General features: G+C 45.1%; 1 protein-coding gene across 1 annotated transcript; it reads left to right on the top strand.

Annotated features, from left to right (window-relative positions):
* The first annotated feature begins 17,630 nt into the window (after window positions 1–17,630).
* On the top strand, window positions 17,631–115,813 carry LOC146074095 (organic cation/carnitine transporter 2-like). Its single transcript, XM_083181837.1, has 10 exons — window positions 17,631–18,225; window positions 49,531–49,634; window positions 52,522–52,676; window positions 88,189–88,360; window positions 94,838–94,964; window positions 99,470–99,570; window positions 108,830–109,044; window positions 109,469–109,651; window positions 110,379–110,514; window positions 111,831–115,813. The coding sequence occupies exons 1-10, from the start codon at window positions 17,833–17,835 to the stop codon at window positions 111,907–111,909; spliced, it is 1,665 nt and encodes a 554-aa protein (XP_083037963.1). The 5' UTR covers window positions 17,631–17,832; the 3' UTR covers window positions 111,910–115,813.
* Window positions 115,814–144,179: the final 28,366 nt, after the last annotated feature.

Raw genomic sequence — 144,179 nt, forward strand, 5'->3', positions numbered from 1 at the left:
CACAAGGTTATGTTTGTGCAGGCAGCAAAACCAGACAAGACATGACATAATATTTTTATGTTAGGAGGAGCCATACAGTCTCATTATAACAAACGTTCCAGAATGAAGGTTAAGTCATTGCCTGTTTTGTTTGTACAGTTGTCTGAGATGCCAGCTTGGCTCTTATCACTGCAATGTTGTGTTTCTTCTATGTACATTCTGTGTTATTGGTGCTTTAGCTGTCTATTGGCCTGATTCAGACCTGTGCTCTAGACTGTGTAAGTTCACAGCCTAGCAAAAAAAGGTAAACGCCATCCATCGCACACCACCTCCCCGCCGAGTGAATCTCTGCTTTTGTATGTGAGCGGATGTGTAGGATTACACATCCACTGGCATGCGGCTGCACAGGCAAAAAGTCATTCATTGGTCGTTCACCATCAAATGATTTATTTTGCCCTTCACACAGCTTCTAAGTCCTGCGATCAGGTAACCGCTGCCCATTCAGAGTACAATACCACTCTGTGCAAGGCTGCAAATTGCTGTGCAAAGCTTAGAATGGCTGGCGAAAATTCCGTTGATTGGGGATTAGCAGCAAATCCATTAGCAGGCCGCTTACCATCGAATGATATTTTCCACTGTGTGCGGTCTGTGCATAACCCAGGACTTACTCTACGGGTGAGATAGAAACAGGCTGACTGGGGCCAGAGCTGATGTCACATGACTTCTCTTCAAACGCCTGGGCACACCTGCGTTTTTACTGCCACTTTCCAAAAACAACTGGTTACTACCCCTTAACGCTGGCTTCCTGTTAATCAACTTGCGCACCATCAGCGAGAAAAAAAAAAGTAGCATGATTTTATCACAGGATGGCCTCACTCATGCGACCTTACACCCTCCTGTTGGAAAAGATAGGCTTTTTTAGCACAGGCTTATGGAGACACGCAGGGGCCATGCTATGCAATAATAGGCTGCATGGATCATGTCTCCTTTATGATTCCCCTACTCAATGCAATAATGGAAGCCAGGGCAGGTTGTAGGATTTCTAGACCAGGCACCTACCTTCAAGTTTACATTATATACAAAAACACAGAGGAAAGTGGGAAAGGGAACAGGAAGGGGGGTGTTGAAAGGTACAACCTAATTGGAGAAACTAGTAAGAGGCGCTTCAATGCTGAGACTTGTAATGCCTTGCAGAAAATATAAAATACAGGTGCACACTTTAAGCACATACTACTGTTAATCAAAACAACTATAATAAACTCTACAGTTAATATAGAGCGCAGTTGATGACTTCCTGGTGAGAAACCAGGACGAATCAACTGGAAGGGGGTGGTGTGTGGGGGGTGGTTGATGTATTATAGTACAAAAAAAAGAATGGGACAGTGGACCGCCCTCTGGTGCAGCAGCCTATCTAGCCTCAACAAATGATAAGGAGACAAAAAAACAAATGGAGACACACTAGCGCTTTATAACTTGCAACGTTACTTCCCTTTTGGTCTAAAATACTCCCAATAGCTCCTCAAAGGAATAACGATGTATCCTCATATGCACGTTTTTCATGTATGTTATGTCCATGCAAAGAAAGAATACATAGAGAACATGCATACCTCCCAACTGTCACGATTTTAGAGGGACAGTCCCGATTTTCGGGTCCTGTCCCGCTGTCCCACCCGCTGCAGGCATTGTCCCGCTGCGGGGGGGTGACAGTTGGGAGACCCCCAATCTAGTAGAATAGACGCTGTGCGCATGCGCACAGCGTCTATTCTCGTATGAAAATGAGGTTGCGGCTAATTAGCATAAGCCGCGCCCTCATTTGCATACGCCCGCCCCCTTTTCGGGCGCTCACGCGGCAAGTCCCTATTTCATACGGACAGAAGTTGGGAGGTATGAACATATGGTGAAGTACATCTCAAAAAAGACTAAAGGTGCCCATACACTAGTAAGATGTATCTTCAGATCTGGCTAGTTGTAACAAACACATGGTTATGGATGTGGCAGTTTTCCAGCATTTCCAAGCAAATGGTCAACTGTCATTTGCTCTCATCCATAACCATGTTTTTGTTCCAACCAGTCAGATCTGAAGATAAATCTGCGTGTGTATGGCCACCTTTATTCTTCTTTTTTCACCCGTGTTAGAGGAAATAGTGCTTGGTTTCCCTTCCACCAGATCCACTTTAAAAGAATGTGATGCATACCAAACTCACATCAAACATGGGTGAATAAAACCTATCAAGGTATCTTTTGGTGAGATCGTACCCCAATTCTCTCATGTAGCGGTATCTTTTCATGGTCCAAAGATAAGGGATATACAATGGGCGGTATTCAATGTGAATACCGGCGAGGTGCAGCGAATCCTGTTTAGGATTCGCTGCACATTCGCCACGTTCCGGAGCCTCGCCGGCTCTGGTATTCAACAAGTCAGGGGCTCGCCGCTCCTGACCGGCGAATATGAGCTCCTGCGTGGAACGCCGCAGGGAGCCTGAGGACGGTGGCAGGCAGGGAGATGGAAGTCTCTCTGCCTGCCCCAGAGCGTATGTGCGGGGGAGGTGGGCTCCCCGGGTGCCAGGCAGCACAGGCTGCCCCTCGGCGGTGCCAGCAGGGGACCGGGTATATTCACTACACCCGATCGTGCATATGTAACGATCGGGTGCAGTGAATATATGAATATCTAATGAGCGGCTCGGCTCCGGCGCCCCCTGCTGGCTGCTGTGTAAAAAAAAAAAAATATATATATATATATATATATTTTTTAAATTAAATATATATACATGTGCTTACAGCACATGAATACAAATAGCATGCCCCTCCTCAGAATAAAATTCCTGATTTTTTTACACCAAATGTAAAAAACAAAACACTTTATTTTAAAAGTTCACATTCCACTTCACCATAAAAAGATAGCGATTGCTACTCGGTGAATCATGGTGAATCTTCAACTGTATTCGCCATCTGGTCATTGAATAGGGTGATTCACCGTTTTAGTCATAAATTCGCCAAACAGCACAAATTCGCCATAAAAACCTGGCGAATCAGGCTCATTGAATACCGCCCAATGCGTACCCCAACTCACTCAGAAATATGGATAGATGTTCTCATAAAGGTATCTTTATGGCCACACAGCGTAGGTTCAAACAACGGACTTTTAATACAATTTCTCCACATACAGGGTGACACATAGATAAAAATTAAAAACAATTGAGGATTTCGCAAGAACTTCTAGACTTCAGATAGGGCAGATGTTAAACAAAGTCTACAACCTGGTTTAACATCTGCCCTATCTGAAGTCTGGAAATTCTTGCGATATCCTCAATTGTTTTTATTTATTTTTATCTATGTGTCACATATATAAATGGTACATACAGAAGATTCAATTTTGACAGTGAAAAATATTTTCACTTCTACAACTAGTCAAAGCTTCTCCATAAATTATATTCTAAGAACAGTACCATTTAATGGACAATTTGATTTAGTATTTTATGTAGTTAAATTGCTTACATTTACTGTAGGTACCCATTGTCATATAAACAACAATGTGTTTATCATTGAGTGTCTTTTATGTGACTTTTTTCCATTAAATAGCATCTTATTTTCAAAATGGAGTGCACAACCAGCTTCTAATGATTAAAATGATATATGGCATGCTTGTATTCAGTGTGTGGCTGCAGCTGTATCTCGGATAGAGTTAAAATCCCGGCGGTCGGAATTTCGGCGGTCGAAATACCGACAAATTCTCTATGGGTGTCCACGACACCCATAAAGGGAGAATAAAATAGTGTGCCGAGCGTACGTGGCACCGGGCCCGCTGCATGGCGAGCACAGCGAACCCGCAAGGGGGTGTGATCGCCAGCCCCCCCTTGTCGTGATTTCAGTGGACGGGATTCCGGGATCGGTGTTTCGACCGCCGGTATTCCGACCGCCGGGATTTGGTAATGAATCCCTGTATCTGCATAATCAATGGAATATTACAATGTTTTCCTGGGAACATTGCGCATCATGGCTCTCGATAGAGCGGGGGAGTGCAAATAATTATAGTACATACCTACTAAACGATATCAATGAAAATATTGGTAACATTCGTCGTTATTGTTCATATTGTATACTGTATCTAAAGAAAAAATGTATTGCTGGCTGAATGATTTGCAAGACGGTTGCTGGCTGAATGATTTGCAAGACAGTTAATAAAAAATTCATAATTTTAATAACTAAACATAAAATACATTAGACATGCACATTTATATAAAAAAAATACCAAAGTGTGCACATAAATACACCACAACATATGTGACCTCAGCTTGAGTTGTATAGCTGTTAATATGTGATGGACCACAATGTTTCAACGATACTTGTTTCCTAGCACGGCGCCCAATATTTTCACCGTATGGCATCTTATGCGATCGCATCGCATGCATGCGATGCAATGGTATACAAATTTTTATTGTACAACCACCCTGATGGGTCCTTACAATGTTAAATGGCCCCCCATAGTCAATGCCACCCCCACGATCAACGACAACCCGAAGCGTGGCGATCGCAGTGGTACGCGTCCTCCGACCTTTTCATACCCTCACTATCCACGTCGGCGTGGAGTTGATTTTAGATAGTGTGGCGAGCGCAGCGAGCCACCGAGCCTGAATCGTGGCCGGGGGACACGGATTACTTTACATGTATTGCGCGTCCGCTCGCCACGCTTCGGGCTCGTATTCCACGTCCACTCGCCACACTTCAGGCTCGGTGTCTCGCTGCGCTCGCCACACTAACTAAAATCATCTCCACGCCGACGTGGATAGTGGGGGTATGAAAAGGTCGGAGGACGCGTACCGCCACGCTTCGGGTTGGCGTTGATCGTGGGGGTGGCGTTGACTATTTAACATTGTAAGGACCCATCAGGGTGGTTGTATGCCATATGATGCGATATTTTATTGTACAACATCGCATCGCATACCATCGTATACCTTAATTAGTCTTATGGTATACGATGCGATGGGCGCCGTGCTAGGAAACAAGTACCGTTTTAACTGGTTAAATAATGAAAATATTACCAATCCACAGATGGAGAGTGTGTTGCTGGAATTATTTGAATTATTAGGGGAATCCGAACAAAACCGGACATCACCAATCCGAACAAGCCTGTTCCGGAGTGTGCTGTGCTCTGCTGTCCACTGATACTGCTACCATTAATGTCCAGTCCAGTGATACTGCTGTATACGTCCAGTCCAGTGAACCTGCCTTTAAAGTCCAGTGATAGTGCTGAGTCCAGAGATACTGCTGCTGTTAATGTCCAGTCCAGTCCAGTGATCCTGCTGTATAAGTCCACTACAGAGATACTGCAACTAAAGTCCAGTGGTACTGCCGTTATTGTCCAGTGATACTGCCGTTAAAGTGCAGTGATACTGCTGTTATGGTCCAGTGGTGCTGCCTTTAAATTCCAGTGATACAGCAGTTAAAGTCCTCTCCAGTGATACTGCTGTATATAAGTCCACCACAAGAGGAAAACACTGGCCACATGCTGATTGGCTGAATCTCAACCAATCAGCATGCGGCAAGTGTTTTCAAACCCAGAAGCGCTTCCCGCGCCGCCGCATAGCGCTAGTTATTTTCTATTCACTGGGACCCCGCCGCCAGCTTTCAGACTCACTGAACTAACTTACTTATCTGCTGCAGTGCAGACGAAGACAGACTCACTCACCAGCAAAACACATGACCACAGACAACTATAAAATTTTCTCCCCCAAGTCAAAAGAGTTTCCTGCCCCCCCCCAAGCCAAGAGAGTTTCCTGCCCCCCCCCCCCAATAGCATTCTAGTGAAACAAACAAGGATGTTTCTAGACAATATGGCTCCCAGTTTTAACAGTAAAATGTGCTCCACCAACAGATATTTTAAAAATAAAGAGTGCGCACATTTCAAAAAAGTATGTGCAGCCACCCACCTCAATGCCCATTACACAATATGTGACACAATATGTGACACACCAGAGTGTGATACTACAGCATTTATCCAGTGATCCTGCTGCATAAATCCAGTCCAGTGGAACTGCCGTTAAAGTAAGGAAATTAACTCAGGAGAGGATGTGGAAACACTACAAAGTTACTTAAATAAACTGGAAATGCAGTTTAACTTTGAAAAATTTAAAGAATTTAATTATGGGAACAAAAATGAACAAGTTACTTATAGGCTAAATGGAGTTATTATAGGGAATTCTGCTGTAGAGAAACACTTGGGGGTCATCATAGATGAAAAATTGGGTAATAGTGCACACTGCTCAAGTGCAGCAGAAAAAGCAAACCGGACACTTGAATGCATTAAAAGGGGTATGGATTCAAGGGATGAAGGGGTATGGATTCAAGGGTATGGATTCAAGACTATGTGATAGTGCCTCTTTACAAGGCATTGGTGAGACCACACTTGGAATATTGTGTTCAGTTCTGGGCACCGGACCTTTAAAAGGACATAAATTAATTGGAACAGGTACAGTGAAGGGCGACTAAGCTAGTAAAAGGTCTTCACTAGAATACAAAGATAGGTTAACCAGGCTGAATATGTTTTCACTGGAGAAATAGAGGTTGAGAGGTTATATGATTAGTATGTTCAAGCACAGGATTGGGAATCATATGGCACTGGTAGATGATTTGTTCACCAACAGTCTTAGGAAAACTTAGGAAACACGGGCATGTACTGAGGCTTGATGAAAATAAATTCCGTACTGAATTAAGAGAATTTTTCACCATTAGAGCAGTACAATTCTGGCTAAGGGAATCCTATAGATATGACTTACTCAGTATTAACTTGATAGTAGTTACAAGTTAGTTAAAAGTTAGATAGTTTGAACTTGATGGACTAATGTCTTTTTTCAGCCTTAATTACTATGTTCCTATGTTACTGTCATGTCTGGGGTCTGAGTCAACGTGACGAAGGCCTCAAGCGTAGGATCGTACCGATGTACATACACAGCACCGTAGTGCACCCAGAGGAAGAAAGCAGTGGTAAAAGTACAACCAGTTTTATTATGGAAGCTGAAAACAGGTTGTTGTACTTGGCAACTGATGATGTGGTAACGTATGCAATTGGTTAGAGGCAATGGCAATAATGGAAGCAAGATGACAGTTGCAGTGCAAAACACTGATGAAGTCCATAAAGTCTATGAGCCAATAGAGTGGTAATTTGTTATGTGGAGTTGCTTGAACTGTGGAATACTTAAAATGCTGGTTATAATGTGGAATGATGGTAGAACATCGACTGGAATGCAGAACGACAGTAGAACATCGACTGGAGCTAGGCTGGAGACTGCTGAAGTGAGTAGCCCTTGCTGGACTCAGGAACACAGGATCTGGAATACCTGGAACTTGAACACACACAGCAGCAGCAAAGACACAACTGAATCACAGGAGACAATTGAAGCACTAGCAATGTGTCTTGGATATCCCAGCATACATATACTGAGAAGCCGTGATTGGCTGGGCAATTATGACAGGGAACCAGACTACACATGATTGGCCGCAGAAGATCTCACACAGAGCTAGGACTACCACAGTTGTTAATTACTAGCAAGGATAGTCTCTCTAGGAAGCATGATTGCAGTCTAATTGCAGCTGGCTGGAATATACAGAAGTGAATAGCAGAATGACAGGCTTCAGACAGGATTGTGACAGTACACCCTCCTTCAGGGTGGCCACCGGACACCTTAGGAAACTTTTTAAGAAAAGTCACAATTCTGACTCATCGTCAGAACAGGTGGACCATCCATCATTAACATAAACAGAATTCTCATTCCATCTGACATGATAGTGTGGATGACTTCCGTCCTGAAGAAAAAATTGGCTAGGTCGAAGAGGATGACTAGGAAAAGGCATAGAATCATAGTCATCGTGGCTAACCAAAGTATTTTTGACTGGAAACGGGGAAGTCTCAGAGACTGAGGAATCGGCTGGAGCCAAATGAATCTCCTGACGGATTGACGGAACTAGATTGTCACTGGAGATAATTGAACCGGCGGAGTCTTTGGACCTATGGATGGAACTGGATTGGAGCCAGAGGCAACAAAATGTTCAGATAATCCAACTAGAGGCTGGACTGTGCTGGAAGCACTTAGGGCAGCTGACAAGCAAGAGTTCATAGCTTTGTTTGTGACTGAAATTCCCACTTGGGAACTTGGTCCCGGATACTCCTTTTGGGGAACAATTGCTGGGAGTCCTTTAAGGGGTTTGCGAATCCCGTACCCCTTTTGGAGAACTATTGCTGGAGATCCTTTTAGAAGTTTGCGATACCAGTAACCCACTTGAGGTTAACAAACTGGATGGCTCTAATGCCACTTCTCGAATCTGAACACTAGATGATCTGCCAGGAGATGGCAGAACTGATGCTTGTGTAGAAGCAAAGTCAATAGATGCCCCTTTTTGGGCAATACTCTTGGAAAAAGATTTTTTTGACAACTGCTTCTTAAAGCCTTTGATGCTCTCCTTGTCCAGAAGGCGAGACATAGGAGACAAGGAATTTCTTTGCGGAGTAGTCCCACCTTTTGGGTTTGTGAATAAAACAACTTTCAATAAGATTATCTGAACCTCCGCAATAGAAACAGAGATGGTGCCTTCTGCAAAGCTCACGTTCCTTCACTGTGGAGCAACTTGGATCCAACTCCCTCATTTGGAACAGGAGATGTAGAAGGGTGGATAAACCCCTTGGCAGGGTTTCCATTGATGTGCCCAACCATGGACTGCATTTCTGGAATAGATGGTGGGTATGTACAACCTCCCGGAAGACTTTTTCAACGCAAGCTATCCATGAGACAGTCTTGTGGTCTGTGAGGAGGTAACACATCTGTATACTCACTATACTTTAGGGAATGAAAGATCTAATGCTTCCGCAGTGGCTTTGCGAGCTGGGAGTGTCTTTTTGTGACAGGTACTTGAGAAGGAAGGACCCCAGGCAGTAATATGCAAAGTCCTCCAATCAATCTGAGGATTGTGGAGGCGGATCCAGGGCAAGCCCAGAACCAGTGGATGTGGTGCTCCAGGTATCACAAGAAACGACAAAAGTTCCAGATGAAGAACCCCCACTTTAACTTGAAGAGGCAGAGTTCTGAGGATAACTGTTGCTTTAGAAATCCAACTGCCATCCACATCAGTAAGATAAACAGCATTAGGAAGAGTCTCAGTAACTAACGCCCACTGCTGGACCAATTCAGCCATTACAAAGTTCCCAGCCACTCCGGAATCTAGAAGGGCAGAGACCGTCTTGAAATCAGTGGCGGGCTGGGCCGGGGGGCAGGGTGCCACATGCCCCCCAGGCTGGTATGCATTTCAGCATTCTGGGCCTGGCCTGCTTGCATCTGATGGCCGGGAGACAGAGGATGCTAGCCGGCCGCTCAATTTGCTACCCGGCAGCTACGACTGTTCATGGTCCCCTGCGGCTGAAGGGGACCAAGAAGAGAAGAGAGTCCGGAATCCCACCTCCACAACCAGTCCAGGGCCACCAGCCGAGTAAATTTCAGCAAGGACACCGGCGGCACACAGCACAGCTGGCAGCCATGTAGCAGCACTGACGGCAGGTAGCTAATTGCCATGGATGAACCAGCAGCCAATCAGGAGCAGCCGCTGCTGATCAACTGCTCCTGATTGGCTGCCTTGCCATGAGCACAGGCGGCACTTTTCTGAAGCCGCAGCACTTTTATGGCACTGTCATCGCTGTGCCCTATGCACGTGTTGGGGAGCGAGCTGCATACCTTGACTCTGCACCACCACAGATCATCAGAGCTCTGTCCCTGATCCACCGCGCTGCAGTGCACCCACACTACTAGATGTCACAGCGTCCGCAGAGACTACGGCATTGGGAGTCTGATTCCAGGCAACATCTGACCAATTGTATTTGCAAATGCAGCCTGTGGTTTTCCCTTTTCTCCTGCACAGTGTGACACAGCCTGAGGAAAGGTAAGGCAGGCTGTGTTGAACTATGCTTGGTATCAATTAAATGTGAACTTAAGGGTCTGAATGCTAATTATATATATATTATATATATCACCCACACATATAAATGTATATATTTGTGTGTGGTGGTGGGCCACTAGCTTGTGTATAAGTTGCCAGCCAGCCCCTGCTTGAAATCCTGGCCAACTTGTAGAGACACTGGTAGAATAAGATCGGATGAAGATGAAGAGGTTTTAATCACTCCTAGCTGACCCTCTCTCTTTGATGGGTTAGGAGGTGGAGTTTTTCTTTACACTTTGGGCAGGCAGATATCATGTGGGAAGGAGCTGCACAGTAAATACATACTGTAACTGTCTTTTGCGGCAAAATTTACGCTCTTCTGGAGTCAGACGAGTGATTAACCTCCATGGGTTCTTCCGCTGTCTGAGGCACCGGAGCACGATGTGTAAGGAATGTAGAAGATGGCGTCTCAACAAGATAATTTTTACCACGCTCAACTGCCCTTTCTCGGAAACATAAGTCCACTTTTATACACATCTAATTTAGATGGTAACTCACGAGTATCAAGTTCATCTTTAAGTCAGTCAGACAGACCGTGACAGAATGCTGCATTCAAGGAGCCGTCATTCCAGGAAAGTTCAGTAGCTAGGACTTCGAACTGAACTAAATACTGTCCAATGGAACGGGATCCTTGCCGGAGGCGAAGAATTTCAGTGGATGCTCAGGTTGCACGCCCAGGCTCATCGAAGATGCAACAGAATTTTGACACAAAGTCAGGACAAGATGTCATCAGATCTCTCCCACAGCGGTAATGTCCACTCCAGGGCGGACAAAAGAGAGATAATGTATGCAACTTTTGGTCTTTCTGTAGGAAAGTTACTGGGCTGTAATTTGAAATGGATTTCACACTGATTCAGGAAACATCTGCAAGCTTTGGGAGATCCATCGAATTTTATAGGAGTTGACAGTTGAAGACGAGGAGCAAGGGGTGCAGCCGGAGGAGAATCTTCTAACAGGAAAACACGGACAGTTTCTGGGCCACTTAGAGTGGTCTGTATTTTATCGCCTAGTAGGCGCTGATGGACACACCCAGTAGGCTGTGATGGACATGCCCAGTAGGCTATGGTGGACACGCTCCTCCAATGAGGCACCTGCTAACAAAATGGACTGCGCAGGCTTATGCTGACATGTCTACTGTCACTCCATACGGTGCTGTCACCATTGAAAGAATGGTGGAGGATTACTTTGGTGACAGCATCTGAGTAGGCAGTCCGTACCTGTACTGGTAGGAAAAAGTTGCCCCCCCTCCAGTGTGTACAGATGCTTCCACAAAATGTTGAGAAGATGATGTTCATCAAAATTAATTATCAATTCTACAATGAAGACCAGCAATTGCCTCCAGAGTCTAAAGAGGGACCTGTCATTGTGGAGTCCAGCCGGGGGCAAATTGACAATCTGTGAGGATGAGGATGTACACACTGAAGGCGGTGGGGAATCGAAGGATGAGGACACCATCTTGTCTCTAGAGCCGGATTGCTGAATTGCTTCTTTTTTTGTGGGGGCCCAAACAAACTAATCATTTCAGCCACAGTCGTATGGCAGACCCTGTCGCTGAAATGATTGGTTTGTGAAAGACAGTGTGCATGTGCTATTTATACAACATAAGGGTGGGTGGGAGGGCCCAAGGACAATTCCATCTTGCACCTCTTTATTTTGGCATTATGTGCTCTTTGGGGCCTAGTTTTTTTAAAACTGCCATCCTGTCTTCTGCTGCAGTGCCACTCCTAGATGGACCACGTGTTTGTGCGGACCACTTGTGACGCTTAGCATAGTTATCCAGCTTCCTCGGTGCAACCTTTTGGCCTAAAAACAACATTTTAAGGTGTTCAGGATAGACTGGGACTGAGTGGAAATGAATACATGTTATTGAGGTTAATAATAGCGTAGGAGCAAAAAAAAAACCCTCACATTCTGTGATTTTAGCAGTTTTTATGTTTTAAAAAAAAAAATACAGATCAAAACACGAAACACTAAAACACGAAACCCGTAGGGGTGGTGTTTTGGAACAGATCCAGACCCAAAACACGGCCGGAGATACAGACCCAAAACACGAAAAAGTGGCCAATATGCTTGCTGAGCGATTATCACTCAGCGATATATCGCACAGCGAGCATATCGCCCAGTGTCCAGTTTTCATCAGCGACCAGTGATGGAGCTGCACAGACCACACCACCCACTCTGCTGTCACCCCTTCTCCTGCCCACCCCTTCTCCTGGCCACCCGCACGCCCCTTCTCCTGGCCAGCCGCCCCCTCGCCTCTTCTCCTGTGCCTGCCTGCTTCTTCTCAGGCTGCTAAGGAGAAGGTGCACGCGCCCGGAGGCACCGTGCACCTCCGAACCCACTCCACTCCCGGCTGCCTGCCTGTCAATGTAAGTAAATGTGTGACCCGCACCCGCCGGTGTGGGTATGGGTCACACGCCTGCGAACAAAGGATGCCAATCCCGGGATTGAGCATTTTTCAATTCCGGATCCCGGGATTGAAAAAATGCCCCGTGATTGGCATCCCTAGTGCAGATAGAATTAGATTTGGATGAGGTTTTTCTTCAAAGTGAGATCTACTGTATATTGCAGTGTAGAAATAAAACAGCCCGTATTTTCCCTGCACAGAAACAAAATAACTCACCCAAATCTAATTCTCTCTGCACATATTAAATCTGCCCCACCAGCAGTGCAGATGGTTTTGTCCATTTGAGAAGGAATTTACCTCTAAGAGTGAATCAGAATAAGGCCCATAGTACCAGCCAGTAACGGATGATGGTGTCTTGTAGCAAACAGCAGTGTACTGCTTGCCACTGCTGCAGTCAGCTGAGTCCCAACTGGTCCTTGTCAACCTGTTCCAGTAAAGATGCAATCGCATTTTATCTGTCAATGGGAAACAGCGACGTGGAATTAGGGGGATGCGATTTGGACAATGCAGGCATGTCCAGACTGTTTTTGGGATGGCTGTGTGACTTGATCATACACAACGGATATGAGATGAAAAATGTTGGAGCTGCATCTGACTTTGCAGCCTGCAGTGAATGACAATGCTTACACTGTCTTTCCTGCAAGGTTTTGGGGTTTTGTCTATAAACAACAGGTAAAACCCCCCTCAGCAGGATCACTCAGCACACAGTATCAGCGTTGCCCAGTGTTTATATGGCTTAAGCAGCAGATGTATGGAAGGAAGTGCTGCTGATACAAATGAATGAGATGTGTGGCATATGTGGTTATTGGCACTGCTATCAGTTAAGGTGCCCATACACATCTCGATGCGGGCGGTGCGATCTGTGCTTTGAGGTGCACGCTCCCGCGGCACCTCATCGCACAGCACATATTTTTTGTACTTGCTTTTCATCGCATCGCATTGTAAGCCAACGCATGCGATGCGTGCTATTTAAGCTCAAAACGCACGCCCGCATCAGGACGTGTATGGACACCTTAAGATGTGCCACCCAATGTATGAACTTGTCAGTGGCTCTGATTGCTTCAACCTCTGAAGTTGTCATTTCCCTATCACCACAGAAGGAATAGCACTGTCCATGGCTGCTGCAGCTTCTGGTTGAAAGCTGCATGGGATCTTTTAATGTTTGTGAGATCTCATCCATTCCTGGTGGAGCTGGCCGGAGAGATGAGATACTGTTCCTGATTCTGGTTGGCTCGCAAAGCAGCGGTAGTTCGCTGCGTTTCGAGCCATGTAACGCTGCCACCCTGGTGCGAGCGCCTCGGAGACTATGCAAGTCTATGAAGGCGCCCGCAGAGAAGACCTGCACATGAGCATTATCATATTCACTTATGCGCATATCTTTAACATCGAACTCCCCATGCAAATGCATGGGGACGTTCATTAATCAGAATCACCCCCACAGTGCATTAGCACTAGGTTGATGTGCTGTAAGCTCTGTCAGGGATCACCATCAATAGCACTTTGCCTGGGTAGCATGGCAAAGCAGGAGGTGCTATAGCAGCAGAATGGATGCTGGCCTACTGCAACAAGTGACCATATTTTCCAATAACAAGTTTGCACAAGACAATGTAGGAGCGGCTACATTTGGCACCTACTTGGACACTATACACCAGTGTTTTTCAAACTTTTTACCTTGCGGCACACTAAATAAGATTTTAAAATTGTCAAGGCACACCATGAGATCAGCACAAGGCAAAACACATTGCCCCCCACAGGAAAAAAACTATTGGCCCCCATATAAGAAACAATCACACTGTTCCCCACAAGGAACAAAAATAAAATACATTGGCCCATTACATGAAAAGAAGAGACCAGTAAATAATAGTTGAACTGGTGGTGGATGTAAACTGGTTTGGGCATCTCTAGATGCACACTTACAGCTCAAGGCTGCCACAGCACAATGGTTGAAAAACACTGCTGTACACAATGGGCAGTATTCAATGAGCATTTTGTCGATGTGCAACGAATCCTGTTTAGGATTCGCTGCACATTCGCCACTGCTCGCTGCGTTCCGGAGCTTTGCCGGCTCCAGTATTCAACCAGTCAGGGGCTCGCTGCCCCTGACTGGCGAATTTTAACTCCTGCGGCGATGCCGCAGGGAGCCCGAGGACGGCGGCAGGCAGGGAGATGGAAGTCTCCCTGCCTGCCCCAGATTGTTTGTGGGGGGGAGGTGGGCTTCCCGGGTGCCAGGCAGCACAGGCTGCCCCCCGGGGGTGCCAGCAGGGGACCGGGTATATTCACTACACCTGATCATGCATATGTAATGATCGGGTGCAGTGAATATATGAATATCTAATGAGCGGCTCGGCTCCGGCCCCCTGCTGGCTGGTCTGTGTAAAAATGTATATATATATATATATATATATATATATATATATATATATATATATATATATATATATATATATATATATATATATATATATATATATATATATATATATATATTTATTTTTTTATTAAATATATATTCATGTGCTTACAGCACATGAATAAAAATAGCATGCCCCTCCTCAGAATAAAATTCCTGATTTTTTGACACCAAATGTAAAAAACAAAACACTTTATTTTAAAAGTTCACATTCCACTTCAACATAAAAAGATAGCGTGAATCATGGCGAAAAAAACCTTGAAATGTATTCGCCATCTGGTCATTGAATAGGGTGATTCACCGTTTTAGTCAAAAATTCGCCTTACAGCACAAAATCGCCATAAAAACATGGCGAATCAGCCTCATTGAATACTTATTTTTATACCCAACAGGAGAGACATTTTATAGGTACTCAGATTCAAAATAATGTCTGGACAACTGGGAAGGCATTACGCCACTGGTGTTATAAATGTCAATGTACTATTAGTACTAACAGTACCCAGAATTTCCCTGAATTCATCTGGGGGTCGAGCTTTCAGTGCTGTGGCTCCAACTCTATGGAACTCACTTACCCGCTCAGTTGGAGAAGCTCCCACTCTGGAAACATTCAAAAATAGAATTGACATTCCTGTTCACCCAAGCATTTCACTAATGTCCCTTGTTAAGTTGTTAAGTTTGTTTTGTATTTTTTGCTGTAAAATGGCTAATGCAGGGGTGGGAAACCTGCGGCCCCCATAGCAAGTCTGAGTGGCCCACCCACCCGCCTGGCGGCTCTACCGGGAGTGAAGGACAGGGGAATTATTGCGAGATTCCTGTTAATCAAGAGCAGCTGGAGACAGGGCCGTCTTTTCGTATGGGCTTAATGGGCACTTGCCCAGGGGCCCCAGGGTATAAGGGCCTATGCTGATAGCTGAGGATCCCCTTTTTCCAGGGATACCAGAATTTTGAAAATCGGCCCTGGGGAACTGGAGATATCCAACTTCAAAGCAGCAGTCCACATCCGACCTGTTAAATGCAATTCCCAGTCATGTTTCTCAGATTCTCTCTAAAGGGCCCCCTTACACTTGTGAGATTTTGTGAGATTTGATCCAATTTGAGTCAATTTATCTGACAAGATCTGCTGTGCCATCTGACAAAATCTTATGTGCCTGATGTGTAGGACACAATCCACAATCCTGTGCCATTGGGTATAACCAAGAGATTGGAAGAGATTGAACCTCCTGCACATAAGATAAATCTCGAGTCAATCAGGTTCAATTTGTTGAGACAATAAGTTGACAAGTGTAAGGGGGCCTTTAGAGTTTTTCTGAGAGTATATTCCAAAAGCTGGGACTCTCCCCTTTGTGTCGACACTAGGGGCTTGTCTCTGTCATGCCCAGAACCAGAGATATCAGCCTTCCAGCAGCTGGTCCCTGCTCCAGCTCCAAACTTCTGGTGTGCAGTTTTATATTTTTGTTATTTTTGCTCTGGCTCTTGATCTCTGATCCCCAAGTTCCCAGCACCTCCTGAAGGTTGGGACTCTCGGTTTTTATACTATTGAAGGCTAAGAAATCTATTTCCTGATAATGGCGATATCTGCAGTCAAACACGCTGCCCTTCCACCAGAAAATAACGAATATTAAGTCCACTCCATTATCCAACCCTCCCCTGCGTATAAAACACCCCCTACCTCCCTGGAAGTCATTTACAAGGGACCCTTCATACAGCTCAGTGCCCCCTTTCACACGTTAGTGTTCTCCCTCCCGCCACCTCTGCAGTAAAGGAGTAATTAGCAGAAGTTACTGCTCCAGGTCCTACATGTTGAATGGAAGATAGAGCACCCCCTGCCACCCGTGGGACATTAAAGCTGCTGCTGATAGCACCCCCCACTCCTAGGAGGGGAGAATGGGTAAGGGCCCCAGTGCATTGCATTGCCCAGGGGCCCACACTGCTGTTAAGATGGCCCTGGCTGGAGACTGACAGTCCTATAAGCGGCAGCCGCAGGAGTGTGGGACGTCTGAGGCATGACAATTTGTAAGAGAAATTTTTACATATGTCTCCCGAACTATTTTTTCCCCCATACGAATAGCCCTTGGCACAAAAAAGTGCCCAACCCCTGGGTATGGGTGAAAACCGGACCAGGACAAAACCCCCGGACCGGACATCAAACTCTGCATTTTGTAGCTTGTAGCCTCCGGTCCGGGGGGTGTCCTGTCCGGGGGGGGGGGGGGGGGGGGGGGGGGGGGGGCTGCCTGTGACACCTGTCACCAGGTAGAGGAGGAGGGGTAGAATAAAGTCTCCCCGTATGGTCCGGGCATGTAGCAAAAACCAGACGGTCTGGACCACCCGGGGAGGCTGTAATCTCCCCTCCCCCATGTAACTGGTGATAGCTATCACAGGGACCCCCCACAAGACACCCCCGGACCGGACCCTACAAGCTCCGGACTGCAGATTTTTATGTCCTGTCCGGCGGTCCGGAGTGTAGTATTTTTACATAGTCCCCAACCCCTGGGCTAATGCAAACACTTTGAGTCCTATTGGGAGAAAAGTGCTATATAAATAACATTAACATTATTATTATCATTACATGGGAATAAGGCTTTCTCTGTGTGAAACGCTGGTTGGAATGAGAGGAGGCAGCAGGCCAGCAGCTATACAGGTGTATATGAACCAGTCTCATGTGCCTGTGCCATGCTGCCAAGTACATAGTATAACAATGTTATAATAGTGAGTGAGTGAAGGATGAGGGCTATGACGTGTAGTGTGTGTGTGTGTGAGTGTACAGGAGCAGCAGTGTACAGTATGCGAGCAGGAGGTGTGTACAGTGCATACAGCGTCACCAAGCACCGGCCGCTCTGCTGCCAATGCTCGCAGTTCCCCCGCCTCCTCCAGCCTCCCAGCGGCCACAGCGCCGGCCCATGTCACCTCTGTGGAAGCGGCGGCCGGGAGCTGCTGCCCGGTGACTGGGAGGAGACTTTCGCCGGCAACTGCGTGTCTCGTCCCCAGGCAGCACCCAGCTCCCGCCGCCGCCGGGGACCTCCCCTCCTCCGCCCGGCAGCAGCTTCCCGCAGCGCCGACCATGCGAGACTACGATGAGGCGACCTTCTTCCTGGGGGACTGGGGACCCTTTCAGTTGTCCATCTTCTTCCTGCTCAGCGCCAGCATCATCCCCAATGGCTTCACCGGCCTCTCTGCCGTCTTCCTGGCAGCCACCCCCGAGCATCGGTGCCAGGTGCCCGACAACGGCACCCTGAGCCCGGCCTGGAGGAACGTCAGCATCCCCTTGGAGGAGCGGGACGGGCGGCAGGTGCAGAGCAGGTGCTGGCGCTACAGGCTGGAGACCCTGAGGAACTACTCTGCCCTTGGGCTGCTGCCCGGGCTGGATGTCAATGTGAGCGGGATACAGAGGGAGCGCTGCCTGGATGGCTGGGAGTACAGCAGGGACATCTATCACTCCACCATTGTCACAGAGGTGAGTGGTATCACTAGGTGCTACTGTCCAAGAGCTTCCACTCTAATAAGTGCCCAAGACATCCGGTAGAGGATGGTCTGCTGCTCCTGCACTTCTCCACCCTATACTGTCCCTCATTTGCTGCACCCCTACTTTTGTGCTTAATTGGGGACTTGTGCTTCTTCAGAGAGGACTGCCACCAGAGTAGTAACACCTGATGGAGGTGGCCTCACGGTCACTGCACTACCCAAATCACTGAATGGAATTTGTTGGTATTTATGCAGAGCGTTCTTCCATAAGTACAGGTCCCATCAGCTTGTCCTGTGCATTACTACATTATTGCCCACCTTAGCTACCTACAGGTGCAGGGTGTGTACCAGTAGTGACCAGTCCCATGTTCAGGCTATTCTCCTGTATTAGTGCAAACTTTTTGGCAGGGGGGAGCAAAATTTATAGTTACGCCACTGGTTGCACCCACAGTATCTTTAAAGAGAGGTGCTGACTGTCTTTGGCAGTTGCCCATTTATCATGTAATATTTGCAGCTAATTCCCTCAAAACACCCCTTTTTGGGGCATAGCTGCAAATGTTAAGTATCCCCCGAATGTATCACGGAGTGACCGCAGCAAAAATCTGGGATCCCTCCTGCCCTGCCGCCAGCCACATCCCATATAGGTTTCTATCAAGAGTGGGGTAGGTCCAAGACAACTAAAGGAGCAATTGTATGCAACTTCTCTGAAGAAAAAAGTCGCCGCAATGTACGGGGACCTTAACTTTTATATCATAAAGTCTATCACAGACCTATGTTGTAAAGAGAGATAAGGTCGGATATGTAAGTGGGAGAGGAGTGGGTGAGAGCTTTGTGAGTGTGAGGTAGAGGCGGGTAGCCCACAGCTGAACCGGATCTCCCAAATGAGCCGACTGACCCGTGAACTGTTTGAATTGAGCGGCGGCTCCTGGAAAATTTCTTTTCCAATCACTGACTGTCAGTGGTACTTGTGTATTATCACGGCGCCCAGATTTTCTACATACGGAAGTGTAGTGAAATCGCATCGCATGTATGCCATACAATGCGATGGGATGCGATTTTATATCGCACCCTATCTTTTTAATGGTCTATACCACTAAATGACATAAAAATGCCAAATCGCATCGCATGTATGCCATACAATGCGATGGGATGCGATTTTATATCGCACCCTATCTTTTTAATGGTCTATACCACTAAATGACATAAAAATGCCATTTAGGGTGGCCCCCCACTATCCACGTCCCCCCCCACTATCCACGTAATCCCGAAGCGTGGCGAGGGGCGGCAGAACGCGTCCTCCGACTTTTTGTCCTACCCCCACTATCCACATCGGCGTGGAGTCGATTTTATATAGTGTGGCGAGCGCACCGAGCCTGAAGCATGGCGAGCGGACGCGGATTACTTCACAGGTATACCGCGTCCCCTCACGGGGCTCGCTGCCCTCGACACACTATATAAAATCAACTCCGTTACGACGTGGATAGTGGGGGGTATGAGAAGATTTGGAGGACGCGTTCCGCCGCCCCTCGCGGGCTCGTTACACTCGCCACGCTTCAGGATTACGTGGGTAGTGGGGGGACGGACGTGGATAGTGGTGTGGGAATTGGATAGTGGGGAGCCACCCTAAATGGCATTTTTATGTAATTCCGTGGTATAGAATGTGATGGGTGCTTGTACAATTTTTTTAATCTCATCGCATCGCATCCTGTATACAATGCTGTATAATGCGACACATTTTTTAATCGCGATTTCCCTACGCAGAATAGCCCTGTACGCTAATAAAGCAGTGGGCGCCGTGATAATACACAAGTACCCTGTCAGTGATTGGAAGAACCATCTTGCTCCAGGAACCTCTGTTCAGTCACACTCATGGGTCAAGGACTCCTCCCACTCATTACTCTGCTCTCCCATCTCAGCTGTTGTGGCTCATATCTCGCTGGCCGCTCAGAGCCTCACTGACTGCTCAAAGCTCTTTTTTTTTTTTTACCTTAATAATAATAATAATAATAATAATAACAGTATTAAAAAAAAAAAAAATCATTTTAGTTTTGTTACCCATGGTGCGGCCACGGCATTCAGAAGTATGTGTGTGTATATATATGTGTGTATATATATATATATATATATATATATATATATATATATATATATATATATATATATATACTTCTGAATGCCGTGGCCTCACCATGGGTAACAAAACTACTAAGTAGATTTTTGTTTAATACTGATATTATTATTATTATTATTATATTAGGGTTAATGTAAAAAAACACATAAAGAGTTCAGAGCCATTCTAAAGAACCGACTCTTTCCCGTGAGCTGGCCTGTTGGGAGCCGCTCACGGAAAAGAGTAGAGTTGCCCATCTCTATGTGAGGAGGTTGAATTGTAATATGAAGGGAAAGGGGAAGTTAGTGTAGAGCCAAAATTCACATAATGCCACATGGATTGAGCCAAAATTCACATAATGCCACATGGATTGAGCCAAAATTCACATAATGCCACATGGATTGAGCCAAAATTCACATAATGCCACACGGATTGGGAAAAAATTCACATAATGCCACATGGATTTAAGCCAAAATTCACATAATGCCACATGGATTGAGCCAAAATTCACATAATGCCACACGGATTGGGAAAAAATTCACATAATGCCACACGGATTGGGAAAAAATTCACATAATGCCACATGGATTGAGCCAAAATTCACATAATGCCACACGGATTGTGAAAAAATTCACATAATGCCACACGGATTGGGAAAAAAATTCACATAATGCCACACGGATTGAGCCAAAATTCACATAATGCCACACGGGTTGAGCCAAAATTCACATAATGCCACACGGATTGAGCCAGAATTCACATAATGCCACACAGATTAAGCCAAAATTCACATAATGCCACACGGATTGAGACAAAATTCACATAATGAAGGGGGGTGGGGCACAAAGTGTCCCGTGAGGGCGCCTGTAAATGAGTTATCTTGCTAGAGCTGCGGTTTCGTAAGTAAGGGTGTCAAACCCAAACACAATAAATGGAAAGAAAAAGGGGGTGTGAAACCGCGCTATTTACCTAATAATATGCCACAATTAAAGGTAAAGAATATACATTTATTAAAAATACACTTGTAAAAATATATAACGTTTAAAAATAGATGGTACTATTGCTGATAATATATTCAAATATAGAGCCGTGATAGTCACCCAGTTTTCTTAGAATGAGAGTCTCAGTGTCCGTTCCTATATACGCTTCCTGGTATATCCCAATATAGCAGGCTGTTTGTATTTTTTTGGAGTGATGTAGTTCTCCAGCCTAGGGAGCCCCTGTTGTTAGCGGGCTCAACCTGGTTCGAATTCTTCCAATCAAGGGAGCCCCTGTTGTTGTTGGGCTCGACCTGGTTAGTAGGAATGATGTCCTGGTTGGTTGCAACTGCTGGGATGTTAGGTGAGGAAAGCTGGTCCGGTCACTAGGAAATGGCTGAATCAGGGTGACAGTAGTGGGTGTCAGGGCTCCAATACACCTATATTTCCTAGTGACCGGACCAGCTTTCCTCACCTAACATCCCAGCAGTTGCAACCAACCAGGACATCATTCCTACTAACCAGGTCGAGCCCAACAACAACAGGGGCTCCCTTGATTGGAAGAATTCGAACCAGGTTGAGCCCGCTAACAACAGGGGCTCCCTAGGCTGGAGAACTACATCACTCCAAAAAAATACAAACAGCCTGCTATATTGGGATATACCAGGAAGCGTATATAGGAACGGACACTGAGACTCTCATTCTAAGAAAACTGGGTGACTATCACGGCTCTATATTTGAATATATTATCAGCAATAGTACCATCTATTTTTTAAACGTTATATATTTTTACAAGTGTATTTTTAATAAATGTATATTCTTTACCTTTAATTGTGGCATATTATTAGGTAAATAGCGCGGTTTCACACCCCCTTTTTCTTTCCAAAATTCACATAATGCCACATGGATTGAGCCAAAATTCACATAATGCCACACAGATTAAGCCAAAATTTACAATACACTTCATAAACAGGGACATTGTCCACCAAAGGCGTGCATTAAACATTTACACCATAATGTCCATTACACGTTAAGTTACATGCCATTATGTCCATTATGTGTTCTACCAAACACCATAATGCCTATTCAAAATTATGCTACATAAGTGCTGCTTCTCTACATGCTCATTGCCAGAGGTTCCATGCTCGTTGCCATGTGGGATTACATGCTCATTGCCAAGGGGGAATACATGCTCGTGGTAAATGGGGGACAGCCGCCAGGCAGAAGTGATAGCCACTGACAGTGGCAGAGCCTGGCTGTATTCAGAGCACTGCAGGTCCCGGCTATTTGAAATAATACCCCTTTCACACCAGAAAATGCATTCCCAGGTTGGACCCTTTTACACCAGCCTAGTCCCTGCATTTTCTGGTGTGAGGGGGAGAGAAAACCACCCCTCCCCCCTTTAACCAGTTATCTCATTTAACCGGCTATATCTTCAGAACCAACTGACCCATTTACATGAGACAAGTATTATATTGAAGAACTTTTGATCGGGCTTTGAATGATTTTGGTCCAGAGTAATCTGCCCTCAAATAACATGAACAGCTATGAAATTACATTTCAAAAATAAAAAAATCGGTTTACATGCAATATCTCTGGAACCGATTGACTGATATAGACCAGCCTGATATCTTATTAAAGGCCCAGCGATTTGGAATTGAATGAAATGAACCACAAGCTTCTGTGATGCCAGGGCGGGAACTGGCAGCCGTCGGAACCGGGTGGGGGTCGGAATTGATGGGTCCCAACGGGCTGGGCTTCTTGGAAAGCCCTGGTCCTCAGCTATAAAATAAATGACAGGGGGGGCACGTGCCTGGGTGCCCCCCCCCTGAATCCGCCACTGGCAACATCACATGTGAAGTAGAATACACAGCTTAGTACATTTCCCCCTCAGTCTTACCAATGTTGTAAAGCTTTCTACCACATTTGTAAGACATCATCAGTGGAGACTGAGTATCAGGAATGTCTGAATTTTCCTTTCCAAGAAACTTTCAATCATAAACCAAAATGCGTTTATTACTTTTACGGTTACAGATACCGGGCATGTATGGTATAAATGTGTATACAGGGTCAGTTGATAGTCAACATTTTGTTCAGTCTACAAACACTTTTATTAGGCAATCTGTGAACCTGACTTTTCCTATGTACAATGTTATTGCTAAGGCATCATAATTATAATGTTTGTAAAATGAAGTCCTTGAAACTGCAATGTAATTATTGTTTACAAGTAAACAATGTAACAAGTAAATATCACTGTTTCTGTTTCCCATTTACTGTACTTAGTACTCGGTGTCACAGTGTTGCAGCCTTCACCTAGTAACGTCCCTGAAGTGACTGTGGCGCTTATGATAAACTGCATTTTATAAGGACTAGGAACAGGTGCGTAACTAGAACTATGTTGGGCCCCATAACAAAAATTTTAAAGGGCCCCCCCCATTGTACGGGGAAACATCCCGTGACGTCAACATTAACCAGGCACTTTTCTGGGGAAGTTAATGTATGACATCTGCTGTAGTGCTTGTGTATACCAAGAAATGGCAAATGGCACTCCAGAGTCTAATGCTAGGTACACACCAGCACGATGCTGCTCGTGAAGCGGGTCGTCACAGGAAGGTACGACCCGCTCACAAGCTGACGGAGCCGCCGACCCGCACAGAAAAGGCACCTGATGTGATCGCGACCCGCACCCACTACAATGGACCTTTCTGAGAACTACCTGGTGCAGGAAGGATCTCAGAAAAGATCTAACGACCCGCGGGACCGCGCATCGGATCGGGATCGCATCAAAATGGCAGCGAAATGGCCCAAAACATGGCCAACTTACATACAATCGGTCGAGATTGTATCTAAATTGGCTCATTTTGGGCCAAATCATCCTGTTGTGTACCCCACATTAGTGTATTTTATTCACCCCAAACAATGGGTGTCTTTCCGAAACATGTTGGAATTTTGGAGTGAATAAAATCCATTTAAAGTACACTCTGGAGTGCAGTCTGCCATTTCCGTGTGTATGACATGCATACAAATACAATAAAAAGATCTGCACCGGGAATCCTAAGTTATTCTGGCAGCCAAGTACTGTTGATGCCGGACACCTGTGCCGCTGTGTGCCCGCAGCCTGAGCTTCGGCGCTGCCTCTTCTGCCACTGACAGGAGCCTGCTAATAGCATTAATAAGTGTGCCACTGGGACTGAGAAACGGGGAACGGAGGCTTTAGCCGCTTCATGTACAGATCCGGAAACTAGCAGCAGCGCCGCAGTGTGCGGCTGACAGACGCGAATTGATGTGCTTGAACAGTCCGGCAGCCGCAGCCACGCACAGCAGCTGCTGTTGTTAGTTCCGGTGTTTGCACATGAACATGAAGCGGCTTCACCTCCATCCTTTACCAAGTAAGTGACATGCCAGTCTTACAACTATAGAGGGGGATTGCCCCGGGACCCTCAAGCCACCGGGCCCCGTAGCAACTGCATCCTCTATAGTTATGCCACTGACTAGGAATGAGCAGATTCTTGATTTTGCACAGGCTGTGATTTCAGTAGTGAGATTTCTAATACCCCTTTTACACCATCGAAAAATCCGGGTCAGCGGCGGGTCAGACCCAGATCATCGGCGGTGTAAATGGGGTGTATCTGTGTCCATTTACACAGGTCCTCTACTTAGGTCAGGACCCGTGTAGAGGCCGGTGTAATGGTGTAAATGGTGCAGCACGGGTTGAGGCAGGTATTACCTGAGCGGTGGATGAGAACTTGGCTGATTTCTTGACGCACGGCCACTCTGCTGCATTGGCAGCTATGTCCCTCCAACGCCTCCTCCTCTTTTTTCCCCTTCACCAGGGCAGCAGCATAGACGAGTGTGGAGTGCGCGGTAACCGCACAGCCCGCTGGGATTTGTAGTCTCCGGATCCTATGTGCCGCTGCTATAAGACATGGAAGGCCTGGGGAGACTACAACTCCCCGCCCTCTTTCCTCCGAGTCCTCTCCCCTCCTCGGTAGAATAGCCGGGACAGACAGACAGAGAGAGAGTAAGGGTAGTCCGGGGGGTCAGCGGCTTCATGTGACCTATGCTCGCCACAGGCATAACCAAAGGGGTCACTGGCTCTGTGTGTGGTGCTGGCTGCAGAGGAAAGGGGAGGCCCCCAGGAACACCCCCCTCTCCCACAACATGACCTCCCTCCATTCTACCCAGTGCAGGCAGCTGGAAGCTCATTGTCACCTACTCTATATATGTCACACACTCTCCTGCTGGGGGGGGGCTTGGGGTATTTATACTCTGGGGGTTATACTGTACTGCCTGATGGCTTCTACCCTTAGGTTGTCCTGACCTGTCTTGGGGTATTATACTCTAGAGCAGTGGTAGCCAACCCTAGCCCTCGAGAGCTACCAACAGTTCACATTTTCCAGACAACTGAGCTGCTGCACAGCTGCACTCATTAATCACTGACACATTTTAAAAGATACACAGATGGAGCTAATTAGCTCACTTGTGATTCTGTGAGGAGACCTGCAAAACATGCACTGTTGGTAGCTCTCGAGGACTAGGGTTGGCTACCCCAGCTCTAGAGATAATACTGCCTGGGGCTTGGTTATTATACTCTGAGGGTTAAACTGTACTGTCTGGGGGTTTGAGATACTTGAAAAAGGGGTTGTAGTCACGAAAAGAGTTGTTGATGGCCATTTTTTAATGACATCTAGAAGAAATCGCACGGCTGACCCAGGTTCAGTGTAAATGGTGCAGACCCAGGTCCGACCCAGGTCGAAGTGCTGTGTAATACCCCTTTTCCACTAGCAACCTGGGTCAGACCTGGTAAATTGTACCCGGTTCGAACCCGGGTTGGACATGGGTAATACCCCTTTTACACCAAAAACCCTGGTCCGACCCTGGTCTTTGAACGCTGGAGTTTCCAGGGTCTGACCCTGCTTTATACTGCATTTACACAGCACTTCGACCTGGGTCTGCACCATTTACACTGAACCTGGGTCAGCCCTATAGATATATATATATCTATAGAGATATATATATATTATATATATATATATATATATATATATATATATGAGAGAGATAGATATAGATATATCTATATATATATATATATAGATATATATCTATATATATATATATATATATATAGATATATATCTATATAGATATATATCTATCTATATAGCTTGGAGGGGGTAGAGGGGGGGAAGCTGTCCCCGGGTGCTGTGGGGGTAGAGGGGGGAAGCTGTCCCCGGGTGCTGTGTGGGTAGAGGGGGGAAGCTGTCCCCGGGTGCTGTGAGGAGGAGGGGGGTCCCTGCGGCTGCTGAGGGGAGAGGGGGAAGCTGTCCCGGGTGCTGTGGGGGTAGAGGGGGGAAGCTGTCCCCGGGTGCTGTGGGGGTAGAGGGGGGAAGCTGTCCCCGGGTGCTGTGAGGTTAGAGGGGGGAAGCTGTCCCCGGGTGCTGTGGGGGTAGAGGGGGGAAGCTGTCCCCGGGTGCTGTGGGGGTAGAGGGGGGAAGCTGTCCCCGGGTGCTGTGGGGGTAGAGGGGGGAAGCTGTCCCCGGGTGCTGTGGGGGTAGAGGGGGGAAGCTGTCCCGGGTGCTGTGGGGGTAGAGGGGGGAAGCTGTCCCCGGGTGCTGTGGGGGTAGAGGGGGGAAGCTGTCCCCGGGTGCTGTGGGGGTAGAGGGGGGAAGCTGTCCCCGGGTGCTGTGAGTGGGGGGAAGCTGTCCCCGGGTGCTGTGGGGGTAGAGGGGGGAAGCTGTCCCCGGGTGCTGTGGGGGTAGAGGGGGAAGCTGTCTCCGGGTGCTGTGGGGGTAGAGGGGGGAAGCTGTCCCGGGTGCTGTGGAGGTAGAGGGGGGAAGCTGTCCCCGGGTGCTGTGAGGTTAGAGGGGGGAAGCTGTCCCGGGTGCTGTGGAGGTAGAGGGGGGAAGCTGTCCCCGGGTGCTGTGAGGTTAGAGGGGGGAAGCTGTCCCCGGGTGCTGTGAGGTTAGAGGGGGGAAGCTGTCCCCGGGTGCTGTGGGGGTAGAGGGGGGAAGCTGTCCCCGGGTGCTGTGGGGTAGAGGGGGGAAGCTGTCCCCGGGTGCTGTGGGGGTAGAGGGGGGAAGCTGTCTCCGGGTGCTGTGGGGGTAGAGGGGGGAAGCTGTCCCGGGTGCTGTGGGGGTAGAGGGGGGAAGCTGTCCCCGGGTGCTGTGGGGGTAGAGGGGGGAAGCTGTCCCCGGGTGCTGTGAGGTTAGAGGGGGGAAGCTGTCCCCGGGTGCTGTGGGGGTAGAGGGGGGAAGCTGTCCCCGGGTGCTGTGGGGGTAGAGGGGGGAAGCTGTCTCCGGGTGCTGTGGGGGTAGAGGGGGGAAGCTGTCCCGGGTGCTGTGGAGGTAGAGGGGGGAAGCTGTCCCCGGGTGCTGTGAGGTTAGAGGGGGGAAGCTGTCCCCGGGTGCTGTGGGGGTAGAGGGGGGAAGCTGTCCCCGGGTGCTGTGGGGGTAGAGGGGGGAAGCTGTCCCCGGGTGCTGTGGGTAGAGGGGGGAAGCTGTCCCCGGGTGCTGTGAGGGTAGAGGGGGGAAGCTGTCCCCGGGTGCTGTGGGGGTAGAGGGGGGAAGCTGTCCCCGGGTGCTGTGATGAGGAGGGGGGTCCCTGCGGCTGCTGAGGGGAGAGGGGGTACCTGTCAGCCTGACACTATGGTTGCCGGCGCTGCCGCTGCTGTATCTCCCCCTGGCGGCCGGTCCTTGCGGCGGATGGACAGTCAGTGTCGGCGGTCCCTCTGGCGCAGGGGAAATATACTATTTCCCCTGCGCCAGAGGGACCGCCGACACTGACTGTCTATCCGCCGCAAGGACCGGCCGCCGGGGGGAGATACAGCAGTGGCAGCGCCGTGTCAGGCTGGCCGCTGACAGGTACCCCATCTCCCCTCAGTAGCCGCAGGGACCCCCCTCCTCCCGCAGCACCTGGGGACAGCTTCCCCAGAGCCGCAGCGGGACCATTTACACCGCCATTTACACGGGTCCCATCCGGGTTCTACCCAGGTCAGGACCTGGATAGAGGACCCGTGTAAATGGACACGGATACCCCCCATTTACACCGCCGAGGATCCGGGTCTGACCCGCCGCTGACCCGGATTTTTCGGCGGTGTAAAAGGGGTATAAGAGACACATTTCCACTACAGTGCTACCTGGTAAATTGCCTGATCAGACCCTTTTACACTTAACCCGGGTAAGGCCTGTTGTTTCCTATAGATTACATTAAAAAAAGCCTTTTTAAAGGTCTTTATCAGGGGAGGTCACAAAATAGGGCCACCATTACACCAAAAGGGCCACCATTAAAAAGATTACCATATTAGAAGAAGAGACCACACTCCTTTCTTTTAAAATAACTTTTTTTTTTATTTTACTGCCAAAAATTAAATCTGGTGCTGGTGGCAGAGTGGAAGGTGGCTGCTGAAGCAGCCTCTTATGCAGCAGGGGAAAGTTATTAGGACAGACATGCAGAACGTGCACAGAACGCTGTCCTCCATAGTATGTGCACAGTCTGCGGAGCTCTGAGTGATGACATCACTCACCAGCACCCCAGCAGCACCAATCAGTGAAGATTTTAACATGGTCAGTCAAATAACCCGGTTAGGGAGCGTTTCCACTACCCTTGAATCCGGGTGCTACCCTGGTCATTACCTGGGTAGGATTGCCGGGGAATCCAAACCGGGTTGTTTGACAGGGAGCATTTCCACTAGCAGAAAAACCCGGGTAGAAGCGCGTCCCCGCGGAGATGTGGAAAAGGGGTGGGGTATAAAGCAGGGTCAGATCCTGGAAACTCCAGTGTTCAAAGACCAGGGTCCGTCCAGGGTTTTTGGTGTAAAAGGGGTATAATAAACACCCTTCCTGCTTGTTACACTGTGTAATCATTTGAATACCTGATAGGCCAAATATACTGGGGAAATGTTGAAAGCCTCAGGGGTAGATTTATTAAGCTCGGTGAAGTGATAGTGTCTGGTTTTTATCACCGGCCAATCAGCTGCTACCTGTCATTTTTCATACCAAGCCTGTAACTTCACAGTCACGAGCGGATTGGCCGGGGATAAAAACCAGACACTTTGTCACTTCACCAAGATTAATAAATCTGTCCCACAGTGTAGTTACACAAGATAAATAAATAATAGTATCCATAAACAAACAGAAAACTTTGTGTCGGACTGGGGCATGAAGGGCCCACCAGGGAAATGCACTCACAGGGGCCCACCAAGGGGCGTGGTCTTTTTTAAGGGGTGTGGCCACCTGACCAGAGTGGCTATACACTATGCAATTTTGGGCCAATTTCATCCGATTTCGGCACTTTGGGCCGATAATTGGGCAAAATTGGCAGGTGTGTGACATTTGATCGGTAAATCCCCCACCCTGATAATATGTCCCACAGATAATAATACAGCAAATAGCCCCCAGATATTACACCACATAGGTCATCCACACACAGATAATAGTACAGCACGTAGGTCCCCCCACATATAATACAGCACATAGGTCCTTCTACTCAAATAGTTCAGCACATAGGCCCCCCCATATAGTACATTACATAGGCCCCCATTTAGATAATAGTACAGAACATAGGCTCCCAGTATAATACATCACATAGGTCCACCCACTAAAATAATACAGCACATAGGCCCCCCATATAGTACATTACACAGGTCCCCCCACTCAGATAATAGTACAGCACATAGCGCCCCCCCCCCCCCCCCCCACCATATTAGTGTTCACTCTTGAATTTTTTTAGGGCAGGGAGGATGCTGACTACGGGGAGGGCACATTTTTCAGTCAGGGAGGCACATTTTAAAGGGCAAAATGATGCGAATATAGATAGATAGAGGGACAGTGGTCAAAGTGGAAATTTTAAAGTGGGGGTATGGAAAAGGTAAAGGCTGGGGTTATGTGCGTGCCAAAGGCACGCTCGCTCCAGAAAAAGGGGGCGTGGTCACCTAAAAGGGAGTGGTCACCTAAAATCGGACGTGTCCTTGAGTGTTGTGTAAGTGCCACGCCATATACCTCTTATGTACATTTTGCATTTTGAACTAGATCACATCGCATCTAGTTAAAAATGTATGAAATGTGCTAAAGCAGCATGCATTTTGAACTAAATACAATCGTGCAGCACATACTTTTTGTGCTTTGCGATGTGCGATGCGAGGAACTGCCCATCACCTCGCAAAAAAGAATTGCTCTGTGTATGGGCACCTTTATACCAAAATTAAAGTGCCAAAATTCACGTCATGCCACCTGGATTGAGTCAAAATTCGCATCCTGGTACCCAAACTGAGCCAAAAATCCCCTTCTTGGTACACGGACTGAGCCAAAATTCACATCCTGGTACCCCGACTGAGCCAGAATTCACATCATGCCACACTGAAAGAGCTAAAATTCGCATTATGCAACATATATTGAGTCAAAATTCACATCATGCCACCCGGATTGAACCAAGATTCATGTCAAGCCAGCAGGATTGATCGAAAATTCATGTCATTCCACCCAGATTAAGAAATAAATTCACGTTTTGCCTCATGGTTGAGCCAAATTTTACATACTCATACAGATTGAGCCAAAATTCGGGTACACAGGTAGAGAGGAATGCATGGGCACAGATGGGCAGGGAGAGAGGCACACATGTGCAGGGGCACACACGGCAGGGACAGAGGCACACATGGATTTGGGCTCAGATGGGCAGGGACAGAGGAAATTATGGGCAGGGACAGAGGAACACAGGCTGGGACAGAGAATGGAAAGGAAGAGAGGTTGGCACAAAAGAAAAAAGTAGAAGGCTGGCACAGTGGCACAGTGGAGAAAAGTGCAGAGAAACAACGTGGATAGAAACGGGCAGTAACAAAGACAATTATTTAAATACAAAAGTACAGGAAGAAGCTTGTTAGTGGAAACAGGTACAGGCAGCAAACTGTGATATCATGGCATGGCATAGCACTGTACCTGAGTCAGCAGTATAGTCCAACTTCTTACAAAGGTCACAGAAGCAGCCACCCGGCCACTTTCACTGCACTAGCAGACACACCAGCAGGGCAGCTTCTTCATCTTGCACCTTTTCTGAGAAAAGAATGGGAATGGTGCACCCAACCTAGTGCTTCCCTTGTGAGGACATCACAGTGTTATAGATAAACAAAAAACAATAATACTTCCTTCTAAAACAATCTGGTGTAGTTTTCCCTTTCCTCAATTGATCCCTGCTGGCAATCTCAGTGGGTTGATTTCCGGCGTATATATGTGAAACAAAGGAATAAAAACACAATTTGTATGTCTGCTGATGCCTTTCCTTTCTATATTATGCTCTGAGGCAAATGGATGTGTACCTCACTCACATATATTCTAGTGTAGTCATACACATAAAGGTATCTTTCTTAAGAATGGGTAGCATACCTGTACTCACGGTGTGATGATGGGTTCTACTCGCATCAGGGTATCTTTTCCAGTCTCGTGTCCCTAAAACGTATTTATTGATATAAAAAGCATACAGTGTAAAAACTAGTGCAGGAGCAGGGTTCTGAGGTAGCTGACAACACAGCCAGCAAAAATTGATCAGGACAAGGCAATACCGCTAATATGTCAGATACTCTGCGGTCCTTACCGCTGGACCTCACTTACATAAGAATTAAAAATTGGTATCAAGCTCCTAGACCGACATGTTTCGGGACATTATGTTTCTTTTTCAAGGTGGGAGCTTGTACCAAACATTATCTCCTTAAATACCCTTTCCCTGTGGGACTTCCGGTTTCCGGAACTCACATTTTCGGTAATCTACGTGGCTCCACATAAATAAAAACATCTAGTTCAGTCCCAAATGCATCCTGATGGTCTCAGCTCATTGCCGGTTTCTGGCAATGTGCCGCACTTTATCTGTTTAAGTTGTTCAGTACGCGCGGTGTTCATACATGACCGCGACTGGAGTCGAACTTCCGGTCGTGTACTAACACCGCGCGTACTGTAAAAGTTTTGCTGGCTCTGTTGTCAGCTACCTCGGAACCCTGCTCCTGCACTAGTTTTTACACTGTATGCTTTTTATATCCATAAATATGTTTTTGGGACACGAGACTGGAAAAGATACCTTGATGCGAGTAGAACCCATCATCACACAGTGAGTACAGGTACGCTACCCATTCTTAAGAAAGATACCTTTATGTGTATGACTACGCTAGAATTTATGTGAGGTACTCATCCATTTGCCTCACAGCATAATATAGAAAGGAAAGGCATCAGCAGACATGCAAATTGTGTTTTTATTCCTTTGTTTCACATATAAGCCGGAAATCAAGCCACTGAGATTGCCAGCAGGGATCAATTGAGTAAAGGAAAAACTACACCAGATTGTTTTAGAAGGAAGTATTCTTGTTTTTTCTACCGTCCAATGGGATACTGGGTTATACTATGGGGATAGAGATCCTCAGCAGGAGAGACAGGCACATTAAAGCTTTCAGTGTGGGTGCACTGGCTCCTCCACTCTATCTCCCTCCACTAGTCAGTTTAGAAAAATGTGCCTCAGGAGAGGCAGTGCTTTCTGGATGCTCCAGACTTTTTTCTTCAAATTTTATTTAGTTTATTATTTTGGGGCGCTGCTTTGACCAGGCAGCTATCCTACTTCGAGGGTGTCAGGGGTAGGGTCAGTCCCCAACCTCTTAAGGTGCAGAGCTGACCCTGCTGCAGGATAACCTGTCCTGAGTGGGGCCTGTCACTGCACAGCATTGCGCTGTAGCGAGCAGGCCCCCCAGCTGCCGCACACCCCCTGACTGGTCCGAAGACGTCTGTGGTGAGTACAGTTTGGGGGTCCCACAAGGGGACACCCCAAACCGTTCTGTGCGGCAATATGGCGGTGGCAGTAGCGGCGGCCCTCTCGCAGGAACCACGCGACCCCACCTCATCACACTGGCATAGGGTGATGCCGCTGGACCACCAGGAATGCCCAGGGCGTTTTTTTAAGCATTTTATGTGAAAAGCGCTTCTTATGCCAGTTTAAATATACTGGAAGCGCCAGCTCCATGTAAAGGGAGTGGGGCTTCGCTCAGAGCGGGACCAGGCTCTGCTGGGCGCGCCCTGTCTCTGCTTCCTGCTTCTTCACGCATCCAGAGGTCGCCATTACAGCTCCTCAGCGGCGTGGTGGATTTGATCCTTTGCAGCAGCGGCAGAGACAGCAAGTTATAACAGCGCAGCAGCGTTGCTTAGCTGTGTTATTTACACTGTGTATGACATATCACTGTGTGTTTTGTGCGTTACCAGCTCACTCAAATCCGTGAGTTAAGGTTTAGGGTGTACTGGTCTCCTCATATTGCTCTGAGTCTACCCCACTGGCTAGTTAACCACTTGTACACACACCATAGTCTCTAATACAGAGGTGTATTACACTTATACTGTTTAGAGTTACAGTACATCAAGTGTGGGTGCTGTGTGTGCGTGTGTGCGCTGCTGGGGGTGTCCTGTTGCTTCATCATGGTGAAAAAGTTAACATGCATGGTGTGCAGCACAAAGTTTATTCCAGCTGGATTCAGTACTGAATCCCGGCGTTCAGAATCCCGACGCCGGAATCCCGACAGCCGAAATGCCGACAAGGGGGGGACATGGATCGCCCCCCCTTGCGGGCTCGCTGCGCTCGCCACGCAGCGGGCCCGGTGCCTCGCTGCGCTCGGCACACTAATTTATTCTCCCTCCAGGGGTGTTGTGGACACCCACGGAGGGAGAATATGTCGGTATTTCGGCGGTCGGGATTCCGGCGTCGGGATTCTGAACGCCGGGATCCCGACCGCCGGAATATTAACTGCATCCCTTCCAGCTTCACATTCACAGGTTACATGTGAGCCGTGTATGCTGCCACAGCCCAGTGGTGTAACCACTCAGGTCAGTGGGGTGCCCCCACAACTTGTGGATGGGTCACAGGCTGATAGTCAAGAGCCTGCCTGGGCCAGCAGCATAAAAACGCTGATGGACTCTGTTGCTTCCCAGCTCTCTGCAAATACGCAGCAGACGCAGAGGGTGCAAAGGGAATTAGCCATGTTGTCTGCCAGGGTTGATATTCTCACCCCTCCCCCTGCTCAGCCCCCAAAGCGGCCTGCTACTGTAATGGCCCCTGACTCTGATGATGATGATGATGACATCCTTGAAGTGGGAGATGGGGCAAATGAACAGGATACTGTTCAGGAGCAGTCCTTAGTTCATGGTTCTGAGGCTTTAATTAAGGCCATTAGGGAAGTGTTAGAGCTTCCTATGGAGGAACCCTCTGAGGGAGATTCCTTTTTCATGACCCAGAGAAAACAGCCGGTGTATTTCCCAGAACAGGCTGAATTAGAAAGTGCTTTTAAAGGTGCTTGGCAGAACCCTGAAAAGTTGTTCCAGCTTTCAAAGAGGTTCACAAATGCGTATCCCTTTGATCCTGTTGGTAGGAAGAAGTGGGAGGAACCGCCAGCGGTGGATTCCTCTGTTTCCCACCTTTCAAAGAAGGTGCTGTTACCAGTTCCTGGGGTGTATACACTCAAGGATAGTGCAGATAGGCGACTTGAAGCAACACTTAAGTCTATGTTCACGGCCAGTGGGGCTTCACAACGCCCGGTATTGGCCAGTTGCTGGATGGCTAAGGCCATTTATACTTGGTCCACGCAGATCCAAGAGGGTTTGTTGGGGGACATGTCCGTGGCTCAGATAGGTGAAAACCTGCGTCACATTCAGGACACGACACGGGTGCTTTGTGAGGCACAAAAGGAACTGGGCGCTATAAACGCGCGGAATTCTGCAATGGCCGTGTCGGCTAGGCGGGCTCTGTGGCTGCGCCAGTGGGTGGCTGATGTGGATTCCAAGAAGAGTGTGGAAAGCATACCTTTCACAGGGGAGAGGCTCTTTGGTAGTGAGCTGGACGACTGGATTTCTAAGACTACTGCAGGGAAATCCACATTCCTCCCATCAGCACCCACTCCGGCAAAACGCCCTTTCACTGGTCCCTCCCAGCAGTCCTTTCATGGGTCCAAGTTCCGCCCTAAGGCCAGAGGCGCCTCTAATGCTAGCAGAGGCACTAGAGGGAAATTCAGGAAGCCAAACCCCTCAGGTCATCAGGACCGTTCCACCGCCCCTGCCACTTCCAAGCCGGCAGCATGACGGGGTGCACCCACCACGAGACTGTCTCGAGTTGGGGGCCCGGCTGTTACACTTCAGCAAGGTGTGGGACGCCTCGTGCCTAGATTCCTGGGCCAGGAGTCTTATTTCGCTAGGTTACAGGCTGGAGTTTGCCAGGCTCCCTCCTCGACGCTACTTCAAGTCGGCCCTCCCAGCCTCAGTGGAGGATCAGTTGCTCCTTCAGGGAGCAATTCACAAGCTCCTCCTGTCCAAAGTAATCCTACCTATACCAATACAGGAACAAGGCCAGGGTTACTATTCAAACCTGTTCCTTGTCCCCAAACCGGACGGTTCAGTTAGGCCCATTTTGAACCTGAAGTCGCTGAACCCCTTTCTGCAGGTGTTCAAATTCAAAATGGAGTCGCTCAGGTCGGTGATTGCCTCCCTGGAAAAAGGGGAGTTTCTGGCCTCTGTAGACGTCAAGGACGCCTATTTGCACGTCCCAATTTGGCCTCCCCATCAAGTCTTTCTAAGATTTGCGGTGGGAAACAGCCGTTACCAGTTTCAGGCGCTACCCTTCGGGCTGTCAACTGCCCCGCGCGTCTTTACCAAGCTCATGGCAGAAATGATGGTCCTTCTCAGGCTCCAGCGGGTGAATGTCATACCCTACCTGGACGATCTGCTGATCAAGGCAGGATCGGAGGAGGCCCTGAGAAGTGTGTTAATTCTGACTATGCAGGTGCTGAGAGACCACGGGTGGATTTTAAATATACCAAAATCCTCGTTGCTCCTGAGCCGGAGAATGGTGTTCCTTGGTATGACTCTGGACACGATGGAGCAGAAGGTGTTCCTGCTGGCCGAAAAGTCTTCAGCTTTACAGGAATTGGTAAGAGAGGTCCTATCAAATCCTTGGGTCTCTGTGCACCTCTGCCTGAGGCTCTTGGGCAAGATGGTTGCTTCATTCGAAGCCATCCAGTATGCCAGGTTCCACTCCAGGACTTTTCAGCTGGATATCCTCACGAAATGGTCAGGATCCCCCCGGCAAATGCACAGGAGGATTTGCCTGTCTGCGCAGACCAAACTCTCCCTGCAGTGGTGGCTAGATTCGCCAAATCTATTGGCGGGTCACTGCTTCCAGATACAGGACTGGCTTCTGATTACCACGGATGCCAGTCTCAGAGGCTGCGGAGCCGTGATACAGGGAGTCCGCCTGGTCTCCGATGGAATCCATGCTGCATATAAGCAACCTCAAACTGAGCGCTGTTCACTATGCCCTATTACAGGCGGAGCCTATGCTGCAGGGCAGGGCGGTACAAGTCCAGTCGGACAATACAACTAAGGTTGCCTACATCAACCTCCAAGGAGGGACAAGGAGCATGCCCTGTATGAGGGAAACCACCAGGATATTCTCCTGGGCGGAACGCCATGTAAAAGCCCTGTCGGCCATCTTTATACCAGGAGTCGACAACTGGGAAGCGGATTTCCTCAGTCGTCACGATCTCCACCCCGGGGAGTGGGGACTTCACCCTCAGGTGTTCCAGGACCTGGTAGATCTTTGGGGGCTCCCTCAGATTGACCTTATGGCCTCACGGTTGAACCACAAGCTGGACAGGTACTGTGCCCGGACCAGGGATCCAGGGGGACAGCAGTAGATGCCCTGACTTGGACGTGGGATTTTCAGCTGGTGTGCCTGTTCCCACCGCTCCCGTTGCTGGCACGGGTGCTAAAGAGGATTCGACACCAGAGAGTAGAAGCCATTCTAGTGGCTCCAGACTGACCTCAAAGGGCCTGGTACGGGGACATTCAGGCCATGCAGGTAGAAGACCCGTGGCATCTTCCTCTAAGAAAAGATCTTCTCCTCCAGGGACTGTTTGTCTTTCAGGACTTACCGCGGCTGCGTTTAACGGCCTGGAGGTTGAGCGGCAGATATTAGGCCTCAAGGGACTACATCTCTCTGTAATTACAACCATGACGCGTGCCAGGAAGCCGGTTTGGACTTGGGCCTCCAGTTGGGGTCCTTGAAGGTACAGATCTCGGCTCTGTCAGTATTTTTTCAGAAGAAACTGGCGCTGTTGCCGGAGGTCCACACCTTCCTGCAAGGGGTGCTGAGGATTCAGCCTCCCTTTGTACCACCCACCGCGCCTTGGGACTTGGATGTGGTCCTCACCTTCCTCAAGTCCTCTTGGTTCGTTCCTTTGGAACAATCAGAGTTAAAACATCTTACTTGGAAGACTGTTGTCCTGCTGGCCTTAGCCTCAGCCAGGCGGGTGTCTGAGCTTGGGGCATTGTCTTGTAAAAGCCCTTACCTGGTATTCCACGAGGATAGGGCAGAGCTCAGGACCAGGCCGCAGTTTCTGCCAAAGGTTGTGTCCGCATTCCACCTGAACCAACCTATTGTGGTTCCTTCCAGCACGGTACATCCTAACATACCGCTCTCTTTGGATGTCGTACATATCCTCAAGGCGTATGTTAAACGTACGGCTAGAATCCGGAAGTCGGATAGTTTGTTTGTATTGTATGATGCGCAAAAGAAGGGCTCTCCTGCATCTACAAGGACCATAGCCCGGTGGATTCGATGCACGATACAACAGGGCCGCAACTTGGTCAGGGAGTAACACGTTTGTCAAGTTTTACAGATTTGACACTCTGGCCAGGGAGGATTCCCAGTTCGGACAAGCGGTTCTACAGCAGACTCCGCACGTTCCCCGCCCGTTCTGGTAGCTTTGGGACCTCCCCATAGTATAACCCAGTATCCCATTGGACGGTAGAGAAAATAGGATTTTGGGTACCTACTGGTAAATCCTTTTCTCATAGTCCATATGGGATACTGGGAGCCCGCCTCTGTGCGGCTTTCTGCTGTAACGACATGGTTACTAACACGGTTAGGGCTTGTTGCCTTGTCATATATTGACCGTCTTCAATGATTATTGGTGAACTCAAAAGTTGTTATGATTCACCTCTTTTGTTATTTTATGTTTATTATTTTGGTTTGGGTGTGCTGTGAGAATCTCACCACGTTATTGTTTACATACCTCCTCACATAGCTCTCCTTCGGCACAGTTTTTCATTAACTGACTAGTGGAGGGAGATAGAGGGGAGGAGCCAGTGCACCCACACTGAAAGCTTTAATGTGCCTGTCTCTCCTGCGGAGGATCTCTATCCCCATAGTATAACCCAGTATCCCATATGGACTACGAGAAAAGGATTTACCAGTTGGTACACAAATCCTATTTTTTTTATATCTATAACACTGTGTTGTCCTCACAAGGAAGCGCTAGGTTGGGTGCACCATTCCCATTCTTTTCTCATTTAGATTTGTAAGTCTAATACCCCTTTTACACCAGAGGTTGGACCTGGGATATTGCCTCTCCAGTCCGGGGCGGGGCGGGGCGTGGTGTAAATGGGCTGAAAAAAAATAACACGGGTACTGTTCCCTGGGAATCTGACCCGGCAAATGTTCAGGGACGGACATGGGGCTTATCCGGGGCTCAGGGTGGTGTAAATGGTCATTATCCGGGTTATTTGGCAGGGAGAAGGCAGCAAAGAACTGATTGGTGCTTCTACAGCTCTGGCAGATAATGTCATTTACCGAAGACCCGCACATGGAGCAGCGCAGCACCAGCAGAAGCTGCGTTACCATGCTGTTTGCAGCCTGTACCCTACACTACAGCAACAGTCTGTGCTGGAGGCACTCTCCCCAGTGAGTTAACAGCCTCATCTGCAGGAACACACGCTGGCTGTCACACAAAGTGTGTCCCAGTGCGTTACACGTTTGTATTCATACGCACATCTATAAAGATTCCAATGTATGATGATTTTATGCATATTTTCAGCTTAATAAAGCTAAAAAACTTGAGTGTCATGTTCCATTTGTTGTGACCTCATCATCAATAGGCCAAAAATCCATTTTTTAATGACAGCAGCAAGGAAAGGCAGGGCTGATCCGTTCTCAGTGTAAAAGGGCATTACCGGGGAATAACCTGGATTGAAGTGCAGTGTAAATGGGGTCTGAGGCAGGGCATGTCCTGGTAATTACCCGGGTTCAATTTCCCGGGTCCTACCCGGCATTCTGGTGTAAAAGTGGTATTAAAGGTTAGACTTTATTGGTACACCCCAAGCTGCTACCCTAAGAGCGCCTGAGATAAACCCAACCTTTGAATCATATTGCACCTTTGCTGCCCGCACAGAGGCGCTGGGCACTTTGCTAGATCAACCTGTACCCAGCTGCCTGCTTCAGAGTAAAGCTCAGAACTTGGGCCAGAGGAGGGGGGAAGCGGGCCCGCTGCACTGAGAGCGCTGCTTGTGCAGCCTGTGACTGTACCCAGCTGCCCGCAGCAGGAGAGGAGGAAGACGGGACTGCGGTACTGGGCACTTTACTTGTTCAGCAGCCCGGTACCCAGCTGCCTGTGCACAGTTCAGATGCCACGGCAGAGGAGGGGGTGGCGGCACCGCAGTGCTGGGTACACTGCTTGTGCAGCCTGCCCACAGCAAGAGAGGAGGGGGGACGGGACTGCGACGCCGTGCTGGGCAGCTGGGTACAGGGCATCTGCCCTGTACCCAGCTGCTTGTGCAGCTCAGATGCCGGGGCAGAGGAGGGGGGTGGCGGGACTGCAGCGCTGGGTACATTGCTTGTGCAGCCTGTGACGAACACAGCTGCTGGCAGCAGTGCACAGCTCAGATTCAGGCAGCAATGAATAGATGCAAGGGGGGTTTGGGAAGGGTCCCCTGACAAATTAAGGTTTGTGGGTCCCTGGGAGGCAGATGTTAACCTGGGCAGCGGGGTCCAGAAAGCGCTGGCGGGCTTGAGGTCCCTGCGGTGTATGGACAATCAGCGGTGGCGTCCCTGCGGTGGATGGGAACTGAACTAGTTCCCATACACCACAGGGATCCCGCTGAGATTGTCTATATGCCGCAGGTATCACCTGCCTCCCAGGGCAGCAAAAGCCAGGCAGGGTGGAATTCGACGGCTTTCAAAGGGGCAGGGCGCAGCACCCTGTGAAAGAAGCCTAGCGGGAACACTACATATGATACATTACATAGCCCCCCCCCCACTCATAATACCGCACATATGTACCCCCAAATATAATACTTTACATAGGTCCTCCACACACAGGTAATAGTACAGCACGTATTTCCCCCCACATATAATACAGCACATAGGTGCTCCCACTCAAATAGTATAGCACATAGGCCCCCCATTTAGTACATTACATAGGTCTCCCCACTCAAATAGTACAGCATATAGCCCCCCCCCCACATAGTACATTACATAGGTTCCCCCCACTCAGATAATAGTACCCCCAATCATAATACCGCACAGATGTACCCCCACATAGAATACATCACATAGGTCCCCCCTACCCAGATAATATGGCACATAAGTCCCCCCCACACACACACACACAATACAGCACATACCCCTAAAAAAAAAAAGAATATAAAAAAGTTAATGCAGCACATGGTTAGTTACCTGCCAGTTTGCAGAGGGGGTCCAAAAGCAGCTCCCTCTCCACCAGACCTCCCTCCTGGGACATACCCCCGCAGCCCCAGAGTGTCATCCTGCAGCTGGTGACCGTGCGGCGGGTTTTCCATTTCAGTTGTCTACCCAGCCGGTGGCTCCTCTGTCAGCTGCCTGTGTGCTGAGGCCGGACCGGAATCCCGCCTCCTTCCCTGCAGCCTGCGTGCTCAGCCTCAGCCAATCCCTGAGCCGCAGGCCTGGCAGGCTGCATCTTCTAAAACCACTGGACAGCTGAGCCGTCTGTCCTGTACTTGTACTAGGGGACCCCGGCAGCTGTCAAGCCTTCCTGGGCAACTGCACTGCAGCAGCACTGAGCCACGAGCGCAGTAGATCGGAGAACTACCGATCTGATCTGTGGCCCTGGCCCTGCGGGAGATTGCGGAGGAAGATGGAGCAGCGGGGGGAGGGGAAGCTGCCAGGCGGAGGGGGATGTAGGGGCCGGGCGGAGGGGACGGGGCTCCCACTGCCGGGGGGAGGGGGGCCAGATGCTGCTGCCAGACGGAGGGGGGATGGAGAATAGAGGTGCCGGGCAGAGGAGGAGCTCATGGTCATGCTGCTAGGTAGCCGCAGAGGGACAAATTCTGGGCAGCATCCGTCCAGCCCCCCGTGTGCACACCTATGAAAGGCCCTGTCCCCCTAAACAAGTGGGCGGGGTCAGAATTCACCGGGGGGTTCCCCGCTAGGCCAGTCTGAGCCGGAGTGAACTATTAGCAATAAGGATGTTCATTAACATTTTCTTCCTACTGATAAATAAATGTACAGGTTGAGTATCCCTTATCTAGAATACTTGGGACCAGAGGCATTTTGAATAATGGAATATTCTGTTTTTCAGAATATTTTTTTACATTTGATGAGGTATTTTGAGTATGTGACCCATGTGTGAACACAAAATGCATTTATGTTGTATAAACACATGAAATACACATAAGTATATTTTATTTTTGCATTAAATAAGGTTACAAAACATGAAATCAAGTTGAGTACTAACCCATGCACTGAATTTGAATGCTAAGCAATAATTTTCTTGCACATATTTAATGCCAGTCACAGATCATGTCCCCAGTAGTGCCAGTCACAGATCATGTCCCCAGTAGTGCCAGTCACAGATCATGTCCCCAGTAATGCCAGTAATATATCATGTCCCCAGTAATAGATCATGTCCCCAGTAGTGCCAGTCACAGATCATGTCCCCAGTAGTGCCAGTCACAGATCATGTCTCCAGTAGTGCCAGTCACAGATCATGTCTCCAGTAGTGACAGTCACAGATCATGTCCCCAGTAATGCCAGTAATATATCATGTCCCCAGTAATGCCAGTAATATATCATGTCCCCAGTAGTGCCAGTCACAGATCATGTCCCCAGTAATGCCAGTAATATATCATGTCCCCAGTAGTGCCAGTCACAGATCATGTCCCCAGTAGTGCCAGTCACAGATCATGTCCTCAGTAATGCCAGTAATATATCATGTCCTCAGTAATGCCAGTAATATATCATGTCCCCAGTAATGCCAGTAATATATCATGTCCCCAGTAGTGCCAGTCACAGATCATGTCCTCAGTAGTGCCAGTCACAGATCATGTCCTCAGTAGTGCCAGTAATATATCATGTCCCCAGTAATGCCAGTCACAGATCATGTCCCCAGTAGTGCCAGTCACATGTCACGTCCCCAGTAATGCTTTTAGCAGAAAAAAAGTTGAAATTATGGTTTTCAGAATAATTTGGATAGTCAGATATCCGGATAAGGGATACTCAACCTGTATTGGATTTTAGAATAGAGTTGGGAACTTACAGCTGTGTCATTTATCCACTCTGAAGCAGAAATTCTTGTTTAGTGGCATAGATCAGATTTATTGTTAAAGGGGAAAGCGATCTTCAATAAAATGTTTAAATAATAGCAACAAAGTTTGAACTGGCAAAATAGTTATGTCATTTTTGTTGTGGAACCGCAATGAGAAAAAAAAGACTTTGTATAATTAGCATTGAATAACGATTGCCGGCATACCATTCAGTCTCCATATACATGGGTGGTAACATATAGGAGATTATAATGACGTTGATGTTATTTCCTATATTCAAAACCTCTAGTAGACATTGGGCATTCACTGTGGTAGCTATGGGACAGACAGAACAACAGGTCTAACTGTAATGGCTTCTAATCAATGGATAGACAGTGTCTATGTAGACAGTCAATAAGTCGACATTGTCAAAAGGTGGACTGTGTTTAGGGTTGACAGGGACAAAAGGTCAATATGACAATGTCAAACACAAATATAGTGAAAACAAGAGTTATTTGGGATTTATTTATTTTTTAAACGTTTACTTTATTTAACATCCACATGGACATGGCTTGAGAATAATAACTTTGCCCAAAGTAAAACCAGCCTGTGTTAGTATATGTTGGCACTTATCATAGTCACAGATTGTGCAGTGCATAGAAAAAACATGAAAAACTTGTCCCCTTTTTTGTTATCCCTGTCAAACTTTTGACCCTTCAACCTTTTGCTTGTCAACCATATTGGGGGTGACCAGTTAACTGAATATTTCCTGTAGATCTATTATTCCATGCACGCTTTCAACTAATATATGCCATACATCTGTGGCCCCATACCTGTTCTTCGGATCCATCGAATGGCTGACATGGATGGATCGAGGATCTGACAGTCTGTAGACCAAAACAGCATGTTAAAAAAACAGATGCCGGGCATCGGCGATGAGCAGTGATGCGTACTCCTGCATCATCGCCAGGAAAGCTGTACATCTGCTTGTATTACCAGCAGATAAGCAGCTTTGTGGGCGGCTTTGCATAGCGCTGCTGACAGTGCAGGGCAGGGGGAAAGTGGCTCAGTGTGTATGCACTGAGTGGCTTTCCCCCCAGCGATGACAGTGTGTATGTACCTTACTGTAATACTTTTATTTTGTTCAAAATCCACATTGCAGTTGGTCACATTAGTTTCAGTAGAATTTAATAATGCTTTTCCCTCGCAGGTGCAAAGTCAGTGAAAATACATTAGTTTAAGGTACAAATGTCTGGACTTAGGTTCCTCCCTTTCCCCAATAACTAATTAGACATCCAGGGTTCGCAAATTCTCGCTATAGCGAGTATTTTACCCACTTTGGAGCACCAGGGACTCATTTTTTATGAATGGCTGGGTCCCCTGGGACCCAGCCATTATGGGGTGCATGCCATATTAATATGTGTGACAAGGGCGGAGGGATCTGTTTCCCCATCAGTTGTGATGCGACCGTGGAGAAGACAAAGCGTGACTTACGGCAGCTTCATACATCTGCTGGGCGCGAAAATGAAAGGGTCTCTGTCACCGCAGAGTCATAGGCAGCAGTGCACGGAAGCTGCGTAAGCTGGCTCCTGCACTGTGCCTCAACAACAGACGACTGGAGCCAACACCAGAAGCAGATGCTCAGAAGGGGAACAGAGCTGTGGCTGGTGTGAGGATGGAGCACGAGGAACTGAAATTGGGGGCCAGAACCAGGGAGGTGTGACAGTGAGGACAGGGCAGACCTGGGCAGGAAGTAGAGGTAAGAGGGGTACGTGGACCATTTAGCAGGCTGCTTGGCTGTGTCATGTAAGGGGATTTATTGCTAGCAGGACTCGGGCTGCAGACTTCCCTCCTCCTCTCCTACCTCGCGGTGCTGCTTTCTTGTGTGTCACTGTCACCTCCTCCAGGCTCTGAGTGCTGGCTGTTAATGGCCCACTTGTCCCCTCCTTCCCTCACTGCACAACTGGCAGAGATGCTGCAGCTCACCAATTAACTCTTAACAGGCAGAGCTGCCTGTAGGGGAGGAACCTATAGACTCTGCTGGGATTTCACTCACCCTATGCCTCCTGTTCCTGCTGCCATTACTTTTAATTTAGTTCTAGAAACAATGGACAGGGGCAGAATCCTGATTGGTGCAGCACAGGTGTCCCTATTTGGACTATTTCTAGTATATGTGTATCTTGCTTTATGTGAGTGGGCAAATTGGCAATTGATTACCCTACCCCTCCCCCAAAAGCCACAGTTTTGGGTTGCCCAGATCTATGCCCTTGGCTCAGGGTATATGCCATATGGAGGAGAGGAGGAGGCTTCTGTATGTGCCATGCTGGGGAAGGTGAGAGGAGGCTTTATTCCGTTGGGACCCAGAAAAGGTCAAGTAGGACCCCGATTTTTGTAAGTGAGGGGTCCCAGGGACCCATAACTTTGGGGGTTTTCGCAATCACTGGACATCTATAAATATTTAATTAGCTTTATTTAGGGTAATAATTCTGTAATTGAGTCTGCACAGTGCACAATATTTGTTTAAAAGATGTCAGACAAGTGTATTGGGCGTTGCTATACCAGGTGTTTTAACATTACAAGATACAGGTGGTTCTTAATTTTTTTTACAGTGGCTTAAAGTTACAAAAAAAATTAAAATCAGTTTTCATGTTTTTTATGCACCGCTAAAATAACCAGGAGCGTTTACTGTACTTACATTTTGAAAAATATTTCTCATTATTATTATTTTTTTGTGCAGTATGTTTTCCAATTATGGATTTGCCTGTTTTTAGGGTACATGCTGATTTCCCCATTTTTTGTTCACATTTACTACTGTTTGCATTTGGATAGAGAATATGGAGCACGCACAGCTGTTAATCCACTGGCCAAGATTGCTTCATTCATTTTTGTGTCAAATTCAATTGAATACAGGTCCAAATATCCGTTATCCATATTTTTCTGCAAAACATACATTCCAGAAAGTGAAAAATTATATATTTTTTTTGCTAAAAGCACTACTTGGGACATATGTAACAGCACTACTGAGGATGTAATATGTAACTGGCACTAAATATGTGCAAGAAAATGATTGCTTGACATTTAAAATCAGTATCTGAGATAGTCCACAAACTTTGTTTCATGTTTTGAAACCTTGTTTCATGCACAAATAAATATGTATGCGCTCATTTCTTGGCTCTGGGCTACACTGTACACACACGGTCAGATTTGTTGGGACCAGTATTTTCTTTGAAATAACCTGACACAAGTAATTGGCATCAACAATTAATGTCATATTTATTAGAAATCAGACTTTGCATTTGACTTTTGATTCAAAAGAATATTTGGTACTGTGAATCTACACAAGTACCGAATATTTAAATAAAAACTAAATGGCCATCTTTCATTTGCAGCATGCTTTTATATCTATCTATGTAGATCGGACATTGATTTCAACCCGATAATTTGCTGAATTACACGGGTATTTGTTCAGTGGAAAAGAGTCAACCAGGGTCGCAAATCTCAGTTTGCATCACCCAGTAACTTGATGTCAGGTGTAAAGGGTTATTAGGAAGTTTTCCATGGCTCATTTTCTAACATTCTTACTATCCTGTTTAATCAGGGGTCAGTTTTTCCTTTTGTAGCCGTGACTAGGGAGTTAGCTACAGTCTCATGGACTTTAAACTACTTATTTGCAGCACAGAAACATGAAGCTGTTTGAATATGGAATTATAGCATCTACATGTAATGCACTTGTCTATTATTTTCCTTCTGATCAGCTCAGACAACACTTTCCTTTGCTTTCTCTGGTTCATGAGTCCATATTCTCTACTTAACTATCAAGAATGACTGTATAGAAGATTGAAAATGTGTGATGATTATTCAAGAAAGCATATATTCTTTCTGGTTGGAGAGAAAATGTAATAATGTATGGGACTAAAGGCCCATACACACTGGGCGACTTTGAGCTGAAAGTCGCTCAAAACAGCAGGTTTGAGCGGCTTTCAGCTCAAAGCCGTCCAGTGTGTATGGCCTGGCGATGAGCGCTGCTGCGCGCTCCTGCAACATCGCTGGGAAAGCCGCTTATCTGCTGGTTATACCAGCAGATGAGAGGCTTTTAGGAATGCTTTGCATAGCTCTGCGCTATGCAACGCTGTCCTTCCCCCTCCGTCGGAGCCGGGCAGGGGGAAAGCAGTTCAGTGTGTATGCACTGAGCGGCTTTCCCCGCATCGATGACAGCGGTCATCGCTGTCCATACACGCTGGGCATAGTCGCCCTGTGTGTATGGACCTTAACTGACAATTAACCATTTGCTCCCAAAAACTGGAAAATACACAAAAATAGTTAATGTAATCAATTTATTTTAACATATATTTTTGTCTGTTTTGTAGTGTGTGGAATCGAATGCACAATTGTCATTTGGTCCCATTACCAGATTTTTGTTCAAACTGGAAAGATTGGACTGATTATCTTTTACGGTGTTTACCTATATTTAGTTTAAAATATCTCTAGAATCCAATTATTCATTATCTTTTCTGAGTAAAACTTTTAGTGTGCCCTGAAGACTAGACTTGAGACCAGGGCCGGCGCCACCACTAAGCAGCTTTAGGCATGGAGGGCGGCACATGGGTGCAGGTCCCACCCCCCCTCCATGGAGCCAGGGAACCCGCACCAAACTTCTCTCACCCCCCCCCCCCCCGGTCTCGGCGGCGGCTGCCACATCAAACCCCCAGGACTCGGCAGCCGCATCAAACCCCAACCCCCCAAACTCGGCAGCGGCCAGGTAAATCTTTAGATGTATACCCAACATAAGACATGTGATCCCTCTCCACTGGCATGTACCACTAGCAAATCCACCTTCTATGTTGCTCATGTTCTCCTAGTGACAATCCCTTCTACTCTCTGTACTTGCGTCTCTAGTAGTGTATGACATGTGTATGTGCATTTTACTCATTGTACATGTAATGTTGTTAATGTTCCTTGTAAATAATGGCTGTGTGCACTCTCACCTACTTCCAGGGGTTCTCTGTGTAATCAGCTTTTCCTGAGTCTAAAGTGCACATGTGATGTTCACAACTTGTACTTATTGATAGATTTATAGCATTTACAATACTTTGCACTGATTGTAGTGGCTCAGTCAAAAGTGAATAAAATATTAACACACAAAAATAATATAAATAAATATCAATAGATCCAACAGAGAATGTCAGGTGAAATCAGAATGTCTATCAGAATGACATTCTCTGGAGAACGATATAGTGCATACATACTGACCAGTGACGTCACCCGCCCCTCGCTCTGTACATGCAGTCACTGATTATATTGTCAGATTAAGCTGCATGGATAGACGACGGGTGTCATTAACAATATTGAACATATACTGTACACTGGATGATATACACACAATATTAACATTGTCTATATAGTTAATTATATATCACCCATATTTGTTTTTTATTGTATCACTACAGTACAATGTATCCTTTGTTTACCAAATTTACCTCTGTGCATTTAACAATGTTATTAGGTTTCCTGTGCCTTAACAATTGTTTAGATCTACTTGCAGATTTTGCCATTTTGTTATAGCAAACCCCCAAAGCCAATCCTACCATATGTTGTGTGTTTGTAAAAATACAATAAAGTGATAATGCCTGTCATCAAAATGTCCACATCTCCCCAGAAGGTGGAGCAATCTCCTGGTCTCAGAACATCTGGCTTCGATACAGCCCTGATGATGATGTTTGCTATTGGCCTATGTGTGCATACTGTATGTCTTCTGACTGTGCTCAATCAATGTACTGGAATAAATCTAGTTCCTCTACTCATGTGCCAAGCTACCAGATCTTGTCCAGTTTATCAACTTTTCATACGCGTGTCACCAAATCTTGCGCTATTCTTGTTGCTCATTCTGACCAGTAAGATTGGTCCATTCTTCCTCACCACTTTGGTGACTTCTCTTATGTCACTCAGTAAGGTCACAGGCCTACATATGAATACATTTTCTATTAAGCCCCTTGAGAGGTGGATCCTGCCCCAGCAAAACCCACCACAGAACATAGGAGCCCCCCCCTTCACCTTCGCTTCATTTGTACACTGGAGGCTGAGCTCCCCTGCCTCTGCTGCCCCAGCCGCCAGTCACAGCAGTGACCACAGGCGGCAGGCGATGTTCGTGGCGGCTCGGGAGGACTCAGGTGCCTGAACACCTGAGCCGCCTGAACATCCCAGAGCCTGCCACCTTGATCACTGCTGTAAAGTGAATGGCAGCAGGGGTCAGGGGAGCTCCGGTGTACGATCGCCAGAGTGGAGGTGATGGGGGGGGGGGGGGGGCAGAAGTGACGAGGGGCCCTAGAGGTTGTGCCTCTAGGCACAGCTGGTGCGCACCTACTGCAGCATAGTGGTATACCCGGACATTTTCTGGGACAGCCCTCTGCGGCAGTGCAGCTGAGCCCAGAAAATTTTGGGGCATACCACCGAAGGGGTTAATGATGTATTAATCTAGCAAAAACATTTATAATGTAAATACATTTGCCCCTTAGGAACAGTTTTTGTAGTGATATGTGGTCCAGTCTAGATCTTTCTATTCCTCCAGTTCCCCTGAAGCACATCAATTGACAGCAGAGAGATTGTATATTGTAAATGAGCTGCATATAATACAGATGTCTATTTCTGGTTCAAATTTTTTTGTGCTACAGACACACAGTGACATTATGATTATGTAAGTCATGGGAATAAGCAGTTTATTTTGTGACATGATTAGACTGTTGCAGTTCAGAAATGATGTACCTGCATGTATAAATAATGAAAAAAATGATTATTTGAAAGGTTAATTCCTGTTACTTGTGTCTCCCCCCCCCCCCCCCCCCCCTCCCCCCCCTCCCCCCCCTCCCTTTCAGTGGAACCTGATCTGCGATCATGACTGGAAAGGACCATTAACTACCTCACTCTTCTTTTTGGGAGTGCTCCTTGGCTCTTTTGTGTCAGGACAGATTTCAGACAGGTATTTCTCTAATATTATTCCCCAACACGGCATTAACCCCTTGAGTGGTGGGGGTTTTTTTGGGAGCGCTCCCCACTGGGCGAGTTTTTGATGGGGAGCGCTCCCTTTAAAAAAAAAAAAAACACTTGCTCCCTGGGTCCGGGCAACGCCGCTGCACTGTCAATCAGTGGCTGCCCAGACCTGCGCCGCGTCCCTGTCCCCGGCAGCCGGCTTGTCGAAAGCCGGCGCCGGGAACTTCATACAAAGCCAAGAGGGGAGAGGAGGAGGGAGGCGCCGCTGTAAACAGTGGCAATCCCAAGAATTTTCCGGGCTTGCCAGACTGGGTACTGAGGCACAGCCCGGAAAATTCTTGGGATTGCCACTGAAGGGGTTAAGGGGCTATTTCCTAAGCCTTGGAAAAAGATAACGTACCAACCAATCAGATCCTGTCATTTTTACAACACAGCCTGTTACATTGCAGCTAGAAGCTGATTGACTGGTACTTTATTTCTTTCTGACCCTTAAGTCAGTAGCAATTCGCCACCACTGATCAGTTTGATAAATTAAATTAAAATAGTTTTTTGATGGTACAATAATAAATGAACTGGAATACAGATCCCCAACAATGAGGGGGTTAGTAAATGCTGCATGACACAATTTGTGTCTCACAGTGTAGTGTACAGTATCTGTAGTAACACAGAACTGAAAATAGGGATATGGTCAAATGAAACAAAACCTCTATGGGAGCAATTGGTTTTTGCTCATGTGGAGTCCCACAAGGTTCATTGGGGCAGATGTATTAAGCCTGGAGAAGATATAAACTGGAGATAAAATGGAGGTAGGTAAGGTAAAAGGAGATAAAGCACCAGCCAATCAACTCCCAACTGTCATTTTCAAACACCGTTCATTGTGGTAGATGTACCAATTCACCCGTAACGTTTTAAAAATAACACGTCCCGCTTTTCCTGCATAAAGGGGAGAAGCGGGCACCCGTAACATCCTGATATATTAAGCTCCCCCCAGCCGATGAGGAGAGCCGTTATGTCCTGTCTCTACAGCTCTCCTTAACGGCGCCCCGACATCCCTGTGCAATCTCCCTTTCCCCACGTCTGGCTGTAATGGGCATGTGTGAGATATCGCTATTACCACGAGAACCTCAGCGGAGCCCGTAGTCTTCAGCAGGGCTCTGAGCTGGTGAAGCGTCCAGGGCGGTTTAACGCCTAGACGGCTGTTAATACATCGCCCCGGCCACTAATTAGTGGGGGGGATTGCAGGGGACAGCCCCGCTGAGCGTTACTCGGCGGGCTTTCCCTAGTGCACATTAGGTGCGCTGTTCATACAGTTAACCAGCGTTCTGTGCAGCATATGCACTTAATGCTGGTTAAAACATCTTCACCATTGGCTGGTGCTTTATCTCCAGTTTATCTCTTCCAAATCTTAATACATCTGCCCCAATATTGGGACCCACCTTGTTTAATATATGAATTCATGATATAGATGGTGACATATAGTGAGTAAGATTGTAATATTTGCGGATGTCACAAAATTGAGTAAGGAAATTTAACTTGGGAGAGGATGTGGATACACTACAAAGTGACTTCATTGAACTGGAAAGTTGGAAATAGCGGTTCCAAATTGCTTCCGGCTCTGGGCAGGCTTGGCAGGGATTGCATGCGATATATTGCATCAGTTCCTCCGAGGGGAGGAGTTGCCACAGTGTTTGGGGTGCCTTAATGCATTTGAAGTTCCAATCCCATGTACAGCACACATGTGAACATATGCAAATGTTAGACACATGTTCTTCTATTGAGACGCCAACCGGCAGCTTCATAGATCCATGCAGTGGCTTATAAATGTGCAGCAGTGGTGGCACAGTCTATGATAATCAACTGTTTGAGTAACCCTATGGAGATGCAGAGTGGTTTTTGAGAATAGCTTTTGTAAAAATGGACAATGTCCCTCCTCCCTCATTTTTAAGTGAATATGCAAAACATTTACAAGTACCATCTTATCTCCAGACTGCAGCAGCATTGTTATCTTAAAGTAAAAATCCCAAACTGTTGGGCTACGTTAGGGGCAGATTCAACTAAATGTGTTAGCCGCAGTCTATGGAGGTGCAAGGAGAATCCACTTACCAAAACTGGCCTTGTTTGCTAATTAATTTACTGTTCTGCAACCAGGCAGAAGTCAGGGGACAGGGGAGCTTTTTCTGATATTAATACATTTTAATATTAATATGCAGCTGCTGAAATATCTAACATGCAAGTAGGTATTGTAAGTAGTTTTATGACCTGTTTTCACTAGGAGGCAGCAAAAACTTTTTAGCACTAATTTAACTAATACAACAATTGAAGGATGAAATTATTTATTTTTTCATTTTATAAACATATTGGGCCGTTATCAATGTGGCCGGTGAAGGGGGTTAATCACCAGGGATCGCCGAAAACAAGCAATCCTTGCTGTTTAACCCCCACCCCGGCCACTCGCCCTATTCTATGTTTTGGGGGAATGCTCGCTGTCACAGGACGACCGGGATTCCCCCAAACAGTGAGGCCCGTGGCTAATGCAGGGAGCCTGCTACATTTAGTTGCGAGCCTCGCTGTTTTAGCAGCCGCACACTGCATTTTCCCCTTACTACAAAAACCTAGCGAGGGGGAAACGGCGTGTGCAGGGGTTCAGTTGACTGCTGTCACAGCTCGCAAAAATCATTGAATACCCTCCATAGAATGCTTCTTAATGAGAACTTATTACAGTCCATATTAAAGCTTACAATGAGTGTTGAGCTATGTTTCGTATGCCTGCCTGAGTGCACACAGTCATGTTAAACTAGACAAAAGGGATTAGAATTATTATATTTCTATTGTAACTCGTCTTTGGAGTAATGTACTTGTCTAACTTCTCCCTGAAGGTTTGGCAGGAAGAAAGTCCTTTTCGTTACTATGGCTGTGCAGACCGGCTTTAGCTTGGTACAAGTCTTCTCCATCAACTGGGAGATGTTTACAGTGCTGTTCATCATTGTTGGAATGGGGCAGATCTCCAATTATGTGGCCGCTTTCATACTTGGTAAGAATACAGCATGATTGTTGGAATTTTTTTAGACAATTGTGGATAGTTCCTCATATGCACTATTTTTATTGTTCAATGTACTGTATGATTTGTATTGATCATGAAATTTAAGGTCCAATAAAATGAAACCCATTCACCTCTACCATCCATTACCAGCTCTGTCTAATTAGAATACATGCTATGTATGTGTTACAGATGCATAACCAAGAAAGTCCTTGTTCAATAGAAGTTACAATATAGTATCATAAAGGACAAAGCTGAGAATAGCAAGTGTGATATTAAGTGAAGACTGGGGCAGCGGTGGGGGTGTATAAGTATGAGTACTGTAGATTGATGTTGTTTCAGAGCAGATGTAGTTAAAATGCTTGTAGTCACCACTCCGACTGTTAGAATGCTGAAATGGCATCCCAGTGGTCAGACTCCCGATGGTAAGTTAGGTCCTCTGATTATGCTGTGGGGGAGGGTTGGCATGATGACTAGGCTCAGGCTGCAGGGGTGGGACTTGGTTAGGGTTATACTGTAGCCTGGGGTATTAAAATACTCAACAGGACACCTCCGAATATCAGATTGCCGCTGTCAGCATTCTGACTGTTGGGGTGATGACTGCTGGGATATCTATACCATCCCTTTCAGAGAGCCGAGGGAGGCATCGTAGGGAATTGTACAAGTGGGATGTGGCACAGGACAAGTCTCATAGGTGGAGGTGAAGGGTGGTTATCAGAGAAGTGCTGAAAAGCCAACCTAAGGATGTGAGGAGGAATATTTCAAGATGAAATTTTAGATGATGTAGATGTGATGGTTATGGCAAGTAATGTGTATTGTATTCAGGAAGATATTAGGGCTGCAGCTGATAATACTGAATGGGGCAGGAGCAGACTGATGAGGAAAATGCCTGATGGGGGCAGTTGGAGATGATGAGAAAGGAGCAGACCTTGGTTGAATCTGTGAAAGTGGTTATGATGTGAGAAATAAAACAGGATGGAGACCACACGGCAGACTGAGGAAACAGGGTGATTTATAGGGTGCACTGGGAGGAAGGATGAGAAATTCTCTTTTGGTAATTTTTAGATTTAAGTAGTTTTGAGATATTCATGTGGAAATAATAATGGGAACGGTTGGTTCCTCAATGTATTGGAAATGAGATGTTAAGGGAGGAGCGTTACAGTAGATTCGGTGTCATCAGTGCTGAGGTAGTACTGAAGGCCGCTTTAGGGAATTCATTCACCAACAGTAATAGGACCTTATTCTAGTTCACTCTTAGAGGCAAATTGCTTCTTAGCTGGACAAAACCATGTGCACTGCAGGGGGCAGATGTAACATGTGCAGAGAGATTTAGCTTTGGGTGAGTTATTTTGTTTCTGTGCAGGGAAAATACTGACTGCTTTATTTTTACACTGCAATATAGATCTCACTTTAAAGAAAACCCCCACCCTCTAATTCTCTCTGCACATGTTACATCTGCCCCCTGCAGTGCACATGGTTTTGTCCAGCTAAGAAGGAATTTGCCTCTAAGAGTGAACTAGAATAAGGCCCATAGTGTATAGTGAGGAAATCAGAGTAGAGGTCATTGCATCTTGTTACCGACAAAGAATAATGCACAAAAGAGGTTTTGTTGCAGCTAAGACAGTGGAGTTTCCAAAAGGAATGTACAAAAAGTGTTCATTCTAGAACCCTGCACCTTTCAAAACCTGTGCAGTTCCTCTTTCTTCTGCGGCAGACGTCAGGGGCCCCAGGGATAACAGTGGTAGAGAGTGAGGTCACGATCCAATTCCAGCACCAGAAAGGATAAAACTTCTGACTGCCTAGAGACAGCCCTGGCTCCTCTAGCCCGCCTCCTAGTCTAGCTACTTTCAGTTTTAAGGTGTGTACACACGGGAGCAATATTAGGTAAAATCGCTGGGAATATGGTCGCTGAGCGACCATATTTCCAGTGATTTGGAGCGCAGCTGGCGATAAATCGCCAGCTGCGCACTCCCGTGTGCAATCCCTGCTGGTCGCTGGAGCATGCTCCTGCGACCAGCGGCTTTCCCCGGCAATCACTGTGCCGGTAGGTCAGCGCAGCCCAGTGCCGCTGCTCCCTCCCTCCTCCCTTCACGGAGGTCAGCGCCGGGGAGATCAGCATTAATCTCCCCAGCCCGGTGCCGCTGCTCCCTCCCTCCTCCCTTCACGGAGGTCAGAGCCGGGGAGATCAGCATTGATCTCCCCAGCCCCGTGCCGCTGCTCCCTCCTTCCTCCCTTCAAAGTGACAGCAGCAGCGTCTGCTGCTGCTGCACTCCCCCTCCGTCCCGTAGCAGTATCGCTAGCAATCATATTGCACCGTGTGTACACAGCATTAGTTGTGCTGGCAGGAGCCAACATGCATTTTAGAAAGGGGCTGTTTTAAGCAGCCTAAACTTTGTTTAAAATTTTTTTTTTATTCTTATTTTTACACTGACTCTTTGTCAGTGACAGAGCAGCAGCATGGGGGTCTGTTAGACCCCTGCACTGCGCTCCATCACCCGGACCCGGCAGCCGCACACCTCACACGTGGCTTCCACAGCGGGGGTGTCGGCTGGTTCCAGGCACTGAGGAGACGCAGCCGCGACGGGGACCGGGACTTCAGCGGTGACAACCGCTTCAGGTAACGCGCTCCCGCAAGCACCGGATCCCTGCCATTTTACCGGCGCCGCATGAGTCATTAATCCCGGCGGCCATTTGCTAGTAGGGGGAGGGAGCCTCTCCTCACACAGTCCCCCTCTCGGGGACAGGAGGAAGGAATATACCCACATGCGTCTCCTCCCCTGATCCTTGCCTGCCTGCCTGCTGCATAGTGATAGAGGGACACGGAGAGCACTTTGCCAGTCCGGGGTCCACCTCTTCACAGCCAGGCCATTTGGACAAATCCCCCCTGTACCTCTCCTACTGGAGCAAAGGTTACAGCAATTTATGCTCCTGCCGGCCATAGTGCTTTGCGGAGCTCAGTGCCACTTTATTATTTGCATTGTATGTGTGCTATGTCTCTTATACTGGGTAACACCATCACTGCATGTCAGAAGTATAGTGTGTTAACTGTACCAGTTTAGCTGCCTCTTGTACAATGTCAGAGGACAGCGTTAGTGACACAGGGGCTCCTATATTGGTGTCCTGCACACATTGCAAGGCTAGCCCGGGTACTACCGGCCAGCCTGGGCAGTTTTGAGTATAGCCTGATGGCGGACCGAGGCTACCCTTTCAAAAAGGGCGCCATTGTAATGGTGTGTACACACTGTACTTTTTGCCTTCCAATGTTGACGATATAGTCAACATCGGATCGGAATCGGATGCAGATCGCAAGGGTTTTAATCCTTGCGATTCCGATCCGATTCCGCGTTCATGTATCGCAAGGCAGAAAGTCTTGTCTGCCATGACTATATAGTGCAGATCTGCACTATATAGTCAGACTTGTATGCAAATCGGATGTGCCTTCAGATACTATTCACGATCCGATCGGATCGTGGATAGTATCTGAAGGCACATCTGACCGTGTGTACACACCATAAGAGGACGGAGCTGGCCAGGTGGGGAGCTTACCGCAGGGTTTGCTCCCAGAGGCCATGGCACTTCCCCAGCTATCACGCGGCTCTGGCGGTCATTTTAACATACTTGGCACCCCTGCACGCTGCTGGAGGCTCCGGACTGATGCTGCCAGGGCTGTGCTCCAGCTTGTCCTGGTTTCCCAGTGCATTTATGAATGCAGTAGCTCCCCCAGGTTCTGTGATCAGACAGTGGGGTTTAGAGCATAGTGGGCTGTATGTAAATTACGTCATAGCACTCCTGTGTCCATGGTGTTGTTGATGGCCTGTGGCAGCTCATCTCCTTATACTGTCTCTCTTATCCAGTGATTCTAATTCTGGTTACCTATACCTACTCTCTGTGTGTGTGTTTATGTGTGTGTGTGTGTGTAGTGTATAAGTGTTTATATTGGCAGGTGGAAAGTGTATAACTCAGTTTACACTGTCATCAGCCCCCTGTGTTCCATCCCAAAGGGATGTTCCTGCTGACTTCCCTGGTGTATTTTTTTCTCTGTATTACTGCTACCACAGAGTGACAGAGAGATTGTTAGATCTATGCAATAACCCTTGCTTTCTTCCAGAAAGATACACTGTGTTCTCAGATTACAGTTTGTGGGGGACAGTTTGCAGCCAGCTAGGTCATACAGAGGACAGCAGGAAGTCTTATATTCTGCTATCAGGGTGACACAGAGGTCACTCCCTTACTAAAGGCCCATATACAGTTGACGATTTTCAGCTGAAAATCGCCTAGTGTGTATGCCCCACAGATTGCCGACTAGCGATGATGCGCGCTCCCGCATCATCGCTAGTTAGGTGGGCAATCTGCTGGTTTTACCAGCACACCTAGCGATGATGGCTGGTTTTTTCATTGCCAAGTGTGTACAGCAGCCAGGCTGAAAGATGAATGTCTTTCAGTCCAGCTGACAGCCAGCTCCCTCCCCCTGTTCATACTCACCCCTCCCCGCTCCAACGCTGCCTGCTTCTCCTCCGGCTCCAACGATGCGGCTGCAAAGTGACAGCTTCTCTCAGCTTCTCAGTGACGCCCAGCCCACCAGCAGAAGCCCCGCCCCCCGGCTGACTTGCGTGCTCCTGCTGTGTGGAGATAACGCCACTGACCACCAATGAAGTTGTTTTAAGGCAGTGATATATGCATTGCTGGCACATGCCAGCAATGTATATATTACTGCACCACTGGGCACCAATTAATTTGTTTTAAGGCAGTAATATATGCATTGCTGGCACATGCCAGCAATGTATATATTACTGCACCACTGGGCACCAATTAATTTGTTTTAAGGCAGTAATATGTACATTGCTGGCACATGCCAGCAATGTATATATTACTGTACCACTGGGCACCAATGACACATAAGCCAATAATATATACATTGCTGGCACATGCCAGCAATGTATATATTACTGTACCACTGGGCACCAATGACACATAATCCAATAATATATACATTGCTGGCACATGCCAGCAATGTATATATTACTGTACCACTGGGCACCAATGACACATATATATATATATATATATATATATATTGTGTATATATATTGTATATATATATTGTATATATTACTGGCAATACTCGTCACCAATGAATATTGGCAGCAATGTATACTCACTCTCGACTGGGCTGCTACTCTCAATGTGCTCTTAAACTCCCCCGTGGCAACGAGCACTTCACCACCACCACCCCTGGGATCGAGCATGAAGGGCCCTGGGATCGAGCATTAAGCCCCTGGCATCGAGCATTAAGTCCCTGGCATTATGGTATGTGGCTAAATGGGCATCATGGTGTAATGGGAATCGCGGTGTGTGGCATAAGGTGTACTGGTGTGTATAACATGTAATGGGCATTATGATGTGTGGCATAACGTGTAAGGGACAATACGGCTGCAAATAAAATCGTAGATATGCACATTGGCGGGATTTCCCTGGGCAGGGCGGCATTTACCTGATCGCTGGGCTCCAAATATACGCAGCCCAGCAATCAGTTCTGAATTAGGCCCCAAGAAAAGAAATGCACTGAATTACATGGCCCCTGCTCCCACCCTTGGAATTTTAACCCCTCCCATTATGTAAATATCCTTTTATATGAAAGATTTTCAGCAAAGTCTTTCGCCTCCTGAAAATCTCTTGCTCTTTGGGGAAAATAGCTCAGTGTGTATGCACTACTTTGGTAAAAGATATATCTATCAAAGATTTTGGCAAAGTCTTTGGAAACGAAAATCTTCTAGTGTGTATGTGCCTTAAGGGTTTGTAACATTGCACTGTCACATACAGAGCTGGTTGTGGTGTGTACTCACGATACAATCCAGTGTGGGATCTGACTCTGTAGTCGGAATTACATTAGGATCACATGCAGATAGCATGCAGATCGCACCTTTGAGATCATGATGCACCCTTTTTGCAGGGCAGAAATGTCTATATGAAGTCTAATGCAGATAGCATGACTTGTATGTAACTAAAGGTGCCCATACACGTTACTATTATAGTATCCAATATTGGATACAATATCGCATCTCATCTCATCTCGGTTTTGGGATGAGATCAGATGAGATGAGATCTAGTACAAAAAGTATGTGCTGCACATACTTTTTGTACTAGATCTCATCTCATCTCATCTTATCGCAAAACTGAGATGCGATATTGTATCCAATATTGGATACTATAATAGTAACGTGTATGGGCACCTTTACTCATGAGTTAGCAAAGTTTTCTATAGCAAGTCAAATGGCAAAAGAATCTCACAGTGTGTGCACGCCATTACAGTTCTGGTCCAGACACTTGTAAAGTGTAAAAGACCTCTGCAAACTTTTAAACCCTGTCGGCCATAGTCCAGGTCTGTTTAAACTTAATAAAGAGAGATAGCTCAATCAGCAGCGCTCCCGTCACTATCCAGACTAGGCGCACGGCTATGAGGATTCAGTCCCCACAATACCATGGGTTATATTTCATGCTCTGACAGGGCATTATGGCAAACGTCACCAATGGTGGACTCTGAAGTGTAATTTCTCCACAGGATAACCTTCGGTATTCCTGCCCAATGGAAGTTGGAGAATAATTTGACTTAGTATTCCTCCAGGCTTCTAGTAGCCTTGCACCCCAGCAGGGTAGCATTTTCGGAGGATGCAGCTTTGGAGATGCAGTACGAATTGTGTAATGGTTAACATTACTACCTCACGGCACTGATGTCATGGGTTCCATTCAAACGACGCCATTACCCTAACTGTGTGGAGTTTATGTATATTCTTCCCGTACTTGCGTGGGATTACTCAAGGTACTCCCGTTTTCTCCCACAAACCATTCGGTTTGTCAATTCTTACGGTTCTCCACTAGATTATGTTAGCGGAGTAAAACTGGCTGCAGCTTTTATAATAAATAGTGATTATGGTCTTGACTACACATCCCTTCGGGGACGCATTCTCACTCTGGTACAAGTTTTACTGGTTACCAATGTTGACGGCCATGTTCACTTCAGCGCCACCATATGCTATATACCAATATGCTGCCTCTTATCTATACGACCTATGCATTTGTGTGTTATATATATATATATATATATATATATATATATATACGTGGGTACATAAAGAGGCCACTCTCCAGACTGTTGATAGTTTTAGAACTGTATTTTATTTCTCAATAATGCTGCCACATTTTCGGGTCAACGTTTCAGCTCACATCAGAGCCTTTTTCAAGACTTGCAGACTGCTTAATACATGTAAAGTATGTGCCGTAAACACCTATACAAAAATACAAAAGCATAAAATAATCTGCATCAGTGCATCAGGATGTATATAAGCATAATTGCGTACATAACCATGAACCGCTACCAGTGTGTTTTAAATCATCACACTGAAATTTTTTTTATCAAGTCCAAGCTAAAGAGCATATACTAGTTTACAAACATGGAGACCAGACAGTACAACATACCTCATGACATCCAAAATGAAGTGCACGCCATCCTGCACATGGTAGACCGGCTTCTAGGCTTTTAAGCTCCTGCCCGGCTACTACTTCCGCCCAATGAACCGCATCAATGGACCGCAAGACCGACTTCCTGTTTCCGGTACTCATGCTTTACAGCGCCTTAGCACATCGCGTCCTTAACTACAATTCCTAACCCACAGCGCCGTTCTCACTGACAGCACTGCGTTACGCAAGCAGGCATGTCTATCCGGCAAAGGCTGTGATCACACCGCAACCATCACTATTGATACACGCATGCGCATATTAGCGACCGAGACACTTAGTCTCAAAAGTCAGTATAATACTTACATAATGTCAAATATGGCATATTGACCTGTCCAGCCAACCCCGATTATTATAGAGAGATACTAGCATCCTGTGGCACTGATACAGTTACAAGTAAATAGTTGTTACTCCAAAAACATTTTTATAAAAAATACAAAAAATTACAAAAATTAAAAAAAAAAATTATACCTACACAAAACACATAGAAAACATACAAAAGTAAAGACTGTGCTGCTGCTTATTGGATCCCATCAAAGAAATATAGATAAGGAATTATTTTCATTTAACCCCCTAGGGGCAATGGTGTCCAATTTAGCTATCCACCTAGCTTCTCTTTGGAGGAGAGCACGCCCTCTGTCACCTCCTCTCTCTTTAGGTGGTTCCCAATCTATAATCATATATTGTAATGTAGAGATTTGATGTCCTTCTTTGACAAAGTGAACAGCAACAGGTTTGTCTGAAGAACCAGTGCTGTATGCTAATCGGATTGATGATCTGTGTTGCGTCATCCTTTCGCGGAAAGTGCGAATGGTCTTACCCACATATAGATACCCACAAGGGCATTTTAAATAGTATACGACATGATCCATCATACAGGTCAAACGATATCGCAGATCAATTTTTCTACCACTGTGTGGGTGGTTAAACGACCGGCCAGTAATCAATGCTCTACGTGTCGTACATCCGAGACATTTAAAACAGCCAGTCTGTTTAGATAACCAGGTAGATTTAACAGGTGCTTTTGTGTTGGACATATTGGGTTTTAAGAGGTGGTCTTTAAGATTCCGTCCTTGACGTACACTGAGCAGAGGTGGTTTCTTATCCATTCTCGCAAATGAAGGGTCCGAGGAGAAGATGTGCCAGTTCTTTTTTATACCATGCTGTACTTGTTTCAATGAGGTATCACATTGTACACTTAGTACCATACTTGGCGTCTCTCTCTTCCGAATCCCGTCTTTTAAATGTGCAGTGTGTTTTTGTCTTGCCTTTGTAAGACCGTTCATAATGTCCTGCCTCCTGTACCCACGTTCTTTGAATCTCATACAACAATCTTGCAGCTGTTCCTCCGCTTTCACTTTGTCAGAATTATTTCGTAAGATACGAAGAAATTGGGAGATAGGTAATTTGGACTTTAGAGCCTCAGGATGATGACTTGTTGCCCATAGCATTGTGTTGCGGTCTGTGGGTTTACGGTACAACGTGTACCCAAGTCCATCCTGTTCCTTATAGACCGTGATATCTAAGAAATTAATCGATGTATCACTAATCTCTGACGTGAATCTGATAGGGTGGTCAAGTGAGTTTAAATGAGTGACCATATCATTGAAGGAGTCAACACTGCCCAACCATAACAGAATCACGTCATCAATAAATCTTTTATAGTATAAAATCTGGGGACCAAAACTAGACAGTATGTGCTCATTCTCATATTGCTGCATAAAGATGTTAGAATAGGCTGGCGCTAAATTCGACCCCATCGCCGTCCCCGAGTACTTGATTACTGAATACCCTTTGTGCCCCCTGATTTATTTGCTTTTAATTTCTGCACGTGGGTCAATACTACAGCCAATTGCTCAGTTTCTTGACTTCTTTTTACAACCGTTTGTGATTAATGATAAAAGTTACCTCCGAGACACTGGTCATTTTTTAAGTGACATCAAAAAATTATCAAACATTCCAGCTACATGTAAATTGGCATCGTTAGATGTCAGCTCACTGTATACCGTAATACCCCATGATATGGGTATTCAGGCAGTCGAGGATAAATTATTGAAAGGACCCTATAGTGGCCCCCCAGTTGGTTTCATGCTTGAACTTTTGGGCATGGTTCTACGTAGTAATCACTTCCTATATCAGGGTGATTACTACGTCCAGAACTCGGGGACGGCGATGGGGGTCGAATTTAGCGCCAGCCTATTCTAACATCTTTATGCAGCAATATGAGAATGAGCACATACTGTCTAGTTTTGGTCCCCAGATTTTATACTATAAAAGATTTATTGATGATGTGATTCTGTTATGGTTGGACAGTGTTGACTCCTTCAATGATATGGTCACTCATTTAAACTCACTTGACCACCCTATCAGATTCACGTCAGAGATTAGTGATACATCGATTAATTTCTTAGATGTCACGGTCTATAAGGAACAGGATGGACTTGGGTACACGTTGTACCGTAAACCCACAGACCGCAACACAATGCTATGGGCAACAAGTCATCATCCTGAGGCTCTAAAGTCCAAATTACCTATCTCCCAATTTCTTAGTATCTTACGAAATAATTCTGACAAAGTGAAAGCGGAGGAACAGCTGCAAGATTGTTGTATGAGATTCAAAGAACGTGGGTACAGGAGGCAGGACATTATGAACTGTCTTACAAAGGCAAGACAAAAAAACACACTGCACATTTAAAAGAAGGGATTCGGAAGAGAGAGACGCCAAGTATGGTACTAAGTGTACAATGCGATACCTCATTGAAACAAGTACAGCATGGTATAAAAAAGAACTGGCACATCTTCTCTCGGACCCTTCATTTGCGAGAATGGATAAGAAACTACCTCTGCTCAGTGTACGTCGAGGATGGAATCTTAAAGACCACCTCTTAAGACCCAATATGTCCAACACAAAAGCACCTGTTAAATCTACCTGGTTATCTAAACAGACTGGCTGTTTTAAATGTCTCGGATGTACGACATGTAGAGCATTGATTACTGGCCGGTCGTTTAACCACCCACACAGTGGTAGAAAAATTGATCTGCGATATCGTTTGACCTGTATGATGGATCATGTCGTATACTATTTAAAATGCCCTTGTGGGTATCTATATGTGGGTAAGACCATTCGCACTTTCCGCGAAAGGATGACGCAACACAGATCATTAATTAGCATACAGCACTGGTTCTTCAGACAAACCTGTTGCTGTTCACTTTGTCAAAGAAGGACATCAAATCTCTACATTACAATATATGATTATAGATTGGGAACCACCTAAAGAGAGAGGAGGTGACAGAGGGCGTGCTCTCCTCCAAAGAGAAGCTAGGTGGATAGCTAAATTGGACACCATTGCCCCTAGGGGGTTAAATGAAAATAATTCCTTATCTGTATTTCTTTGATGGGATCCAATAAGCAGCAGCACAGTCTTTACTTTTGTATGTTTTCTATGTGTTTTGTGTAGGTATAATTTTTGTTTTGACATTTTTGTAATTTTTTGTATTTTTTATAAAAATGTTTTTGGAGTAACAACTATTTACTCATAACTGTATCAGTGCCACAGGATGCTAGTATCTCTCTATAATAATCGGGGTTGGCTGGACAGGTCAATATGCCATATTTGACATTATGTAAGTATTATACTGACTTTTGAGACTAAGTGTCTCGGTCTCTAATATGCGCATGCGTGTATCAATAGTGAGTGAGTACCGGAAACAGGAAGTCGGTCTTGCGGTCCATTTATGCGGTTCATTGGGCGGAAGTAGTAGCCGGGCAGGAGCTTAAAAGCCTGCAAGCCGGTCTACCATGTGCAGGATGGCGTGCACTTCATTTTGGATGTCATGAGGTATGTTGTACTGTCTGGTCTCCATGTTTGTAAACTAGTATATGCTCTTTAGCTTGGACTTGATAAAAAAAATTTCAGTGTGATGACTTAAAACACACTGGTAGTGGTTCATGGTTATGTACGTAATTATGCTTATATACATCCTGATGCACTGATGCAGATTATTTTGTGCTTTTGTATTTTTGTATAGGTGTTTACGGCACGTACTTTACATGTATTAAGCTGTCTGCAAGTCTTGAAAAAGGCTCTGATGTGAGCCGAAACGTTGACCCGAAAATGTGGCAGCATTATTGAGAAATAAAATACAGTTCTAAAACTATCAACAGTCTGGAGAGTGGCCTCTTTATGTACGCACGTTTATTAGTATCCACAAAATGGATTCTTGAGTGTATACACCCCAGCAAGAACACTTTGGATTAGCGAGTGCTACCTACTCCCTGGATATATATATATATATATATATATATATATATATATATATATATATATATATATATATATATATATATATATATATATATATATATATATATATATATCTATATATATCTATATATATAGATATATATATATATAGATAGATATATAGATACAGAAGTACCAACACACTCGCCATCCCTAAGAATGGGGGGCAAACAGCACCCACTTCCCAGGATGGGGTGCATTGGCCTGTGACCACACACTCTAGTAAATACAATCACAGGGGGCCCAGCACTCACTACAACAAACTAACTCACCTTAACATTCAAATAATCAATTAAATAAATAATGGGGTTTTAGTTTATGAATTGATCAATGCATTTAAGCTTGCAGCCCATCACCAAGGGACCCCATTTCACTGCAAGTCCTACTATATATATATATATATATATATATATATATATATATATATATATATACACACATACATACATACATACACATATATATATACACCACCCCAATAGTGTTATTCTAGCGCCCTTGTGTAGGAATTAATTAGGTATTTTCCTTTCTTTCAACTCCTTAAAAAATCAACGATTTTTGACATATATCAAAAACATTTATTAAAAATTAATATTCAACTTATAAAAGCATTTTATCTCATCAGTTCTTGATTAACTGGTGTTCCTTTTATCTTGAAGCAAGTACCCTTGCAAGCAAGTACTTGCTTCAAGATAAAAGGAACACCTAATTAATTCCTACACAAGGGCGCTAGAATAACACTATTGGGGTGGTATTTGTTTAGAAAATCCCACTAGTAGGGGATTAAGTGTTATAAGCGACCAGTTGGATCATTGTGAGCGCAATTTTAGAGATTTTGGGTCTTGAGAGATATATATATATATATATATATATATATATATATATACGGTGCTGGGCCAGCATTCTTGCTGCTTACATTCAAACAGTGTTTCTATATAGTTTCCGGTTTCTTTGTTTTCTAATGTATCTACATGCACATACATTATAACCAAAACTGATCCTTTTGGTAAATCCGTGTTTTATACACGCAACAGTACATTTTAAGGCATAGATTGGGTAATGATATTATGCACAAGCTGCTTCTGTCTTGAAAGCAAAAGGGCAGTCCTGCGGGATCTCCGCCAGGCAGAGCCTTGGTTTCAAGGTCACCCTGTGCAGGTCCTGTCGGGCGACGCAAAAACCGTGGTTTTTATCAACCACTAGGGTGGCACTTTCAGTGGGCCGGCCATGACAAAGGCCTACTGCTTCTTCCAATGGGTGCAGGGCAAGATCCCGGCCTTGTTGGCAAAACTATGGATACTGGCGGATAGACCCTCCCTTCGGAGGCGTTCCTGTGGTTGGTAGGCCAGTGGGGTGGACCAATCGTGGATTGATGGATTTACGCCACATTCACCAGGTCACCCTGTATGGGTCCAGGTCTGGAGACCCAGCAGTTTACAGGATCAACGCTCTGTCAGCCCAGTGGCTGAGGTATGCTTTTTCTCATTTTGCTCCTCCACAAAGTTTTTCGTACGTTAAAGGCGGAGGTGGGGGCACCTTGATCCAGGAGAATCTGGTTCTCGGATCTGTGGACCCTGTCAGGGGCCTCTTTGATCCATCTGCCTCTAGGGCCAGAACCGCTCACAGGGCTGTTGAGACCACCTCATTAAGAGCCACTGGCTTGACGCCGAGGTCATATCACCTATGCTCAGGGCCCATTAGCCTTCTTTGGCTGGTGCTTATCGCAGCTGGCGGGATTATTTTTCATGGCGTCTCCCAGGACTTACATTTGTCTAGGGTTTTGTCCTTTCGGTAAAAGTAGTGGGGGCTGGCCTCCGCCTGTCTTCTTTAAAGGGACAGGGCTCGGCTCTCTCCTTTTTATTCCACAAGCGATGAGCTTTGTTGCACGATCTCCGCTCCTTCTGGCAGGGGGTCCTGCAGATCCAACCTCTGTTTGTTACAAACAGGGTGGTTTGGTAGGATCTTTCTCTGATTCTTTAGGCCCTTCAGGGCTCTTTACTGGCTAACTTGGACAACGGTTTTCCTGTTGACCGTTGCTGCTGGGTGTCTGCCCGGTAGGCTCTGTCAGGTCAGTCGCCTTTCATAGTCTTTCATTCTCATAGGACGGATTCTTTGAAACGTTACTTTACACCTCACAAGGTGGTTCCTGAATTTCAGGTCATCCAGGAGATAGTGATCCCTGCCCTTTGTAGGCCGGCGGTCTCTCCTAGGCAGCAATCAACTGGATGTGGGCTGTGCTTTGCACGTCTATGTACATCAAGCTGGAACATTTCGGCGATCTGACTCTCTCTTTATCCACTAGAGAATTCCTAAGAGGGGTTGGTCTGCTACCACGCAGACTATTGCCAGCCGATAGCTGCGGTCAGTTATCAAGTAGGCTTCCTTGTTCACCTCCCTCCTGGTTCTTGCGGGGGCTCATTCCACTACATCTGTGGGTGTGTTTCGGGCTTTTACAGGTGGTGCAACTGCAGAGCAACTTGGCAAGGCGGCAACTTGGTTGTCTATCAACGATTTTTTGCGCTTTTTTGCGTTTGCAAAAAGAGAGATATCCAAGGGAGGATATCAAAAAGTCTCCCGGGTGGGGCACAGCCTTCTAAAGATAATTTGATAACTGTTAAGATTAAATTTTATTATTTCTAAAATTGATCCTTGGGAATAGGATCAAACAAGACGTAGGACAGAGACAAACAAACAACATTTACAAGAACATGTATTAGAGAAAGTAATTAAAATATAACTTTCTTGAGTGTCTGTAAGTTTAAGGAAAATAGTATTTTAACCTTAAAAGGGTCAGTAACCCATATGAGGATTATATTTAAGGTATTTCAGACACATGGGCCTCCATAAGCCATCAAACAATTTCTAATAATTGATAGAATGTCAGTCCACCTAATATTATGACATATGTTGCCCCCTGCAAATAGTGACACAGCTATATTCACCTGCTATGTATTTGAGGCCTAACAGACTATAAGAAGTGTACAGTATTGCTGCTTGATAGTTCTACTGAGACAAGTAAAAATGGATAATAGAATGAAATACTAAGGAGTGGCTGCTGCCTGTGCATGTGCCGATTGTCAGTGAATGCACAGTTGAGCGGACCCCAAGAGCGTCACAAGTATTGAAATACAGAAAATAAGATTTCTGCTGTTGCCAGGGGTAACCTACCTGGCTCTGTTATACATATGACAGCGCAGAGTCAGGTTTTTAGGTCCCCTGGGAATGAGAGAACCTCGAATAGATGTAGATACGAAGGTACCCCTTCACTATGGTCCCTGGTGTATGCTGCTGTCCGCTGTGTACAGTAGCGACTGTAGTGAACAGCGGTTGAGCGATAACACCCTGGTAGTGAGGTGTGGAAAGAAGTGTAAGATGCACTTTGGCTTAGGGTCATAAGATATCTTTGGTTTAGTCCCTGGTGTCAGATGAATAACATTGCAGGGAAACTCACGCTTTTTTGCGTTTGTTACGTTTGCCTCCCAGAACTCGGCATTCGGCCAGAGTATACTGGCCGCGGCACAGGCGCGTCCCCACCCTTAGGTGGCTGCTTTAGGATGTCCCACTGTTATCCCTGGGGCACCTGACGTCTGCCGCAGAAGAAACCGAGATTTATGTCGTACCTGTTAAATCTTTTTCTAAGAGGACGTCAGGGGCCACAGGGATCCCTCCCTGCCGCGCCTGCTTCATTGGTATTAAAGTTCATAGTTCTTCCGTTGAGTGAACTTAGTTAAAGGTTCCTCTGTTGAGGGTGCTAACACATGTTACAGTTATGGTTTCTCTGTTGAGCAACCACACACACATATATTTGTTGAATGTGTTTCTGTATGGGTTTCTCTTCCTTCTATCTTGTCTCGTGCCTGGCTTTGGAAAAAAACTGAAAGTAGCTAGTCTAGGAGGCGGGGGAGAGGAGCCAGGCCTGTCTCTAGGCAGTCAGAAGTTTTATCCTTTCTGGTGCTGGAATTGGATCATGACCTCACTCTCTACCACTGTTATCCCTGTGGCCCCTGACGCCCTCGAAGAAAGAGATTTAACAGGTAAGACATAAATCTCGGTTTCCTGCCCAGGCTGTCGCTGTCTATGTGTGTGTGTTATGAAACCTTGAGTATAGGTTTGCCAAACTTATGAATCTTAATCACACACCCTTGGCTAGGACAATATTGTAGGCAACCTCCTACTGCCTCTTGAGATCTTGGCGTGAAATGTATCAAAACTTTGACATCGGAAACAACAACCAATCTGCTTCTAGCTGCCGTTTTGCAGGCTGAAAAAAAAAAGGGGGGGGGGGGGTTTGCAGCGCTTAAGTGGATAAATACGTATAGAAAATTTAAAGATTGGACTGATTGAACATAAAAACTATTTATTGGATTAAAATGTGACCATTAAAATAAATTAATATTGACAAAACAAAAAAGATACAATTGGTGCCTCGCACATGGGGTATGTTGACTGTCCGTTCCTTGAATGCCTCAGGGGACCATAGCATTGTCAATTGTAAGGGAAAATGTAATTACCGTCCACAAAAGCTAGAGGCCAAGGTGTCTGTTTTCCCCAAGGATGTAAAGCCAGGACAAATGAAGCTGGATTGTTGTCCGAAAAAGGGACTTTGTTTTGAACCGGACCAGCCCCAGGATATCCATTGGACCTACAAACTCTTTTGGGAAATGGACATTTCTCCGCCACACAGACCAGCCAGCCATACAGTGATTACAACTCCCCTTTTTCGGACAACAACCCAGCTTCATTTGTCCTGGCTTTAGATCCTTGGACAAGGATAACAGCAGGCAATGTACAGTATTTAAGAGTGTGCAGACACTGTCCTAGATATACATGCAGCCATGGGTGAATGTGGTGCATTCAGACTGCTGACAAGTCTCTTCTTACAAATCTGTCAACAGTGGCATTGCTGTTCTTTTCCTTTAATGTCAATTAGAGGGCAGTAGGTGCCTTTTATGTGCCACAGCTCATATGCACTTCTGTGGCATCGCGTGCATCATTATCCTGTCTGTTTTACAGGGAAGTTATAGATAGCATCTGCAGGAATGGAAACATTAACACTAACTGAGGAGTTGGGCAGAGCATCCCGTGTTGGGGGTATAGTAGAGGCGCATATGTGTATCTGCAACAACATCTAAAATTAGACTGTTTTGAGGAACTAGAATATATATATATATATATATATTAGAAATAACTCACAACAGCGGCACTCGGCAGGAACTTTTCAACGTGTGTATTCAAACCAAAAAACCAACGTTTCGGGGCCCGTAGTGCCCCTTTGTCAAGGTGTGGATAACAATGCAATACAAAACAAGTCTTACCTATATAGCAGGTGAACAAAGTGAAATGAGGATCAGCTGCACGAAAGCGCCGCGTCCAGTGCCTGCGGAAGTGGTCATGGACGGAAATGCTAGGGACAGGAAGACGGGGTGGAACGCAGCTATCCGGGTTGCTTGATACGCAAGCTGCCGGGGTTGTCAAGGTGACAGGACGGCTGTGGATCCGCGGCGCACTCGTGTCGCTGAAAAAATAAAAGTGGAGACATGTCAGTTTACAAAGCAAGCAGAAAGGTGCTCAATACATGTTCATAATATGACATTGATGGTGTCTGTTCTGGTATGTGGAAGACTGAAATAATCAGAACGATAAATAGAGCAAACGTGAACGTGTCTGTAAATATATAAATAAAGGGCATATTAAAATATTGGCCTCGCCTCACCTTCTGTGGTCCAGTGGTGGGGGATACATCTAATGTGTATATCAACAGGCTCAACTATCACAGGGGTACAAAGAGTGTGCACCCCCTAACATCCAATGTGGGGGAGGCTGCAGCGACCATCTTTTGGATCGAATACATGGGAGGTTTGGGAAGCACTTATGGTCGACAGTATGGTCGACAGTATACATTGATACAAGGTGTCGCTCATGAGGAGATTTATCAAAACAGTTTTTCACAAAGGTAAGGTGGCCGTAAGACTGGGGATACGTTCAAAGCGTCACTGGCGGCTGCTCGTTTAAAAGAACCGAAGCCGACTTCTATATACAGCAGCGGTTACTATGATTTAATTACGGAAGAAATTTAAAGGGATAGCGAGAGTATAAGCGGAGGAAAGAAAAAGCACACTTAAAGAGGACTGTGGTCCCCACTATCGCTGGGCAGAGTGTCAAGTCCCTATAATAGGAGCATATACACCATTTACTGCCTCAGTAATGATGCATCTTAATAACACTGGAAGAAATACTTGAAAGGGATAGGAAGATAAAGCGGAGGAGAAGAAAAAGCACACAATATAGCCGCTGTTGAAGCTGTATGTAAGTACAGATAGATAACATGATCGTATCACATAAGAAATTTTAAAAGGGATAGCGAGAATGTAAGCGGAGGGAAGAAAAAGCACACAAATGTTGGTTATAGCAAAACCTGTAGACGGATCTGGTGTCAAGTCCCTTTACAGGGCATATACACCTGTATACGATCTCAGGTATAATTCCACTGCAACCAGTAATGCGCTTGCAGGAACAAATTTACAGGAACAAATTTAGAGACAGTTTTTCATTCAGTCCATGTGGGCTCATGGAGTTCAATCGGTGTATCCAGAAGGTCTCTCGTTTCAATAATTTGCCATTTCTGTCGCCTCCTCTTAGACTTTCAGGTATGTGGTCGATGATCATGTGTCTCAAGCTTGCCAACGTATGGCCTTTCTCGGCGAAGTGTCTTGCTACCGGTTGATCGTTATCCTTGTTCTTGCCCAGGAGGGCTTTTGAGATGGCAGATCTATGGAGGGCCATTCTGACCCTTAATGTCCGAATGGTTTTACCTACGTATAAAAGCTTACAGGGGCACTGAATCACATAGATGACGTGTGTCACAGTACAGGTGAGTACATGCCTAATGGGGAATTTCAAATTGTTGCCCGGATGTTGAAATGTCGTACCAGTGATCATGTGTTGGCACGTAGTGCATTTAATACACTTGTAGCATCCATTCGGTCTCCCTAAGAACCCCTTTGGTTCATGTATCGTAGAAGAGAACCCCGTGATGTCGTTATGTACGATGTGGTCTCTTATGTTACGTCCTCTGGTGTGGCAGATCATCGGGGTTTTGTTTGTGAAGCATGGTAGGCTCTTATCTGACTTCACGATCGGCCATAGTGCCCTTGATGCCCTGGGTAGTACGTTGCTGGAAATATTGAACTTCGTGACAAAAGGTAGTGAGTTGGCTTTCTTAGGGTCTTCTCTGACATCCTTGGGCTTCAACAGTGTTTCTCTGGGTATCTTGAGTACTTCTTCCTTCTGCTTCAATAGAAGGTTCCTTTTATATCCTCTCTGGAGGAACTTTTCCATCATGCCATCCAGGACCACAGGGAGAGAAGAGGGTTCACTCACGATTCTAGCTGCTCGGGTCATTTGGGATTTTGGGAGAGCTTTTTTGAGGGAAATGGGATGGAAGCTGTTGGCTTTAAGGATGTTGTTTTTGTCAGTCGGCTTAGTATACAGCTGGGTACTGATCCTCCCTTCTTCCAACTTCACCTGGACATCAAGGTAGCTGATATTAATTGTTGAAGACTGGAAGGTGAACTGTATAGGTCCATCTTCGTGATTGATATGAAGCATGGTCTCCTCAAATTCTTCCACTGAACCCGTCCAGATTACAAACAGGTCATCTATGTAGCGTGTGAACACTCTAATGTTCTTCTTAATGTCAGGGTTGTCAAAGAACATCCTCCTCTCTTCCTTGAACATATAGACGTTGGCAAAGGAAGGGGAGACATTGCTGCCCATCGAACAACCGGACAGTTGTCTGTAGAATTTCCCATTGAATAGGAAGTAATTTTTGGTTAAAGTCAGCCGTAATAGATCGATGAAAAGGTCTACATCAAGGGACATTAGGTTGTTGTTTTCCAGGAACTCTCTCATCGCGATGAGGCCACCTTCGTGGGGGATGGAAGTGTAAAGACTTTTTACGTCCATTACACACAGAAGGGCGTTTTGGGGGAGAATCTCCACTTGTGCCAGGATGTTCAGGAAGTCTGTGGTGTCCTTGATGTAGGTCGGCTGTCTTTTTATCATCGGTTGTAGGATGCCATCAAGAAATTGAGAGATGGGTTGGTAAAGTGAGTTTTGGGCGGCAATGATGGGGCGACCGGGCGGGTGTACTTGGTCCTTGTGGATCTTGGGTAACGTAAAGAATATGGGGACTACAGGATTTTCTTGGGTCAATGCCATCCGAAGATTCTCAGAAATCTGTCCCTTATTCCGTGCGATCAGGAGTATGTTGCTTAACTCCTTCTTATAGATCACAGTTGGATCTTTCGGTAGTAGTTCATACACGGCGGGGTCGGATAGTTGGCGGTCACATTCCATGGTATAATCCACAAGGTTTTGTATGACCAGCCCGCCACCTTTATCGGCTGCCCTAAAGATGACGTCCCGATATTTGCTGAGTTTTGTCAGTGCGTTCTGTTGGCATGCCGTTAGGTTTTGATGTTTGGGATGCGGTGCTCCCATATACCTGGTCACTGATGAATCTAGTAGCCGGGAATAGGTGGAGATGGAGGCATTGGCTGAAGGGGGATCAAATGTAGATTTCTTCTTGCTTTTGATGAACTGATGATGGGGTTCCTCCTCCAGTGTGCTGCTGGTACGATGCTGGAAATATTCCTTAAGCCTAAGGTTTCTGTTATGTCTGTGAAGATCAACTTTCCAAGATAACTCGTCGTAAGGAGTGGTTGGTACAAAAGATAGGCCATGTTCTAGGACTTTTAGCTCGTTGTCAGTGAATTGGCGTGAAGATAGATTGTAAACCATGGAGGCAGCTACTTGGTTATTTTTCTTGAGGCGCGTGCACTGCCCACCCCTGCGGGTGGTCTGCCTGCCCTTCTTTTTGGGGTGGCCATTGGGGCCTCCACCGCGGGGGTCCCTAAAGGGACAAGGCGCTCAGGAACATCAGACTCCACACCAAAATCACTATCACTGTTCGATGAGGCATGTGATTTCTTATGGGTTCCACCTTGTGTTCTTCTGAAAGGTTTATACCTCTGCTTATTACCATACTGGCGTCCTTCTGGTTCATTGCCAGACAGCCATCTGTAGACTCTGTTACTGTCATAATCTTCTTTTACAGTAAAGTATTTGTTGCGCTTAAACTTTAGCAGGTCTTTCTGGTATCCATCAACTTGTGCCTGTAGTTTCGCAAGCCAGTCCTGTGAGGTATCAGCCACGAAGTCTTGTTGGTATTTGGATTCAAACTCAGTAATCAGTTGTTTAGCCGCTTTTAATTCGGTGCCCGCCTCTTCTATTACCAGGAGGATGAGATCCTGGCTGCATTTATTCAAAATGCCGATCCAACGGCGGCAGAAGTTAGGACTATGGCGTCCGATTGTCGGCATGTTTCTGACTCTGAACCCTCGGGGAATCATTTTCTCCCGGTGGTATTCAGACAGGGACACGCCATGTAGTAGGTAATCTACCTCTCTCTTCTTAAGGCGGTACCACTGTCTGTATAGAACCTCTAGGTTAGGCTGTTCCTCCATAAGATGGAGTCTCTGTTTAAACAGAAGTCTTTCAGAGTCATCCTCAGAATAGCTGAATAATTCATTCTTGTCAACGGTGATACCTTGATATCCGGGTGTCTCTCTGGAGGAGCCGGGCCCATCAGTGTCACTCCTTACGGGGGTGCCTCTCGCTTGCATGATGGAAATCTGCAGGGGCACAGAGGATGTTTTGGGGGATACGGCACTACTTTGATGGTGTAGTTAGATGCTCCACTGGAATGGTGGGGGAGGGGTCGGCCAATAGTTAATTTCACCTTGAAATGGTAGGTAACGACTGGTCAGCAGATTGGGGTGCCCTGGCTCCTGGCGACAGAGGGGCTGTCTGTAGGATAAGGAGGTTTGGCGGCCTGGCACTCTCCCGGCGGGGTACAGCTGCCTGGGTGCCTTCCGGGTTCAGTGAATATTAGAAATAACTCACAACAGCGGCACTCGGCAGGAACTTTTCAACGTGTGTATTCAAACCAAAAAACCAACGTTTCGGGGCCCGTAGTGCCCCTTTGTCAAGGTGTGGATAACAATGCAATACAAAACAAGTCTTACCTATATAGCAGGTGAACAAAGTGAAATGAGGATCAGCTGCACGAAAGCGCCGCGTCCAGTGCCTGCGGAAGTGGTCATGGACGGAAATGCTAGGGACAGGAAGACGGGGTGGAACGCAGCTATCCGGGTTGCTTGATACGCAAGCTGCCGGGGTTGTCAAGGTGACAGGACGGCTGTGGATCCGCGGCGCACTCGTGTCGCTGAAAAAATAAAAGTGGAGACATGTCAGTTTACAAAGCAAGCAGAAAGGTGCTCAATACATGTTCATAATATGACATTGATGGTGTCTGTTCTGGTATGTGGAAGACTGAAATAATCAGAACGATAAATAGAGCAAACGTGAACGTGTCTGTAAATATATAAATAAAGGGCATATTAAAATATTGGCCTCGCCTCACCTTCTGTGGTCCAGTGGTGGGGGATACATCTAATGTGTATATCAACAGGCTCAACTATCACAGGGGTACAAAGAGTGTGCACCCCCTAACATCCAATGTGGGGGAGGCTGCAGCGACCATCTTTTGGATCGAATACATGGGAGGTTTGGGAAGCACTTATGGTCGACAGTATGGTCGACAGTATACATTGATACAAGGTGTCGCTCATGAGGAGATTTATCAAAACAGTTTTTCACAAAGGTAAGGTGGCCGTAAGACTGGGGATACGTTCAAAGCGTCACTGGCGGCTGCTCGTTTAAAAGAACCGAAGCCGACTTCTATATACAGCAGCGGTTACTATGATTTAATTACGGAAGAAATTTAAAGGGATAGCGAGAGTATAAGCGGAGGAAAGAAAAAGCACACTTAAAGAGGACTGTGGTCCCCACTATCGCTGGGCAGAGTGTCAAGTCCCTATAATAGGAGCATATACACCATTTACTGCCTCAGTAATGATGCATCTTAATAACACTGGAAGAAATACTTGAAAGGGATAGGAAGATAAAGCGGAGGAGAAGAAAAAGCACACAATATAGCCGCTGTTGAAGCTGTATGTAAGTACAGATAGATAACATGATCGTATCACATAAGAAATTTTAAAAGGGATAGCGAGAATGTAAGCGGAGGGAAGAAAAAGCACACAAATGTTGGTTATAGCAAAACCTGTAGACGGATCTGGTGTCAAGTCCCTTTACAGGGCATATACACCTGTATACGATCTCAGGTATGTTATTAAGATGCATCATTACTGAGGCAGTAAATGGTGTATATGCTCCTATTATAGGGACTTGACACTCTGCCCAGCGATAGTGGGGACCACAGTCCTCTTTAAGTGTGCTTTTTCTTTCCTCCGCTTATACTCTCGCTATCCCTTTAAATTTCTTCCGTAATTAAATCATAGTAACCGCTGCTGTATATAGAAGTCGGCTTCGGTTCTTTTAAACGAGCAGCCGCCAGTGACGCTTTGAACGTATCCCCAGTCTTACGGCCACCTTACCTTTGTGAAAAACTGTTTTGATAAATCTCCTCATGAGCGACACCTTGTATCAATGTATACTGTCGACCATACTGTCGACCATAAGTGCTTCCCAAACCTCCCATGTATTCGATCCAAAAGATGGTCGCTGCAGCCTCCCCCACATTGGATGTTAGGGGGTGCACACTCTTTGTACCCCTGTGATAGTTGAGCCTGTTGATATACACATTAGATGTATCCCCCACCACTGGACCACAGAAGGTGAGGCGAGGCCAATATTTTAATATGCCCTTTATTTATATATTTACAGACACGTTCACGTTTGCTCTATTTATCGTTCTGATTATTTCAGTCTTCCACATACCAGAACAGACACCATCAATGTCATATTATGAACATGTATTGAGCACCTTTCTGCTTGCTTTGTAAACTGACATGTCTCCACTTTTATTTTTTCAGCGACACGAGTGCGCCGCGGATCCACAGCCGTCCTGTCACCTTGACAACCCCGGCAGCTTGCGTATCAAGCAACCCGGATAGCTGCGTTCCACCCCGTCTTCCTGTCCCTAGCATTTCCGTCCATGACCACTTCCGCAGGCACTGGACGCGGCGCTTTCGTGCAGCTGATCCTCATTTCACTTTGTTCACCTGCTATATAGGTAAGACTTGTTTTGTATTGCATTGTTATCCACACCTTGAAAAGTTCCTGCCGAGTGCCGCTGTTGTGAGTTATTTCTAATATTCACTGAACCCGGAAGGCACCCAGGCAGCTGTACCCCGCCGGGAGAGTGCCAGGCCGCCAAACCTCCTTATCCTACAGACAGCCCCTCTGTCGCCAGGAGCCAGGGCACCCCAATCTGCTGACCAGTCGTTACCTACCATTTCAAGGTGAAATTAACTATTGGCCGACCCCTCCCCCACCATTCCAGTGGAGCATCTAACTACACCATCAAAGTAGTGCCGTATCCCCCAAAACATCCTCTGTGCCCCTGCAGATTTCCATCATGCAAGCGAGAGGCACCCCCGTAAGGAGTGACACTGATGGGCCCGGCTCCTCCAGAGAGACACCCGGATATCAAGGTATCACCGTTGACAAGAATGAATTATTCAGCTATTCTGAGGATGACTCTGAAAGACTTCTGTTTAAACAGAGACTCCATCTTATGGAGGAACAGCCTAACCTAGAGGTTCTATACAGACAGTGGTACCGCCTTAAGAAGAGAGAGGTAGATTACCTACTACATGGCGTGTCCCTGTCTGAATACCACCGGGAGAAAATGATTCCCCGAGGGTTCAGAGTCAGAAACATGCCGACAATCGGACGCCATAGTCCTAACTTCTGCCGCCGTTGGATCGGCATTTTGAATAAATGCAGCCAGGATCTCATCCTCCTGGTAATAGAAGAGGCGGGCACCGAATTAAAAGCGGCTAAACAACTGATTACTGAGTTTGAATCCAAATACCAACAAGACTTCGTGGCTGATACCTCACAGGACTGGCTTGCGAAACTACAGGCACAAGTTGATGGATACCAGAAAGACCTGCTAAAGTTTAAGCGCAACAAATACTTTACTGTAAAAGAAGATTATGACAGTAACAGAGTCTACAGATGGCTGTCTGGCAATGAACCAGAAGGACGCCAGTATGGTAATAAGCAGAGGTATAAACCTTTCAGAAGAACACAAGGTGGAACCCATAAGAAATCACATGCCTCATCGAACAGTGATAGTGATTTTGGTGTGGAGTCTGATGTTCCTGAGCGCCTTGTCCCTTTAGGGACCCCCGCGGTGGAGGCCCCAATGGCCACCCCAAAAAGAAGGGCAGGCAGACCACCCGCAGGGGTGGGCAGTGCACGCGCCTCAAGAAAAATAACCAAGTAGCTGCCTCCATGGTTTACAATCTATCTTCACGCCAATTCACTGACAACGAGCTAAAAGTCCTAGAACATGGCCTATCTTTTGTACCAACCACTCCTTACGACGAGTTATCTTGGAAAGTTGATCTTCACAGACATAACAGAAACCTTAGGCTTAAGGAATATTTCCAGCATCGTACCAGCAGCACACTGGAGGAGGAACCCCATCATCAGTTCATCAAAAGCAAGAAGAAATCTACATTTGATCCCCCTTCAGCCAATGCCTCCATCTCCACCTATTCCCGGCTACTAGATTCATCAGTGACCAGGTATATGGGAGCACCGCATCCCAAACATCAAAACCTAACGGCATGCCAACAGAACGCACTGACAAAACTCAGCAAATATCGGGACGTCATCTTTAGGGCAGCCGATAAAGGTGGCGGGCTGGTCATACAAAACCTTGTGGATTATACCATGGAATGTGACCGCCAACTATCCGACCCCGCCGTGTATGAACTACTACCGAAAGATCCAACTGTGATCTATAAGAAGGAGTTAAGCAACATACTCCTGATCGCACGGAATAAGGGACAGATTTCTGAGAATCTTCGGATGGCATTGACCCAAGAAAATCCTGTAGTCCCCATATTCTTTACGTTACCCAAGATCCACAAGGACCAAGTACACCCGCCCGGTCGCCCCATCATTGCCGCCCAAAACTCACTTTACCAACCCATCTCTCAATTTCTTGATGGCATCCTACAACCGATGATAAAAAGACAGCCGACCTACATCAAGGACACCACAGACTTCCTGAACATCCTGGCACAAGTGGAGATTCTCCCCCAAAACGCCCTTCTGTGTGTAATGGACGTAAAAAGTCTTTACACTTCCATCCCCCACGAAGGTGGCCTCATCGCGATGAGAGAGTTCCTGGAAAACAACAACCTAATGTCCCTTGATGTAGACCTTTTCATCGATCTATTACGGCTGACTTTAACCAAAAATTACTTCCTATTCAATGGGAAATTCTACAGACAACTGTCCGGTTGTTCGATGGGCAGCAATGTCTCCCCTTCCTTTGCCAACGTCTATATGTTCAAGGAAGAGAGGAGGATGTTCTTTGACAACCCTGACATTAAGAAGAACATTAGAGTGTTCACACGCTACATAGATGACCTGTTTGTAATCTGGACGGGTTCAGTGGAAGAATTTGAGGAGACCATGCTTCATATCAATCACGAAGATGGACCTATACAGTTCACCTTCCAGTCTTCAACAATTAATATCAGCTACCTTGATGTCCAGGTGAAGTTGGAAGAAGGGAGGATCAGTACCCAGCTGTATACTAAGCCGACTGACAAAAACAACATCCTTAAAGCCAACAGCTTCCATCCCATTTCCCTCAAAAAAGCTCTCCCAAAATCCCAAATGACCCGAGCAGCTAGAATCGTGAGTGAACCCTCTTCTCTCCCTGTGGTCCTGGATGGCATGATGGAAAAGTTCCTCCAGAGAGGATATAAAAGGAACCTTCTATTAAAGCAGAAGGAAGAAGTACTCAAGATACCCAGAGAAACACTGTTGAAGCCCAAGGATGTCAGAGAAGACCCTAAGAAAGCCAACTCACTACCTTTTGTCACGAAGTTCAATATTTCCAGCAACGTACTACCCAGGGCATCAAGGGCACTATGGCCGATCGTGAAGTCAGATAAGAGCCTACCATGCTTCACAAACAAAACCCCGATGATCTGCCACACCAGAGGACGTAACATAAGAGACCACATCGTACATAACGACATCACGGGGTTCTCTTCTACGATACATGAACCAAAGGGGTTCTTAGGGAGACCGAATGGATGCTACAAGTGTATTAAATGCACTACGTGCCAACACATGATCACTGGTACGACATTTCAACATCCGGGCAACAATTTGAAATTCCCCATTAGGCATGTACTCACCTGTACTGTGACACACGTCATCTATGTGATTCAGTGCCCCTGTAAGCTTTTATACGTAGGTAAAACCATTCGGACATTAAGGGTCAGAATGGCCCTCCATAGATCTGCCATCTCAAAAGCCCTCCTGGGCAAGAACAAGGATAACGATCAACCGGTAGCAAGACACTTCGCCGAGAAAGGCCATACGTTGGCAAGCTTGAGACACATGATCATCGACCACATACCTGAAAGTCTAAGAGGAGGCGACAGAAATGGCAAATTATTGAAACGAGAGACCTTCTGGATACACCGATTGAACTCCATGAGCCCACATGGACTGAATGAAAAACTGTCTCTAAATTTGTTCCTGTAAATTTGTTCCTGCAAGCGCATTACTGGTTGCAGTGGAATTATACCTGAGATCGTATACAGGTGTATATGCCCTGTCAAGGGACTTGACACCAGATCCGTCTACAGGTTTTGCTATAACCAACATTTGTGTGCTTTTTCTTCCCTCCGCTTACATTCTCGCTATCCCTTTTAAAATTTCTTATGTGATACGATCATGTTATCTATCTGTACTTACATACAGCTTCAACAGCGGCTATATTGTGTGCTTTTTCTTCTCCTCCGCTTTATCTTCCTATCCCTTTCAAGTATTTCTTCCAGTGTTATTAAGATGCATCATTACTGAGGCAGTAAATGGTGTATATGCTCCTATTATAGGGACTTGACACTCTGCCCAGCGATAGTGGGGACCACAGTCCTCTTTAAGTGTGCTTTTTCTTTCCTCCGCTTATACTCTCGCTATCCCTTTAAATTTCTTCCGTAATTAAATCATAGTAACCGCTGCTGTATATAGAAGTCGGCTTCGGTTCTTTTAAACGAGCAGCCGCCAGTGACGCTTTGAACGTATCCCCAGTCTTACGGCCACCTTACCTTTGTGAAAAACTGTTTTGATAAATCTCCTCATGAGCGACACCTTGTATCAATGTATACTGTCGACCATACTGTCGACCATAAGTGCTTCCCAAACCTCCCATGTATTCGATCCAAAAGATGGTCGCTGCAGCCTCCCCCACATTGGATGTTAGGGGGTGCACACTCTTTGTACCCCTGTGATAGTTGAGCCTGTTGATATACACATTAGATGTATCCCCCACCACTGGACCACAGAAGGTGAGGCGAGGCCAATATTTTAATATGCCCTTTATTTATATATTTACAGACACGTTCACGTTTGCTCTATTTATCGTTCTGATTATTTCAGTCTTCCACATACCAGAACAGACACCATCAATGTCATATTATGAACATGTATTGAGCACCTTTCTGCTTGCTTTGTAAACTGACATGTCTCCACTTTTATTTTTTCAGCGACACGAGTGCGCCGCGGATCCACAGCCGTCCTGTCACCTTGACAACCCCGGCAGCTTGCGTATCAAGCAACCCGGATAGCTGCGTTCCACCCCGTCTTCCTGTCCCTAGCATTTCCGTCCATGACCACTTCCGCAGGCACTGGACGCGGCGCTTTCGTGCAGCTGATCCTCATTTCACTTTGTTCACCTGCTATATAGGTAAGACTTGTTTTGTATTGCATTGTTATCCACACCTTGACAAAGGGGCACTACGGGCCCCGAAACGTTGGTTTTTTGGTTTGAATACACACGTTGAAAAGTTCCTGCCGAGTGCCGCTGTTGTGAGTTATTTCTAATATTCACTGAACCCGGAAGGCACCCAGGCAGCTGTACCCCGCCGGGAGAGTGCCAGGCCGCCAAACCTCCTTATATATATATATATATATATATATATATATATATATATATATATATATATATATATATATATATATATATATATATATATATATATATATATATATATATAGTGTGTGTGTGTGTGTGGATTAATTGCATTTTCAGAGGCATTTTTATCCTTTATGGGAGGGCAAGCATCTCCTCCCATAATAATGGTTGGACAATAAGCATTTTTGCCTCATCCTATACTTCTGATGGTACAGATTTAGTTTATTTCAGTTGGCAGAGGAGGGGGGGGGGATGGAAAAAAGTCAGAGGTGGGGAAGATTGATGGCAGGACAGAAGGGAGAGGTGCATGACAGAGGACAGAGGTGGGAGAAGTTTGGCACAGAGTTGGGGAAGATGGATGGAAGATGACATAGGTGTGGAATATGTATTGTAGAGAAGACAGAGATGGGGAAGATTGGCATGTAGGAGAGGGGGAATATGGATGGCAGAGATGGCAGGTGTGGAAGATGGATGGCAAAGAGGGCAGAGATGGGTGGCAGAGAGGACAGAGGTGGGAAGATGGATGGTAGAGAAGGCAGATGGTGAAGATGGATGGCAGATGAGCGGGAAAGATGGATGATAACAGGAGGGGAGGTAGAGGACAGAGGTTGGGAGGATTGGCATAAAGGAGAAGTGGAGAAGATAGATTGTAGAAAGGACAGAGGTGGGGAAGATGAATGGCAGAGGGGATGGAAAGATGGATGACTGAACAGAAGTGGGAGGTAGAGGACAAAGGAGGGAGATGGATGGAATAGAGGACAGAGGTGGAAAAGATTGATTTCATATAAGAGAGTTGGGGAAGATGTATAGCAGAAATGACAGGAAGATAAGGTGGAGGACAGAGGTGGGAGGAAGAGATGGATGGCAGAGATGACAGAGGTGAGGAGGAATAGTGGCATAGAGGAGAGTTGGAGAAGATAGATGACCGGACAGGAGAGACTGGTGGAGGTAGATGGATGGCAAAGTGGACAGGAAGAGTAGATGGATTGCACAGAAGAGAGGTATGTAAGATAGACGGGTGTGGGTCGTAATAAACGACTAGCGCTACTGTAGTGCATTAGGAGATACATATACGTATAGAGTATCCCTTAAATCGTAAAAACAGTACCAACAAGTCTTGAGTTCCACACTAAGTGTTTGTATGTACAACGTCTGATCAGCACATGAGAAGTGCATTATAACTGATCCATACCGATAAGACCCAATGTGGTTGCATAGTGTGTATACAATCTTACGATATTGTTCTACTAAACCGCTCAAATTTAAGCCAAGACTTTAAATATCAGCACAAATGGTAGAAGCACATATCTGCATTGTACAGATGGTTTCAGTCCGATACTGAGATACATTGAGACGCACCAATAAGAAAGGGACAGGATCCTTGATAGCGGTGCTGCAAGAGACTGCTTAGTACACTGCAGTACTTCAGAGCTGGTTCATTGAAGGTGCTGCTACAAGATTTATAGCAATATACATGCACAGGCGACCAAGAGGACTTCGTTCCCTCGCAGTGTCCAGTTCACAATAAAGTCCGGCCAGCGTTTCTCTTATGTAAGAGCGCCTGTTCATGTAATGTCAGTGTATATCGCCAGCAGTGATTAACGCTATGTAGCATACCAGGAGATGTATATACACATAAAATATCCCTAAATGCATAAAAGCATGATCAAATAGGTATTGGTTCTAAGAATAACCATTTATATACACAGTCTGAGCAGCACTGCATTGAGGGCATTATCGTCGATACCAATAAGATTGTACAGTTGTAGGTACTTATGTATTATCTGGGCTCCCATGTTAAATGCACCCCATTTTTTCATACCCCTACTATCCAACTACGCATGGAGTTGATTTTATATAGTGTGGCGAGTGCAGCGAGCCACCGTGCCCGAAGCGCGGCGAGGGGACGCGGTCTCATAAGAAAAACGGGAGCCCAGATATTACATAAGTACCCAGTTGTACAGTTTGTTTGCAAGTGTGTACCCAATATAGGGGATCTGCATGTTAAAATTAGATTGCTGGGCTATATGGCAGGCCACTGCCCATGTGCATTGATTAGAATACTCAACACACTTTGTTTGAGACACACGTTGTACATAATACTAGAACTGTGAGACAAAGCAATTACAGTGTATTCTATTAAAAATTACAATATGTACTCAAATGTTGCAGATGTACACTCAAATGCATAGATACCTATAACACAGAACCCTCTAAATGAGACGTGACTGGTGAATGAGCATACACAACACCAATAAATATAGGACAAAGAATTGGTATTAAAACCTTTTATTAAAAATATGTGCATTGATAAAAGAACATAAGATTTACCTGCACCAGAAGCGGGATTAATTAATAAAGCTATCAAAACAATTCATAGCAAGGGATAGCAGAGTTCTATTTTAATCTTTCAAATCTCTTTTTCTCTATATCTATCACCCTTTTTTTAATATTTTCGCCACTGTAATCCCTGATACAGGGGAACAGATCATCGGGTCCATTACAATAAATCAAATTAAAAATTGTTATGAAAACAAATGATGGCCTGTAAGGAAAAAACATTGAAAAAGCCCTAAACGGCGAAACGATCGTCTGTGGAAACAGCAACGCTGACGGCAGCGCTCTGAGACACCTGGATACCTAAGGGTGTCTCACTAGATATCTCCCACCACACTACCTCTGCCGACACTAGCACATGGGACACGGCGGTGCAATTTGACAGCGGCGCGTATGAGACACGCTGCCGCAAGACGCCGCCAGCTACCCGCAGCAGCATCTGACTTAAGCCGACACGCTGAAGGCAGCAGGGCTCCGGAGACACTCTCCCGCCCGGGCAGCCTGACGGAGACGCGAAGCCGCAATAGGCTCCCAGGACACACTAAGACGCCGCCCGCTACCCACAGCAGCATCTGGCTCGCTGACACCCTGTCGGTAACAGCGCTCCGAAGACACTCTCCTGCCCTGACAGCCTGACTGAGACGCTGAGCCGTAGCAGGCTAACAGGACATACTCCCGCTGCATTAGATACAGTAGCCTGTCGGATACGCTGAGCCATAGTGGGCTCTGGAGACGCAATCCTGCCCCAGTAATCGGTGGATCAGTGAGAAAATACTGCTAGTGACCCTGCAGTGGCATACCCGGGCGAGGTCATAGAACCCGACCCCCGGGGTGAAAAGAGAGGTAACTTTGGTCTCCCCCTCTTAGCTCTTCTCCATCCCCTATTCTATTCCCTTCCCATCTTTCTTATCCCCTCTTCCCATACATCCTCCTATACTTTATCAACAGCTGGGGAAATATAAACCTATGTTACTTAACCCAGACCCTGGTCTCAAAAAACATTAACTATCTAAGTGACATTTATAACTTCAGGCCACTGGACTGTCTGTTCCCCTCTTCCCCCTTCTTCCATTTTTTCTTAAGCCAACAACTCCATCCCTCCTAGACCCCTAGGCCTATTTTGAGGTCCGCTCACCCGCAATACCTAGAAAAGCCCCTCAACATGATAACATGCTGACGGAAGCTGACAAAACCTGGGCCGTGTGAGTACACAGAGGGGGTGACCCCTCTGCAGGAAATCATCGCAACCCTCAAATTGTTATAGGTATATACAGCTGGGCAGCAGCCACCTCAAAGGGGATCATTAGGGAATTTAGGTCGACTTCCCACAATACCTTTAAAGGTCCACTGCATATAACAAGTGGCAACTGGTATAGTAGAGCATGACTAGTAATCTTCAGGGAGACCTGAACATGAACAATCGTGTTGACTGCCATACTATAGGTATATACAGTCGGTGAATCGTCACCTAGGAGTGTTGTTTTGGCTCTCTATTCCTATTATCTTTTCTTATCCCCCTCCTTTTCTTCCTTTCTCAATCCTTTTTCTGAGGGTGGAGACCAATTACTCTAAATAAACTTCAATCCTACTGCCAATTTGGCATTAACAGTTACAATAGCAAGTCTTATTTCGCGAAGCTTTAAATTAAATTTGTTGTGAAAGCAATCATACTTAAAAATAGTACTCTCATTGGAACCGTGATCATGATCAAAAGTACTATTATTGTGATTAGTTTCTCTATTTAATTGCTTTGATTGTCCTTAATTGGACTGAACTATCAGCTTAAATAAGCACACGTTAACTGCTGGCATTATTAATTACAACAGCAGTAGTCCTAACAACAAATATGTACTGAATATCTCATGGTCATGGTAGGCATTACAACCATAGCATGTCTTACTTCTAACATAGGACTTACATACTTGATTGTTTTTTGTGTGTGCTTACCACTGCAAAAGAGAACGTATCCTTGGTAAACTATATCAGAGGGATCATATCCCAGAGATACTCGCAAACTCTGGGACATTATAGAAAAGAATCCCTTTGTCTTCACAACCTTTTCATGTTACTTGTTTGTGTGTCCATGTCTAGTGTTTATTTTAAAGATATTTGAATTAAAAGTTATATTTTATCCAATCAATTTTTCATCAATCATCAGGGCAAGTCCCTGATTATATCATTATTGTGTTACTATAACCGTATAACCCTTGCTTATTTGAGGACCCCCCACTGTCACCCCTTAATCATTTGCATATATTTTCTCATGTTTTCATAAAAATAATTTTTTGTATATAAGAGTGCCCCGACAAAGAGAGAGTCTTTTTCCTTCTTCTCTTCAAACAAAAATTAAATGATAAACACATAAAAATGTATTAAAGATGCATTATTAAAATTATTTTAGACGCTGGGAATGAGGAGTGCGTCACAAGAAACTGATTTCTCTTCTTCTTCTTATATATTGTATACTTATTTAATCAGTTAGGCTGCACCCTCAACCAAGTGGGGAAGGTTTATAACAAGTTTCCCATTCGTAGGCATGTTTCCACTCACATTGCTATAAGAATACAAAAACCTAATAATATTTGGTGCGGGTCGCCCACCCTCCGCCTATGTTGCAGAGTAACACAGTGAGGATACAGCAATACCACCCATTGCCATTCTTTTGCACCACTCTGGCTGCCAGCTATCATGGACTGCTCCTATTAATATTTCGCCCTGCTCTGGGATTTTTTGCACAGTACATAACACCTTGCAAGTGGGTAACCAGCCAGTGGTATTGCTCCAAACAGAGACAGAGCATCAGCTGATTTTCCCAGCTGACTCCTGCCTGGACCACATGGTCTGGAAGGTAGCCCCGGCGTGACATGCTTATCGATAAATCTAGAAACCCTAGCATTGGTGAGTGCTAGCCGTGTTAAAGACTGACGGGACTTTTGTGGCGAGAGTCTACACAGCATCTTCTACTTTGTTATATTTCCTGGAGCACACTAATGCTGTGTACTCACGGTCCGATTTCCTTTCCGATGTTGACGATATAGTTTTAACCCTTGCGATCCCGATCCGATCCCGATGCGCGTTCACGTATCGGAAGCCAGAAAGTCTTGGCTGCCTTGTCTATATAGTGCAGATCTGCACTATATAGTCAAGATAGGATGCAAATCGGATGTGCCTTAAGATCCTATCCACGATCCTATCAGATCAGATCGTGGATAGGATCTTAAGGCACATAACGTGTGCACACACCATTAATCTGGCATCGTTTGGTTATCATATTCCAACATAAGAACGGCATATAAAGTGTGGACTTTAACCTAATGCAGCTTTCTCGGTACTTGTGAGTTATCTGGGCTGCCGATTTTTTGATTGTATGCCTTAAGTTAAGGCATACAATCAGATGCGATGCGATATCGCATCGCATCGCATGCGACCATCGGATGCGATGACCCGATTTTTCCATAGGAATCAATGTTAAAATGGACTGAGTCCATTTTAACATGGAATTCAATGGGAAAAAGGGGTCCTTTTCATACCCCTACTATCCAAGTGGGCATGGAGTTGGATATAAACCTGTGGCGAGCGTAGCGAGCCACCGAGCCCGAAGCGTGGCGAGCGTGTGAGCGTGTGTCCCCTCGCGGGGCTCGCTACGCTCGCATCCGATGGTCGCATGCGATGCGATGCGATGTGCCCGATCCGACCCGATTTAGAAATCGGCAGCCCGGATAACTCACAAGTACCGCTTTCTCTATACAGTATATATGCACGGAAGTGTTGATATTTCCATGCGATTGTTATTTGTTTAGTATATGTGCTTATTATTTGTTATTGGTATTCAATCTTTTTATATTATGCTTACAGTGTATATGATGCATTGATAGCACTCTCATTTCCATTTTTCACATTTTAATTGTTTGGAGATTTAGCACTCTTCCATTTGGGTGAGCATTAGCCGATACTCCATTATTTGGCACCTTTATTTTATATTGGTTTTAGAGGGGACATGGATGGCACAAAGGTCAAGCAGGTTCCATTTACACAGCTTATATATGTATTGCCACTCATTAAGTAAAAGAAAAAAAGCTACTTGAAAAATACATGATGATTTGTTTTGTGTATTGAAATTGTGCTGGGATGTGGCGTGGCTGTAATTTCATATACAGTGACTGTTCCTCTGCTGTAGCAGGTTTTGCCATCTCTTCTTATGACGTCATTTGTCCACTGTAGATCATTTTAGAACTGTCTTTTTAAACAGGTGCAGAGATACTTGGCAAGTCGGTGCGCATTATCTTCTCTACGCTGGGCGTGTGCATATTCTATGCGGTGGGATACATGCTGTTGCCACTGATTGCATTCTTCATCAGAGACTGGCGGATGCTTCTACTGGCCCTCACTGTCCCTGGCCTGTTTTGTATTCCTTTGTGGTGGTAGGTATCCTGCTGCCTGAGGCAGAGGGGTTCATTAAGGGTGAGGGAACTGGGTTAGCATGTATGTACGTTATATGAGTAATCAGATGCTTTGACAATGAGGTTCTTCTCTACAGACCCATGGCTCCAAGCAGACTTCTTAACTGGGATTTACCATTATTAGTTTTCGTGTTCAGCATCCTTATTCGCAGGGATTAGCATTCAGGTATAGCCAAAATACAGGTTCAGTATGGTTTTACAACATCCATAATGTTGCCAAGTACATTGTGGCTAGTGTAATGTGAGCAAAGTATGCCCACATGGTACTTTGTTACTTAAACTGGCCGGCCCCATTGCAGCCATGTAACATCCATTCTCTGCTCCCTTCACGGGCTACATGTAAGAGGACATTAACATATATGAAGGGCTGTTAGCGGCATTAACATATATCCTGTCAGTCATGTGAGGGTTGTACTTTTAGATCTGCAGCTTTAACTATGGAATTCACTTTCACTTTCCTGCCCAGTTCAAAAGACCTCCACCCTCGAATACTTCAATAAACCCTTACTTTTCGTACCTAAAAAAATTAACAACCCAAATACTTTTTGGTTCATCTTATTTTATCATTTGTGCTGTAAATGGAAATGTAAAGCCCTTGGAGTCCCTGGTGTGACTGAATGTAGGGAAATTACAGTACCTACCTTTTGCAAATAACACATATTGGGTCTCTGGCTGTATCTCCAGTCAGGACCTTTGATTGATTGTTAATGCATCAAAATGTGTTCCTCAGCCTTAGTCATGTCTCACAACATTACACAGATATAGCTGGTTAGGTATATGATTCTAAATACACTGTAAATCCACTCTTCCTCTGTGTTATGGTTACCTATTATAGGTAATATTATATTTATATAATGTATAACTATTGGTTTAGTGTTGTTTCTACAGCGTGTTACACAACTTGCACTCTCTGGGGTCAATCCAGTTAGATGTGATGGGCGAGTTGCTATTTTTTTGCAATCCAGTTAGAAACTCGCATTGAACCCAACCATAGAAAACTCACATTTTTCTGTTCACATCTCAATGAGGGTGTCAGATGGTAGAGAAAATCTTTATTTTATATTTAAATTGCATTCTTAATTGAAATCCTTTGCAATTAAACAAAATTCATAACCTTTTTACATTTTTTACATAAAAAAAAAACACATCAACCATCGACACCTTTTAAAAGCCTATATTATTCCCAATATGATTCTAATAACAAAGTTGTCACTTTTCTGGGGTTTCTCTTGTAATTTTCTAGTCATTCTTATCCTGCCTACCTCTAAGATTGCACAGTGGTATATTTCCCCTCCAAGGCAAAGGTCTAAATGCGGATATAGATCTAACACATTTTGTGCACCATAAGCTGCATTTCTAATGCTTATAGAACATTAACCATGCTTGCAGGTAGCATTCATTTCCTAACCCTCATGTCGTTCACCCACCACTGACCATACAGCAATGTCCTTTGGTATATGGGGACAGTTGTACCTTGCCTGTCCAACAGGGATAATCACTCTCACGGATGACTTGCAGTCCACTCCTAGGTTATTGGCTTTTAATTATTTTCCAAATGCTTATGATGCACAATTAATCATCTGGAGTTAAATAGTGATTTATTGTAAACTTAAAGCTTTGTATCCTAAATTGTTTTCAAAAGGAACCTGCTCCAAATATTTTGCCTTTCTGGGGGAAAAAAAATGAAGCATCATCAACCTTTGCCTTCATTTTGTAATAACATTAGAATGTACAACATATTAACAGTGTTAATGTCCATGGTCCTTCTTAAGCCCAGTTCTTACTATGAAAAAGTTTAATTTGAAGCATGGCTTACATGATTGCTCACATATAGTTTATATTTGTCCATTTTCAGAGTGTTATTCTTCTCTGCGGCAAATCAAATGACAGATACACTGCTACGCAAACATAAGGTTCAACTCCGTACCTAAAAATGTACGAAAGAAACTGTGGCTTCCTCCCACATGGGGGCAGCACTCTTCTTGTAATTATTATGATATACCAGTTTTATCCACGAGCTCTGTGTTTATTTTATTGCATTATCAGCAAGTTCCTTACAGGTCATGCTACAGCCTAATTAATTCTTGTAGTAAATTGTTCTGTTTGTATAATATTCATTCTTGTGATAGTGGGTAACCATTATTATTTTATTATCGGTTATATTATAGTTTGCTTAAAGGAACCTTCTATTATCATATATATTTAAAATATTGTTCTCCTTACAAAATGAAGAACTGTACGCCATCACTGAGCAACACTTTCTTTAAAACCCATTGTTTTCGGTAAAAAATAGTTTACTCATATTAGAGGTAAAGCTGCATTATAGTCTTGGGCTGTTTCTTTGCTTATGCCTGCAATTGATAAGCAACAACTGTTTGCTGACCATGAGTATTGATTAAAATAGCTTTTCTTTGGACAATAGTGTGAAAAATGGCAAAACTGTATACGTGCGTACCACTATATAGCAGAGGGTAAAAGTAACCACAAGCGACTTGCAGGATTGAAGAAAGCCTGGAGAGTTTGCCCAATGTGGCAACCTGTTCATGTTTTTACTGGCTCCTTCCCTCATATGTTCCTCTCATATACTATACTTAAGGGAAACATACTTGTATATGCTGTTAATTCATGTATTGCCTAATTATGTACAGTATACATTCACTGATTAGGAAGATATTTTATGATTAATCACATTGGGGAGTATTCAATTCCTGGGGGTGTAACAGTGTTGGGTGTGCACATTATGGGCCAGATGTATCAAGCTTCAAAAAATAATAAAATGGAGAGTAATAAACAACCAGCCAATTGGCTCCCAACTGTCACGTCACAGCCTGGGGATGAAAACAAAATGACAGTTAGGAGCGGATAGGCTGGTTATGTGTCACTCTCCACTTTATCACTTTTTGTAGCCTGGTACATCTGGCCCTATGTCTATTACAATCAAATATGTCTAATTTCTCCTGAAGCAGTATGGTTTGCAATGTTATGTTAGTGCAGTGCCTACCCAGGCATGTCCAAACTATGGCCCTCCAACTGTTGTTAAACTACAAGTCCCATCAAGCCTTGCCACAGTTTTGCTATTAGGGAATGCTAAAACTATAGCAAGGCATGATGGGACTTGTAGTTGCAAAACAGCTGGAGCGACATAGCCTGGCCTACACCCAATCATTCCAGATGTTCCTCACAGCCATTTCTATTAACTGAATCCATTTTCCACCCCCCTTAATCTGTTTTTGGTATGATAGCAGTTCAGCAGCTGGTAACCCTTTTCTCAAACACTAAATCCGGTACTTACATGTTAGTTGGGCGCCCACTATAGTTAGTACACTCATACCCCCACTATCCATGTCGGCATGGAGTTGATTTTATATAGTGTGGCGAGCGCAGCGAGGCAAGCGTAGCCGTAAAACTAAGCAAATAGCTTAGTGGGCGCTCAACTAACATATAAGTACCCTAAATCCCAATATCTGCTCACAGATGTGACCCACCTGCATACTGTCATCTCTTTTCTTTCAAAGTTGACTACATATACAGTAATCATAAGTCCCATATTTTCGGCCTATCTCCATCTTGCTTGCTGAGTCTAGAGACACATTTGCAAGATAAGGCAGGCTACAGCTGCCCTGTAATCATTACAGTCCCATGTTGTTGGCCTATCCCATTGCTTTGTGAGTGTAGATGAACATTTGTAAGGTGCAGCAGGTTAAGGCCCCCATACACTATACGATTTGGTTCCGATTTCACCCGATTTAGATGGATCTGGCAGTGAAATCGGGCCAAATTGCATGTTTAGACACCCGGTACAACCCGATGCGTGGTCCCGTGCGCATCGGAATCGGGAGGTCGGACCGGCTGCACATAAGATTTGCTAAATCTTATGTGCAGCCGGGAAGGGGACTCTGTGAGGTGGCTGGCGAGCCGGAGCAGGGAGCTGTTCTCCGGGCAAGTGGAGGGAGCAGGGTGGCGGGGGCGCTGCTAGTAGGGCAGAGGCAGCGGACGCTGTGGGGGACAGTGACACAGAGGCGGCAGTAACGGAGAGCCGGGCAGGGGTAACCGGGAACTGTCAGTGCTGGAAAATATAAAAGCTCATACAATGAATGGCCAGCCTGTGATTGGCTGAGCACTCTCTCAGCCAGTCAGCAATTGTCTGCCTCCCCCCCCCCCCCCCTGCTCCCTCCACCTTGCAGCTCCCCGGGAGTTGCTTATGATACATCGAATGCTATGTATCGTATGCAAGTGCCTAATCGTGTGTCCCCCTCCCGGGGAGCTGCCGGGGAAATCCGGTCCAACTTATCCTTAGGACAAGTCGGACTAATGTATGGGGGCCTTTACATCTGCCCTGTAATCATTAGTCTCATGTAATCAAGTCATTTACTTGTTTACTGAATCTAGAGACACATTTCTAAACTGCTTTGTGAATGTACACACGTTTGTAATCTCATCAATGTGTCCACTCACACTTCCCCAAATATTTCATTGTTCTTGTTGCTTGGGTTGGGCAGTAGTGTCAGCCAATGGCATATACTAGGAATTTGATTTCTATTGCTGTTCAACAGCCAGTTAACAGTTAAACAGTGACAGTACAGATATACATAACACATACAGGCATACGCTTGATATACCCTGGGGGTTATAGACGCAGGGAACATAAATTTGATGAGCTGCACAACGCCTAGGCAGCCACTGGTCATTGCAGCAGCCAGGAAGGTAACAATATAAGCAGAGACCGTACAGTTATCACACAGGGAACACATACCCGCCAAGCTGCACATCACCTAGGCAGCCATCAGCGGCGCCACTGGTCATTGCAACAGCCAGGCAAGTACCAATATAGCAGAGACAGTACAGTTATCACACAGGAAACATGTGTCCGCAGAGTTACACAGTGCCTAGGCAGCCATCAGCGGTGCCACTGGTTGCCATAAAAGACAGGCAGGCCGCAAGTAAACAGTGGACAGTGCAGATATAGGACATAGGTATAGGAACACATACAGATACATACTGATATGAACTAGATTTACCCTGGGAGGGTGATGGACAAGACCGGGGAGACACAGGGTTACATATGACTGAGCAGCACAGTTCCTAGGCAGCCTTCAGCTGCGCCATCTTGGGGATGAAAACCAGTGTGTGTGGGGAGAGGGTGGGAAAGTCAGTGGTGCCGGGCCGAGGTCCAAAGCCGCTGCACCAATGCAGGAGCCATACACACTACTCGCCTGGGGCCTCCATTGTGGCTTCACCCAGAGCTGGATAGGGGGAAGGCAGACAGGTCCATTGCTTCTCTGGAGATTCCACCCTGGGACTACAGGCCGGGGGCTCCCTCTGTTGTACTATTGGCAGGGGATCCTTTGGCAAGGGGGGTGGGGTGGGTGACATGGAGACATGTTCCCATTTGTAAAACGCTTTCTATCACCACCCCTCCCCCAACCCCAAAGGATGCTGTGGCATAAAGGGCACTTTGACCATCATCTGATCACTGATCTGATGGGTGCCGGATGACCTCCCAACAGTCGGGGTTCCGACAGTCACTATACTGACATCAAAATCCCAACTGTTAAGACAGTTGGGATCCTGACTTACAGAGGCCATTCTCCCTCGTAGAGGTCCTCAATGCCCATAGAGGGAGAATTCAACCTGTGGCAGGCTACCGAGCTAGCAAGGGGTTTCGATGCACTCGCCTCCCCGTCAGAGTACCGGTACTTGGGATTCCGATGTCTGTATACTTATCGTTGGAATCCTAATTGTAGGGCTGCTATATCACACCGAATCTGATGTATGCAAACCATCGAGTTTGTATACATCTCTGAATCAGGCTGACAGAATGGATTTTGGATCTTCATGTGTTCAAGGGGCGATTCTCTAACACAGAAATGCGGTAAAAACCCCGTTATCAGGGTTTTTACCTCATTTCTGTATGCTGTATTGTTCCTCCGCAGTGGCAGCGCTGCGGAGGGAATCGCCAGCAAAAGCTGGCGATTCCCTGCAGAAGCCTATGGGCTTCTTAACGCAGCGCTGTTTGAGGGATCCGCCACGGATCCCTCCCAGCATGCCCTGCGGCCGGCGCGTCACTCTGCACATGCGCAGATGGACTCCCGGGTCACAGATATCGCATTGCAAGGGACAGCTCTTATTGCAAGAGCTGTCCCTTGCGTTAATAACCGCATATGTTAGAACATATGCGGTTATTAATAATGCCCGGCGATAGAGGGCTGCGAATGTTACAACATCCCGCCCCAAGTCCTTTAAAGTGTTTCTGTTGACGATTTCCTATCCTTGTTAGGATTGCAGTATGGGTTTAGATGCATGTAGTAACTGAACTACAATAAGAATTCTGTACATACAGTACTCATTTCGTATGCTGTAAGTGATTGCAGTAAATATATGAACTAGATTTTGTATTGAGCAATGCTTGCATAGGAATAATCTTCTGTTTATTTGCAGGGTTATCCCAGAGTCTCCTCGATGGCTGCTATCTCAGGGCCGAGTTAGTGAAGCAGAGGACATAATAAGGAGAGCCGCCAAGAAAAACTGCATAACACCACCTGACATAATATTTAGTGTTTCAGAGGTAATTCGTTTCATTTTGCAATTAGAAATGTACAAATTCAGTGAATTGTCCTAAATCTCTTTACCTATAGGGCAGCAATGGGCAAAACTCCAAACCCTCAAAAGGCTGCATATTACCCATTGGTAATTTATATGCTTAAATGTTATCCCTGATGCGTTTTTATTTTCCACAACTTCACCCAAATTTGTGGACCTGTTCCAAAGGACAGCACCGGTACTTAAAATTGGCTTTTTGTCCAAGTGTATGAATGTCATTACTTTTGAGTTGACTCTATCAGGCTTACTTATTAAAAAGGAGCAGGTACAACAAATATGTTTTAACCCGATATCCAACCAAAGCTTAGTCACATGCCGATCTTAAGGCATTTTCTTAGCGACTTTGCTCAGTTTGGGAAAGTCGCTTAGAAAATGCTCCTACATCGGTGTGTGTTTAGGGCTATAGCGACAGCAATGAGTGTCCCCGCACGTCGCTGTCCTAGATTGATGGTCAGTGACCATCAATCTCGCTGATCTCCGGAGAACACTGGCGCTGTCCGCTCCTTCCGCACACATCGCTGACAGCTTGCTCTGTGTGTGGGCTGTCAGTGCTGAGCAACAGCGCTGTAGAAGAGCCCAACCTAGCACAGCTAGGAAACCCATCATTATGTATGTAGGACCTATAACTTCAACAAGACTGATCAAAGTCAAAATGAGTGTCTGTTGGCTATGTACTGATACACTGAAAACATACAGTACAGGATGTTGTTTTATAGCTCCTTCACACATCAATCTCCTACCTCATCATAAGTCACTCACAGAAGAAAGACAGAAGTAAAGTCATGTTAAATCCAGCCATATAACACTGCATCTACATGCACCATAGCCACAGATCATCCTTTCTGTGGCCTGCATTTGGTGGTTCCGAGAGTGTACATTAAAGAAATGTGTTGGCTTGCTCTGAAATTATGGTGTTTGCAGGCAGTGGTGGGACTACCATTATGGCTGTGGATTTGGTGGGTCCCATTCAGCTCGGTCCCATCACTGCTGCACCCAGTCACTCCACCACTGCATTTATAGTAATGACTAAACTGTAGGTGAAACTGTATATAATGCGCATACACAACCCTGACCACTGCCGATATAGTTAATAATAGCCACCGCAGGTGGCCGATACTGCGTGTGCACACTGAACATTATTGGTAAACTATATCACTCAGTAACATCACAGGGACACACTGAACATGCGAGTCGTTTGGCTATATAGCCAGATTGCATATCAAGGGTCATTAACAATGTGCAGGAGTACACACTAGAAGATATAGTAAAATATATTGTTCAGAAAGCCCTCTAGCGTATATGGGGCTTAGGAAACTTACATAAAACAATTTAGAACTATGAGGCTGCAGGTTGTTAGCAGCACACATGCATCCTTTCACCTCGTTCCCGGCTCCGTTGCTGTCTGCATAGTATAGCAGACAGCAGCAGAGGCTGTATGCGCCCCTGCCCAACCTCCGGACTGATCACAGGATGCTACATTTGGGCGGTATTGAGGTAAACGGGTCCTGGGTCGGATGACCCGGGTTACCAGTTTACACTGACCCAGAACATTTTCCAGGTTGAATTGCAAGGTAACAGGACTCTGGAGAAAAAAATATATATGTGTGTGTGTGTGTGTGTGTGTGTGTGTATGTATGTATGTGTATGAATATATGTGTATATATATATATATATATATATATATATATATATTCATTAAAATATAAAAATATTCTGAAATATGGAATAATCCATTATTCAAAATTCTTCTGGTCCTGTGCATTTTGGATAAGGGATACTCAACCCGTATGACCTAAACTGAGTGCGTGTGTATAATATATCAGTACAATTGGAGAGAAGGCATCTGCCTATTTCTAGTATTTTAAGGAACTATAATATTTACATATAGCAGTGACAAAATTAAAGGTTTGCTCATACTGAAGCTATTAAAATGTTTAGAACTGCCAGAAGCACATCTGGAAGTTGTACTTTACACAACGAAACAACACCTCATCCCTGTGAGAAAAATAATAGCTACTTTTGAAATGCCAAGAAATGGAAACATGTGACGAGAGTTTATATGTTTTGTAAGGAAGCTTCACACTGAATCTTATAAAAGGCAAAGTTTTTAGTCGGCTCTCAGAGAGAAACATTAAACAAAGATTGTGGATCCTGCTAATAGTGTATTCCTAAATAAAAGCACATAGCACACATGGGGCAGTGGCGTAACAATAGCCCCGCAGACCCTGTGGTGGCGGGGAGGCGCTGTGTAGGTGTGGGCGCAAGGGGTCTGCGGCGCTATTGCCGCTGACACCTGCCGGGACCTCACGTGCCACCGGAGCCTGGGACCAGCAGAATTTTTTTCTGCGGTCCCGGCTCCCTTGTCCCCTCCTGGCTTCTGTTTCTAATGTAAACGGACCATCACAAAATGTCCGCCCCCATACACCAGAAAACTGCCTGCTGTATGGGGGCGGACATTTTGTAATGGTCCGTTTCCATTAGACGCTGGAGCCAGGAGCGGACAGGAGAACCGGGACAGCAGAAAAGGTGTCGGAAGTGAACCTGCTACAGCGGCTTTTGGATGGGGTAAGGGGGGGGGTGTTAACTTTACTGTGCGGGGGGGTTAACTGTGGGGGGTGGGGCTGCCAATATTTTGGCAGGGGGGCGCAAAACTTTGTTACGCCACTGACGTGGGGGATTTGTTTTCGCAAATAATGTAATAAATACAGTTGCAAGTACATTACACAAGGTAACACACTTTTCTTAGAAAAAAATATTCTTAAAAGTATTAGGTAACTAGTAAGGGGAAAAAGAGAACATTCATATTGCAAAAAAACTAGAAGGACTGAAAATTCAGCATGGAGATGCAAGAAGTGTTGCAAAATATACAACAGAGGAAACTAAATTAGCCAACACTGATAAACATATGATATAAGATAACCTCGAATCCCAAAGTGCATAAACAGCAAGAAAAACAAAACTGAATTGTGTAATAAAAGTAATAATGCCAGAGAAGGCGTTTTTTGTTGTTTTTTTTTTTTCATTATTATTTGTTATTGTTTTTCACTCATAAAACTGAAAAATGATATCTTAAGTTGCCCATACACAGAGCGTTATTCTCGTGCGATGCGCAGTCCTGCGCACATCACATTGCATAGTACAAATAAGTATGCGTACTCGTACTTTTTTGCATCGTATCTAGTTCAAAAAGCTTGCTGCTTTAGCACATTGCTCCAAGTATGGGCACCTTTAGAACTACACATTCCAGAATGCTCTGCCAAATGCTGTTAGCGAATGCTTAAACCATGGCAGGGCATGCTGGGATGTGTAGTTACTCAGCAGCTGTAGTACCACATGTTGCTCATCCTTGAACTAATAGAGCTAAGGTTGGTAAGTAATAGACCACTAGTTCTTTTATTCATGGACTCATTGGATTAGGGCAGTGGTTCACAACCCTGGTCCTCAAGTACCCCCAACAGTACACGTTTTCCAGGTCTCCACACAGAATCACAGGTGACATAATTAGTTCCACCTGTGGATCTTTTGAAATGTGTCTGCATAATGAGTGCACCTGCTTGGTGACCTGGAAAACGTGCACTGTTGGGGGTACTTGAGGACCTGGGTTGGGAACCACTAGATTAGGGCAATGTCCAGTTTTGGGGAAAGCAGATGTGGTAATAATCTGTACATAGGTAACGGTAACGAATCAGGACATTAACAGGCCTGTAGGCCTGCTTCTACCGTGGCTAATTAATTTCCACAGGTTGGGATGGATGGGATTCTTTGACATTTTATAGAAAATTATTTCCTTCTCAACAGTTTCATGAAGGGTCCCAAAGCATAGAGGTGAGCAGGAATAGTAGTGATATAGAGTAGAGCATTCTGTAATAGACTGATATGTGCTCAGCTAAACATTACAGGTTATTAGGCAGAACATCGATGCTAAACAAATCATCCCTTAACATAGTCTTATTGTTCTCTAATTTTGTATTTGCTGAAGAACATGGTTCCAAATTGACTGCAGCGCTCACCTGTAGGCCGACTGTAACCATGTGATTTGTCCACTCAGGGACAGCTGAGCTCTACTAGCATTGGAAATATGACCAATCTATCAAGTTATACCATGTTGAAAACTTCGAATATCACTACTGTTTCCTAGGTTACTTGTCGCAGGAAAATCCAGGTCCTGTCCAGCACGTTGACACTAGGGATTTGCCAAATGATAACCCTTTGAAGCAGTGTTGTGGAAGGCAGAGCCTCACCTGTCACCGTTCAGAACACTGCACATGTTTATAACATAAATATCATCTGTATATTATTCATATCTGTTATTGTAATCCCTTTTTATAGTTGAAACTCACCACCAAATCATGTTGTATGTATTTTTGTTAAGTAGATATGGATCATAAAGTAAAACTAAAATAATTAGAATGAAATTATAAGTAGCCAACTTCACATCTAAATAATGATTTTATGTGTTTGGTTTAATAGCTGGAAGACCTGAAGCACCAGTCTCAAAAGACTTATACGTTTTATGACCTGCTGAGAACCAGGAACATCCGTATCATCACATTTCTTTCAATTTTACTCTGGTAGGTAGCAGAGCGGATAAAGGCTGACGGGCTGAATAATAGCGTTGTATTACTTGTGCTATTCGGAAGTTTTCATCAAATTTTATAGGAGACCGTCCTTGTCAGTTGTTGTTCTGCTTCTACCAACAATGCTATCTATGTCTGTATTGATGATGTATTTTTTTTTGTACTTTAAGCATACATCACCCAATCAAAATGGAAGTATTTGTCCCATACTGCTGTAGTGTTACCTGTTTCTACTGATAGTTACATAGGGGGAGGGGCCCTAAACTACTATCTACTGATAGTTAAAAAGGTTTTTCCTCCGAAATGCACTATTGCCCCTGTCCTTAGATCTGTTTGATTAGCTTTATCCCCAAGTAATGTTCTTTCTCCTTCATCCATTAGGTGTCACTGGAGTTACACTGGGGAATAGAAGGCGACCACAGGGAGCATGGGCACTTTAAATATAAAAATTAGTGTTGCCAACTCCTCCCCTTCTTCCCCTCTCAGGGAGCCTTAGATTGTACCCGCAAGGGAGCAGGTCACACTTATGCTCACTCCTTGGCCTTTTGATAATAAATATAGCAGCAAGTTTTTTTTCAATGAGGACAGGCAGACAGTTGCTTCTACTATCTGCCTGCTATGTGGGAAGCCTGCCGGAGGGAGCCGGCTGCTGCAGTTTGCGCCCGGCTCCCTGGCTGCATAAGACCACCGTCTCTGGAGATGAAACGGACGCCGTGATCCTCCCCCAGCCACAGCGCCGATGGCAGTGCTGCAGCTCTTTTAGTATACCCTGCCTCGCTGTTAGCAGCGGAGGTCAGGGCACTTAAATCCTCTGCTTTAGCCGCCTTTTATTTAAATCGTGTGCCATGGAGCTGCCGGGCGGGCGGTGGAGTTACCGTGCGGTGCTCCCAGCAGCCCCGGTTATCCCCAGCGTTACAGGGTGCAGGCGGCGGCCATTTTCTTTGTACTCTGTGTTACACTTGCACACTCTCCCAAGGCTGCATGTTATCCCTACTGTCCTGGTGACCGTCCTGCTACAGTTTTAACCGGTATGTGAGTTATAGTGGGGGTTTAGAGCTAGGTGAAGACAGTTGGGCTGTGTTAAACATTAGGGCTATAGAGCTCGCTGTATATATGTATATGTATGTGTGTGTATATATATATATATATATATATATATATATATATATATATATATATATATATATAGATATATATATACCATAGCGCTGTTTAGACCCTGTAGCAGCTTCTCTCTTTCACTGTCTCTCCCATTCAGTGTTTCTATCTGGATCTTCTATACATACTCTACTCTCCCTTGGGGTTGTGGTAGTGTGTAGTCAAAGTTGCTTGTAATGTAACGGACAGTGTGGATACTACTGCACGACCCTCCCTTTTTGGGAAAAAGCAGAAACAGTCATCCAACTTCCCCACTGTGGAAGAATTAGATGACCATGTTAAGGAGGCCTGGAGTCCTCCAGGCAAACATTTTCAAACCCCTCGCAGGTTTTTATTAAATTACCCTTTACTGCCAGAAGGCAGAAAGAGGGTAGAGATACCACCTTCCGTGGATACATCTGTGTCATGGCTGTCAAAAAAGACAGTCCTCCCAGTTCCTGGCACCACCACCCTTAAGGACATCTCTGACCGCAAGTTGGAGTTAACCCTGAAAAATATTTTTTCAGCCTCTGGGGTGTTACAGCGACCGGCGCAAGGCGGATGCTGGGTTAATAAGGCCATAGGTGTGTGGGCCTCAAAAATCTCAACTGAGATACGTGAGGGTTCAGACCCTGCTACTGTCATTCAACTGTCAGAGCAGATTCAGGAAGCCTTAACTTTTCTGATGGAGGCATCCCCAGACATTTGTATAGTTGCAGCTAGAATTTCTGCGCTATCTATTTCTGCTCGAAGATCCCTCTTGCTGCGCCAGTGGCAGACGAACGCCGAATCTAAAAGAGCAGTGGAGGCCTTGGCCTTCAATGGGGAGGTCCTTTTTGGCCCCAAGCTGGATAAATGGATATCCCAGACGACAGGAGGTAAGTCTCACTTCCTTCCTTCGGCAGTACCGCCTCCTTCTCGCAGGACCACCCAGGTTCCTTCCTTTCTGTCCTTTCGCCCCTCAAACAGATTTAGGGGTTGATCCAGAGGGAGGTGGTGCTCCATCACACCGAGGTTCCAGGGGTCACGCCAGAGGCGCCTCTACAACCACACTGGACCCCAAGACCACCAAGCCCACAGGATGATGGTCTTCCGTCCCATCTGGGGGACCCCAGGGTGGGGGCTCGACCTATGGAACTTCAGTCACGTCTGGCTCCAGTCCTGTCAGGACTCATGGGTAAGGGACTTGTGGCCCTAGGATACAAGATTAATTTCCGTTTATCTCTCCGAAACAGGTTCTTCAAGACATGACTGCCAGTTCCTCCAGAGAAGGGGCAACTGTTATTGGCAGCCATTGTCAAATTGAGAGACACAGAAGTGGTGGTTCCGGTCCCTGCAGAACAGCGTACCCAAGGCTTCTACTCCAGTGTTTTTCTTGTGCCAAAGCCGGATGGCTCGGTACGCCCCACTTTAAATTTAAATTATTTGAACCCATACTTGCAGGTGGTCAAATTCAAAATGGAGTCCCTGCAGTCAGTGATACAGGGGTTGAAACAGGGAGAGTTCGATATCAAGGATGCATACCTACACATCCCCATCTGGTCCTCTCACCAAGCATTCCTTTGGTTTGCAGTGAAGGATCATCACTGGCAGTTCCAGGCACTCCCATTTGGCCTCTCGTCAGCACCTCGGATTTTCACCAAGGTTATGGCGGTGATGATGGAGGTTCTCCGCACTCAAGGTGTGACAATCACCCTATATGGACAACCTTCTGCTGAAGAGTCTTTCTCAGGAGACCCTCCTGGAGAACATCCTTCTCACTCAGAGAACCCTGATATCCCATGGATGGATCCTCAACTTCGAACTATTGTTTCTAGGGATGATCCTGGACACAGTCCAGATGAAAGCCTTTTTACCATCCGGCAAGATCCAATCCTTAGAGGCCTTGGTCAGGCTTGTTCTGCGTCGCAGACAGGTGTCCATTCACCTTTGTACCAGGCTCCTGGGGAAGATTGTCTCCACTTTCGAGGCCATACAGTACAGGCGTTTCCACTCTCGCCCATTTCGGCTGTCGCTTCTTGATCAGTGGCCGGGATCTCCCCTTCACCTACAACAGATGGTGACCCTATCCCCTTGAGCTCATCTGTCCTTACTGTGGTGGCTCAACACCACCAACCTCCAGCAAGGAAAAAGGTTTGCGATTTGGGATTGGACCCTCCTCGCCACTGACACCACCCTCTGGGGTTGGGGAGCGGTCACCTTGGAACACCAGTTCCAGGGGTTATGGACAAGACAGGAGAGTCTTTTCTCAATCAATGTTCTAGAACTAACAGCAGTCCATTACGCCCTTCTCCAGACGAAACGTCTCCTTCAGGGCAAGGCCATCTGTGTCCAGTCCGACAAATCCACGGCCATCGCATACATCAACAAGTAGGGAGGCACCCGCAGTTGCGCGGCCATGAAGGAGGTAGACAGAATGCTGCTTTGGGCGCAGACTAATGCTGTAGCCCTGTCTGCCATTTTCATACCTGGAGTAGAAAACTGGGAGGCCGATTTTCTCAGTCGGCAAGATGTACAGGGAGAATGGTGCTTACACCCTCAGATTTTTCAGAGGTTGATCCATCGGTGGGGCCGTCCTCGGGTGGACCGGAAGGCGTCCCGACACAACTTTCAACTCCCCAGGTACTTCGCTCGGACGCAAGACCCTCAAGCAGAAGGGGTGGATGCACTGGTCACTCCTTGGCCCTTCCAATTTGTGTACCTCTTTCCACAGATCCCGTTGATACCTCGAGTTCTTCAACGCATCCGTAGAGAAGGAGTCACGGCTATGTTGATAGCACCAGACTGGCCACGTCGGTCTTGGTACGCCAATCTGACAGCACTGCTGATAGGCGAGCCGTGGCCCCTGCCTCTTCAGGACAACCTTCTCAGCCAGGGACCCTTCATCTTCCCAGATTTAAGTCATCTTCATTTGACGGCGTGGCTGCTGAAAGGTCCATCCTGAGGCATGCTGGTATTCCTAGAGCAGTGATACCTACTATGCTGCGTGCAAGGAAAGAGGTCATCTCAGCACACTATCACCGCATTTGGCATTCCTATGTGGTTTGGTGTGAGCGGCGTGGCGTTTCCATGACCCTGTTTAAAAAGGCGAGACTCGTCCTTATTCTACAAGAAGGATTGATTTTGGGTCTGAAGGTGCAGGTCTCGGCTCTATCCATCTTTTTCCAAAATAAACTAGCCTTCCTTCCTGAAGTGCAGACTTTCTTTCAGGGGGTGCTGCATTTGCAACCACCCATTCGACCTCCATGGGCTCCCTGGGACCTCGACTTGGTTCTCCAGTTCTTAAAACTTCAGTGTTAGAACCTTTGGAGGAAGTGGACCTTTGCTATCTGACGTGGAAGGTGGTCCTTTTACTGGCACTGGCCTCTGCCAGGCGCGTATCTGAACTTGGGGGCTATATTTTGTCGTTCCCCCTTCCTTCAGTTTCATTCTGACAGAGCGGAACTACCTTGACAAAGGCTTTATTAAGCTAAAACGTGTTGGTGGAACCACAAATACACACACCCTACAACCAATCCACATAGGCAACAAGGACCAGATAGTAAGAACAATGGCGCACCCAGCCGTGAGATCTAACTAATCCCGCGAGAGCCGGGAAGAGCATTGGAGTAATGTCACAGCACAAGACTAACTGCACGCTGACCGGCACCCGGGGAGAGACAGCATCCAGACTGTCAACACGGAGACAATACTCCGCAGCGCAGAGACCTGCCGCCGCACATGAAAGTGAGTTGTGACAAACCTGACCACACACCATTACACTTGCGGACCAGGACATCGCTCACAAACCCTGACATTGAGCACAGACTAAACAGGAGAGGACATAGGCTTATCCCTATGAGATTGTAAAGGGGTTCATCTTGAATCGCTTGAAGCCTACCCAGATTCCCTCCTAAATCCATTAGTATATAACGTTGACACTCTTTAATAAAAGAGACATACCCCTTTTACACCAAGGGATAACCCAGGTTGGACCCAGGTCAGCTTTGGTGTAAAAGGGGCCAACCCAGGTCCAGTAACACTGGTCTCCTACCCAGGTCCTGACCAGGGTTGAACACTGGTTGGACCTTGGTCGTGGGCGGTGTAAATGGTTGGGACATCCGGGTAGTTCTGAATGCATACCAGAAGTGCCGGAAGCCTTTCCACAGTGTGCTGCAGTGGCAAAAGACAGCAGCCAGAAAGGATACGGGCAGTGCACACAGAAATCATAATGGGGGGGGGGGGGGGGGGGGCTGGGCAGAGCACATGGGTGATTCGGTCTGCTGCTGCAGGGGAAGGGGCTGGGGAGAGCACATGGGTGATGCTGCACTTTTATACCGCTATGTGTGCTTAAGCACTGAATAAAACTTTTTGAAAAATATTTTACAAAATAAACATACCAACATTTTTCAATGCTGACTAGTCATGTCTTTTTATTTTTATTTTTTAATCATTGAGGGAAGGTTGTATGGCAGTTTATCAGTCCTAAAAGGACATTTTTAATGTCATCCATAGGGAAAAGCAGGGCAGACCCAGGTTCAGTGTAAACGGCACAGACCTGGGTCGCAGTGCTGTGTAAGTGGGGTATGAAGCTGGGTCCAACCCTGGAAACTCTCATGTTCAAAGACCAGGGTCCGACCAGGGATTTTGGTGTAAAAAGGATATTATTCTGCTTTCTGGCATTTGTCCTCTGGACATAGAATGGCAGATGATAGATAGTGGTAGGTGTCACACAGACAGAAATACATAGGTAACGGTCTTCTGCTGTTCTGAAAGCAAATGTCGGCACTAGTCCTAATGATTCAGCATTTGCAGGGCATGTGTAAACGTTTGTCAAAATGAGAGAGACCGTTGAATAAAGAGATTTGAGGAAAGAGTAGAATTCAACATTTATATCTTTCTCTAATATCGTTTCTTTTCCGCTTGAATAAATTTCATATCCACAGTAAAATTTACATTTATCAAGACAGAGTTGTCGACACTCGGTATTGGTGTCTATATCTTAGCCAAATAGCAAAGACAAAAAGATTTCAGATATATAGTGTCATCCTCATCAAAGCATTTAAGGAAGCTTTTATGTCTTTTAAGCATTTGATGAACAAAAATGTAGGTGTACAAAATCTAGAGAAACTTGTCGAGATGAGGTATTGCTAAATTGGATAGTTGACGGTAGAGACAAATTTCTAGTATGCACAAACACTATTGAAATTCATACACAACTCTGTAAGATGCTGCGAGTGGTAACAGTAGCCACATAGACCCCTGACAGTGGTATAATATGCGGTGCTATAATGCAATCAAATATCTGCTCTACTTACACAGAGTCATTCTGTACATACAGTAGACAATTGCTTTTGTGTGCAGAAATTTATCTTTATATGCCGGCAGATACGTGTCCCACTCTAGTAATCTTGTGGCTGTGAATGATACTAGTAGCCACCTAGACCTGTGACCGCAGTATCGTGTGTACAGATAATTGCTTTTGTGTGCAGGAATTTATTTGCCGGTAAATACGTGTCCCCATTAGCTAAGTCTGTGGCTGCGAATGATGCCAGCAGCAACCCAGACCTCTGACAGCAGCACTGTGTGTGGTGCTACTGTATACTCACAAACCGGTTCTGTCGGATCTGTCTCAGTGGCTTGGGAATGATGTGCTGGAGAAAGCAGTGTTGGTCCGTGTCTCACCTCCTCGGTGAGCATGCGGACCAGAAGTGACGCGCGTTTCGCTTTTGGAGCTTGGTCACACTGGGATTGGTGTGCCTCTCCTGAGCTGAGCGGGTTTTGGAAGCGGCAAAGGTTAATTGCATGATTGCTTAATTGTTTTAATTGAAGGATAGTTGTTTCCTTTCTCCGTGCCGCTGTAGAACCTTATGTATTCTAATTATCGTGCAGCAATGGAAAGCTTTAGTTTTTTGGATTATGTATGTATATGCTGCTGATATTATGTATCTTCTTACTGAACACCAGAATGGTTGTGCAGATTTGTGACTGCCAGGGTATTCTAATTTTCCCATGATTGGATTTATCTTATTTGTGCAGTCTATGGAAAGCTTTTATAGGTCTCTATGATAGGATTATTTCCCCTTTTCAAAAATGATTGGGTGCATTATTTCTAATATGTTATCGGATCAGGAGGGATAAGTACAAAAAATAAACAAATATATACAAATGAATGGCTTTAAAAGAATAAAGCGAGACAAAAATAAGGTATAACGGGAGAAAGATAAGTTTTCATAAGTATATTTCTGAAACGGGAGAGATAGAATGCTAGAGAGAGAAAGTCTTGTTGGATAGAGTCAGTTTGTTCTTTCTGTTTTAGTTTTTTTAATAAATTTAGGGTTACTCAGGTCCGGTGATAGGGTGTCCGGTGCCCTCTTGCAAACCATAAATTTTGCACCCTTTCACATTGCCATTGCAACAAGCTGCAGCCCGATTGTGGGAGCGTATGCAACTATGGAGGATCTCGGGTGCATGTACATGTATGCATACACCCTCTCAGTGCTGTGTCCGCAAAATGTTGCAGGCACTAAAGGTCGCATACGTTATATGCTAGATCTCATCGCACGGTAATGTAATGCGCGTGCGATGCGATCCAAAAGCAGTACAAAAAGTATGTGCAGCACATACTTTTTGTACTTTCTGATGCCCGCAGGAGCGCACATCCCATCGCACGCTGCTATTGCGGCATGTATGGCCACCTTTAGGCACATAACCCAGCCCATTATGTAAAAAGTGTCTAAATGAATATTAAAAAAATCTACAATTATTAAAAAAATTGTTATAAACATGTATAATAAAAGACTCACTGTTCTTTTGCTGTTTAACTCTTGTGAAGTCCCTCCTCTTCTATCTGCGTAGGCAGGACGCTGAGGATGCCATTACACCCCTCTCTTGACTGAGGGGGAAAGGAGGAGAGAGAAGGAGGAGATGGAAGAAGAAGAGAGGAGATAGAGGGGGCGGAGTGTTGAGGACTGGCAGTGGCACTGGAGCAGCACACTGAGAAGAGGGAAGGAAGGGTGGCGCTGCTGCCTGTTCGTCATTTGTTTGACAGCTGACAGGCGCAGGGAGCAAAGGGTAGGGGGTGGATCCGGACATGACATGTCATCCAGGCATTCACAGACAGCGCTTCATGCCTCAGCGCAAGTGTCTGTGAGGAAGAGGGGGCAGGTCACAGGAGGAGGACAGTGTGTGCGCGGTGCAGGGAGCAGCTCTTTATACTGCCGCCCGCCCGCTGTCAGACAGGCGCTGCGGGCGGCGTGCCGGAGGCAGTGACAGTGAGGGCTGAGGCAGCTTTAGCAGAGCAGGGAGGGAGGGAGCGCCTTTTCAGCATGGAGCCTCCCTGCTTTGCAGGAGCTGCTGAGTGGGTAGCGCCGGCCCTGGGGTTACTAGTTTTAATGGGTATAGGCAAAGTGGATGCAGGAGGGATGGCAGAAGGTATTGGGGATTTGCAGGATACTTATTATTTGCAGCATACGCCCAAGAAAATTGGCCTTTAAGAGAGCTGCATGGAACACAGGCCTGAAAGCCTAAGAAACTATTTCCATGCAGGTATTGAGCAAGGTGCACATTAGTGTATTGTTTATTTTGCTTGCTAGGTGGTTATAATCAATAACCATAATTACTGTATATTTAAATAACTCTAAATATTACAATTAATTTAAAGAAATATGGTAAAAGGTAAATAAGGTGCATGGTTTTTCTCCAATCAAATCCCATTTGGAACATTTAGGACATGATGGCAGGCTTTTGGTACTATGTCATATAGGGGGTTATTCTAGTTCATTCTTTCTGACAAAATCCTTCTTAGATGGACAAAACCATGTGCACTGCGGGTGGGGCAGATGTAACTTGTGCAGAGAGAATTAGATTTGGGTGGGGTTTTTCTTCAAAGTGAGATCTACAGTATATTGCAGTGTAAAATCATGCAGTCAGTATTTTCCCTGCACAGAAACAAAAAAACTCACCCAAATCTAATTCTCTCTGCATATGTTACATCTGCCCCCCTGCAGTGCACATGGTTTTGTCCATCTAAGAAGGATTTTGTCAGAAAGAATGAACTAGAATAAACCCCATAGTCTTTTGTAAAGGAATCTTTTTCATCAAGTTTTGTCCTTGACATATGTATTTTCTGTTGCAGGATGGTAATATCAGTGGGATACTTTGGCTTATCCCTTAACACTCCCAATTTGCACGGCGACCCGTATGTAAACTGCTTCCTGTCTGCTATTATCGAAGTCCCTGCATATATAATAGCCTGGGTGCTGCTTCGCAAATTTTCCCGCAGATACTCTACATCTAGCACGCTGTTCCTTGGCGGAGTTGTTCTTCTCTTCATACAGCTAGTGCCTCAAGGTAAACCCATGGAACACGCCATGTTGCAATGCAAGCTGCAATACACCATGCTGCGACTAGGCCCAGCCAGATGTGTTCCTACAAAAGGAGCATGCATACACACACACATCGTAGTCCCGGGCACACTAGTCATGCCAGCTTTGTAGTGATTAAGGTGTATATCGGTAAAGCTGAATGTGGCTACATTTGTACATGCTGGACAGATTTATTTTTACATTGCTGTTTAGGTGTTAATTTGGACACACCCCTATCGCATCTGTATCCCTCTGCAGATAATATACTATATATGATCACACACATCCTTGCAGTGCAGCTTGATTATGCTTTGGTGCACTTTTTTTTTAAATCTCCGAATCAGCCCCTCATACAGTATGTGCAGCATCAAGTTAAATACATTTATATTGTGATGTATGTTTAATTGCAGAACTTAACATCCTGTCCATCGTGCTGGTCATGCTTGGGAAGTTTGGAATCACGTCTGCGTTCTCCATAGTATACGTGTACACTGCTGAGCTTTACCCTACTGTAGTAAGGAACATGGGACTTGGTGCCAGTTCTATGGCATCCAGATTGGGCAGCATTTTATCCCCTTATTTTGTTTACCTAGGTAAGACTTGCTTCTTTATTGATGATGTGACTCCATGCATAGTTGTTGTTATTTTATATGTAAATTACTGTCTGCTTATAATTCATATACTCTATTTTAAAGCCTCATCTGTTCAGTGTTGTTGCTACAGATTTAACATCGGATTCTCAGTTCTTGCTATTTTAGAGTTCTGAATCTTCTGCATCATGTACAAAGTGAGGAAACAAATGGTTCATTTAAAGTAAATTATACCTCATTAGCTGACTATATTATAAATGGGTTTACTTTTGTCCATTAGTAGGGACTTTATATCATTAATGTTATTGTTTTAACACAGTCTGTGACATGGCAGGCAGGAGCTGATTGGCTGGCTGTTTATCCCAAGCTTAGTGCATCTGGCCCAAAATCAGGCTGTTTTTATCTTCCGGATCGTACCGAATTGGATACTCTTATAGGGGGGTGATATGCCAAACAGTTCAGAAGTGGACCAATGGGGGAGTTGCCATAGAAACCAATCCGCTTTGCGGTATATCACCTTTATTTTCTAAAATAAGTAGAAGCTGACTGGTTGCTATCTTCACTGGTAAACATCTCCTCTCTTTACTGCTTGATACATCACCCCCTATGTCCAATAATTCAATAATTAGTTATGTTACTCTGCACATTTTTGTCTGTGAGACTGATTATTACTGTAATTGTGATTCACATTGTACATATTGTTTATGTTTGGTCATTGTATTTCCTTTAGGTGCCTATGACAGACATTTGCCTTTTGTATTGATGGGCAGTCTCACAGTCCTTGTCGCCATTTTTACCTTATTTCTCCCGGAAACCTTTGGCATGCCGCTGCCAGACACCATTGAAGAGATGCTCAGAGTAAACGGGTATGTAAAGTGTCATTGCTCATTCTTATTCTGTGTGTTTTTAAGTCTCACTCCCTTGTTTCCAGCACAACTGCCTCCTTACTGTGCTTTTGGCACTACAATTTTATTTAACTTCAGAGTTCATTTGAGCTTAAAGGAGATATTGTAGCCAATCAAATTATTGGAGTATTCCCCGCAATCTGGAATGTTTCAAGACATAATTTTATTGGAAGATAGTTACCTATTTACTTGTATGATAATCAGAGGGAATTCCCGACTGCCGAAATCTCGACAAGGGGGGGGACGTGGATCTCCCCCCCTTGCGGGCACGCTGCGCTCGCCACGCAGCAGGCCCGGTTCCTTGTTGCACTCGGCACACTAATTTATTCTCCCTTTCTCCCCACAGAGGGAGAAAGTGTCGGGATACCGGTGGTCGGGATTCCGGCGTCAGGATTTTGAACGCCGGTATTCTGACCGCCAGGATTGTAACTGCCTTCCAATTTATGTTGTATGCAATGGTTCAATTTCTAGTTCTGATTTCGAAGTCCCAATGTACATGTGAAGTGATGGTCTTGTAACGGCGTTTGCAGGGAGGCTTTATTTGCAAACTGTAAGGGATAGTTTGTGGGAGGTAACGGGACAAGAGAAGTGTTGCAACTGCTTCAGGGGCATGTCACACCTTGTGGCTGCAACCCCATATGCAATTCCAGTGGCTTTGCTGCCGACCAGGTATACGTTTTTTAATCTTGACTATCTTTTTCATGTCAACCATTTATGGTCGACCTGTTGACGGTCTAACGTTTTATTGTAGGTTTATTGAACCACACCCAACTGGCAGTGGGTGATGGTGGTGGCAGGCACACACCAGGATTGCTTATTGTTAGCTGTTTAGACACCTTCATAAAAACCCATCCCTTTATTAAATGTACCAAACAAGTGTCTTGTTCTTTGTAGTGCTTAGGGATTGGGTAGCTATGGCAAGAGTCTAGTGGGAAAGAAATATAGAGGTCGTCCTGCTGGAAACATGAGCAAAGGGAAGCACTATGACAGTCCAGTGTGCAACTAAAGATATGCATTGTGTGTGTTTATGTTCACGAGGAATGTGATGCCACAGGAAGTCCATCCGACAAGTAGCTGGTAGCCTGTTCTATTAATAGGTGATGGCAGGAAATAGTATCAGATGCTTACCTGTAGGAATAGACAAAATGTTTACCTGTCCAGTCACTATACTAACCAGTAGGTCTGTGTGAGATTAATTTAGGAGGGAAGATATTTTTATTGGGTATATTTTTCATTCCCCCCTCCCCCCCCCCCCTTTTTTTTCCTCTCCCTTTTAGATTTAAGTACAAAAGGGGAATTAGACTTTCACGACAGAAGAATGGAAACGTGAGGGTACTTTCCAACACTGCATTATGAGACTGCAATGCATTCATCTTTACACAGAATGGATCATTATCTGAAGGTGTTTGTCCAAAACTGAACTGCCATGTTTTCATCCCACATCCCTAGAGACTATAGGCTATGGGCGCGATGATATACACAGCAGGACAAAACACCACCTATACCAGGATTGCCATGGTAGTGTGCATTAAATCTTCAACACAAAAAAAATTGTGTTATTTGGGTCTCCTGCAGCAGATCGGGAAAAAAAGCCACTGTAACTGATGTGCCACATTTTTTTTCCATCTCTTAATAAAATTGGCACAGAATATTATTTTGCAAGTCCAGACACTGAAGATTGAAAGATCATAAACACGGAGTAGGGGAACGAGAGGGTGGGGTGGAATATAGCTAAACGCACAAAACATAATAGGTTATAACTACCTGTACTAAAAAAAAATGTTTTGTTTTTACATTTATTTATAAATCTACTATATTGTTGTTTTTATTTTGTACATATTTGCTTGGGTCCACTTGCTCCTTCTTTACTGTGAGTTAAAACTGGGCCACCCGTGTTCCATTGTCCTACTAGAGTACTTAGCGAGTGCAATACTTGGCAACTAGTAACAGCTAACCCATTGGTTCCCAAACTGTGTGCCCTGGGTTGGTGGTCCATGACCAATTCAACTTCTTTATGTTCAATGTAATAGTCAAAATGTAGACAAACAGAAGTGAATCGTGTCCATTACCACATAACATCCTAAGGATGAGATATAAACACAATTTATTTAACTTAATATTGTTTTCTGACTTTCTCAATGAGAAACCATTAGTCTTGGGGTGATTAAAAGAGTTTTGGGTAACCCTGACCTAACCTTTTAGCAGGTATGGATCATTGGATAGACCGCAACTAGGTCGACATGACTGAAGGTCAACATAGGATAAGGTCGACAGTCAAAAGGTCGTCATGGGATTTTTCACCTTTTTTGTCCCAAATGTCGACAAGTCCCCTCACATGACACCTCGAGCATGGTGCCCCGCTACACACTATTTTATTTTCCCACCACACCCTAGTGAAGGGCTCAACAAATTTGTTTAAAATCTATGAGCCAGGATAAAAATGTAGGATAAAATAATAGGGACAGTGCGTGCCGAAGGTGCGCCACAAACATTTACGCACGTCATAATGCCCATTACATATACCACACGCCGAAATGTCCATTACACATTATACCAAACATCGTAATGCTCATTACAAATGACACCACATGCCGTAATTACATATTATGTCACATAGGTTCTGCTTACCTACATACTCGTTGCTATGGTTTTCATGCTTGATGCCAGGGGTTAACATGCTCATTGCCAATGGGGTTAACATGCTCTGCCAGGGGTTGATATGCGTTGCCAGGGTTAAATGCTTGTTGCTATGGGGTTACCATGGTCTGCCAAGGGTTACCCTGCTCGTTGCCAAGGGGTTAACCTGCTCTGCCAGGGGTAAATGCTTGTTGCTATGCCTTAGTCTCCCTGCTGACAGCAGCTAGGGGTTAGTAACAGCGGCGGTGGCCAAGTTACATGGTGGCCTTGCACCCGGAGCTACTGCTTTGTGCGGGGGAGGCTGGGATCTGACAGCAGCATGGGGTTAGTGGTGGCAGCGGCCGGGTGCCCTCCCAGCCATAGCTGCCACTGCTGTGTGCGGGGAGGTGCTGGAGCTGCTGCTGTGTGAGGGGGAGGCCGGGATCTGACAGCGGCTGATGGTTAGTGGTGGCGGCAGCCGGGTACATGGTGCCCTTCCAGCTGGAGGAGGAGCCGGAACTGCTGCGTGTACGGGGGAGGCCGGACTGCTGTGGCTGCAGTACTGGGTTGTGATGCCGGCTGGAGCTTTGAAATAGCTGTGGCAGACCTGCTCTGCCATGCACCCGGCCATGACCAGATTCTGCTGCCTCCCCCTCCCACCCCCAAAAAAAAAATCTGGCCGCCTGGAAGCAGAATCTGGTTGCCGTGGCGAACTGGTGCCCGGGGTTTGAGGAGCCCTGCCCTAGTGGATGGTAGGGCATGAAATACCGCCTGTCAGCACGTGTCTGCTAAAAATAAAAGTGAAAACCCCCATATCGACCTTTTGACTGTCAACCTAATGAACCTGTTGACCTAATGACACCGTCGACCTTCCGTAATGTCGACGTTCATGCATATCGACCTAATGCTTGTCGACCTAGTTGTTGTAGACCTAGTGACCTTATCTTCCTTTTAGCAATATCCAGCAGATTTGGGCGCTTACTACAAAATAATGTCCCCCACTGATCACAAACTCTAATGGTGTGTACACATGGTGAGATCCCCTTGCTATTTGACTTAAGATTCGAGTGCTATGCAATCTTTGCTAACTGTACTATTTACATACAAATCCTACAATCTACATTAGATTTGCGCTATATAGTCATTGCTGCCCTGTCTATCTGGGTTTCGATGTGTTCTGTCATTGGGAGCGTGCTTTGGGATCGCAAGGTAAAAACCTGTGTGATATGCATGCAATTTTGACTATATAGTCAAAATCTAATGTCAAATCTCACCGTGTGTACACAGCATTAGTCTACAATGGAAGACATTCAGTACTAAAACTTGTTACTGATTTGAACCACAAACCATATGTGGAGCTACTGGGTAACGCAAAAATAATGCATTCTTCGCAGTCCCTTGATTCCAGAGTAGACAACTTGCTGTGATATGTTTTTCTCTTTAAAAAAACCTGTTCCATTGGGGTATATGCTCTAAAAGCCATTGCTTTTTGCCAATGTCTGCATAATCTAAAACACAAAACCGGCACATTAATGAACTGGTGCCTTGCAGAAAATTACTGTAACTCATCGCAAACAAATTCTTACTGTATTGTAGCTGAAAACAAATGATTGTTGTACATTACCTCATTACACCTTATTTATGTTTATAAACTTTCCTGTGTGTCCTCCAAAAGTGTGTGCAGCAACTCCTAGCGTAAACTAATAACTGCATTCTAACCTCCAATAGTTCCTATTAGTTCATACATTGTAACTCTTTCGCTTATACTTCCACGTGTTATCTTGGAATTGGCTGCCATTTTAATTAATGCTTCTTTTTTAGTTGTGTCACATTGTCCTAGGCAACGCAAAGGTCACTTGTGCATTGGGTGCTATTCTAATCACCACTTAGCCATTATGAACTCCTGTTATTCAGCAAAACTACACCAGAATTTCATATTGCCATTTATCTTGAATCCCTTGCCTATACTATATATGAGGTTTCATAATTTTATAGAACTATAATTGTTCTCCATGAATATATATATACATGTGTATATATATATATATATATATATATATATATTTGTGTCATATTCACCTGATACAGATGTGTCCACATACATCTATCATCTAAGCCAGGCACGTCCAAACTACAAGTCCCATCATGCCTTGCCACAGTTCTGCTATTAGGGAATGCTAAAACTATAACAAGGCATCACAACAGCTGGAGGGCCACAGTATGGACATGCATTATCTAACCTATACAAGTCATGTTATGCACCTTTTTCCATTAAATACCATATTATTTTCAGAACAAAATACGGTACTTGTGTATTATCACGGCGCCCGATTTCATCTAAATCGCATCCGATTTATCGGCCGATTTGCGGCCGATTTTTTGAGCCGATTTGATCTGCGATGCGATTTTGCGTCCGATTTTCAGACGATTTTTGGCCGATTTTTGGCCATTTCCTGCTGATTTGCATGTTATTCCATCCTTGCACACCCCCAGGTACTATGCGATGGTATGCAATGTGATTTTCGGGAAAATGCCCCTGATTGTACAATTAAACATCGCATAGCAATGCATGCCAGCAAGTGGCATGCGATGCGATGTGATTCGCAATGTTAAATGCACCCCCATTGTTAACGCCACCCCCACTATCAACGCCAACCCGAAGCGTGGCTGGCGCAGCGAGCCCGCGAGGGGCGGCGGTACGTGTCCTCCGACCTTTTCATACCCCCACTATCCACGTCGGTGTGGAGCTGAATTTAGATAGTGTGGCGAGCGCAGCGAGCCACCAAGCCCGAAGCGTGGTGAGCGCAGCGAGCCCCGAAAGGGGACGCGGATTACTTTACATGTATTCCACGTCCGCTCGCCAAGCTTCGTGCTCGGTGGCTCGCTGCGCTCGCCACACTATCTAAAGTCAACTCCATGCCGGCGTGGATAGTGGGGGTATGAAAAGGTCGGTGGACGCGTACCGCCGCCCCTCGCGGGCTCGCCACGCTTCGGGTTGGCGTTGATAGTGGGGGTGGTGTTAACAATGGCGGTGCATTTAACATTGTAAGCACCCATCAGGGTGATTGTACAATTACAAATCGAATCGCTTCACATGCATCACATGCCACTATATTGCATGCGATGCACTACGATGGAAATCGGGGGTGTGCAAGGTGTGCAATGATGGAACAGCATGCAAATCGGCCGAAAAAAGTGAAAAATCGGTCGAAAATCGGCCGCAAAATCGCATCAGATTTTTCCATGCGATTTTCGGCCGATTTCGTGGGCGCCGTGATAATACACAAGTACCCAAAATACAACACACAAGCATCTTCTGTTGATTAAAGTGATTTGTGCCATATCTGAATTCAGTGAGTGGCTGCCTCTGCAAAAAACTGCAATGTTAGTGTTTCCTGGACAGCACTCTAATATCGCATTTCATATACAGTTGCAGCGCCATGGCATGTGTTGACTAGAAGGTCTATTTAGCGGGAAAGATGTCTAAATTTACGTGGACACAACTGTATGTTTGTGGTTTCCCTACTGTACAAGTGATAAGGATGCTTCAATATAGAATATCTTACTTATTTATGATCTGCAAAGAGGTATACAGTAGAGTGGATAATATGATAATACATTGGTTCCCAACCCTTGTTATTGTGACACACCTGTCATTCAGAAAATTTTATGGTAGAATGCAATAGAAATAAAAAAGACTAAATAGAAGTATATTTTGAATCCAAAGTTAATTATAATTAAATATACTAATGACATAGGTGTGAATTCAATTGATAGCTGTATATTTTACCGCAAATTTTTTGTTAATGTATTTTTGGGCAATTAAGTTACAGCCCTTTCTCGAAGTAAGGATCAGGGACTTGTTCCCACAATGGCCAGTATTCAATGCTCCCGATTCACCGTTTTTTTTCAGCTAATCGGGCTGTTTTCACTCCTTGCGGTGAATTTTTTTCACTGAAAATATGATTCACCCTATTCAATGTTCACTGTTCACCGAAAGCGAACAGTGAATGCCGGCCAGTTCTCCGTTTCATGCTCGCTGCAATTCGCTGGTGTATTTCAATGGGGTTTTCACTGGGATTCGCCGAGAGTGTATTCAATGCTCAACTGCTTTCTCCATTGATTTTCGCCATGATTCTCCATTTTACATTTGTCATCTTTTTTAGGTGAACTGGAATGTGATCTTTTTAAATAAAGCTTTTTTTTTTTTTTTTTTTTTTGGTGCCAAAAAAATCTGATATTTTTTCTGTGAAGAGGCATGCTATTTTTATTCATGTGCTTTGCAGCACATGAATATATTTTTTATTAATTTTATTTTTTTTAAACACATTTTTTTTTACACATTCGCCAGCAGTGGCGGGAGCAGCTCATTAATATTCATATATTCACTGCACTCTGGTCCCGATCATTACATATGCAGGATCGGGACCAGTGAGTGCAGCGGCTCCTATCCCAGCCCCCTGCCAGCTCTAGGGGGGCTCTCCCTTAGTCAGTGCCAGCCCTCCTTCACCCCAACAGTGTCTGGTACAGGCAGGGAGGCTTCCATCTCCCTGCCTGCAGCCGTCCCCCAGCTCCCTGGCAGCATTTGCCGGGGGGGTTCAAATTCGCCGCCAGGGGCAGAGAGCCCCTGAGGCGTTGCATAGGGTGGAGGGGCGGCTGCCGGGCGAATCTCCCTGAAGGGAGAATTGCAGCGAAAGTGCTGCGATTCTATCCATTGAATACCTGCCAATGTGCGATCGCACCCACAAAACACAGCACTTATTAAGGATTTAATTCCTCCTGACAGCTATCTGGGATAATTCAACTACCCCCCCTTCCCACCCATTCCAGGATCCATTGGCAACAGTAATTAATTGTGGCTAACTGAATTTTTCCCATAGTGTTCACATACAGTATTATGTCCTTTTCAACCTGTTTTGTTTGTCTAATACCATAAATTCGGATTCGGCATGAAAACCCAGCGTGTCTGGATCCCGGCGTTCAAAATCCTGACGCCAGAATCCCGAACGCCGAAATCCCGACAAGGGGGGGACGTGGATCGCCCCCCCTTGCGGGCGCGCTGCGCTCGCCACGCAGCGGGCCCGGTGCCTCGCTACGCTCGTCACACTAATTTATTCTCCCTCCGAGGGTGTCGTGGACACCCACGGGGGGAGAAAGTGTCTGGATTCCGGCGTCGGGATTTTGAACGCTGGGATCCCGACTGCCGAGATTTAAACTGCATCCCATAAATTCTTCTGTAATGTCATGACACACTAGTTGGTAATCAACTATCAATACTTAATTTGGCAGTTGATATTTGAATTGGTTCTCTTTTGTATTCAGTGTGAAAATATTACCAGTGACACAGAACATTTCTAGGTGAACGTGGTAATGAATAGATTTGATGGTGAAGTATACTCCACAGGGAGACGTCTCTGGATGGGTTTCCCACTTCACCTCAAAAGCACTTACAAAAAAATTCTGTTATCACAAAGAATGTAGTGTTGTAGTGAATGTAGTGTTGTCTTTAAACACAAGTAACACTAGTGTAAGTAGACTTGCATTACAAACGATATAATCATAACTGTCCTTAATTTCACAGGTTGTGAAACTTATGATGCATTTATTTTGTCAGGGAAAAAAGTTATTTTGAAAAATTAGTCATGAATCCATTTATATGTTGCTATGGTTTTGTAAAGGTTACTATTTGTATTTGAATGTAATGCCTTTTTTGCACACAGACTGTTTAAACCCAAACTTAGATATATCTCATTTAATAAGATTAGGTTGATCTAAAGATATATATAAGCTACTAGCATAGATAGAAGACAAACATTTAATTTGCACATAGTGTTTTATTAACATTTGATTTAATTGGTTCAGTGTAGTATTGCTTTTCCTCACTGCTTTTCCTGGCTGAATACTGTATACTTGCTCTGGACTCATTTGACCACTTGCTTGGTGTAGTTGCATCAGATGCAAGCACACCAGGCTGGGCTTTCCCTCACGTGGTCGCATCTGATGTGACCAGGCACAAATGCCACAAAGGTACACCTTCCAGCTGATGCCATTCTCAGAGGGACATCCCACCCCTCTGCATCTCCCAGCTCTTCTCCATGCATGTGCCACTCACTATTAGTTCACCATTTTTGAGTGCTTTTTAAAAAACATATTAGCTTGTAAGTATTCAAAGGTCAAATATATTTATTCTTTTGTGAGTAAACTTCCATTCCCCAACTATAAAAGTTTCAGAATTCTCATGCAACACGCAGGCTAGACTGGTTCAAATACACCTCACCAGTAACAAGTCATACATGGTCTGCTTTTGGGATGGCCAAACCTGTCCTTAAGATCAACTAACAGTTCATGTTTTTCAGGCAGCCTGATGATCTACAGTAGTACTGAATGCAGCATGTTTCAAATGTTGACAGTTAGTAATGACTACAGCTGTGCACCAGCTAGGTGATCTGGAAAAAATGGACGGTTGGTAGATCTCGAGCACTGGTTTGGCCACCCCGCTTGATTCTACAGATCTACTTCTCCATTTTGCTTCATTTCTATCTAATATCCCTTTTACATCCCTAAGCCGGGTTGCGATCCCGGGTCTGGCGCTTTCACACTAAACCCTTCTTTTAACCTGGGCTTTGAAACACCAGGTTGGTCGACATGGGTTATAAGCTGTGGTGTTTTCACACCACACCTTGACTCATGTCCATTTGTTACTAACCTGGCAATAACCTGGGTCTGAAGTGCAATCTGAAAGGGCTATTACATTAATTCCAATAGAGAGAGGTCATCAAGCTGTGCCAAGGCCTTATCTTATAGCATGTGTTAATTTATTAGAAAAAACATACTTTACCATATACATTGTGCCTTAAAGATGTAGACGCCATCCCAATCAGAGTATAGGCCAAGGCCTGCTTTCCACCTCGCTTCCTGTTGCATTGGAGTCTGCTTCAGCCAAACAATCCAGGAAACAAGTTAGATTTACCTTGTGGTGTTTCTTGTGGTACCACAACACCTCCGTTATATAAAATGATGTATGCTATCCTCTCATAACAGCATTTGTGCTGGGGGCCCTGAGAGTTTTCAGTCTTGTGACAGACGTTAGCAGTCTAGCTTCAACAGGATGGACATTAATCAACACAATTCATCCAGTTGAGTACTCCCAACAGCCTGATCTGCAGGAGTATATCTTCAAACTTGAGGCTGTGTGTTCTAAAGCATCTGGAGGATGTAGGTGTGTTATTCCTGACAGCTTTGGGATTTTATTGCAAATGTCTTTGCCTTAAAAATGGAGATCACTATGGTTAATCCATTGTAAAGAGCAAATGGGCAATGCAACTTGTTATAGCAATGGTTAGCTAAACACGAACAACCTATAAACCATTTTGGGTATGAGAATGCACAATTCATGTCATTTGCATTTTATTGCATACCAGTTTGGTCCTGATTAATAGCACATACAGTACTACAGAAATCTACATTTGCTGGTAGCATTTACTTTTGTAATTGTATTGTCATCATTTAACATTTCATGTTACCACTTCATAAACAAGTTAAATAATAGCTTTTTGGAATGGCATTTTAAGATACTGGATGTAATAGTACTTAATAATAAATGCTTTCATTTTTAGATTTAAATTTGTGATTGTAAAATTCTGTTGACTACAGCCATAAAGGATCAAAATAATGTTTGTCAAACCATCAGTACTAGAGCCAAATCTATGATGCGTTTATTGGATTATTATTCTATATAGTGATTTTCAGTTGGAATATTCCAGCATATTTAATAAAAAAAATTGTTATGTGGTTGAAAAATTGTCCTGCCATATTTCACTTTTGATGAAAGGGGATAATGGACATGGGCTTATTACCTAAACCTAATTCATTCTTCAGTATCTTCACATACATTCAAAAGCATTCCATAGTTCTGAATATACAATTTTGTTGAGAATAATTTATACCTATATTCCACTTTCGGTTTTGTATTTTCTCTTAATGGTTTGTAAAATTAATTATTTTAATTATATTTATTTACAATGTTACTTGAATTGAGTTGAATATATGAGCACATCAATGCAAATGTATGTATAAATGAATGTTCTATTTCTAATATGAAATTTATCAAATATAGTATTTAGCAGTTGTTTTTTAATGGAATAACGTTTTTGTAATTATAATAATTTATGATGCTGTTAATACAAAGAATTGTCATTTTTGGAGATAGGTAAGAGATTGCACTGGATTAAAATAAAAAAATGGTTTGTGTTGGTCTTAACTTTTGAAACTTTTTTTTAAATTATTAGATCTGTTAATGAAAGAAAATTTATTTGTGAAACATAAACCTATTTAAATGTTTTTTTAAAGGCCATATGCAAATAGAGAAAGATTAACTGTATCCTTAATCCAGAAAAATTGTTAAACAAATTAAACATTTTTAATTAAAATAAATACTATAAAATTAAGTGAAATCTCTTTTATTCCTTAATCTCTGATCCCTATATCCACACTGATCCTAGACGAATGTATGTAATAGAAGAAAATATTCTAATACAGTAAATCCAATGCGATTGGTCACAAAAAAGGCATTACCACGCAATAAAAAATTATCATTTTAAATATTTTTATATGATATGTAATATACTATAATTTACTGGAAAAGTACCATAGAAGAGGGTGCATAAACAATTGTGAAAGTCAGATTTGCCACATTGGGGATGCATTGTATTTAATAGATAGTAGGTTCTCTCATTGTAACTTTCTAGTATTTAATAGATAGTAGGTTCTCTCATTGGCCCTTATTCTGGTTGGTGCGGTCGAGCCGCATATGCGGCTCCGACCGCACCAGACGAATCCCCGCCCACCATACGGTTCGCCACGGCCGTCCGTACACGGACGGCTGGCGAACCGCACGAAAATGGTGGAGGCGTACGCCTCCACCATGCTGGGAGCTGCCCCCTGCATTCGATGGTCGACGACCATCGAAGGCAGGACCGCACGCCGCGGCAGCTCCCGCAAGCTGAGACCACACGGACAATCGTCCGTGTGGTAGCTTGTATGGGGGCTGAAAGCTGACATCCGGCGACGTCAGCTTTCCGCCCCCATGAGTGGCGTCATGCCCTCATTACCATGCGTACGCCCCGCGTTTGCATGGGAACGCCCATGAAACGCAGGGCGTACACATAGGGAAATGAGGGGATGAAGCCCCTCACGCCCCTATACGCCCCCTTTGCGGCGTCTAAATTTTTAACACGGAGAATTCCCCTGCACATGCGCAGAGTGACCTCTGCGCATGTGCAGAGAGAAAACATCGGCGGTACGGCCGCACGCGGGCCGTACCGAGCCGATTAGAATAAGGGCCATTGTAACTTTCTATCTGATCAGCGGCAGCAGTCTGGCCAGATCGTGTGTTCTATCCTCTACATGAAACAAATTAAACATTTGTTTTGTTAGCAAATTACTGATTCACCATGAGGTTTAATTATGCACAGTTAATGAATTAAGCCCAGCAACAGAGTTGAATCTGTAATCCGAAGTGTTTAGCTAGTTATGCATTTGCGTCAGCCCTAAAATCACCATAAGTGCACCAGCGCTGGTCACACAACCTGCCTGTGTTTCTGCCATACCTCCTGTTCCCTCCCCCAAGTGCACAATAACTGTCAATCACTTTGCGAAAAAAAATCTTCACTGTTCGCGACATTGCTAAGGTGCCTGGTGTAACTGTGCAATGCAGCCAATCATTACTCCGCTCTGTAAATCTCGGCATTGCACACATCTCTGTATTAGGCCTTTAGTTCCTTTTCAAAAACTATTCACCCCACGGACACAGCTTTTCTCCCTAATTTGCAAGTCACTCCCTCCTCAGCTACCATGCTGCCCCTTTACACTTCTGAGTCCTCCCACACTCCGCTTATCCACGTATTGGACACTATTTGGTTAAGCATTTGTTCCCTACACTACACTGAGATGATCTTTGAGATGAATGTTTTACAACCGTATTCGCTCCCTGAAAAGGTTTTACATTTGACTCAGAACTACTGTACGGTTTTTCCTTTTGTACCCATTTCACATTCTGTATCAAGTTTTCCCCACACATCTTTTAACCTCCTTTCAACAGGTCCATCTTCACCTGCTGCTCCATTTCCATGTATGTACTTTGTACAGCGCTGTAAAATGTGATAATATAGCTTAGCAATAATATTATCCTCTCAGTCTCCAAATCTGGTGCCAGGTATTTAAACAGTATCTCCAGAACCTGTACATTATTCATGGAGGTCAATGCGAAAATTCCAAGTACTGGTAAGCCCATATTAATTTCTCCACAATAAGTTCAGATACACACATTGTAGTAGAATATGGTAACACAACCATAACATTAACAGTGTTGTAGGCACTCGGCAATGCATTGCCCTTCCCTAAACCGCCGCCCTACACACCCAAATGAGAGAACTATTTGAAATGACCATGCCCTTCTTGACCACCTGCTTCCATACAGTGAATAAAAGGGAAAAAAATCCACCTAGGTGGATACACAGGCGACTATGAGGTGAGTGATTATGCTAGCTGCTCACACCTGAAATGGGGAGGGTCAGTCCCCCTAAAATAACATATATATGCAAGAAAAAAGAAAAGGTGGTGGAGCGCTCGAAATACAGTAATAAATCAATTGGGTATTACATGAAAACTATTTATTTGTGACTAGCATATGCGTATAAAATATGTTAAAATATTATATATAAACAAAAGAAAGAAGAAATAAAAAATAAGATTAAGATAAATATAAAAGTGCACTCTGTGGGGACTATAGTATAGTGTTATGATGCTGTTCTCACTTGTTCCTAGATATGCTCTTCTCTGCTTGCTTAATTGTAATCCTCCTTTGTTATACTCAGACAACTTTTTTAAAGTTTGAAAAAGTTGTCTGAGTACAACGAAACGCGTCAGGCCAGGCAAAGCCTCTGTTTTTGGACTCTTAAAATTATTTTCCACTTGGACCAGCTCTCCACCTATTGCCTCCACTTTGGTTTCTACGACACCATCTGGAACTGGATTTCCAACCTGGGATACCACCACCTGCTAATTACTGAAGCCCATCCACACCAAGGAGACTACAAAAATCCATATCATAAGAGTGGACTAAAGATACAAGGCATCCTGTCAGGTATATGGACACCCACTACCAGTAAAATATGACCACCAAGGAGGATTACAATTAAGCAAGCAGAGGAGAGCATATCTAGGAACAAGTGAGGACAGCATCAGAACACTATTGTATAGTCCCAACAGAGGGCACTTTTATATTTATCTTACTCTTATTTTTTATTTCTTCTTTCTTATGTTTATATGTAATATTTTAACATATTTTATATGCATATGCTAGTCACAAATAAATTGTTTTTATGTGATACCCAATTCATATTTTGAGTGCTCCACCACCTTTTCTTTCTTCCATACAGTGAATGGCTGTCAGCACTTATTAGTGGGTAGATCCAGTCTTGCACCTATCAGCATGCTGATAGCCATTTACTGTCTGGCTGGTAGGCAGGTAGGTAAAGAATGCTGCCTCACTGCTCTGATTTATGTGACCATCACATACTCCAGCTCGAATGCCTCTTTAATTGTGTGGCCTTGGGCACTGCCCAATGTGCCTATATGAAGCTGGCCCTTACTTCAACACCCCTGTTATTTTTTTATGGGTTGTAAGAGAAAATGTACCCATCAATGCTATTTTTTCTTTCCTTACTGTCTATTGCAATTCAGTTATTAACTGGTTATCTCCTAATCAGACTTTCAGCCAGTCTTACTTCACCACAGCAAAAAATAATTTACATTGTTTAATGCTGCATAGTTTTAGTTATACCTACATATATTGGTTAATACAAATTACAGAATTCAAGGTAGAACACTTCTAACATATAAAGCCATTAACACAAAAAAAAAAAAAACCTGAAACTCTTCATTTAGCTGGTAATTGATCAGTAACTGTGATATCCCATCATATTATGTCACATATGGGACATGGCAGACGTGAGATAATTTGGTTTACACTATCAAGTATTAGTTAGATTGTTTTATTGTAAACGCAGAATGTAGTGGTTAATCATCAGAAGTCACAGAAATGCCCGCTACAGGGCGCCTGGTACTGCAAGCAGGGGATTCTTGTTGTTTCAGGTGGAGGAACAACACAATTTCTGCTGTAGGAGTCTGCCAAATATTTGGAACTTTGGAAGCCCGCCACGGGAGGATACAGAGAGGGAAAGTTTACATAGAAGTAAGATATTTCAATTTTATTGAGATCGCATTATACAATTATACAACAATGGCCAAAGGGATCAATACAATGAAAGATGGTTTCTTCCCACACTCCAAAAATATACTGGTAGGCTAATTGGCTCCCAACAAAATTAACCCTAGAATGAAGGTTTGTGCCTGTACATGTGGTAGGTAATATAGATTGTAAGCTCCACTGGGACAGGGACTGAGGGACTTATGTGAATGTTCAACTGTTCTCTGTAAAGTTCTGTGGAATAAGTAAATAAATCAATTGTATCCCCAGAAAATAAATATATCAGATGCGGATAAAAAATAAGATAAGACTAGTGCAAGATCAATTTTGTTTTATATAGAAGATAAAAAGCTCCAAAATTATGACTAAAATATTAGGTTGTATAGGAAAAAAGATCTGCAAAAGAAAAGCAAAAGTAAAGAGGAGAATAAGAAGAAAGGAAAGAATACAGCCTCTGGGAAGAGTCCTAGGAGTAAGGACATGTATTGCTATCTACAGTATAGGTAGCTATTGCAAGGTAAAAGGGAATGGGTATTTTGAGATTCTAAAAATGTTGTCAAATGATTTAGAAGAGCAATTAATGATACTTGCATGTACTTCATATGATAGATATACCATATTTGGGATAGAAAACACTGTATAGACGGAGGAGCAGATTGCTTCCAGTCCACTGCCAAGTCATGGCAGTATCTACTGTATGTACTCAAGTATAAGTCGACCTGAATATAAGCCGAGGCACCTAATTTTACCACAAAAAAAAATAGGAAAACTTATTGACTCAAGTGGGACCCTCACTCGAGTATAAGCCGAGGGGGGCTTTTTCAGCATAAAAAATGTTCTGAAAAAGTAGGCTTATACTCGAGTATATATGGTATATGGTGCGTTTATTTTTAAATCTCTTTATTTGTACATACCATAGAAAGAACATTGCTTTACAATTCGTATATATGTACAAATAGTATTAAAACAAAATAAAAAAATGATTAAAGTTCTGTATTTGAGCGTTATTTTCATGACCTTAAACATATTTTCATCCATTGGTGCAATTTTTTTTTAACAGTATATAGGTAGGGATGGGAGGAGGGATATGCTAGACCAGCGGTTACCAACCTTTTTTTCTCCTGTACTACTTGATTAGGCTTTTCATTTAGGAGTACCTCCTCAACTCAATTTGAAATATCCACAGTACTTACAAGTTAAGTGGTATAGTGAGCGTTATGCATGTCCTTATATTACGGAGTCGTGGAGGAGTAGTGTGCGGTCAGGAATCATGCCCCTCTGTGTCTGGCTGTATCTTAGGGGTTCCCGCTAATGCCAGTAGGATTAATGCTGCTGCTTCCTCCACCCATGTCAGTATGGGGCAGATGATCGCTTATGTCTGAGGGCAGCGTGGGTAGCTCCCATTGCAGTGTTCCCTCTAAGCTGTGCGCGCGCATACAACCGAGCATGCGCACAGACATTACAACAGAGCGCACAAAGCAGCAGTGGTCCCCTGCACAAATGCTGAATGTCGTTTTCCAGTTATATATAGAAGTGACGCACAAAAATAAAAATTTCCTTCCAAAGTTGCACAGCCAAAATCTTTTGCCACGCACGGCCTTCGTAAAATTAGAGGGACCCATGTTGCGTCACTTCCAGCTCCGTCTGCTGTGTCATCAGCATTTCCTTGTGCTTTTGCTAGACTAGAAATCCACTGGGACCCAGTGGATTTCTGGTCAAGCAAAAGTACAAGGAGATGCTGATTACACAACAGACGGACTGGAAGTGACGCAACATGGTTCATCTTTATGGCAATGGGAGACTTCTACCATAATCAATATTCTTTCAAGTACCCCAACGGTTTGCAGAGTACTCCTGTGGATACGAGTAGAGGGTGATAACCAGATTAGATGCTGGTTAGGAGTAGCTTGGGTTGTGCTAAGACATTTCTGTAGTGTTTTCTATCGGGACTGTTCCCTGGAGAAGGGGAAGCGAGTGGACCAGCTGTTACCCCAGTATGGCTGGGTGAATCAACAATGTGGAAATAATTATGGGGAATTAGTCGCAAATATTGAATTATAAATGGGCCCCAAATGCTTGCAAACTGAGACAATATAAGCAATATTACAGTTAAGAAACAATTGCTTATTGAACCCAAACGGGCATTTTATATGCAGCTGATAGTTGCATGCACATACAGGAAGTTCCTTTTGGGAAGAAAGTTAAGTATATCCTTGATAATCCTGCTGTTGGTTAATCTATTTACACTTTAATTATCTCCAAAAAGATTACTTGCTGCTAAACTGTCTCCTCATTCATGTCTTTACTTGTACATTACTCACTTAATATAAGATAATAGTCTCTGTGAAAAGTATTTTATCTCTGAGCAACTAGATTATAATAAGCCGTTTTCCCACTCAAATTCACAGGGCTGACCGTATATTTGTATATTTATTTTTTGCTTCTTGCTTCTCCTGCTCTATTGCTTGTATTCAATGGTAAGTAAATGAAGGCCCAACTTTGCAAAAATATTGAGTCTAAAGAACATTATTTTTCTTTCTGTTCTTTACTGCTTTAAGCTGTATGATACAACTTTCCCTCCCTGTTGCTGTCTATCTGGCTTGAGCACATCTGTTGGCTAAAATCTGACTGTATTGTCCTTGACACTGCCATAGAGATGCACACTGGGAGCTCTGTTCATATTATTATTGTGAAAAGAGCTCTAGATTTAAGAGGACATGTCTGTAGGTCATGTCAAGGGAGGTACTCTGAATCCAGTGAGGCATTAGATATGGAATTGGCCAGAGGGACTCAGAACTGATCTCTACCCTGTAAGGGACTAAGGGCCAGATGCACTAAGCTTCAAAAAGTGATAAAATGGAGAGTGATAAACAACCAACCAATCAGCTCCTGTCTGACCGTTTTCAATCGTAGTCTGTGACGTGACAGGTACTGTAGGAGATGATTTATCACTCTCCATTTTATTACTTTTGAAGCTTGGTGCATCTGGCCCTAAGAGAAGTAAAGGAGGTAGCACCAACTGGTCTGAGGTGCAGTGTCAACTTGATATACCGATAGGCAAAAACAAGACATTGACCATGTGAAGTACTTAAGGTGTTAAAAGACAATTTTCCCAAAAAAGCAGACTCCAAGTGCACTAAAAAAGAACTCTAAAGTTACGTACACACGGGCTATAATCGCTGGCAATATGGTCGCTGAGCGACCATATTGCCAGCGATTGAAGTGTGCACCGGCGATAAATCGCTGGGTGAGTGCTCCCGTTTTTAGCCCCCTTATGATCGCAAGCTCCTGCAACCAGCTGATTACCTCTGCGGCTCCCCCGGCAGAGGTTCCCTTTCATCAGCGACCATCTCTGGTCGCTGATGAAAAGGAGACACTGAGCAATATATATCGCCCCCATGTGTACACAGCTTTAGTGTCAAGGGCGAAAGAGAACTTCACAGTGAGCAATGCTATTGGCTTGTTTTCCTTGCAAGTGTTAGTTGCCAAATGAGAGGTACTTGCATCAGGCAACAAAGGAAAAAACAAACAGTTTAAGAAATATGTTTGTGCCCCTAAATCTTCAGCTGCAGTGTGTATTTCTAGGGTTACCAAACCCTACACCGAACCATACAAAAAAATATTGGAGAACACACAGTAGTGCAGTCTTTTTAAAAAATACAATTAAGAGGAAAAATAAAGACTCTGGAGATTGGACCACTGACTCCACGTGTATCTTCAAAATGCCAAATCAGCCTCCCAAGTCACCTCACTGAGATTTTTATCAGGCCCTATATTCACATAACCATTTATTTGGATACACCTTCTCCCTTGTATAACCTTCAGTGGTTTGCACCACACCTTTTCCCTTAATGAAATGATAATATAGTCGGTACTGACCTCATTTGATTCGCACATCAAGGTTTCTTTTAGGGTTACAGATTTTCTTTCATATAATTCCTTAATACTGCTTGTAATCACCACTCAGAGGGCAGTATTCAATGTCAAATATTCTCCGTGCATGGCGAGAGATTTTTTCTCTCGCCATGCACTCTCCGTGTTCCGGAGCCTCCTGCTCCCCCTATTCAACGTGTTAAAGACTCGCCGCCACTCGCGGCGAGTCTTAACCCCTGCAGCGGACGAGCGTCCGCGGCAGGGAGCTGTCAGGGAGCCGGGGGACGTAGCAGCCAAGAGAGATTAAAGTCTCTCTTGGCTGCTGCAGGGGATATGGGGTGGGGAGCAGGGCTCCCCTGGACCCAGGCAGCACAGGCTGCCCCCCCTATAGCCAGCGGGGGACCCAGTATTCACTGTACCCGAACGTGCATCGGGTGCAGTGAATATATGAATATCTAATGAGCGGCTCGAGCGCTCCGGCCCCCTGCTGGCTGCACTGTGTAAAAAAAAAAAAAAAAAATGTAAAAAAATATTTTTTTTAAAATTAAATATATATTAATGTGCTATAGGCACATGAATAAAAATAACATGGCCCTTCACAGAAAAAAAAACCTGATTTTTTGACACCAAAATAAAAAAAAACACCCTTTTAGTTTAAAAGTTCACATTCCTGCTCTCCATCAAAAGATGGAGAATTTCTACACGGAGAGAGACGGCGAGAATCACTTAGAAAGACAGAGAATATTTCACATTGAATAGGGTGGCTCGCCTTTGGAGAAAAAAAACCTCTCTCCACCGCGTGAAAAGCACAAACTCTCCAGAAATCACAGCGAATTTTTCTCATTGAATACTGCCCAGAGAGAAAACGCTCTTGGCCATCAACTCACCTCTAGGTGAAGCCTTATGTGCACCAAAAGTATTCTTTGTTGCTCCTCTGCAATTAGATGTATCATGCCACACTTTCATCAATAAAAAAAATGGGAATTTTAATCCAGCCACATAAAAAGATACAATGTATCAGCAAAAATTACATAAACAAGTTAAGAATACGTAAAACAAAACCTAGGTTTCTGAGACCCACTTCCCTCCCCTGTATCCAGATCAGAGGAAAAGCAGTCACCAGATGGAAAAAATACCATAATGACTTAAGCAAACTAAGGTGCCTCTCCACTCACCAACCTGTTTCAGGCATCCATAATGGCACAAAGGGAACAAGTTTGGCCTGTAGATGCTTGGAGGATGTAGGAGTGGGGCAATGCACTTGGTCCTTGGACCAGATGAGAGACTGCAACCATAACATTTGACACATTCACAGAGGTTAATGTTGCAAGTGCTAGAACTGCAGCTTATTCAGTGATCTAATAGAGGCTTTGGTAGGCAAAGTGTAACAAGTAAGGACAACCTAAAGCAGGGGTGGCCAACGGGTCAGAGGCAAAGAGCCGAAAAATATCTGTAGTCAAGCTAAACAGCCAACAACATGCTTGCACCAAAAAAAGGGTGTGTTCTATTTGGACCCCTTGGGTGGTGTGATACACATATGCCTTCAATAGTGCAGTGCCATATATACATATGCCCCCAATAGTGCCAGATACACATATGCCCCCACGATGCAATAAACTGCTATGTCCGCACAGTGCTAATTTCCCAGCAGCAGCACTTACCGTTGTTGCTGCTGCCGGGCGGGGAGAGGACAGTCTGACGTCCCCCTGCAGTCCTGTCATGTCACAGAGGGGAGGAGAGCACAGCACACCGCGCGCCTCCTTCCCCCTCACTTCCCTGTGACTAGGCCGTCTGCCAATCAAAGCTCGCGGGCCGGCTCCTGATTGGCTGCCAGCCCGCGAGCTCTGATTGGCGGACTGCCCAGTGACAAGGATGCACAGTGAGGGGTAGGAGAGATGCGCGAGGAGAAGGGAACCAGCAGCGGGTAATGGAGGGATGGGGGACGGGAACGGACGGTGGGCGGCGGGCAGCTGAGTGGGACCAGGAGCTGCACTTTAACAGGGGGAGAGCCACGGGTTGGCCACCCCTGGCCTAGGGCCTTGATGGCTAACCTTGACAGTCCAGATGTTTTTAAACAACACATCCCAGCATGCTCTGCTTCTGTTTGCCTATTTTGTCCATGCTTAATCTGATGCAGAGCATGCTATGATGTGTAGTCAGGGCCACTTGAGGGCGGCATTTCGCCCCTTGCCCTCTGGGGAGTGGGCAGGGGGGTCCATGCTGGCATCTGACAGGAGCCTGCAGTGGTGTCCTTGCCGTGCGGGTACCTGTGGCGCTGTGTATAATGCTGGCGGCGGTGGGGGGTCCCTGCAGTGAATAAGAAATAACTAGCGCTATCCGCCGGGCTATGCGGCGGTGGGGGAAGCGCTGTTGGGTTTGAAAACACTGGCCGCACGCTGATTGGCTGAGATTCAGCCAATCAGCGTGCGGCCAGTGTTTTCAAAACAGAAGCGCTTCCCGCGCCGCCGCATAGCGCTAGTTATTTCTTATTCACTGCAGGGACCCCACGCCGCCGGCTTTATACACAGCGCCGCAGGCACCCGCGCGGCAAGGACACCACTGCAGGCTCCTGTCAGACGCCAGCATGGGACCCCCCTGCCCGCTCCCCAGACGGCGCAACAGGTACCCCCCCGGCACTGGGGCGCCCCCACCCCGACTCGCCTGGGGTGCTCTGATGCCTTGCACTGGCCCTGTGTGTAGTTCAACAACATCTGGAGTGTCAAGGTTAGCCATCAAGGGCCTAGGGGTACAGCAAGGTCAGTGTATCAAATGGATAGGATGGTACTCTGCTATATTAAGTGGCGTACTTTGCAAATTTTAAAAGCTTTACTTGATTTATGCTAATGAAAATGGAATGGAGGGGGAGTCATGGAAAATATTTGCATTAGTGAGGTCGGGGCATTTTGCATAGGTCACGATGAAGGTTTCGAGAGTCTCACCTATAGGAATAGTCACATACGGTATTATAAAGACTTGGGGTGACATTTCATCGCACTTTTTGAAATCGCATTTTTTTGCCGCGAATTCGCATAGTTAATGGGGTGTGTATTCCCGGAAAAAAAAGCATAGGGGTCTCCTGTATTTGGACCCCTATGCTTTTTGTCCCCACGGTGCTCATGTTTCGGCCGGGGGGACCTTATATAAAAAGTGTCCCACGGCTGTGGCATGACACCTCGGGCTGTTGGAGCCCGGTGCTGGTTTCAAAATACGGGAGACCCCCAGATATTTTGTCGACCATATTTTTGGGCGGGGGGCCCGGGAGGGGGACCCGAATTCCGGCAACCTCCCGGCCATTCCGGGAGGGTAGGCAAGCCTGCCTTTAATTTGTAATAGTTCTAAGGTAGTTCTAGTGCAAAGCATTGCTAGGAATGAGGAGGGTCATTAGCAACAGAGAAACTTATTTGAAAGTGAGAGCGCTGAGCATTCTAGGCACAGGGGCTGATCTGACTGTACAGCTGTGTCACCTATTGGACTAGTAGCTAGTGGGTTAATGGGCCTCATCCACACCCGCTGTGCAGATGTAGATAATCGAAAGAACGTAAAGGGAATTTGCAATATGGTGATTACTCATAAAACAAAAAAAGAGAGTTGACAGGAATTTTCAACTATGCCATGAAACAAATGGGGTATAATGCAAATAACATCAAAATTCTATAAACTGAAGAGTGGATTGTACAGTGGGGGAATTGGTTTGCAGAGAGAGGCACTGTTATACTTCCTCACTGTGGGCCTTATTCTGCTTCATTCGCTCGGACGCGTGCACGCACCCTTGCAAATGACCCAAACCCACCTTGCAAATGGTTAGCCCGCACCACCCATTTGCACGCCAAATTAATTTGCAAGGCTTGCGAATGGATGTTTTACATGATCTTTCATTGGTCGCCCACCATCAAATGATGGCAAAGGTGCACGCATATGTAAGGGTGGTCCAGACAACTCGTATATATGAGCAAAGAAATGCAGGTAATTGGGCGGGCAGCTGATATCTGGCTATGTCAGCTGTCCGCCCCCTGCATGTGTTTCACGACTGCATTAGCATATGTAGGCCCAGTGTTTTAATAGGAACACCCATGAAACGCAGGGCGCACACATATGCTAATCCCCCAGCCCAGCACCCCATGCTCCTCTCCACCCCCTGCTCGCAAGGCTAGGAGCGTGCATTCGGCGACCAGACTTCTCGCCAAATTCGCATGCACCAGATTAAGGCCCCGTATCTTCAGTAAGTGTGTGTTCATGGGATGACTAAATGAGCCAAGTAATTCTTATCTGCAATCAAATTCTATGTTTCTCTGTAAGTATTGGGGAATGAGCCATATTTGCTATCATGTTTCTAGGCACAGTGATTCCCCACATATGTCAATCTGTGAACCAGTGCCCGTGACACCGTTACTGAATACCTCAGCGCATGCAGTAATTTCAAAGCAGTTACTGTCACCAGCCAGAGTACCAAATTTAGGGTGTAACCCAAGGTGAGCTGCAATGGCATAACTACCATCGGTGCAGGGGGTGCAGCTGCTATGGGGCCCAGGGCTGAGAGGGGCCCACTTTGCCTGTCAAAGTGTCATGTGCTATATACATTTTTCAGCGTTATGTGATGAATAGGGGCCCTTACAAATTTTTGCTATGGGGCCCATATGTATCTAGTTACGCCACTGCTCACCTGTACACAGATTTATCAATATTTAAACAAAATGGTAATGCCTCTTGAGTTCTAGGTTGGATAGGAATGGAAACCAGAGCTAAAATTAAGATTATTTAACTTAAGTTAAACACATCAAAAGATTATGTTACAGCAATAAGAAATTTAAGATATCATTTCAAGAAATTAAAAATAGGGAAATAAAAGCCACCGATCTTGTTACACAGAGCATGGACCGGTGGTGAAGTGAAGTCTTTCCAGGTGTTTCCAGAACATTACAGTGCCTGGATCCTGTGTCCTGACACACTCCACCATTATAAACAATTTTCAGTTTGTGGTGGTGTATTTAAGAACCCAAACTGCAATCTTGTGCAGCCTCACCTCGGGATTCCTTAATCCTCTCCAGATCAGTGTTCATTGTGTAAACTGAACTGTAACATGGGTTTTCTTGGTCATATACACAGGGGCACGTTAATTACCTGTGCCAATTTGTTTGAAGTTTGGAGATCAGGTTTATCAATCATGCTGGGGCACTTTTTCTGGCCACAGCATCTCTGCTCTGTCCTAAAGGATGACCCCCTGGGGTCCGTGTAAGCAATCTTTTTCTGATAAGAGCCCCACCAGCTCTGGGTAGTTCAACTTTCCTTTGAACTCTAGGCTATAACCTCCCCCTTTGTTTTATAAAGACATTTTCAATACACAACCTTTGCAATACTTGGATACCTAAGATAACATATTTAATACCGTTTTTATGAACCCAGAGAGAGGATATATCATAAACTATCATGAAGCTTCCTCTGCTTGACTTTAAATGAAGCCTGGCTACTCTGACACATAGCAGAGCTAATGCTGGGAATGACTTGTCACAAAGGATTTTTATAGACCAATACAAAGGGCAAATGCATGTTATTTCTCAGTACAATTATCATTTGCGGTTATGCCCATTCTGACATCAGAATGAGGTCTGATCTCTACAACGGGGAATGAGCCATTGCATTGACATATGGGAGGTTATTCTGATCGTAGCGGCCAAACGTGCGTACGTTCCATATTAGCGTACGCTATCCGTACGCGGCCGTTGGGGTAAAGTCCACCCACAAATCAGCCGCATACGTACGGGCAGGAACAACGTCGAAGGGGAGTGGCGTACAATTGAGCGTACGCCAACGTACGCGGACGGACCAGCCCTTAGACTCCGACAACTGGCGTACAACAGAGCGTACGCCACCGTTTACGGGCGTCTCTCGTCCGTCTTCCCACCGACTTCTTGCGGCTATCTGAGCGTACGCCAGCTTGCACGGACGGGTCCCTATTGTTTTCAATGGAAAACTCAGCTTATGTCACCGCTCGTGAGAGTGAGCGTACGTCCGTGTACGCTGGCATACCCTTCACATATATGGACCTGCAAATCTTGCCTTTCAACTATAATTATGAAAATTAATTAATTGATTGAATTAATTAATGTGCAAAATAGTGGGCATGGGCTTAAAACATTGCTGAAACATCCTTTGTAGGTGTTAGATGTGGTTTATGTTATTGTATCATAAATACAAAACCTATGTTTGTATTAGAGTGAACACGTTGACACATGTCGACTTGTGTAGATTGAGTGTGCTACTGTGTAAAGTCTATGAAAGCACGTAGTGAATGTGTCTAACTGTTTAACAAATACCTACCTTAGCATATATAAGCAGGTCTTAAAAAGATTCTTACCTTAAATTAAACAAGCCTTTAAATGTAGAGAAGTATACAAAGATAAGCTTCCAATGTGTTTGAGTGCTGTGTGTGGCTTGCAGGTAGTGAAATCATGGTTTGGACTTAATAGACTGCAGCATTGCTTATTACATTCAGGTGTATGTGTTTGAGTAGTAATCAGCGTAAATTAGCAAACCCAGGCGCACGCAGGCATGCTGTATCTGTAGGGGTGGTCTGAGCTGGCGGTTGGCGGCCGCCTGTTTTGTGTCCGAAATGAACGGTGCTTTAGTCGATCGTGCGGTAGTAGCACCGCTCATTTTTGGTGCACACCCCCGTGTACGCCCATTTTCCCTCATTATTTCGGCCGCTCCCCTCAACACGCCCCTATGCCGCCCCCAATGCCCGTACACTCGCGTACAGGTTTTTTCGCACGGAGAGACCCGTCCGTAAGCGTTGTGGAGTGTTCGCGCCTGCGCATTAGCGAATATACGCATGCGCAGATCATAAAAAACCCCGGAACGTACGCGTATGGCCCGGCCACACCAACCAGAATAAGGCCCATGGTGTGATAGATTTATTGTAAGCTATAATGGTGATTAGCTGCCTGCACAGGTGAGGGTATAGCATAATACTTTGGCTCAGTGCAGAGCTACTGTAGCAAGTGCATTGCACAAGATACCTATTAATAACTATTAATTATGCGCCCCCGGCCGAAAATGAAGGTGGGCGCCCCCCCCCCCCCGGGTAAATCCCCCCCCACCGCTGTTCCACCTTCAGCGCAGCCGCGTGGTGGAACAGCAGTCAGCCGCGGCCGTGATTGCGCTGCACGCGGAGGGGAGCAGGGGTACGGTGGGGAGTTGGGGGGGGGGGGGTTTGCCTCCTGCCACATCCGTCTGTGCCGGGTCCCGGCTCTCCCGGGTACTGCTGCTAATGAAAAGTGACACTTGGGCAATGGCTGCCCCCATATAGCCGACTAAAAACTGTCTGCAGTATGGGGGCAGCCATTTTCCAAGTGTCACTTTTTTGTATTAGCAGCACTGCAGCAGTACCCGGGAGAGCCGGGCCCAGGACCCAGCACAGACAGAAGCATCGGCAGCTGAAGGGTGCGGGACTATAGCGGGGTTGCCGACCCTCCCGGAATTTCCGGGAGTCTCCCGAAAATCGGGTCCCCCTCCCAGTATCCCGGAAGGTTGGGCAACCCTCCCAGATTCAGGAGGGACCCCCACTGTCCCCCGGATCGCGGCATTAAAATGCCGCAATCCTCGGGTCTCAGAGGAGGGGGCGGAGCTAAAATGACACAATCGCGTCATTTTAGCCCCGCCCCCTCCCCGGAGATCCATGAATGCGCTGGTTTACCATCATGGGGGCGGGGCTTAGTGATGTCACGCTCAAGCCCCGCCCCCTGAGCGGCTGCTGAAACTCTCCTCTCCGGGCTTCTCCCGGAGAGGAGAATAATAAAGTCGGCAAGCAAAGAAAAATGGTTTGTACCGGCGCTGGCTGAAACATACACTTGAGACGGTATATTGTTATAAATTTTACTAGTTAATCACAATATTTTACAAATAAATAAAAAGATATACATTTATAATAAAATTTAAAAAAGATAACTAATTTGTAGGGCTCAGTCTCTTCATACAAATTGGTGGTATATAAGGAATGAGAAAGTTATAACCAGCTGAATAAGGTAAGATATATTACCATCCTTGTAGATATAATTTGTATTCCAAGGGTTACTTTTGACCAATTGTTCCCAGTGCTCTGAATTTCAATGAGCTCAGGATTCCCTTATGGCTCACCTAGGTATCCAATTCAGGGATTATACTGAATCCCACAGCCGCAGCTTGATTCCTGGATCCAAATATGTGGTGTGCTGGTAGCAGGGATGGTTGGTGTAGGTCTCTGGGATGGGATACCCCTTAGCTGGTCAATTGCTGGTGCTCAACGCGTTTCCCCGGTAAAGTAAATATCCGGCTTCCTCAGGAGCAAGTATTGAGTGTGTCCACAGTAGCTGGTTTATACCACTACAGGTGTCTCATTAGTTGTCTCACCTGTGTGAGTAATGCCCACTATTTGTTTTTTTAAATAAACATTTAGATACAAAGCACAAAAAATACCGTCTCAAGAACATTAAAAGAATACATAAGATATAAAAATTTATAATTATCTATATTTATCTATATTGTATATGGAGGCAGTCCTATATTAACCACAGATTAAATGCAAACACTGCATAGAAGTATATGTCAATCACTCACATCTCTCTCGTGATTGGCTATTAACGTCACATGACTCGGGTGAAATTCAACTGATCTAATGTCAGTGTGATGATGTAGTTACCAGGTGCTGAATAGATTATAATGGAGGAATGGGACCTTAGGTCGACAGTGACAGGTCGACACCAGCTTACGGTCGACATTTACATGTCAACACTCAAAAGGTCGATACAGGGTTTTCATGTTTTTTGGTGTCTATGTTGACATATGTGGACATGAGCACTGTATAAGTGTACCGCTGCGCTCGTAATGCTTCGGTTACGGTACCTCCTTCCTACCGGCTTCCAAGCTATGGGTAAGCCCGGCGCATGCCGCCGATTGCGTATAACTGTGTCAAAACGCCATGGCTCCCGCACCGCTCCAAGCCAGCGTCCCTCTCGTTACCCGGCAACGACGTCCAATCACGTGACACACTCACGTGACTCGGAGTCGTGTTCGGGTAGGGGGATGATTGCTCGCATCACCCGCTGATGTCCTGCTACATAATCACGTTGCAGAGACGTCAGTCGGGATCTTGAAGGACGTGTCATGTGACCGACCAGCGTGGACTCCCATGAAAACCAGCCCCATGACGGAGCTGAATAAATCGCACCAAAAGACATACCTTATTATTACAAGAATAGTGATCATAGAGTTTTAGAGAGAATAAATAAATGAATAATAACAACAGAGTATTTAGAAAAAAAGGGGAACAATGATATACATATATATTAAGACTTCATTAAATTTATCATGTAAATGGGTTATTTAATTCTAACATTCCCCCCCCACCCCCCACATCCCGGTTCCCAGGGTCATATTGATTACATTTTGATGTTATTCATTACTTCATAGATATTTTACAAGCTTGTACATAAATGAACAGATACCCACAGGAATATATATAATGGAAAAATTGCAGAAAAAAATTGTAGATTTTTTTTTTTAAATATATTATTTTTATATGAAATATTTTGCAGAAGAAAAATTCACAAAATCATACACATGCCGCAAGAGCATGTATAGGACTTCTTTATCAGATGTAAGTATATTTATATCGATCAATATGAAGAGAAAACAACGGTTACCACTTGTCAAGTTTTATGTCTATAAAACTGCATTTAGCTCTATAGTCTCATTTAGACCATCCGGGTGAAGTGAGTTGTACTTCAAGGTCCAAAAAACTTCTCTCCTACACAGTAGGTTAAACCTGTCCCCTCCCCTTGGAGTGTGGGATATTTGTTCCAAGCCTACTATTGTGAGACAGGCAGGATCACAATTATGTTTTTGTTGGTAGTGTCGGGATACACTATGTTTCATATATCCTTTTTGTATGTTCCCACGGTGTTCCATGAACCTTGTATATAGTGCTCTTGTTGTCCTGCCAATATATGGTAAGTTACATCCACATTTTAATAAGTAAATAATGTAATCCGAATTACAATTTATGAAGGATTTAAAGAAATATGCAGGTTCCAACAATGATATATTGATTGATAAAGTGCGTCTGGGGATATATGTGCACATTGTACATCGTCCTTTACCGCATCTAAAGAAACCTTTTGGTTTCATATTGAGCCAAGTGGATTCCTGGTTTTTAGTTATGTCTATTGGTTTTTCTTTTTTGAGGTGGATTGGAGCCAATATCGTTTTTAATGTTCTATTTTTCTTATATATAATTGTGGGTTTCTTTGGAATTATACTGGACAGTATCTTGTCCTGCTGCAATACTCTGTAGTTACGTGTTATAATATCTTTGATATCATGTGCACGATTATTATATTTGCTAATGAACGCTACTTCTCGGTTTAATTTGATTGTGGGTTCTTTTTTGGGGGGTGCTTTAGGTTTAAGGAGATCTGTTCTCTCCATTTGGGTTACCTCTAAAAGTGCTTTTGTTAGTAGTTCTTCAGGATAATCTCTCTCCCTAAAAGATTCAAACATTTGAGCTGCCTGATTCAAGAATGTCTGCTCCTCTGTGCAGTTGCGTTTAAGACGCATCAGTTGCCCTTTGGGGATATTGGTCTTCCATGGGGCGTAATGTGCGCTTTTAAAGTTAACATAAGAATATGTGTTGACTGATTTAACATAGTTTGAGGATATGATCCTGTTGTTTGAAATCCTCAGGGTCACGTCCAGATAGTTCACAGATTCTAAATCATATGTGTGAGTGAATGTTAAATTATAATTATTATTATTCAGTGAATTGACGAATTGTGTGGCTGAGTGAATATCTCCATTCCAAATAATAATCAAATCATCTATATAACGGCCATAGAAGACCAGGTTTGCATCCCAGCCTAACACCAGAAACTATAGGGCGCCCAGGAGGTGAGGTGAGTGACTTGTGTATTTTTGGGAGAAAATAAAAAGTGATGGGATGTGCTGGTGATAAGAATCTGTGCTCGTCTCTGGACGTGACCCCAAGGTCTAATGCTCCGTCTAACAGATCTTTTAATTCTTGTAAATAGATTTTTGTAGGATCATTTTTTAGGATAAGATAGAATCTTGAATCAAGCAGCTGTCTATGTGCTTTTTCTAAATAATATTTGCGGGTCATAAGAACAAAACCCCCCCCCCCCCCTTTATTTGCTTCCTTGATTATCAGCTTATCATCTTGTTGGAGTTCTTTTAACCCCTTCCTGACAGAGCCAGTTTTTGCGTTCCTGACAGAGCCCTTTTTTTCAAATCTGACATGTATCACTTAAGTGGGGATAACTTTTTTTTGCTTTTACTTATCCCAGTGATTTTGAGATTGTTTTCTCGTGACACATTGTACTTCAAATTAGTGGTAAATTTGGGTCGATACAGTCTGTGTTTTTTTGTGAAAAATACCAAACTGCGTAAAAAAATGGAAAATTTAGCAATTTGCAAAATGTTAAATTTTCTGCTTGTGAGACAAATAATCATACCACTCAAAATAGTTAATAACTAACATAGACCATATGTCTACTTTATGTTTCCATCATTATTTCAACTTCCTTTTAATTTTTTTGGACACTAGGAGGCTTACAATATGAATAGCAAATTCTCAAATTTTCAAGAAAATTTCAAACACTGATTTTTTTAGGGACCAGTTCAGTTCTGATGTGACTTTGAGGGACTTGTATGTGAGACACCCCCATAAATGATACCATTTCAAAAACTGCACCCCTCACAGTATTCAAAACAGCATTTTGGAAGTTTGTTAACCCTTTAGGTGTTTCACAGGAATTAAAACAAAGTGTAGGTGAAATTTCAAAATTTCATTTTTTTTGCAGATTTGCAATTTTAATACATTTTTCTAAGGAACACAGTACATTTTACTAGAGAAATGTGACTAAAAATTGATTCCCCCAATTCTTTTGTTTTCATAAATATCCTATATGTGGCCCTAGTGTGCACGTTGACCAAACCACAGGCTTCATAATAGAAGGAGCACCTACTTGATTTTGGAGCCTCCTTTTTATGAGATTATTTTTTAGGCACCATGTAGGTTTCTAGGCACCATAAGATGCTAAAATTTAGGAACCCCCCCACAAGTGACCCCATTTTGCAAACTACACCCCTCTGGGAATTCAACTAGGGGTATAGTGTACATTTCAAACCCCCAGGGGTTTCACCAATTGTGGTACAACTGGGCAGTGAAAATGAAAAATTATTTTTTTTACACAAAAATGCAGTTCTGGCTCCAAATTTTTCATTTTCACAAGGAATGAAGGAGAAAAAGCACCCCAAAATCTGTGCCCCAATTTCTCCCGAGTACGGCAATGCCTCACATGTGACCAAAAAATACCATTTGGGTGCATGGCAGGACTCAGAAGGGAAGGAGTGATTTTTGGATTTTGCGGCTCAGATTCTGGTGGAATGTTGGTGGGTGCTATGTTGCATTAGCAAGACCCCCCAAGCACCAATACAGTGGAACCCCCTCACAAGTGACCCCATTTTGCAAACTACACCCCTCAGGGAATTCATCTAGGGGTATAGTGTACATTTCAAACCCCCAGGGGTTTCACCAATTTTGATACAACTGGGCAGTGAAAATGAAAAATTACATTTTTTTACACAAAAAATGCAGTTCTGGCTCAAAATTTTTCATTTTCAGAAGGTATGAAGGAGAAAAAGCACCCCAAAATCTGTGCCCCAATTTCTCCCGAGTATGGCAATGCCTCATATGTGACCAAAAAATACCAGTTGGGTGCATGGCAGGACTCAGAAGGGAAGGAGTGATTTTTGGTGGTGGAATGTTGGTGGGTGCTATGTCGCATTAGCAAGACCCCCCAAGCACCAATACAGTGGAACCCCCCCACAAGTGACCCCATTTTGCAAACTACACCCCTCAGGGAATTCATCTAGGGGTATAGTGTACATTTCAAACCCCCAGGGGTTTCACCAATTTTGATACAACTGGGCTGTGCAAATGAAAAATTACATTTTTTACACAAAAATGCAGTTCTGGCTCAAAATTTTTTATTTTCACAAGGAATGAAGGAGACAAAGCACCCCAAAATCTGTGCCCCAATTTCTCCCGAGTACGGCAATGCCTCACATGTGACCAAAAAATACCATTTGGGTGCATGGCAGGACTCAGAAAGGAAGGAGTGATTTTTGGATTTTGCAGCTCAGATTCTGGTGGAATGTTGGTGGGTGCTATGTTGCATTAGCAAGACCCCCCAAGCACCAATACAGTGGAACCCCCCCACAAGTCACCCCATTTTGCAAACTACACCCCTCAGGGAATTCATCTAGGGGTATAGTGTACATTTCAAACCCCCAGGGGTTTCACCAATTTTGATACAACTGGGCAGTGAAAATGAAAAATTAAATTTTTTACACAAAAATGCAGTTCTGGCTCAAAATTTTTCATTTTCACAAGGAATGAAGGAGACAAAGCACCCCAAAATCTGTGCCCCAATTTCTCCCGAGTACGGCAATGCCTCACATGTGACCAAAAAATACCATTTGGGTGCATGGCAGGACTCAGAAAGGAAGGAGTGATTTTTGGATTTTGCAGCTCAGATTCTGGTGGAATGTTGGTGGGTGCTATGTTGCATTAGCAAGACCCCCCAAGCACCAATACAGTGGAACCCCCCCACAAGTGACCCCATTTTGCAAACTACACCCCTCAGGGAATTCATCTAGGGGTATAGTGTACATTTCAAACCCCCAGGGGTTTCACCAATTTTGATACAACTGGGCAGTGAAAATGAAAAATTACATTTTTTTACACAAAAATGCAGTTCTGGCTCAAAATTTTTCATTTTCAGAAGGTATGAAGGAGAAAAAGCACCCCAAATCTGTGCCCCAATTTCTCCCGAGTATGGCAATGCCTCATATGTGACCAAAAAATACCAGTTGGGTGCATGGCAGGACTCAGAAGGGAAGGAGTGATTTTTGGTGGTGGAATGTTGGTGGGTGCTATGTCGCATTAGCAAGACCCCCGAAGCACGGTGAAATGATGAACCTAATAATCCATAGATGTGTGGTATATTTTAAAACACTCCTTTATACATAGGCCGGGTTTGTCGGGGCAAGTTTCACAGTGGAAAATAGTTTCCTTTCTTATTCCCTTTTTATAGCAAACTTTGCACCTTTTTTGTGTCCTGCCCTTTCTTGCAGTGGAGGGGATTTCGTTCGGAAAATGCTGCCCTTGTACAATACGGGGGCCAGTACTAGAAGTACTGGGGCCCTCTGCCTGCTGGTTCCCAAATACTAGGCCCTTTATGACTTCCTCTTGAAAGTGCATAAATGTCCCCCTCTGGCCGGTAGAACGGAATAGCACGTAAGCGTTATACAGTGCCATCTGGATGATATACACGGCCAGCTTCTTGTACCAGATTTTTGTTTTCCGCAGGGCACTGTACGGCTTCAGTACCTGATCTGAAAGATCCACTCCGCCCATGTACCTATTGTAATCCAGGATACAATTAGGTTTTGAGGTGTGGGTACTGGTACCTCGTACAGGGACGGAGGTGGTACTGTCTCCGTGAATTGTTGTCAGTATAAGGACATCCCTCTTGTCCTTATATTTGACCAACAACATATTTTCGGTGCATATTCCCCTGCTTTCACCCCTTCTCATTACTTGGGCAATGTGCGTTTTTGGGAGGCCTCTTTGGTTCTTGCGCACAGTACCGCAAGCTGCTGTACCTCTTGAACCAAGGGCCTTAAACAGGGGGATGCTAGTGTAAAAGTTATCCACATAGAGGTGATAACCTTTATCCAGGAAGGGGTGCACTAAATCCCAGACAATTTTTCCACTAACACCTACGAGGGAGGGGGGGCATTCTGGCGGTTCAATTCT

The sequence above is a fragment of the Crinia signifera genome, chromosome 4, assembly GCF_055691185.1.
Source record: "Crinia signifera chromosome 4, ASM5569118v1, whole genome shotgun sequence".
In the NCBI taxonomy this organism is placed as follows: Eukaryota; Metazoa; Chordata; class Amphibia; order Anura; family Myobatrachidae; genus Crinia; species Crinia signifera.

What these genes read in the sequence shown, in the direction of transcription:
- LOC146074095 (XM_083181837.1), top strand. Translation starts at nt 17,833, where the DNA reads ATGCGAGACTACGATGAGGCGACCTTCTTCCTGGGGGACTGGGGACCC. An exon ending in TGTGGCCGCTTTCATACTTG is followed by an intron (nt 52,677 to 88,188) that starts GTAAGAATACAG and finishes CTTTTTAAACAG; the next exon opens with GTGCAGAGATACTTGGCAAG. An exon ending in TAATATTTAGTGTTTCAGAG is followed by an intron (nt 94,965 to 99,469) that starts GTAATTCGTTTC and finishes TTGGTTTAATAG; the next exon opens with CTGGAAGACCTGAAGCACCA.